Here is a 144179-nt window from a genome sequence, read left to right as displayed (position 1 = left end):
ACAGTGATGGGAGTTTGTTGATATATTTCCTTTTTTTTTTATCTATTGTAGGATGCATGCATGAAGTTGGGAAGTATTCCCCAATGTGCTACATGCTTGAACAATTGGACAAACAGCAATGATGCATGTGATGTATGTCAATATATAAAGTATGAATATGATTTCATACATTGGTCTGTAATTACCTTTGTGATTTCTTATTCTCTGATTCACTTAGGAAAGTGTAGACTAAACTTTCCGTTACAGTCAGTATTCTGACCCATGCCAGACAGAGAGAAGAGCAGCAGCTTGTTACATGGGACTAGATGTATGTGGTTGCCCCATTTTTCCACTTGATGACACGTTGTTGTCTCTTGAATTTGAACACACCAAATATTTTCCACACTGGCTAGGTAAGCTGTCACCAGAGGTGTCTGGCTGTAACTTACCTTCCCTTCAAACAGTACATGTATGTGGGGGAGTTGAGAGATCATCTGAAAGTTCTGACTTGCTGTCTGACTTGTGATGTCCTCCATGTACATTATAAGATATTGTAAAGGGTTACTTTCCATAATGTGGGATATGGATCCAGGGAGTGTCTGATTGCCAGCAGATGGCAGTACTAAATTTAGGACATATTGGGGGCCATTTACTAAGGGCCCAATTCGCGTTTTCCCGACGTGTTACCCGAATACTTCCGATGTGTGCCGATTTCCCCTGAATTGCCCCAGGATTTTGGCGCACGCGATTGGATTGTGGCGCATCGGTGCTGGCAATGCACGCAACGGAAATCGGGGGGCGTGCCCGAACAAAAACCCGACGGATTCGGAAAAAACGCCACATTTTTAAAAAAAAAAGTGTCGCGGAGCTTGCACTTACCTTCGCTCAGCCCAGCTCGGTGTAATCCAGTGCGTTTCGGGGAACTTCAGGGCAGCAGTGCCACCTGGTGGACGTCGGAGGAACTGCCTTAATAAATCCCAGCCGGACCCGAATCCAGCTCAGAGACGGCGCCTCTGGATCGCGAATGGACCGGGTAAGTAAATCTGCCCCATTGAGTCTGCTTTAACGTAGTCCTTTTTACTAACCTCTAAAAAGGTTCTAGATGAAGTTAATTATTTTTGACTTCACTAAATCTAAAGAGTGATTACAGCTCTCTTGTTACAGATGAATAACCAGTGATTATCAGGTTAGATAAAGGACAAATAATACAAACCTTATTCAGTTAAATTGACTATGCAGGCCAGGTCTACACTGCAAAGACTGGCTGCCAGTCATGAGTACATGGTGGCGACGATGCCTAAAATGGTGCACTGTTTTATTTGTCCAGTGCAGGGAGAGCCACATTCATGTAGAACATGCCCCAGAATTTCTGACTCTGGCGCCCTCTGAACTATGCACAGGCAAACTACAGGTTAATGTGCCCCAAAGTATCAGTTTGAAGGACAGGAAATGACTCAGCAGTTAAATTCTTTTTAAAAACACATTGGGGCAGGTTCATCAAGCTGTCTGAAAGTCAGAATATTTCTAGTTGCCCATTGCAACCAATCACAGCTCCCCTTAAAAATATTCATGAGTCCTGGTAAAATGAAAGCTGAGCTATGATTGGTTGGGCAACTAGAAATATACAGACTTTCAGAAAGCTTCATAAATCTACCCCATTGACAATATTTACATTTACAGCATGAGTAATCACCACATTAAGAAGCAGGCATGAGAAAGATTGTAAATTCTAGAGCACAGCAAGAAAATTGCTACTTTTTGGTCACCTGTCTGCCTACTGTAGAAAAAAAAACTGGGAAATATGTAAGCCATGAAGGGGACACTCAGAGCACCAGATTTACGAAATTCTGCACCAGAAAACCAGTCCATAGGATTCCCTAAAATTATTGAGAAGTCAGATAATTTGGGCCATGGAACAAAGTGCAGGTTTTTAAAAAATAATGGCTCAATTGTTCTTTCTGACCTGATGATTTCATACAAAATATGTTCCACTTTTTCTAAATTTATAGTCAATGAACCCGGTGTGAACTAAGCCCTAGAGCTGTGGGCAAAACCTGTTTTAGTTGACTACAGAAACTAACTTGATTTTTAAGCCTAATGAAATTAACATGATGCATATATGTTGGTGGGACCAGAAGAATATCTTCCAGACGTCTTTATCCGGAATGGAATTTGGAAAATAAGAAAAGCATTTGGATAATTTCTTACTCAGTATTAGTAACCCAGAGGCATTAGACTGTCAGTATTTGTGATATGTTACGTCATTTAACAAAATTATTAACCCCTTAATGTCAAAGCCTTTTTTTTTCGTTTCCATTTTTAACTCCCCACCTTCAAAAACTTTTTTTTTTCTTTTTTCCATGTAAAGAGCTGTGTCAGGGCTTGTTTTCGGCCTAAAAAATTGCAAACTATAATTACAGTATTTAATATTCCATTCCATGAACTGGAAAGCGGGAAAAAAATTCCAGATGCAGAGAATTGGAGGAATTGCACCAATTTCTTGTGGGCTTGACTTTTATGGCTTTCACTTTGCACCCCAAATGACATGTCTTTTTTTCTTTGCTCAGTGAAATCACAGGGATACCAAATTTATAAAGGTTTTATAATGTTTTCATACATTTACAAAATGTAAAAATCCTCCTGTACAAAAAAAAATTCTTTGGCATCTTGTGATGCTAATAACATTTCAATACTTCAGTGTACGTGGCTGTGGAACATGTAATTTTTTTTGTTCCAATTCGGACTCTGCGCCACATTTATTATAGTGACACAACAGAGTTGTGTTGCACACTCTATGTTAAAGGTTCACCAAAAAATAGTTGGTGCACACATCCTGAGCAGTGCAGGGTGCACCAAGTTAATGAAAACCCATGTGCCAGTATTCAATAATCTGGTGCACACTGCACTTTAGTTAGGCAAATTAGATGTAGTCAATGAATATGGAAATCTGAGCAGGTGTGAGCTCCACTCTGATCTGCTGGTGATAATGTAACTGTCCTCCATAAACTGATGTAACTCTGTCTAGTTCTAGAAATAACAGGACAAAACAATCCTACAAGAAATGTCTGGTGTTTAGTGCATTTATCATCTCGGTGATGCTAAAGACCATCGGACCAAGATATGTCTTGTAAGTCAAAATATCTCTGCATTAAACATGGTGTCAGGTAAGGCAGAGGAGGCTGGAGGCAGTACACGGATAGCTCGCAGGGGGCTGCAGTAGCAGTCTTGAACAGGAGTTTAGAGACCAGAGTAATAGTCTGTTGTATCTCAGGAGCTGAAGGTGCAGTACAGACAACTTGTAGTCAGCGAAGGTGATGTTCCAAGGAACTAGAAGAAGATCTCCAGCAAGGAGGTCTCCTGGGTTGTACAGGCTGTAATTAGTAAACTGAACACAATACTAACACAAGCAGGAAGTGTCAGAGACACATATATATAGGCAGATCAATCAAGGTAAACTCAGGGCAGTTCTAATCAGGAGAAACAGGTGGCAGGTTTTACAAGTAGGTTCAACACAATAGTCCAGCAGACAACAATTCAACTAGCTGAGTGGCTCAGCAAACAAGGAGACACAGAACCAGGCACCAGAAAACAGGTTCGAATCTTGACACATGGTTGCATATAGGGTCAAGGAACTCACATTCTTAATATTTAAGGTCCCCACCTATGGAAACTTAACCCATCATGTATTTATGGCAAATCCTGCGGATATATCATATTTACCTGCCATGGGAATAATTGAGGAAAATGGATTATTTCAAGTGAAAGCAACATTGGATAAAATTAATCAGCAATTGCTCTTTTTGTTTTTTTAACTATGTCAGATACATAAAAATACACTTATTTAAGTGTCTAAAATAAAAAAATTAAGTTTCACAAGGTAATGAAATGGTCTGGAAATATTTAAGAGGAATATGTCAAGCAGCAAAGTAATTGGAAAAAGAAAGGGTTTTTATATTACCATAGAATGATATTTTTCAAAGAGTTGAGCAAATCTCATTAAATAATGAGTAACTAATGGCCCTGGGAATTATACCTAATTATTTTCTCATAACTTTAATGTCTATCACATACAATTTCACAACTTACCAACATTGGGATAGAAAAAAAGAACTGGACCGCACATCCACACATCACACAATGATCTATGCCACTAGGCTACATTTACAAAACAAACTCGAGGTTCTTAGTTGCATTTTGATCAAATTGCATAAGCCACTAACCACTTCATGGTGACCGCGTTGTATTCGCAATTCCACAACTTAATTCTCAGTATTAGGATGTTGCACTTACCGGCTGCCTGTAGACACTTAACCAGTTTTTCCATAATAGCACCTTGAGTTGATGAAGAAACAACGCCATTATTCCACCAAATTAATGTAAAGTAAAGTTTTGAAATAAATAAATTGCACTTGAAAAAGTATAAAAATGAAGTCCTGCTTTAGCTGCGTGTTTACATGGTAGAGATCACTGGAAAGCAAGTCCAGTTATTCCAGATTGAAGCAGTCTCCGAGGTCCTGATTGACTGGTAGTGTGAGCTGGGAGATTTTGGTTGCTAACCAGCTCTGCCTGTTGCTGGTGTTGTGTTCAACTGGAAGCAGAGATGCTACTGATTCAGTGTATGGTCTTCAAATACACACCTGCTGTCTGTCATCCCTCCCCTTTCTATGCAGTGACACACCTAGGGACTTGACACTTAGAGCAATAGTGACCGCACTCTATTGGTAAGTGGTGCTCAATGTAGGATTCTCAATCCGCTTTACTCCATATAGAAAACATGGAAAACACCAATATAAATTTTTATGATTTTATTTCAGTGAATGTTTCACATAGCATAGTCTTTACCGTGGAATACGATCAAGAGAGATATATACATTATACAGATCAAAGTAATTTACGACTTTACGACTTACGTTCTGGTTATCTCGACCTTTGTCAAGTAGAAAAGTGGGGAAACACATATGAACACCTCACCACATATGTGTTTCCCCACCGCATCAGCCAGATCATACTTGACAAAGGTCAAGATGACCAAAACGTCATAAATTACTTTGATCTGTGTAACTTATTTATCTCTCTTGATCATATGCCATGGTAAAGGCTGTGCGAAACATTCACTAAAATAAAATCATAAAAATTCATTTTGGTGTGTGCCATGTTCTTTATATACACCTAGGGACTTGTCACATGGAAGCAAGCAGATAAGGTGTGTTACCTTCTTTATAGGTGCACGGTACAGCAAAGGAATAGCTGGTTCATATTACCAAAGTTAATAAAGAATCCCCAGGGCCGAGATTTACAGAGAACATGTACATTTTGTTGTTGGTTACTTTTTTTTATTTTATTATGTCTGAATGGTAAATGTGAATGTACAGTAATCCAATGATAAATACAAATACTGTAATACTGTACAAAATACTGTATTACTCAGACAGTAATAAAAAGTATTTACCCCTTAACGCTGAAGCCACTTTTCACCTTCCTGACACGGCCCATTTTTTTCAAATCTGCCTTGGTCACTATAAGTGGTTATAACTTCGGAACACTTTAACATATCCAAGTGATTTTAAAATGGTTTTCTCGTGACACTTTGTACTTCATGTTAGTTGAAAAATTTTGGTGGTATGTTTTGCATTTCTTTATGAGAAAATCAGATATTTGGTGAAAATTTGGAAAAATTCTTGATTTTCGAACTTCAAAATGTTCTACTTTTTCCATACATAGTCATAACCGCAAAAAAACTTAATAACTAACATTCACCTAATGTCTAATTTATGTGGCCATGGTTTTTTATGCATACACTTATTTTTGTAGGATGTCATGGGCCTTTGAACGTTAGGTGCGATTTTTCACATTTTCATAAAAAACGCTAAATCCCGCTATTGAGGGACCTGCTCAGGTTTCAAATCACTTTGAGGGACCTAAATAAAAGTAAAACCCCATAAATTACCCCATTATAGAAACTACACCCCTCAACGTAGTAAAACAACTTTTATGAAGTTTGTTAACCCTTTAATTGTTTTACAGGGGTTAAAACAAAATCGGATGCAATTTTGAAAGTGAATTTTTTTTGGCTAAATGAATGTGTTTTTCAAAAAAAATTTACAAATTTTCAGTGGATAAAATATCAAAACACTCCACAAAATTTGATACCCAATCCCCCCCACGTATAACAATGCCCCATATGTGGTGGTAACCTGCTGTATGGGCACACGCCAGGGCATCGAATGGAAGCTGCACCATTCAGAGCAGATTATGCATTGTCACTTTTTATTGGCTATACAATCTTTATTTTTTTGGCAATTTGGACATATAAAGGCTTATTTTTTGCGACATGAGATGCACTTGAAAAATACTTCATTTTAGTGGGTCATTAGCTTATTGATGAGATTTTATTAACTCTTGAATGTATGGGTGAAAAGAAAATTGTCAATTTTGGTTTATTTTCTTTTTGTATTTTTTGGGGGTCGTACACCGTACACTAAAATTACTACATTATCTTTATTCTACAGATCACTACAATTACGGTGATACATCATTTATATAGTTTTTCATTTATTTTTACAATTTTACTGGATAAAAACTAATATAGAGGAAATCTCATTTGTTTTTGCATCGCCATCTTTTCGGAGACGTAACTTTAATATTTTTTGGTTGACAGAGCTAGTTTAGGGCTTATTTTTTACGTGTTGAGTTGTTCTTTTCAGTAATACCATTTGGGCCCACATAACTTTTTTTGATCACTTTTTAGAACATATTTTTTGGCATGTTTTTCGGGGTTTTTTACGGCGTTCACCAAGCGGGTCCAATAATGTTTCTGAGTTATTGTACGGATTGTTATGGACGCGACGATACCAGATACCTGGGGTTTTTTGGCGATTTTGTGTTTATCTCACTTTATTGCATGTGTATAGGGAATATTTGTGTTTAGGGGACTTTAACTTTATTTAATTAATTCTTTTTATTAAAAAATGTTTTTATTTAATGTTTTTAACTTTTTTTTAATTTACTTTTACAGGTAAGCTTCTCTTCACATTACACAGTGTAATACAGATGTATTACACTGTGTAATGTAACACACTGAGCATGCTGTGCATGCTCAGTGTGTTACAACCGGGTCCTGCCAGAAGGCACGGACCCGGCTCCCAGAATTAGAATCGCGCAGCCCCGGGCACTGGCAGTCCCGGGGTTGCGATCGGAACAGCGGACCCCCCTGGTAAGCGCCGCGGGGGGTGTCCGAATCACTTTAAATGCCCCTAACACACCACCGTCAGCGCGACCGCGGCGTGTTAGGGGTTAACACCTGCGATCGGAGAAATCTCCGATCGCGGGTGTTAGAGGCAGGTGTCGGCTATAACATACAGCCGACACCGGCAGCTTCTGGCCCTGGCTCCGTTCAGGAGCCAGGACCAGAAGTTTGACGTAATAGTGCTGCATTTTGCGTGAACGCACCTCCCGCCATGCAGTACTATTACGTCAAATGTCGGGAAGGGGTTAAAGGACTGCTGCAGTAAAGGGAGGATTCAAGGAAAGGGGGCATTGTAAGGGGGACTGCTGTAGTAAAGGGGGCTTTATAAGGGGTATTGCAAGAAAGGGGGTATTATAAAGTGGGCTGCTGCAAGAAAGAAGGCATTACAAGGGGGCATTTTATAATGGGGGGCACTATATAAGGAGGGAGTTATCCTTTGTTGGCACACAAGAGGTTGGAGCATGTTTGCTTAAATATTCACTTGCAGCTAGTTTCTGGTAGCAAAAAGGTGTGTGCCACTGCTTTAACAGAAAAGGAATTTCCAAAAAAACTCTTTCCAGTAAGAATTTGAGAAGAAGCATAGAAGCATCTGTGACCTGCTGCTTTCACGATATTTGGAGATTTGTAAATCCAGGGCCGATTCTAGCATAGTTGCTGCCTGAGGCGAAAACTAAAATGCTGCCCCCCATCCTTCAGTAGCCTACTACCGTTCCATTATCCACACCCAGTTCAGTAAATGCTAAAACTTTACTAACAATTATTAACATCCCCACAGGCAGGCTCACTGTCACTCTATGACTGACTACAGATTCTGATAGTAATTATTGGCATCTAGTACCTTATAGATGACAATCTCTTCCATAAGGAGGAGAACTTTATTTCGGGTTTTCCCATTCATGACATATCACAGCTGAATTTACGGCCAGATGTCTTCAGCTCTGTGCAGCACATCTCCACCTAAAAATACCACAGTCACTTACAGTATAAAGTCACCTGGATAACAACACTGTTCTCCTAAATATTATATACCCCTCACAACACAACTGACCAAACACTCCCCCACACATAAAACATCCCTTCATTATATATAAATATTCTACTGGAATTATAGCATGTACAGCACCCTCTCTAGTATGTTCAAAGGGCTTTAATATACACCCCACCAATTAAATTATATAAAGACCCTCTTCTTCTTAAATAAAATCTGACCTCATGTATACAGCCCTCCCAGCTTAGTTATATTCTGTACCCTATTAACAGCCGCCCCTAGTTTAATAAAAATCCAGCTCCATATGCAGAAATCACTAGTTTAATTATAAACAGTCACCCATATAGTTCACCACCCCAGTTGAATTGCTATCTGACCCTAATATATAGCCCACCCCCTCTAGTTCAATTTTATACAGTCTCCCATATAGTATTCCCCAATTTAATAAATTGCCTCCATATTTAGACCCCCCCTCAGTTTTACTATATACAGTCTGTTATATAGTCCCCCCTAGATTAATCATTAACGTACCCCATATATAAATTCCCCTACCCCAGTTTTATTATATTCAGAAGCCCCCCTCACAGTTAGTTTATACACAGCCTCACATAAAAAACATATATAACCCGCCAGTTTATGTTATGTATAGCCATGTAGAATTCTCCCATCAAGTCTAAATATGTATAGAACCTGCCAGTATAAAGTGCATGATTACTCCCCTTAGTACCGTATTTTTTGCCCTATAGGGCGCACCGGACTATAAGGCGCATTAGTCCGATGCGCCTTATATATGTAATAATTACATATATAAGGCGCATCGGACTATAAGGCGCGGGGTCCGGGGGCGTGGCGGAGGTCCGGGGGCGGAGCGGAGACCCGACGGGACGCGGCGACGGGACGCGACGCCGAGACGCGACGGGGAACGCGTGGAAGGTGAGCGGGGAAGGTGAGGGGGAGGTGGAGGAGGGCAGCGGACCATACTTACATAGGTCCCCGCTACCGGAGACAGCAGATCTCCAGCGGGAACTGCAGACCATGCGGCAGAAGTTGTTCGTGCCGCGTGGTCTGCAGTTCCCGCTGGAGATCTGCTGTCTCCGGTCTCCGGTAGCGGGGACCTATGTAAGTATGGTCCGCTGCCCAGCGCCATTCATAGGGCGCACCGGACTATAAGGCGCACTTTGGATTTCCACGGAAATCCAATGCTTTTAAGTGCGCCTTATAGTCCGGAAAATACGGTAACCATACCTCTACAACAGAACACATAGTTAAAAAGTAAACTACTCATTATAAAACCTTTATTACAATATGTATAAATGTATTTAGCATATCTGGACAAACTCTGGACATAATTACATATACACGAAGATTTTGTACTATCAACATTCACTTTTAGGCAACACATATACTTAATATCATATTTGCCTTGCTTAAATTCATGTCCAAAATACAGGCAGTCCCCGGGTTACATACAAGATAGGGTCTGTAGGTTTGTTCTTAAGTTGAATTTGTATGTAAGTCGGAACTGTATAGATTATCATTGTAATCCCAGCCAGAACTTTTTTTGTCTCTTTGACAATTGGATTTTAAAAATGTTGGATTGTCATAAGAACCAGGATTATCAATAAATCTTCATTACAGACACCTCTGATAACTGTTACAGCTGATTATTGTAGCCTAAGGGTGAAGTACAGTAAATTACCAACATCCAAAGGTCCGTTTGTAACTATGGGTCGTATGTAAGTCGAGTGTTCTTAAGTAGGGGACCGCCTGTATAAGGCTAATAGCACAAAATTAAATCCCTTCTAAGGGTTGAGACCCATTGGATATCTACTCTTTAAGAGGAACCTTCAGAAGGTCTCCCTATTTAGTAGTTTTTTATTTAAATCACCACCCCTAGGTGGTTTTTGGACTTTTTCTATGCCCTTTCATACGAACATAGAAACATCTTTGTTGTGAACACTACGAAAACGTTGAGATGACAGTGGGACACATCTGATAAGTGCCGTCTAATGGGCATGTTGTGCAGCCCACATATTGTAATCTACATTTACTGCAAGCTATAAGGTACACAACATATAAGGTGTTGCAATTGATATGTTTTGATGTCATAATTAATGTTAGTCACAAAAGATGAAAAGCGGTTTCCAGTTTCTAAATGTGAACATGCCCTACACACAGAATGGCCACATTTGTGGTTACCAGGGAAATAAAGCCAAGTGTAATTGGTTCCTAGGTGATCGTCCACACTGCAAAATAAGCTGGGAGATACTTTAGAGCTAAGGGGCTTCAAAACCTTGACAGATTGTGGAGGTGATAGTGATATTCGATTTACACACGAATCCAACAGGAATGAGCATAGCATTCAAGAACAGGAATATGTTGTTAATGATGTAATCTAATGTGTTACATCTACGATTGCTTATGTTTGAATCTCTTCCCAAATCAGATGTATTGGATAAAATGTATAAAACAATGTTTTTATCCAATATCATCTCAAAGTAATGTCATGGATAAGTTTCAGGATCCAGTGGAACAAGATCTCACAAATTTGAAACATGAATGTCAAGGGAGTTTGTATAAGGGCAACTTAAACATAAGGGAAAAGCAAGCGTTGAAGGACATAACTAAAAATAAGGATTTGCTGGTACGCATGGCAGATAAAGGCAGGTCAATAGTATTGTTAGATGCCTCACGGTATAAAAAATTGAATGGGGAGATGTTATCTGATGCCAATACTTAATGTTAGTGATCCGACGTCAGATGTTCTATTTAGTCTGAACAAAATATTACAAGAAGATGTTAATATGGGAGTTTTAAATGAAAGAACTGCAGAATATTTGTATGTTGAGTGTCCAGTCACGCCAGTTTTCCACTCCCTCCCCAAGGTTCACAAGAGGATATTTCCTCTTCCATGCAGATCCATTGTTGTGGGCATTGGGAGCCTCGGGGAGAGACCAGGAAACTGGCTTGACCACTATTTACAGTAAAAATTTCTCCATGTTATTTACAAGACACTAAGCATGTCCTTAATGTGGTAACTAGGTTACAATGGAGAGAAGGATACAATAGGGTCACATGCGATGTGGTGGCACTTTACATTTGTCACTACGTACAGCAAGCAATATAATTAAAACACACACATATATACATATATATATATATATATAATCAATATAATATAATCCATATAATATATAATAATAATAATGATATATAATATATAATATAATAATCAATATAATATATATAATCATAGATTTCAAAATTGCAACTATATTGCTAGTTTGAAAATTCTCTGCTGGTACTGGTTCCAACAATCTAACTTATGGAGACTCAAATCTCATGTAAATGATGATAAAATGCCAATACATAATGGGACGTATTTACTAAGGGTCCCGCGGCCACATTTTCATCGGGATTCCCAAGTTGCCAGGGATTGTGTTGCACGCAATCATATTGGGGGCCATTTACTAAGGGCCCGATTCACGTTTTCCCAACATGTTACCCGAATATTTCCGATTTGCGCCGATTGTACCTGAATTAACCAGGGATTTTGGCGCACGCGATCGGATTGTGGCGCATCGGCGCTGGCATGCACGGACGGGTAAGTAAATGTGCCCCAATATCCCATGTGCAGCAGTTAAATAATAAACGTTTAATAGCGATATATGTTAATATAGCAGAATGACCAGACAATATACCGTATATACTCGTGTATAAGCTGAGTTTTTCAGCACAAAAAATTTACATGCATCAATTGGCTTATATCGGCGCTCTACGACCGATTCTGTTTTGTTTCTCCATATTATATCACACTGGTTAGTGAGTTTATCAATTTTTGTAGGAGTTAGATAGTAAAGTCCCATATAATCTTTAACCCTTAATTTAAGATTATGAGGGTTATTTATAACTGGCAGAAAAGTGGGGGTTTTTAAATTTTCCCACCACTTAAAAATAGTGGCTTAACCCCTTAATGACCGCCGTATCGGCTTTTTACTGCGGTCATTAAGGGTACTTCTTCTGACGCGTGAGCCTTTCTACGGCGGCGCGTCAGAAGAAGATTTCGGGACGTCGGGTCCTGCAAGTGCCGGTGTCGGGCTGTGATATCAAAGCCCAGACCCGGCACTAACACCCGGGATCAGAAAAACTCCGATCCCGGGTGTTTAAACCCTTGTCCCCCTTGCAAGTGCGTCCCCCGTGGATGGGACCCCCCGGTGAGCTTACCGGGGGATCCAATTCCTCCTGCCTCAGCCCCGGGTTCTGACGAGTGACCCGGGGCTGTCGGCTCCTCTCTGTGCCGGGTTCCGCCTCCTGGCAGGACCCAGCTGTGTGTAACTGAGCATGCTCAGCATGCTAAGTTACTAACACAATACACTGCAATACAAGTGTATTGCAGTGTAAAGGCTTGAACAAGTGATCGGATGATCGCTTGATCAAGCCAAGAAGTAGAAAATGTAAAAAAGTTTAAAAAAAAAAAGATTTAGTCATTTTAGAATATAATTAAATAAATAAATAAATAAATAAATAATCTCCCCAGTTACACATAAAATGCAAATAAAGTATATAAAACACAAAAACACGTACATATTTGGTATCACCGCATCCGTATTAATCTATACAATAAATCTAAATCAATATTGAACCCGCTCGGTGAACGACGTAAAAAAAACCTCGAAAAAATTCCCGTAATATACAATTTTTCATCAAACACTAAACACTAAAAATGTTCTAAAAAGTGATCAAAAAAGTTTCATTCCCTAATATGATACGACTGAAAAGAACAACTCTTTTCGCAAAAAATAAGCCCTCAACCAGATCTGACAACAGAAAAATACAGAAGTTATAACAATGCAATTTTCTCCAATATTGGTTTTGCTCAGGAAAATTGAGCAAAGATGAGAAAAACTATATAAATGACGTAACACCGCAATTGTAGTGAAACAGAGAATAAAGATAAAATATTATTTTTACATTACGGTGAGAGGGGGAAAAAAAATGCTAAAAATCCAAAATAAAAATTGATGATTTTGTTTGTGTCCCCCTTGAAATAGTTAATAAAATCTCATGAATAAGCTTTAGACTCCCAAAATGAATTATATATATACATTGTATATAATCCCGTAAATAATAAGACCTCATATGTTTGCATTACCAAAAAAAATGTAAATTTATACGTTGTACAATGTGACAATACAAATCTGCTGTGAATAGCGCTGCTTTCATTCTATACTCGGCCGTGCACCCGTACAGAAGTTTACCACCACATATGTGGTATCAGTACACTCGGGAGGAATTGGGCATCAAATGTTGCAGTGCGTTTCATCATTTAATTTATTCTGAAACTGTCAGTTTTGGCCTAAATGAATGTATTTTCCAAAAAAATGTGAAAGTTTCTAAATCGCAGGTCCATATTGTTTTAACCCATGTGAAACACTTAAAGGGTTAATAGACTTAATAGAAGTTGTTTTACATACGTTGAGGGGTCACGTTTCTATGGTGGGGTAATTTATGGGGTTTTACTATTATTTAGGCCTTTCAAAGTCACTTGGAAGCTGAGTTGTCCCTTAAAATGTGAGTTTTGGCAATTTTCATGAAAATGAGAAAAATGGCACCTAAAGTTCTGCACCTCATAACATCCTAGAAAAATGAGAGGACGCATAAAATATCATCTCAGCATAAAGCAGACATTCCATAAATGTTAATTATCAAGCTTTTTGGGTAGTTTTACTTCCTGTCTGGAAAGCAGAACATTTCAAACTTGGAAAATGAAGAATTTTTACAAACTTTTGCCAAATTTTCACTTTTTTTCAGAACTAAACACAAAACTTATCACTTAAATTTTGTAACTAACATGAAGTACAATGTGTCACGAGAAAACAGTCTCAAAATCACCTGGATATGTTAAAGCGTTCCGAAGTTATAACCAATTATCATGATACATGTCAGATTTGAAAAATCAAGTCTGGTCATAAAGCTGAAAACTAGTGTCGGTGATAAGGGGTTAAACATAGAACCACTGCTACTGTAATGCCGTGCAACCAGATATATGATTTGCTAGTTTTAAAATAATTGTAAAAAAAAGTCAGAATATCCCGTACTTCCTTATCCTAGTCTATGTGCTGTTATTTAAAAAAAAAAAAAGTGGCCAACGCCACTTTAATAAATCTAGAAAGCAGCAGAGGTTTAAAGGCAGTAACTTTCAAACTTTCACAAGGAGCCTGCCAAATTATATCTCTCACCCAAAGTATCTGGATTATTTTCCTTTTGTAGTAATGAATACAGGTATCATGGTTTTTGTTATTTCCATTGCGATACCCAAGGTATTTAAGTATACTATAATTATATGCAAGCACCTTGGTTGGTTCTTTAGTGAACTATTTTTATCTTTAAATCTACAAAATCCAATTACTGTATATACGTGAGTATAAGCCAACTCGTGTATAAGCCGAGACCCCTAATTTTAACACAAAAAACTGGAAAAACCTATTGACTCGAGTATAAGCCGAGGGTGGGAAATGGATTGGTCACAGCCCCATTATATAGCCATCCAGCCCCTGTAGTATGTAGCCTGCCAGCCCACTGTAGTATACAGCATGCCAGCCCCCTGTAGTATATAGCCTGCCTGCCCCCTTAGTATATATCCTGCCAGCCCCCTGTAGTATATAGCCTGCCAGCCCCCTGTAGTATATAGACTGCCAGCCCCCTGTAGTATATAGTCACCATTCCATTTGCATAATTTTAACCCCTTAACGACCTGGCCCTTTATTGTTTTTTCATTTCCATTTTTCACTCCCCACCTTTAAAAATCTATAACTTTTGTTATAAACAGCTCTGTGACAGCTTGTTTTCTGCGTAACAAATTGCACTTCATAGTGATGGTATTGAATATTCCATGCCGTGTACTGGGAAGCGGGAAAAAAAAAATCCAAATGCAGTGAAAATGGTGAAAAAACGCATTTGCGTTTTCTTGTGGGTTTGGATTTTCAGTGTGCAACCCAAATGACATGTCTACTTTATTCTTTGGGTTGGTACGATCATGGGGATACCAAATTTGTATAGGGGTTATCATGTTTTCATACATTTACAAAAATTGAAATCTCCTGTACAATTTTTTTTTTTTTTCATACTTTGGTGTACGGAGCTGTGGGTGGTGTCATATTTTGGACTTTTGATCACGTTTTCAATGCTATCATTTTTAGAACTGTATGACCGTTTGATCACTTTTTATTGAATTTTGGGCGCTATTTTCTGTTACGGGGTTAAAGGCAGTGAAAAACTGTTATTATATTTTGATAGATCGGGCATTTTCAGACGCAGCAATACCTAATGTGTTTATGATTATTACTGTTTATATTTATATGACTTCTAGAGAAAGGGGGTGATTTGAATTTGTATGTTTTTGTATTATAATTTTTATTTTTTACTTTTTTTTATACTAGTTTGTCTGATCAATCCTACCATATACTGCCATGTATGGCTGTAACGTTCGTGCCTAAACGTTGCTCTATTCGCAGTTTGCGCAATGGATGGCGTTTATTTGTGTGTGAACTGTGGCTTAGTGCTTGTGTTTGGATTAACTGAGCCACACCCTTCTCCTTGCATTTTAGTCCTGCCCATCAAGGGTTACTATCATGATGGACAGTTTCCTCAGTGTGCTCCTGGAGGCTTGTCCGGGAACTGCCTTATATACCTGCCTATTCCCATAAGACCTTTCTGGTTATTTTTTAGTCTTGTCTTATCTGTGTATCTAGTTCAAGTCTTACCAGTGCTCTTGCTATCTTGTTTGCTATTCTGTGTTATGTGTCCGATTGTGTACCTTTGTCTCCCCTTGTCTGCCTGTATCTGGACCTGACCTGTATATTTGATTTTGACCTGACCTTTATATAATCAGCTTGATCTTGACCTGACCTGTGTATATCCCACCTGTCTTCCTTTATCTGTTGTTTGTCCCTCAGTATTGTTTTCCTCCTAGTGTTATCCTGCTTTCCCTGTCTCAGAACTATGTTAGTATTCTGTGCACCAGTGTGAACACTGGTCTATTCCTGTATTCCGGTTACCTGTCCGCTCCACCATCCAGCAGCTGCCAGACGAAGTAAGTTTTCCTTGTCATCTTTAGGGTCGCTCGAGGACTATCAGTTAGGTTCCTGATAGTGGGTTTGCCCTTATCAGGGTGGTTTATCTGCTTTAGGCAGGGCCTTAGCCTGCAGGGACATCGCAGGGTGAGTTTGCCACCACTTACCTAGTCTGACAGCTAGCTCCAAGCCTGGTTGTGGTTGTGCAGTTTGCTGGACAGGTGCTGACAATGGCAGTATATGGGGATTTCCTAATTCATTACAATGTGTCATGGCAACGGATCGCCGCTCCGCGATGATGTCACGGGGAGTGACAAGATGTTGGCGATCGGCAGGATAACACCCACAATCGGTGCTAGCACTGATCGCGGGTGTTAGGCCCCTTCCACACTAGCGTTTTTCATGCGCGTGCATTTGACATGCAGAACTTGCATTGCACTCTGACCCATTGTAATCAATGGGCTTTTTCAGACTTGCGTTTTTGTAACGCGCGTTTAAATCTCGACGTGCTCTACTTTTGCAAGTCACGCGCGTGAAAAACGCACCATACAAGTCTATGGAGATGCATCAAAAACGCATTGCACTCTGAGACACATGCAAGTGCAATGCAAGTGCAATGCGTTTTTCATGCATCAATTGCCATAGAAAAGATAGAGCTCAGTCCCGAGTCCTTTTCACTCGCATTATCTGCGCGTGAAAAACGCATTGAAATTGCATTGAAAATGCGCGTGAAAAACTGAGACACTGAACAAACTCTGACTGAAAACTGATTGAACTCTGATGCAAAATGTCAGTTTTTCAGTGACCAAATCCTGATCGCACCCTGATCAGACTGACGTGATCTGCAACACAAGTGTGGAAGGGGCCTAAGTCCTTCCTGCAATATGCAGCAAGGACTTACTGGCTATGGAGAGGCCTAAGCCCAAGGAGCCCTTTCCATGTACCCGCGCGTCGTTAAGGGGCTAAAAGTTGATTTGAGACAGAACCCATGGATTACAAATATAAGAAGATTCCCACAGTCATGGTGTCTATGAGTAAATGCCTTGTTTTTCATGCTTGATTTTGATGCTAATCCCCCTTTTTCCCTAGACCAAAATAAAAATAAATAGAAAAATATAAATATGTTAAGTATCACCGTATCCCAAATATCTCGATCTATCAAAATCTAAAACCAATTATTCCGGTCAGTGAATCCCAAAACAGAAAACAAGTCAAATGTCTGAATCACCACTCTTTCGCCATATTGATAAGCTTAAAATATTAACTTAAAGTTATCAATAGGTTGTACAGTCAATATCCCGCAAAAAAGACATTACACAGCCCCATACACTGTAGTGTGAAAAAGCTATGGATGTAAGACAAAATCAATCATTTTTTTCATACAAAAGGTTTTAGTTTTTAAAAATCTTTTCAAACATAATAATACCTATATAAATTTGGTATCAAGGAAGAAGAAAAAACCAGCTCACCTCCACGACCACATGGATACCGGCACGAAACCCGCCTTGTTTGCTTAGGCACAAACACTTTGAAAAATAAAGTTGATGGTCCAGCCAGCAAGAGTGATCTTTTTTAGACTTTTATTTCATCCATTATTCATTTGTCCATAGTGCTATTCCAACATTCCAAATGTTGGAATAGCACTATGGACAAATGAATAATGGATGAAATAAAAGTCTAAAAAAGATCACTCTTGCTGGCTGGACCATCAACTTTATTTTTCATAAATTTGGTATCCCTGTGATTCTACCAACCCAAAGAATAAAATGGAGTTGTCACGTGGAGCGCAGAAATTATCCATAAAGTCAGAACCCAAATAAATATGTCACAAATTATTTTGTTAGTAATTTTCTCTTTTCCCAGTATATGGCATGGAATATTATATATCTTTCCTAGGAAGTATAAGAATACTAAGTACTACTAATACTAAGTACTACTAAGTACTAAGAATAAAAGTGGAAACACAAACATGAAATAGGGCATTGGCAGGCAGGGGTCACAAATATGGCGCTTCAAAATAAGGAAGAGGACAATGAAAAATGTAAAGAAATGCTTGTTTAAATTGAAAAATGGACTCATTAGGGGTTAAAGGGGTATTGTTTGTGTAAGGAAATGTTATACAATTTTCCAATATACTTTCTGTATCTATTCTTCACTGTTTTCTATATCTTTGCTTGCTGATAATCTATAGAAAGCTTCATTGTTTACTTCAAATGGATAGAAATGTGACCATGCTCTTGTGATAGATGCGCAGGTCCATATTAATTACGGCAACAAGCCATGGCTATGTTTAGCCAAGCATGGCCTGGGCTAGTTTTTAGGAGTGTCAATGTGCCGTATTGGCTGTTTGCCCCTAATATAGTTCCAGGTCAGGTGGTCAAAACCCGACAATTTGGTTTGCTTATCTCTACTTATGAATTATATACAACCATATTTTATTTTTGGGGACATAAAAAAACTAAGAAAAGGACATGACACACCTGTGTGAATAAGCCCCAAGTCAAAAAGATGATTTGAAGGTGACAAATAATAGATAAATAACTTTGTCCTTCCTTAGTTTTCATCTTGTTTTGAGACATCCGCAGATAAGTGGGAGAGAGTCTTTGTGAGTAAAACATTTGCCTGGGGCTATATTTACACGGTTGACCCAATTCTCAGACATGTGAATTTGTTGTTGTTATCATACATTTTCCATGGCCGGACCGGGTTGCTGTCTGATTGAACAGGGTTTGTAGAAATAAGCCCATTTGCTGGTTATATCCCACAGTCCAAGTACAATGCAGTGGATGTGCATTGTATCATAGTGATATACGCAATGATAGTGATGTATGCAAGGAGTCCCAGCAGGCAATGGCGAAAAATAGCTGGTCCGCAGGAAGGTTACTCTTAGCCTGGTGGTAAGTGCAGGCAGGGCTGTTAGAGATGGAGCTGTGTCCATGAGCAACTCTGCTCTGGGGCTTAGGTCTCCTGACTTGCCCTCAGGTATCAGGCAGCGGCCTGTGGTACCTCTTCTTCCTGGTAGTGGGTCTGGAGGGCAGCTCTGGACCTGCTTCTCTATCTACTGACTGGAATCCAAGACCATGTGCTCTCACCCAGCAGGGGTTTATATACTCTCTGGTCAGGTGGTAGTACTCTCCAATCAGCTTCCTGTTTGCTTTACAAGGAACCTGATTGGACAGTCACATATCACAGTGGTAACTGCTGCAATTACACAATATTCCAAGTTGTAGAAACTTTTTAGAGAGGTGATCAGTCTCCCTAACAGCTCCCGACATGGAGAGGGCACTATTCGCCACCTTGCCTATGCGTTGGCAGGTGTGTTGCACTAGCATTATATTTGACTATGATGTAAGGACTCCTGTCCACTGCACTCTCCTTGGACCATCGGTTCTGTCCAGCACACGGATCCTTTTCCAGGGGATCACGCGCAGCCGACTCTGGACCTGCTTCTCTATCTACTGAGTGGAATCCAAGAGCATGTGCTCTCACCCAGCAGGGGTTTATATACTCTCTGGTCAGGTGGTAGTACTCTCCAATCAGCTTCCTGTTTGCTTTACAAGAACCTAATTGGACAGTCACATGTCACAGTGGTAACTGCTGCAATTACACAATATTCCAAGTTGTAGAAACTTTTTAGAGAGGTGATCAGTCTCCCTAACAGCTCCCGACATGGAGAGGGCGCTATTCGCCACCTTGCCTATGAGTTGGCAGGTGTGTTGCACTAGCATTATATTTGACTATGATGTAAGGACTCCTGTACACTGCACTCTCCTTGGACCATCGGTTCTGTCCAGCATACGGATCCCCTTCCAGGGGATCACGCGCAGCTGACTTTATTGTGAGCCAAACCCAGCAGGGAGCACACAGAACAGAATAGAATCAAAACGAATCATGTTAAAAAACAGGCATTTCTTGGCTGCAGAGAGCCTGTAGTAGGGTGTTGCAGAACGTTTTGCCATGCTTAAATATGTATAGGGAGCGTGGTTTGTTCTTCAAACAATGCTGTGTTTTAGTATGACACGCACATGACAGCCGCGGCTCTTAGAATCGCTTCACTCTTCACTTCCATGTGCACTTCCATAGGCCAACTTCCCCAAATAAGCGAAGCGGGAAAGCAGCCTGAGAAGGTAATGTCTGTGCCAGCTCAAATGGACCGAGCTGAGGGCCAAGATCCCACTATAACATCAAAGAGTGCACTCTTTTTACACTGACATCAGATGATTCCATAGATTACGACAGAACCTGTTCTGTTAAACGCGGATACATGTGGAAAGCCCCCCAAAAGAGTGCAGAGGATGTCGGCAGTAATTTTGCATTGACGTCAATGATCATTTTGCCATTCTTTTCACACGTCAGTGTCCTCTTTCAGTCAATAATCCATCAGTATTGCTAAAGCCAAAAACAAACAGAAGTTGATCCAGAATAGAGATGAGCAGCAAATGGGATACTTGCATGTCCTCTGTGTTCTGTATCCACTACTGCTTTTGGCTATCAATCCTGAAGCTTTTCATCCTTCTGACAGATGAAATGAAGGGGAAAACCAAACATAGTGGCAACGTCATAGAGTGATGGATGGTGAAAACAGCATTATGGAAATCACAGGGTGTTCCAGGGAGACAGCGGTCAGTTGGCAGCAGCATGAGTAGGCCACAAAGTGGCACAATGATAAGAGTGTGGAGGTGGCGGCAACAGAAGCAACAGCAGGAGCCCACAGGTGGCAGCAACATGATGGCAGCAACAGGGATAGCCACAGAGTGGCACAATGATTTAGTATGGAGGTGGCATCAACAGCAGGATCCCACAGGTGGCAGCAACATGGTGGCAGTAACAGGGAAAGCCACAGAGTGGCACAATTATATAGTGTGGAGGTGGCAGCAGCAGCAGCAACAGGAGGCCACAAAGTGGCACAATGATAAGAGTGTGGAGGTGGCGACAGAAGAAGCAGCAGCAGGAGTCCACAGGTGGCAGCAACATGGTGGCAGCAACAGGGAAAGCCACAGAGCGGCACAATGATATAGTGTGAAGGTGGCATCAGAAGCAGCAGGAGCACGCAGAGTGGCACAATAATATAGTGTGAAGGTGGCATCAGTAGCAGCAGCAGTACAATGATATAGTGTGAAGGTGGCATCAGAAGCAGCAGTAGCAGGAGCCCACAGAGTGGCACAATGATATAGTGTGAAGGTGGCATCAGAAGCAGCAGGAGCAGGAGCCCGCAGAGTGGCACAATGATATAGTGTGAAGGTGGCATCAGAAGCAGCAGGAGCCTGCAGAGTGGCACAATGATATAGTGTGAAGGTGGCATCAGAAGCAGCAGGAGCCTGCAGAGTGGCACAATGATATATTGTGAAGGTGGCAACAGAAGTAGCAGGTGCCTGCAGAGTGGCACAATTATATAGTATGAAGGTGGCATCAGAAGCAGCAGGAGCCTGCAGAGTAGCAGAATGATATAGTGTGAAGGTGGCATCAGAAGCAGCAGGAGCCTGCAGAGTGGCACAATGATATAGTGTGAAGGTGGCATCAGAAGGAGCAGGAGCCCGCAGATTGGCACAATGGTATAGTGTGAAGGTGGCATCAGAAGCAGCAGGAGCCTGCAGAGTGGCACAATGATATATTGTGAAGGTGGCAACAGAAGCAGCAGGTGTCTGCAGAGTGGCACAATTATATAGTATGAAGGTGGCATCAGAAGCAGCAGGAGCCTGCAGAGTAGCACAATGATGTAATGTGAAGGTGGCATCAGAAGCAGCAGGAGCCTGCAGAGTGGCACAATGATATAGTGCGTTGGTGGCATCAGTAGCAGCCGCAACAGCAGGAGCCTGCAGAGTGGCACAATGATATAGTGTGAAGGTGGCATCAGTAGCAGCAGCAGGAGGAGCTCACAGAATGGCACAATTATATAGTGTGTTGGTGGCATCAGAAGTAGCAGCAGCAAGAGCCTGCAGAGTGGCACAATGATATAGTGTGAAGGTGGTATCAGTAGCAGCAGCAGTAGGAGGAGCCCACAGAGTGGCACAATGATATAGTGTGTTGGTGGCATCAGAAGCAGCAGGAGCCCGCAGAGTGGCACAATGATATAGTGTGTTGGTGGCATCAGAAGCAGCAGCAGCAGGAGCCCGCAGATTGGCACAATGATATCGTGTGAAGGTGGCATCAGTAGCAGCAGCAGGAGGAGCCCACAGAGTGGCACAATGATATAGTGTGTTGGTGGCATCAGAAGCAGCAGGAGCCCACAGAGTGGCACAATGATATAGTGTGAAGGTGGCATCAGAAGCAGCAAGAGCAGCAGAGTGGTACAATGATATAGTGTGAAGGCAGCATCATAAGCAGCAGGAGCAGGAGCCCGCAGAGTGGCACAATGATATAGTGTGAAGGCATCATTAGAAGCAGCAGGAGCCTGCAAAGTGGCATAATCATATAGTGTGAAGGTGGCATCACAAGCAGCAACAGCAGGAGCCCGCAGAGTGGCACAATGATATAGTGTGAAGGCGGCATCAGAAGCAGCAGGAGCCCGCAGAGTTGCACAATGATATAGTGTGAAGGCGGCATCAGAAGCAGCAGGAGCCTGCAGAGTGGCACAATGATATAGTGTGAAGGTGGCATCAGAAGCAGCAGGAGCCTGAAGAGTGGCACCATGATATAGTGTGGAGGTGGCGGACAATTCCAGTCCCAGTCCCTGGTGAAGAAGGTAGGGTGCAACTTGCAGCAGATGTGTGGCATCAGGCGGGTGGCAGCATCAGAATAGTAGCTGAGGCAGCTAGTCAGAACCCCGACTCATTTCTCAACGTTTGGAGGAGGCGTCATGGCTGATCTAATCTGATGCATTAGGCATTGGTGAGTTGAAATTCTGGCCGATCCAAGCCTGATTCATCTTGACAAAGGTCAGTCTCTCCACATTACGGGTGAACAAGCGGGTTCTCCTGGGGGTAACGATGGCCCCCGCCGCACTGAACACCCGCTCTGATGCCACACTACGGGCCGGGCAGGACAGCTTCTCTACTGCAAAATTCACAAGTTGCGGCCACGCATCAAGTTTGGCTGCCCAGTAGTCCATGGGATCCTCTACCTCAGGTGGTAAAGTGCTGTCCAAGTAAGCCACCACCTGCTGGTGCAGGGTCTGCTTCATGTCCTGCTGCTGCTGCTGGTGGCGGCTACCCTCCTCACTAGGCGGGTGAAGGAAAGTGCTCATTAAGGAATCCATTCTTAAGCGACTTTCGATGGAACTTCTAGTGCTCCTACCCCCAAAGCTCCCCACAGCAGCCGTGGTAGTAGTACGTGAGCAATGACTGCCAGGAATCCCTCGGTCAGACCTGACAGAGGATGGACAATGGCACACATAGGCAGCAGCCAACTGTGTGCTCAGTATTTCTCTATGCCAGTTGTTCCTTCCTCTCAGCAGCAGGAAAAAAGTAATCCATTTTGGACCGGTAGCGAGGGTCCAAGAGGGTGGAGAGCCAAAAGTCTTCCCTATGCCGGATGTTGACTATTCGGCTGTCACTAGTTAGGTAAAGCAGCATGCTGAGGGCCATCTGCGCAAGTGACTCTGAGGGACTCCCGGCCTCCATATCCACAGTATACTGCCACGGTGCTTCTGGGTCATCTGCATAGTCTTCTACCTCCTCCGGATGCTCCTGCTCCTCCTCTCCTGTCACCTGAGTAGAAAAACCGCAAATTGCACCAGACTCTGCTTGCGCTCCAATGTCCTCCTCCTCCAGTTCAGCCCCCCCACAGGACTCATGTGGCCATGAGATGTAGTCTCCACTTCTCCAGCGCCCTGACCAGACAGATTTTGCAGCATGAGTTCCAGGACATGAAGCAGTGGAATGATGTTATTCATCCCGCAGTCCTGGCGACTGACAAATAACGTGGCCTCTTCAAAAGGCCTGAGCAAACGGCAGGTGTCACGCATGAGATGCCAGTGGCTGACATCAAAGTTACACAGGGGAGTACTACGGTTCGCTTGCATCATCAAAAAATCATTAAAGGCTTTTCTCTGTTCATACAGGCGGTCTTACATATGGAGGCTGGAATTCCAACGGGTGGAAAGATCGCATATCAGACTATGTTGGGTTAGGCCGTTCTGGTGCTGCAACTCGAGGAGGGTGTGCTTGGCTTTGTAAGAATGGCTGAAGTGCGTGCACAGTGTCCTGGCCATTTTAAGAATGTTTTGCAGATGGGTGTAAGACTTCAGGAACTTGTTGACTACCAGATTGAACACGTGCGCCTTGCAGGGCGCTTGGACCATCCCTCCTCGGTGCATCGCGGACACCATGTTCCTCCCATTGTCTGTCACCATGGTTTGATTTTTAGTTGTCTCGGAGAAAGCCACACATCGATTTCTTCTTGCTTGACGCGGAGCAGTTCCTCCCCTGTGTGACTTCATTTGCCCAGGCAAACCAGGTGTAGAACTGCGTGCAGCACTTGTGGAGGCTGAGGTGGTGGAGGAGAAGGAGGAGGAGGAGGTAGACACTGGCGCAGGAGCAGAAGTTTGACAAAGAAAGCGCCGTCTCTTGTGGAAGTTGTTGGTGTGGCTGGGCGGGAAGCACCTTGGAAGAAACTGATAAGCTCAAGGACTGGCCCACCTTCTGTTGTACATATTGGTGAAGGGCTGGCACAGCCTTTTTGGAAAAAAAATTGCGGCTTGGAACTATCCACCTCGGTTCGGAACAAGCCATTAGTTCTCTGAAGGGTGCAGAGTCCGCGACTTGGAAAGGGAGAGACTACAGTACCAACAACTTCGACAAGAGCATGGTCAGCTTCTGCACCTTAGGATGGCTGGACGCATAGAGTTGTCTTTTTGTAATCGCCTCGCTCAACGACTGCTGGCGCCATGCGTAGCGAGGAGCAGGAGCATCTGGACCGGGAGATGATGTCAAAGACAAACAGCTTCCTTCGGCAGAGGTGCTGGAGCCTTGACTTGCTGAAACACAATGTGTGCCACTAGGTGCTGCTGCTGCTGTTGCTGCGCCTGCAGGATGGACCACATCTGACACCCGTTTCTCCCAAGCCATTGGATGGTGACGCTGCATGTGTTGGCGCAGGGCCATGGTGCCAAGGTTAGCTCCCTGGCCACGTTTCACTTTCTGCCCGCAGATACGACATATACCCACGCTTGGCTCCTCTGGTGTCTTTACAAAAAACTGCCAGACTGCTGAGGTGGTAATTTTACCGCCAACACTCTGCACTGAGTGACTACTACCGGCGCTGCCTCGCTGAGCCCCTGTGCCATTGCTTATTTGGGCCTGCGAATCGGGATTTGTACCCCACGGACGTTTGGCTCCCATCCTCGCACTGCTGCCACCCTGCTGACTCACAACCACAGTGGCGACTTGCTGCCTGCTCCGCAAGCTGACTCTCTTCGCCAGACGATGATGAATTGCGTTTCCCGGTCACTACTACTCTCCTCACCGGTATCAGTATGCACAGCCTGCCTTCTGCAGGAAGCAGCGGCAGTCTGCCCCACTTCTTCACTGCAAAGCAGCTGCTGACTGTCCTCAAACACTTCGTCCTCGCTGAATAGTGGCGCTGAGCCCAGTACACCTAGTAGCTCTCTGGCTGTGGGAAAGGAACAAGACAGAGCCTGGTTGAGGACAGGTGAGAGCCGCTGACCTGCTCCTGGGCCATGGCAACTAATTGTTGTATCAGAGGAACCCACGGACTCTTGGCTGGGGTTATCAGATGTTATATTTGAGGAATTGGATGACCTAGTCAACCATTCAACAACCTTTGGGTTGTTGATCAACACACTGCCACTAGATGACAACGGCAGTTCTGGCCTCAGAGTCACCCCTGCTGCGACATCCCCTTACTGTGCTGCCACCTCTGCCTGCTCCACCTGCCACCTTTCTGTCCATAAACTATGTCTGTCTGTAAACTAGAGCCCCCAAAAGGTATTGCAATGTGCGTTTTACAGATAACCTACAACTGACAGTGAAATTTCAGCGAAAATCACTGGATAAACTACGTGGATTTGACATGTAAATCTGGCTGTAAACTAGAGCCCCCAAAAGGTATTGCAATGTGCGTTATACAGCTACCCCACAACTGACAGTGTAATTTCAGCAAAAATCACTGAATAAACTATGCGGATTTCACACGTAAATCTGGCTGTAAACTATATCCCCAAAAAGGTATGGCAATGTGCGTTATACAGATACCCCACAACTGACAGTGTAATTTCAGCGAAAATCACTGTATAAACTATGTGGATTTCACGCGTAAATCTGGCTGTAAACTATAGCTACAATAAGGTATGGCAATGTGCGTTATACAGATACCCCACAACTGACAGTGTAATTTCAGCGAAAATCACTGTATAAACTATGTGGATTTCACATGTAAATCTGGCTGTAAACTAGAGCCCCCAAAAGTTATGGCAATGTGCGTTATACAGATAACCCACAATTGACAGCTCACTACTGCAGATGCATTAAAGTCAAACAGATTTCTTCCTATTCGATTTTGTCACTAAATAGAACTGCTATTTGGGGTATACAGATCCCCCTTAAAGAACAACCAGGGATTGGTCCACCAATCGCTACTGCAGATGCATGAAAGTCAAACAGATTTCTTCCTATCCTCCTAGCAAGAATCGCACAGTACAATAGCAGCAGCTGGACGCTACAACATGAAGTGTGAAGTGCTGAGATAGAAAACGGCTGGGTTTTATAGGGCTGTGTGACATCACATAAGCCGGCCGGTCGCTGATTGGCTTACAGGTCTGCAGATGTCATCGGGGGTGTTTCTTTCTCCTTCCCATTTAGCAGAAACATGGGGGGGAAAAAACCAACTTCGTTCCCGCGAATCAGCATAATCTTCGGCTTCGTGGCGAATCGAATTTTTCCTGAAATTCTAACCGAAGTTAGAATCATTAGAATCGATTCGCCCATCTCTAGCTGCAAGGTTTGGTGGGAAAAGCTCCCTTATGTGAAACCAGCCTTACTATGTGATGCAGAGCAAGTTACACAATTACATTTTTTTTTAACGCCGATTATTTAGTAATCCTGGGATATCTGAAGCCAAGAGAAAGTTTAAGCAAGGACACATATGTGTCTTCATTGGTCTCTCAATCAGTTTTTCCCTAGCTTTTATGATGTAAGAGAGGATGTGATTATTAGAAGTTACCGTAGAAGATTTACGTATCTTACTTCCCTAGATCTAAAGTACTTAAAGGGATTGTCCACTTTCAGCAAATATTTGATATGATTTGTGTAATGAAAAGTTATAAAATTTCCAATATGCTTTCTGTATCAATTCTTATTACTCTGTGTGATAATAATGGCTTGTGCACCTGCATGTCCATCACATCACCATGGACAGATTTCTATTCCCTGGAGTAAACATAGAAGCTTCCCATAGAATAATAATAATTCTTTATTTATTTATATAGCACACACAGATTACGCAGCACTGCACAAAGCATGTCAATTTGGTCCCTGTCCCCATGGGGCTCACAATCTAATCAACCTACCAGTATGTTTTGGAGTGTGGGAGGAAACCCACACAAACACGGAGAGAACATACAAAGTCTTTGCAGATGTTGACCTGGGTGTGATTCGAACGCAGGACCCCAGTGCTGCAAGGCACAGGTGCTACTCACTCAGCCACCGTGCTGAGATTTAGAAAACCATGAGGAATTAATACAGAAAGTATATTGGCAAATTGGATAACTTTTCCTTAAACAAACAATATCAATTATTTACTGGAAGTGGACAACCCTTTTAATCCTAAAATATAGCCATTCTGCAACAACCTACTTCTCCAGAAAGCAGTTTTTCAAGGTGCGCCTGAATATTTACATACAGACACAATGCCAAAAACAATTGCATCAACAGTTCTATAGGGGGATCATCAAGGCAATAGCTCCATCTAAGTCTGTGACCTCCTGTTATAAGTTTCATGTTTTTCAGATCCTTTTTTCAAAGGGAACCTGTCATGCGGATTTAGGCCCACAAGCTTTCAAAATCATGTTACCCAGGGGGCATTGACAGGATCTAAGGGATGTCATTTTATATTCTGCAAAATTTAGCTTTACACAGAATACTGTAGATAATTGAATATTGTATTCAAATGACTAGTAAGGAGTCATAGAGTAGGAAACAAGTCATCCTAGGATGTCCCTTCCTGGTTTATTTCATGTCTTGTAGTGCAGGTATATCATCACAACTCTAGGTGGCAGTTTCTGAAGGTAGTTTATGAAACTGTTATTGTGCCAGAATGGTTCCAGGCAGTGTTACTCTACTCCTCCTCTGTGACTCAGGTAATTCACTTCAGGCTACAAAGTTATTTTTCTGTGTAATGTTAAATCTTCTGGCATGTAGGAGTACATATTTGTGATCCTGTCACTATCCAGCATAACGGGAAGGTAAAACTTCATTTCAATTTTACAAGTTGACAACAATTGAAACACTTCATCGTTCAGACTGTATCAAACAGCAGTCCTTGATCAGCACTACTAAATTCAGAAAGAAAAATTCAGAGATAGAGATAAAGTCAAAGCTCCACAAAAAGGCAAAAAAATCAAGGAGTAGGGCAAGAATAAAAGTCTACTTCCACAAAATGACATCCAATATTTAGATGGGATGTGGCAGATTTTCCACCAATATGTAATATAGGAAACATATGGCCATACTGCCTCATTTCAAATATGTCAACTTGTTAAAAATGGCACATTGCATTAAACTTAACTCTTCCTTGTCAGGAGAAGGTAAGTTCTCACAGGAAAAAATATATAATTCCATGTGACTTTTATGAAGAGTGTTTTCACATGTTTCACATCTTATATTTTCCCCTTTGTCCTACCAAGAGCTAAGTAGCTGGCATGCCTTCCATCTAGTTTTCCTCTGCTCCTTATACAAGTATTCATTTTAAGGCTAAATGCAATTTTTGGGAATGAAAATGGATTTTAACATCTATTTATCATGGTCAATTTCCAATCATTTTATATCCATTTGTCGGTTTTTAACAAATGAGTGCATACAAGTGATCGGCGACTTAAGGACACGTGACTTCAGTGGCAGATTCAGTTTTCCATGGGCCTTGGGCTGTTCATAAGAGTAGGGCCCCCACAGCATCCAAACCAACCTTGTGCCACAAGGCCTAATCTCCTCCACCCAACGACACCACTGCCGCCCATATTAGCCCTCCTTTATTGAAACGCTCACAGCAGAGCAACCCCTCTACAGAAATGTCCACAGCAGAGCCCCCCTTTACAGAAATGTTCACAGCAAAGACCCCTTATACAGAAACGTCCACAGCAGAACCCACCTTTAATAAAATGTCCACAGTAGAGCCTCCCTTTAATGAAATAGCCACTGATTAGCCCCCTTTAATGAAATGGCCAGTGCAGAGCTCCCCTTGAAAGAAATGCCCACTGCAGAGCCCCCTTTTAATGAAATGGGAGCATTTCAAAGGTCAGCAATTTGAAAATGATCCAATTCAGGATCTTAGTGAGTGCAATGGGCCAAACTTTTTTTCCCCATGATTTGGTGGATGGAGAGCTGAACAGATAGTGTGGACAGTTTTGGTGACTGTGGTGCTGCTGGTGGTGCTAGTGGTGGTGGGAGCATCACAATGGCGGGAAAACAGGGGGACTTGCCCTTTTTCTGATGCCGAACCCACCAAATTCAGTACAGACAAGAATTTGGCAGTTCAGCTTTGCTTGCCACTGGTAGACAGATTGATAAATCTCCCACACTATGTTTGGACATATCCACCATTGTGTAGTTGATGATGTTTTCTGGGGCAACAGCTACAATTCTACTTTGTAAGTACTTTACATACTGGTCAGTTCTTGGTTTCAGTGGTCCAGTCCAAAAGGAGAATCTATTAATTAATTATGACTTCCAGCCCTTCAGTCTACTGCCTCTGGCTTAGATGGGGTTACACATAGATTTTAGAAGGTATTTAACATGTTTAATGTTCTATATGTATACCACTGCCAGTGTCTATCACTACTTTTTTGTTACTGAATATGACACTAAGAAGACACCAGTACGTTGCAGAGGATCATTGCTCTCAACACTCAGTACTGAACTTGGGATGGTTATTCGGATAAATCATTTTTAAAAAAATCTTTAAAATTTTAGTTTCCTGCTTAGGGACACAAAGGAACATGAACCTTGACCTAAAGGGAACAATCAGTCACCAAGATGATCTTTTCAGCCTCAAAAAGTAGATTCAATTTGATGGAAACCTATTTGAACTCCTTCCCGCGGAGGCCCTTTTTCGTTTTTGTGTTTTCATTTTTCACTCCCCACCTTCAAAAATCTATAACCTTTTTATTTTTCCATGTAAAAAGCTGTGTGATGGCTTGTGTACAAAATGATAAATTTAATAAATAGTTTTGAGATCATGTCGAGAGTTCATCCCATTCGGCTGTTTCGTGCCCAAAACACGATTTTTAAAAATAACTTTTTTCGATTATACCCTCCTCTGACAGGTCTAGATTTTTTTTTTGCAGGTATAGGAAAAATAAGTAATTAGTAGTCCAGCATCCAAGCAAGAAAAATCTTCATGCAGATAAAAATTCCACTTTATTGGGATATTTCTTTAAAAACAATAGAGATGTCCTATTACATAACTTTTCTGACCCATTTCAGACTGCTCACGGTCCTTACTTGTAGACAAAGGATATGCTGTAAGACAGAGTATTTAAGCATATGGCAAATTGACTGGAAGTGCACTCGTCTGAAATTATATGACCATAGTAAATTGAAAAAGAAGACAAAGGTACAATTTTCATGCAACTGGATATATATATATGTATGATGTGACACAAATTGCATCGGGTACCACAGCACTTAAAACTGCCTGTGTATTTTAACCATGTTTTTTGTTCCCTGTTAGATGTAACAAACAAATTAGGGGACAATATGTTACCTAAACTTGGTGCATTTTTAGATGCAAATCTTACTCCTTTGTCTAGTATCTGGGACAGCTTATCATCTTGGAATAAAATAGATATATGTTTTTTTTACAATGTGTAAGACCTGTTTATATTGTTTGCTGTACATAGTACTGAAAGTAATTGGATGATTGTCTGTACTTGTGTTATGTTTATTTTTGTTCTCCGTTGAGAACGAATATTTAATTCTAGGTTTGATGCTAATGAGTGCTTCTGTTCTCTGAAAATTGTTCTTGTTGTAGCCTCTGTTTAATAACCGCTGGGAAATCTGTTTCGCATCATTACTGTATATGATGTCATCAGAGCAAATTTGTCTTGCTTTTATATATTCCCCTATGGGGAGATTATGTGTTACATATAGAGGATGACAATTGGATGCTTGCAAAAGTGTGTCACCAGATACTAGTTTCCTGTAAAGATTAGTGTGGATACAGGTTTTGTGACTATTTCCAGTTAATGTAATGTCCAAAAAGGAAATTGTAGTAGGAGAATGTGAGAAGGTAAACTTGACATTGTAGGAATTGGTTTTGCTCCCATTGGGCAGCCTTAATGATGAAAATAAAATATCCCAACAAAAATAAAGAAATTATTGCTGTGCAGAAAAATTAATACATCCAAAATATAGTTGATTAAATCCACTGAAAAACTAGTGTAGTTTGTTTAATGATATTTGACAGCCTGCACTGCCAAGGTGTGTGGATTACATGTAAATAATGCGGACCACATCGCTTGTAACCCATGTGTAATTGTTCTGCCATCATATAGCATTCATGTATATTCTGGTAACATGGTGTCCACTGTCATTTGAGAAAAGATGTTTAATGATACTATTGTATTAATGTAGTATTTTTTCAAGATGGATTTTTCCTTGATCTGTAGGGTCTCTGGATACTGATCTATAGTTATTTGAATCCTGTAACATAGTTAATACCTCGGGTTTATAAAGTTCTTTGTCTAGAATAGTGATGGTTCCGCCTTTATCTGATGCTCCTATAATAATATGCGGATTTGCTTGTAGTTCTTTCATTGCTCGATGTTCTGATGGGGGTTAAATTGTCCATTTTTGTATCTTTGTGCTGTCCACATAATAAATAGAAAAATGGATTAGAAGTGGTTACAAAGTTAGCAGCCTGTGGTACAGAAAAATTTTACCCCGTTATGTTGATACATAGAGGCTTATTTACTAAGGGTCTGCGGCCGCATTTCGTCGGTTTTTCCAACGTTTTTGGGATTTGCACCACTGGGACAGGTATTTAACTGGGGATTGTGTCACACACAATGGGATTGTGGCCCGGCTGCGCTGGCTTTCATGCAACAGAAATCAGGGGGCAGGTCGTCGGAGTCCGGGATTTAAATTTTCAAAAATATATATGTCATGTAAACAATCCCTTTATGTCACAAATTGCATGGTACGGTCGTTATATAGATGACTTTCTACTAATATGGTCAAGTACCCCAGAAAACATATCAACTTTTGTACAATACTTGAATACCAATCCCTAGAATCTCAAGTTTACCTTCTCACATTCTCCTACTACAATTTCCTTTTTGGACATTACATTAACTGGAAATAGTCACAAAACCTGTATCCACACTAATGTGGATAACATCACATACAGTAATGCTGCGAAACAGACATAACCAGCGGTTATTAAACAGAGGCTATAACTAGAACAATTTACACTCATTAGCATCAAAACTAGAATGAGACTTCCGGTTCCGGCGCTGCCATGTGAGGAGGTGAGGAACGGAGCTCCCGACATCCCCTCACACAGACCTGCTAAGTACCGCGCAGAAAATAAACCAAAAGCGCCCAGAGCCTAGCCTTGCCCTACCTTATCACGCTGGGTGCATGGAGCGGTATCTCCTCCGAAGTGCACAGAAGGGGGAAGCAGCACCAGAGGAGAAGGAGCCGGGCCCAGCGCGCGTGGCCAAGATGGCGGCGGCAGCCGCGGCAACCGCAACGGCGACACCACAGTCTGATACAGACAAACAGGAGGTCAGTAACGGAGAGGGCAATGAAGAAACAATGTTAAGCCCTAATATTGCCAAACCGCCTGTTTCTCCCACACTGTCAGAAGCTCCGGGTGTTAATTACAGACAATTGGCGGTAGAAGTGGCACGTTTGTTAGCTGCTGACGTACAGAAAACTCTTGAGCTGACACTACAAGCCTCCTTTAATAGTTTGGGGGAAGAGATACAGCAGCATAATACACGTTTTGAAGAGTTGGAGTCAAGGATTTCAATGCTAGAGGATGATAGGGCAACGATGCAGACAGAAATGGAAAAAGTACAGGAGGATAATAAAGTACTGCTAGCCCGTGTAGAAGATCAAGAAAACCGTGGGAGGCGGAATAACCTGCGTATTGTGGGACTCACAGAATCTGTCAAACAAAGTGCTTTAAGGGCATTGTGTGAGAGGGAACTACCCTATGCGCTAGGATTGGAGCATATGTGTCGCATTGAACGAATCCATAGGATAGGTCCTGATCCTAACATCCAAGGGACCAATCGAGAGTCTCACCCCAAGAAACCCAGACAGGTTATTATGAGATTTCTGGATTACAATGACAAAATGGAACTGTTAAGGGCGTACAGGAGACGCAGACGCCCACTGACATATAAGGGCGAACAAGTTCTCATGTTTGAAGATTACTCGGCGGCGGTAGCACAGCAGCGCAGATCTTTCAGCGAACTCTGCTCCAAGCTATACAAGCACAAAATTAAATTTCAGCTAGCCTACCCGGCAATTCTTAGGGTCTTTCCTGAAGGCGCAAGACCCCAGGTATATCGCAATCCAGAAGAAGCAGAGGGGCAGCTGGCGTCTCTCTTCAGTTGCAGTTCGCCGCAGATGGAGAGCCCAAAACAGCGAGCTCAGAGGAGAAAATCAAGTGAAACGGCAACATCCTCGGATGAATATATGGAAAAAGAGGAGTCACCAAAAGCCCAAAGAGACCCCAAGCGACGTCAGGGAAAACCAGCACAAGATGTTTGGGGAGACTGAACACAGATAAGAATAAGAACATGATAGTGTGACTGTATGCTCATAAAGGGGCGAATAGTATTATTAGTATTATTGTTGTTACACAAAAGGTAATGGGCGTTCACATATTGAAGCAGGGGATGCAACCCCAAGGTAAAGGGGTGTCATTGAAGTGAGGGGAGGGGGGAGCAATGTGCACATGGTAGAAAAAAGAGAAGTCACGAACACCAACAAAGGGGGTTTGCAATGTCCTGGTCCAATAATTTTATTGGTATGGTGTGGGTTTGGGGTATTGTTTCTGTTGGGGAGTTTGGTTTTTCTGTTCAGGGGGGGGGGGGGGAGGGATGTGCCTGTGTGTTGTGCCCGGCTGCCGATCCGGATACCTGGTTGCCCTGGATCTTGGAGAGATAAATGGTGTGTCCTTAATGGTAACCCCAAAAAATATGTACAATTAAGATTATAACTTGGAATGTGAAAGGACTACGCTCTCCAAATAAACGTATGGCGATATTGCGTCACTTGAAACGAATGCGCCCAGATATAGTAATGCTTCAAGAGACTCACCTGGAGGAGCCAGATTTTGAACGAATGCACAAGATGTGGGTGGGCAGTGTGTTCGGATCGGCAGCCAGGAACAGGAAAGCGGGGGTCCTGACATTAATTAACAGGAATTTACCTATTCAAGTGTTAAAACATACCGCAGACCAAGAGGGCAGGATTTCATGTTTAACTTTATCATACTTAGGAGAAATATATGACTTGTATAATGTTTATGGTCCTAATGGAAGCTCTGGCCCCTTTTTCATTAAATTAGAGGAGGATATCCTGAAATCCAATTCCGCACATGTAATAGTGGGAGGAGATCTCAATGTTGTACACAATGTGGCAGAGGATAAACGAACTAGCTGTCAGCGGATGGCCCTTGGGAGGGGGGAAGATCGTGTGCTGACCTCATTCCTAGAGAAAACAAATCTGGGGGATGTGTGGAGACTCCAAAATCCAGAAGGTAGAGAATTTACCCATTTCTCCCATGCACATGGCACATGGTCGAGGATTGACTATATACTATCCTCATCCTTGCTAAGCAGACGGGTAACTGAGGCAAGCATAGGAGACTTGGTTATCTCTGATAATGCCCCGGTGGAGGTGCAATATGCGGACAGACATCCAAGGGGCTCGCATGTGACATGGAGATACCCAAGTTTCCTGTCCAAAGAGGAGGGATTCCAGGCCTTGTTGAAAGGTTGGTGGCTGGAGTTCAGTTCCACTCATGAACAGCATATAGATGATCCGGGACTCTATTGGGCGTCAGCTAAAATGATGGTTAGGGGGCGAATCATGGCATATGTTAAAACAAAGAAAAGAGAAGCTCACAAAAAATTCCTTATAGCAAGCCAGCGGCTCCGAGAGGCGTACTCCATTTTTTCAGAGACGCAACAAGAATCCGCAAAAGATAAATGGGTACAGGCAAAAGGCGAATTTGAGACATGGGTAGAACGGAAAGAAGGATTCTATCGTGCAGAGTGGGAAACAGATCTTCATAAATTTGGGGATAAAGCAGGAAAACTTTTGGCAAAACTAGCGAAAGGGAAATATACAATCCCCCATATAGGAGCACTTCGCGACCAATCAGGTGGGATTAAAAAACAACCTCAGGAGATCAATTCTCTTTTCAGGGATTATTATGAGCAATTATATCAGGACGATAGCCGTCAGATGACGAAAGGGAAGGAATTCTTAGATAGAATTGAAATGCCCTCCATAAGCGAAGATCAGCGGAGGGAACTTAATGCGCCAATATCTGAGGAAGAAGTGCAAATGGCGATAAGATCGTTGACAGGGGGGAAATCTCCAGGGCCTGATGGCTATCCTGGTGAGTTCTACAAGGGTATGTGCGAACAAGTTGTCACACCACTATGTAATTATTTTAATTCAATACTAGAAACAGGGGAAATTAGGAGAGACTCAAAAAATGCATACATTAAATTACTGCCAAAGCCGGGTAAGGATCCTTTAAGCCCAGGGTCCTACAGGCCAATATCGTTAATAGATGTTGATATGAAGCTATTTTCAAAAATATTAGCCCAGCGATTAGCAGGACTGTTACCGGGACTAATAGGGAAGTCCCAAGTGGGTTTTGTGAAGGGGAGGGCTGCCGTGACGAATATCCGTAAGGTTCTTGCGGTGTTGGACAGGGTCCAGTGCCATCCTCAGGCAGGAGAGAGACCAACATTAGTAGCCCTAGATGCCGAAAAGGCTTTTGATAATGTTCGATGGGATTGGCTGGGGATGGTACTGGATCGTATGAAAATAACAGGAAAATTCCGCACTTACCTTAAAGGGATATATAACAATCCGACAGCACAAATTAGTACACCAGGGTTTTTATCAGCTCCCTTTAAATTACAAAAAGGAACACGCCAAGGTTGCCCCCTATCACCACTCCTTTTTGATATTGCACTAGAGCCATTAGCTAGATATTTTGAAGATTCTGATTTATATGAGGGCATCTATATCAGGAAGGAAGTGGTGAAAATTGCGTTATTTGCGGATGACGTAATTTTATTCTTATCGGATCCTATGAGACACCTTCCTGGGATATTCTCAGTAATAAAGGAATTTGGGGAATTCTCTGGATACAGGGTAAATGTAGGGAAAAGTGAAGTTTTAGAACTGAAACAAACGGCTAACGTTAGGGATTGGAATGAGCTTTCTTTAGGAATAAAACCATCTGCCCATGAGATCAAATATCTTGGCATTAAAATAGGTAGAAATCCAGGATCTCTATATAAGCTAAACTATCCCCCTCTAATATCTAAAATAATAATGGAATTGGAAAGATGGAAGAACTTACCTCTATCACTGCTAGGAAGATGCCATTTAATCAAAATGATGAGCTTTTCTAAAATATTGTACCAACTACAGACCCTGCCACTATTGTTACAGCACAAAGATGTCAATAGGCTTAATAAGGCCTTCACACAATTTATATGGAGAGGGGGTAGAGCAAGAATAGCCCTGCAGAAACTAATGCTCCCAAAAATTGAGGGAGGTTTGAATTTTCCTAATATTAGGGGATATAATTTAGTCTGCCTTTTTCGCCATGTTTTGGATTGGCATCACAGGGCCTCTTCCCACTCAAACTGGGAGTTGGAAAGGGATCTGGCAGATCCTTGGGATTTGATGGCGTTAATGCATACGAGATGGTCAAAAATGCCAAAAGAAGTAAAGTCTTCCATCTTGTTAAGAGATACCATAATTACGTGGAAAAAAGTGAGAGGCTTATATGGGTTACCATTTATGATCTCCAAACATATGCCATTGATTAAACACCCAGAATCACCTTGGCAAGGCCATAGGGGGGAGCGACTGGAATGGGGGGAGGGGATTGAAGCAAAAGCAAAGGCATTAATGAACGAAGAAACACACAGTTGGTATAAGGCCTCGGATATAATAGTTCAATATAATTTGTCATTTCAACGGCAACTAGAAATTTTTCAAATACTGTCCTTCTGTAGGGAAAGGGTGAGAGACATTAGAAAGGAACTTTCTGATCAGGTCTTTGAGGGTCTTTTAAGTATCGCTCCAGGGCACTACACAATATCCTTCCTATATGCAGTAATGCGGCAACAACTCTGGGGTAGGGCGACTTCGGATCTTTTTAAAAAATGGGGGGAGAGATTGCAAGTGACGGACCCAACCATGCTCATTTTGCAAGGATGGGCAACAATTAGACACGTTATAGTTAATGAAAGATGGAGGGAAACTTACTTTAAATTGATGCATGGGGCAATATACGGCCTAAATATTCTCCCTTCACCCTCCAGACCTGATCGTATTACAGAATGTCAGAAATGTGGAGCAACTTTGCCGGATTTATGGCATGGTATGTGGACATGTGCAAATATTCAAGGATACTGGTCCCAAGTTGTTGAGTATATAAATAGAAACTGGGACACAAACATCACAAGGAGTCCAGGAGAATGTTTATTTCATGACATTGGTGACCAAAATGAGGAGAGAGAGGTTGAAGGGGAGGGAGAAAGGAAAATAGTAGAAGGAAGAGTTTCGAATAAGTTGCGATTTCCACATGTGGTGTTGCTAGTAGCTAAACGCTGTGTCCTCTCCCATTGGTTAAAGAGTTCATCGCCCACAGTCCTAGAGTTGATTGAACAGCTAAAACGTTTGATAAACATAGATAGGATAGATACTTTGCGACATAAGGAAAAGGGAGCAAAAGCCTTTTTCCAGAAGTGGAAAATATTTTTGCTAAAACATTATAGTAGACAGGATATAGTGGAATTCATGACTCCCTTCCAGTATACTCAATGGTATTGTCAAGAGGATCTTAGAGGTAGATTAGGAGGACTTAAGATCTAGTGGGGCGGACCGGGGTTTCTGGGGGGGTGGTGGGGAGCAACATGCAGGCACATGAGGGAGAAGGGGAGGGAATGTTCTTGTTTTGTTGTATTTTTATGCCTTAAGGGACTGTATTGTCCAGATGATGGGTTAGTGAAGGAAACAGAAGAGCGATCATACACAAATGTAAATGATATTGAAAAGCTATACTGTTTCAAAATGGCAAAGCTGTTTGTATGTATTTTTTTAAAGTACTAAATGAAAATGAATAAAAAAATTTTCAGTTGAAAAAAAACTAGAATGAAATATTTTTCAATGGAGAACAAAAATAAACATAAACACAAGTACAGACAATCATCCATTTACTTTCAGTACTATGTACAGCAAACAATATAATCAGGTCTTACATATTGTAAAAAAAAAACATACAGTATATCTATTTTATTCCAAGATGATAAGGTATCCCAGATACTAGACACAGGAGTAAGATTTGTATCTAAAAATGCACCAAGTTTAGGTAACATATTGGGGCATATTTACTTACCCGGTCCTGTCGCAATCCCCGATCCGGACTGTCCGACAGGGATGAAGTCCGGCGCGATTCACCAAGATGGTGCGCCCGATATCCTGCATGTGTCGCTTCCCCGCTGAGGTCCCCCAGAGTTCACCTTCTTCTTCCTGGTGTATTTGAGTGCATTGTCTTGCGACACAATTTGAATTTTAAATCCTGCGCTTAGTCTGAATCAGTCGGGTTGTCCGACGGCCATACCACCCAATTTGTGTTGCATGAAAGTCGGCGCGATTGCACCAAAATCTGATTGCGTGCGCCAAAAACCCCTGTTAAATGCGGCACTAATCGGAAATAGTCAGGAAACCCGACGGAAATGCGGTCCACGGACCCTTAGTAAATGTGCCCCATTGTCCCCTAAATTGTTTGTTACATCTAACAGAGAACAAAAACATGGAAAAACACGAAGGTACCACTTCTTACTTGCAAGTCACTCCTAATGAAAGGGTATTCTGACCAAGGAGGGGCGGGGATTGGACACGAGTGCTACGATCCCATGAGGCATTTTGGATTCTAGTATTACAAACACGTTTTCCTTCTGGTCTCAATTATAGAACTTATTTACCGTATATACTCGAGTATAAGCCGACCCGAGTATAAGCCAAGACCCCTAATTTTACCACCAAAAAACTGGGAAAACCTATTGACTCGAGTATAAGCCGAGGGTGGGAAATGCATTGGTCACAGACCCCCCCCAGTATATAGCCAGCCTGCCCCCTGTAGAATACAGCCTGCCCAGCTTGCCCCCAGTAGTATACAGCCAGCCCAGCCTGGCCCCAGTAGTATACAGCCTGCCCCCTGTAGTACACAGACTGCCCAGCTTGCCCCCTGTAGTATACAGCCTGCCCAGGTTGCCCCCAGTAGTATACAGCCAGCCCAGCTTGCCCCCAGTAGTATACAGCTTGCCCCCGGTAGTATACAGCCTGCCCCGCATTAAAAAAATAAACTTATATACTCTGGTGCCCCTGATGTGCAGCGCTGCTCCGCCGATGTCAGCCCAGCTCCTCTTTTTGCTTCCGCGCCCGTCTTCTTTCTTCTGCTGGGCGCCGCCATAGCTCTCCCATAGCCGGCAGGCGCATAGGATGACGTGCCGCTGCTGACGTCATACTAGGCGCCGCCCGGGGGAAAAACATGGCGGTGCCCAGCAGAAGAAAGAAGAGGGGCGCGGAAGTATTTTTTACTCTGCATTGACTGGTATATAAGCCGAGAGGATGTTTTTCAGCACATTTTTTGTGCTGAAAAACTCGGCTTATACACGAGTATATACGGTATTGTATATATATTGATCCAGGAAATTGTTCTATTGTTTTCTATTGTCTTCTTTTTCAAGTTACTATGATCATGTGATTTCAGACAAGTGCACTTCCGGTCAGTTTGCCATATGCTTAAATACTCTGTGCTAGAACATATCATAAGGCTATGACTAAGGACAGTGAACTGTCCTAAACCGTCAGAAAAGTTTTATATTATTCTTTTTAAAGAAATATCCTAATAAAGTGGAATTTTTATCTGCGTGAAGATTTTCCTTGCCTGGATGCTGGACTACCAATGTTTTTTTTTGCATGTAATTCCTGGTCCCTGCACAGCATGTCCGAGCACCGGCTGAATATTATGGCTGACACCCTGAGATGTTACATTATGTTCAACAAAAGAGCAGGTAAGTATTTCTTAATTATTTTTTTAATGCTTTCAAACTGACAACTATATTGTGTTGTAAATGTGACAGGTTTGGTTTTCTTGGTTTGACCCATATGAAGAACACCTTTGTTCTTACTATTCAAAAGTTCTGAACTTGGTTTATTCTTTACCTTATTGTATGCTAATGTAGTAAGTTGTTAATTTCTAACCAACCTCTTTCTTTTAATCTTACACTAACAATTTTGGCTTCCTCAGTGAAGTTAGTATTATTCGAGCAATTTCGTTTGGTCCTAATAAATTCCCCATAAAGGATGTTTGTGGTAACATGCTTCGGTTGACATGATGTCAATGACAAAATAGAATTGCCCGCTATTGGTTTTCTAAATGGTAAAACCACAATATTACTCCCCTCTATGTAGTCTGAAAAGGCAATACTCAGGTTTCCAAGTTCATAAGTGAATCTGAGATTCATAAAATTTCTTGGAAACTCTGTTTTGTGCCATCCTTATGAGGTCATCAATAAATCTGCCCATCCATCTAATATTCTTTTTAAAAGGGTTGTAAGGGGATAACACAAAAAAATCTTCCCAACCTATCATATATATATTTGCAAGTGAGGAAGAAAACCTGGTTCCCATAGGGGCCACCCTCACCTGCAAATAGAAATTACCGTCAAACATGAAAAAGTTGTTTTCCAACAGGAATTTACTGGCCATCACGATAAATTCTTTTAGAGGTTGACTATATGTACTGTATAACTCTATATGTCTCTCCAGGATTCTAATCCCTAGTTTGTGAGGAATGGAAGGGTAAAGTGCCACAACATCACAAGTAGCTAGACTGCACCCATCCTTTTTATCCATTTTGTCAATTATTTATTTGCTCTAGTGTATCCCTGAGGAAACTGAAGTGACTTTCATTAATGGCTGTAAAAAGTAATCCAGTCACTCACCAAGATGCTCTCCCAAAGATCCATTCCCCTACAATAGGGCGAAGAGGAGGGGGAACCTTTTATGGATCTACGGGAGAGAGTGAAATATCGGAGTGACCGGATGATCAATGTATAAGCCGTCCCCTAATTTCATGCTAATGGCCCTCATCTGAAAGCCTTCCTCTAGAAGACATTTGTGTGCGGTTTTACAAGAGAATGTAGGAAGTCTGTGATATGTCAGGGAGTCATGTAAAGTTCATTGACTCAATTTCCTATATAGCGTTGCATCCATAACTACGATGGAGCCCCCTGGTCTCACCAGTAAATCCGTATTTTCTTTAAGGTTATGTATAGCTAATTGTTCAACTCGTGTAAGGTTGGAATGTTTAGGGGTTTTATTATTACTGGAATTTTTTAGCAATGTTAAATCCTGTCCTACTAGTTCCTGAAACCTGTCTAACTCAGCTGTTCTGGGAATCAAAGGATAAAACCCAGAATTACTGGTCAGAAAGGGTTTAGGAACATGGTTATTCTCCAGTGCACTAGCAGGTCTTCTAAGGATTAATACAGCTTCTTGCTCTCTAAAAGAAACAAATTTTCTTCTGACAAAGTATTTAGTTCACTACCACAGATAACTCCAATTGTATCATCATTATCACAAACAATATCATTATTTGCAAAGTTTTTCTTACATCCAAAATTGTATTAACCCCTGTGTCATTATAGGAAGTTATACCTTTGTAACGCTTTAACATATCCAGGGGATTTTGAGATTGTACTTCATGATGATATCTTTTGTATTTAGTAATGAAAAAAATTTAAATTTGGCAAAAAGTTCAAAATTTTCTGCTTTTCAGGCAAATAGACATAGCACCCAAATAACATTATAACTAACATTTCCTGAATGTCTGCTTTATATATCGGCATAGTGTTTTATGCATCCTCTCTCTTTTCTAGGTTGTTAGGAGGTTCAGAATTGTGGGTGCAATTTTTCAGATTTTTATGAAAATCGCCAAAACCCTTATTTAGAGGCACCTGCTCAGCAGTAAAATCCCATAAATCATGCCATTTTAGAAACTACACCCCTCAATGTGTGAAAAATCAACTTTGAGAATTTTATTTACCCTTTAGATGCTTCACATGTGTTAAAACAAAATGAAGGTGTAATTTACAAGCTGTAATTTATTTTACACAATATATTAATTTTGGGCAAAAAGTAAACGTCACAAAGTATTAAATAACCAAAAACTCCACAAAGTTTGATACCTAATTTCTCCAGAGTATGAGGATGCCCAATATGTGGTGGTGACTGCTGTATGGGCACCCGGCCGGGCATAGAATGGAAGGAGGCGCCATCCAGAGCAGATCTGCAATGTCACATTTTACAGGCTATAAAATGTTTACTGTAATTTGGACATATTGAGGATTATTTTTTGTGGATGAGATCCACTTTTCAGGTACATCATTTCTGGGGGGTTTAATAGCTAATAATCAGATTTTATTAACTCTTCCTTGGTGGTAGTTAAAAAGAAAAAATCAGTAATTCTAGTTTATGGATTTTAGAATTTTTTCCCCTACGTTCACCGTACCATAAAAATAAAGTGTTATCTTTATTCTATGGTCATCACGATTACAGCGATAACCATAACAAAGCCATATAAATGGGGTAACTTGTTATGCAGAATATAGAACTCATTTTGTGGGAAATTTGCTTGTTTTTGCATCGCCATGTAACAATGTGCAGTACATTTATATTTTTTCATTTACAGAGCTGTTTTAGAGCTTTTTTTTGCAGGACAAGCTGTACTTTTTCTTGGTATCATAATGGGGTAAATGTTACTTTTTGATCACTTTTTAAGCGCTTCTTATGAGGTAAGATGTGAAAATTTCATAATTCTTGTGAAGTTTTTTGGCGTTTTTTTTACAGTGTTCACTGTAAGGGTTCAGTGATTTTTCAATTTTATTTTATTGTACGGGTTGTTACAGATGTTGTGATACCCAATATGTTGTGTTTTTTGGGTGATTTCTACTTTTTTAATGTTTTTATTTGATTATTGAATGGGATGGGACTTCAGGGGACTTTTATTCTTTTTTAATAATTTTTTTTATTTCACTTGTTTTAAACTTTTTTTTTACTGTTTTATTTTGTCGCAGGGTGGGACATGAACAAGTGATCATTTGATCACTTGTTCATTGTAATATACTGCAATACTAATGCATTGCAGCATATTACAGTCAGCCTATGTATTCTGCTTAGGCTGACAGGCTGCACTGTTAGATCGTGCACAGTGCACAATCCTAACAGGCAGCTACTATAGGCAGCCCTGGGGTCCTTATCCCTATGGCAACATTCGGCACCTCCGTGCCCTGTTCTACTAGTTCCTGAAACTGTGTAACTCAGCTGTTCTGGGAATCAAAGGATAAAACCCAGAATAACTGGTCAGAAAGGGTTTAGGAACATGGTTATTCTCCAGTGCACAGTCACTGGATAGTTGTCTACGGGTTAGCACAGCTTCTTGTTCTCTAAAATCTACAAAGAGATTTTCTTCTGACAAAGTATTTAGTTCACTACCACAGATAATTCGGTCTCCAATTGTATCATCAGTATCACAAACAATATCATTATTTGCAAAGTGTTTCTTTATAGTTAAATTACGTACAAATTTGTTTACATCCAAAATTGTATTAAAGAGATTAAAGTCCTGAGTAGGAGCAAAGCCTAATCCCTTGCTCAACACTGAGATTTCATTTTCAGTTAAATTGCAACTGGAGATATTAAAGTAATTTTCGGGTCTTTCCTTCTTGACTAGTTGTCATTTTTTTTAATTTTCTTGTTTGGCTGTGTTTCCTCCCGTCCCTTCTCCCCCGTTTTTTGAAGAATTAACTCTTTGTGGGGTGGATGTAGATGTAGTCATCCTTTCGTTAATTTAACAATTGGATAAACCTGGAAAAATAAAATCTTTTGCTGGCCGAACAGATGAACTGTCATCCTTATCTGAAAACTTCCTCAAGATCTTTTTTTAGAGTGCCACTTCTTTAGTATTGATTCTAATCCAGAGGTACCATAGGATCTCATTCAATCTTTCCAATCATACATGATATTATTTTTATAATCCATAACATCCCACTGGAATTTTTTCTTCTTAGATTTGAGAGAGATATATTTCTCTACAAGACGCGATTTTGAACCAAGCAGACACCATTTTTGTCTCAAGCCTGGAGAGACAGTTCTGTCCTTGATTCTTGTCCTATATTTTTGTTTCAGCACCATCTTATCTTATGTTTTGGCCTCACCAAGTAGCCATCAGGTTCTTCTTCTCAGGACTTTTAGTAAAAACATTCCATCTCCTTGAAGACAGTGCTCGGTGTGAGGAATAATATGTAAAGTTCATCTGCATGTTTTGGGAAAGTTAATTTATGGGGAGATATTCAAGCTGGCCAATAGCATTGCAGTATTTTATCACCTTTTCACGCCCCTGTGCAGATGATTTTCTGTGTTTTTATATATGTGGCTGCATGTTAATAAAGATTGTGAGTCTGCATTTTGTAAGAGACTGGTGTGTCTTGGTTTTTGCTCTCATCCCAGTACCGGCAGCCATTTTTGGCTAAAAGGGTTCTTTTGAAATTCACCTTACAACTGCAAGGCGGTTTTAAGCCCGATCTTTTACAGTTTCAACTATAGTATTCTCCAAATTAGCCAATTAATTTTTAATGTCACTCATAACACTGTCCATAGTTACAGCGGGTTCACTCTCTTGTATTTGTTTTTTCACACTTCAATGTCCATATCAATGTCCTTAAGTATATCATGTTCATACTGTATTATTAAATTCATTTATTTAGTAGAGCATTCACTGAGTAAATCATTCGACTCACCCATGCACTTGAACTTGAACATGAACTGCAATCTCTCTTTCAATATAGGTTTTCAAGGTGTCCGAGTCCCACCAAATCCAGAGTTCACACGCATGGTGTTTTAGCAATTGTTGTTTGTAGCCTGAAGAGTTTTTAGACATAATACACACTGATGTGTCTTCATTGAATATGGCAGCCACTTTGCTGCAGCGTTCGGTAATAGTTAGTCCAATTAGTTGGCTTGACACGGGTGTATCCATCTATTTTGTGCTTACCCGGAAACTTGTAGCATGGAATTGGGCGGGAGGAGCAGACTCTGGCATCAGGCAGAAGGAGTGGAGCGTGGCATCAGGCAGGAAGAGCAGTGCGTGTCATTGGGTGGAAGGAGTGGAGCGCGTCATCGAGTGGAAGGAGTGGAGCGTTGCATCAGGTGGGGGAAGTGGAGCGTGGCATTGGGCGGTGGAGGTGCAGCGTGGTATCGGACGGTGGGACAGGTGGCAGCAACCGTGATTGTTACACCACTTCGAAAAAGATCCATGATGTAAAAGAACTAACCACTAACACGTTTTATGTTTTTGTCCTCTATTGTTTATTGTCATTTAAGTTATATTTTATGTGATTGCTCAATACTACATAATTGCGTGGCACCATACACCATCACATGCTCTATTCCTTTTTGCATCAGAATCACTTTTAGGATTTAAGATTTCAAGCACTCTGGTCATCATGGATGAAATAAGTTATTTATTTTTAGTGAGATGATATTATCAGTCATATTGGCTACTATTAAATATAAGCGTGGTAAGTTATATTTTGTATGTTTCTCTATATATTTTACATGTTTTCTACATGTTTTTACATATTTTGCTCAATATACACATATTCATGGGTAAGATGGATAAGCAATACTAATTACAAAGGAGAACTCTAACTGTATAATGTAACTGAGATTTTATTCTCTGTTATACTGTTTTCCTGACACAAGGGGGGGAAGAGTCATCATTATTCGGGTGTTGATGCAATTCAATGGTGTTTTCACTCTGTGTGTTATCCTGATTTTATGACACCAGAGGGCGTAAGAGTACTCACAGCTCTACTGGTGAGCTAAAGGCTTCTCCTACAGACACTTCCTTTTTCTTTTTTGCTTCATTATAGTCGTTATGTTCTTGTACACAGGGGGCAGTATTATAGAGGTATATTTCAGTATATAAGGGGCAGTATTATAGTAGTTACATTCTTGTACATAGGGGGCAGTATTATAGTAGTTATATTCTTGTACATAGGGGCAGTATTATAGTAGTTATATTCTTGTACATAGGGAGCAGTATTATAGTAGTTATATTCTTGTACATAGGGAGCAGTATTATAGTAGTTATATTCTTGTACATAGGAAGCAGTATTATAGTAGTTATAGTCTTGTACATAGGGGGCAGTATTATGGTATTTATGCAAACAAAGAAAAAACAAATTGTGTCAGCTCACCTAGTCTGTAGCTCCAAAGTGCGGGGCCGTGCTCGATGGGTTAACCCGGTCCAATCCCGGGGACTAGCGGTAATGGCACACAAAAATCGGAAGGTCCTTCAGCATCAGGCAAAGGGTTGGTAAAATCAGGAAAAAATTTTTATTGAAAAAACGTCAAAGTTAAAAGTGATCACAGGGAAAAACACAGGTTACGCCTTTCAGACCCCATCCGTGGGTCCTTAGTCATACCTCAAAGTTGAAAAATGTGGAGACCAGGTTTATAGAGGAAAAGGAAGCACGTGATCAGAAGGTGCTCCACCTCTACACACCAGCTGTCCACAGTGATAGCTAATGAGGAGCTGCAGAATAAGCAAAAAAGAACAGGTATACCAGTTGTTATACAAAATAGAAAATCACCTCAGATGACATATAATACTTTCCGCTGTATTATTTGTCATCTGAGGTGATTTTATATGAGGTATGACTAAGGACCCACGGACTTTTTGCCCCAGGGGCAGCAGTCATCCCCGGACACTGTGCACATCTACTTTTCACAACGGTAAGGACTGGTATTTTGATGCTTCATTTGGCTTTATACTTACTGTTACAAGGCACGAGCAATGCTATGCCATTATAAATTGCACGAGGCAATGCCAATATGAGACTTGCTTTCCATGCATACCAGCCCAGTTATATTATACAACTCTATGTGCAATCTTTTGTGTCCGGGTATGACTGTTTTCTTTCTCTGCTGTATGTTCACCTTCTAACCCTGTCATACAATTTTTAACAAATGTTCAACTGTGATTTTGTGTTGTAGTGTACATATAATAAAATTTGTGATTTTTATAACCAGTTTCATAGTTTTTTGCCTCACCTCTTTTTTCCTCTCATTGAGGGGTACTATAGGCTATATATCATGCTTTACTTAGCAGCCATTTGTAATTCCAAGCTCCCGTGTGTAATGTGTTACATGCTGACTAAGCTCAAGGTTTCAAGGTATGTTTGCTTCATAATACATCAAATCAAATGGTAGGTTTCCTTTAAAGGGGTTTTCCCACGAACAAAAGTTAGGCCCCATCCACTGAATAGGTCCTAACTTGCTGATCAGTGGGGGTCTCAGTGATGACAACCCCACAGATCACGAAAGCGAGGGGTTCCATGGGGTCCCATGTACCTCTGTCAGACCCCTTGTCGCTCCATCAGACTAATGGAGCAGACGGCCGCGCTTGGCCATTCTGCTCCATTAATCTCTATAGGCATAGCTCCCAACCGTCCCGATTTTGATGGGACTTTCCCGTTTTTCTTACCTCTGCCCCGCGTCACGGGCAGCTATGAGATTGTCACGGATTTTCCCCCCAGGTCCCGGCGCTGTGTCCCCATAGTAAATACTTTGAAAGCCAGAACTGATTTTCTACAGACATCGGGCAGGGAATCCTTTTCAGAGAAGTGTCGGGCTTAGCGGAGAGCAGGGACCGCGTCATCAGCTTCAGATCAGCATCTGTCCATATATAGGGTGGCACGGTGGCTGAGTGAGTAGCACTTCTGCCTTGCAGCACTGGGGTCCTGGGTTCAAATCCCACCCAGGTCAACATCTGCAAAGAGTTTGTATGTTCTCTCTGTGTTTGCGTGGGCCTTCTCGGGGTACTTCGGTTTCCTCCCACACTTCAAAAACATGCTGTTAAGTTGTTTAGATTGTGAGCCCCATGGGGACAGGGACCAATTTGATATGCTTGTGCAGCGCTGCGTAATCTGTGTGTGCTATATAAATAAAGAATTATTATTATTATATGGTCACTGCATCTCCTAGAGTTCCCCCAAAACAGATATCGGGCAGGGAATCCTTTTCAGAGAAGTGTCGGCTTAGCTGAGAGAGCAGGGACCACGTCATCAGGTCTGATCAGCATCTGTCCATATATGGTCTCCAGGGCTTCCCCAGACACAAGCTCTTTATTTAATTAAATAAAGTTTTGGCCAGGCTGAGATTCAAACCTGGGACCCTCTGCACTGCAGACAGGAGCTTAACTAACTGAGCTATAAGCCCAGTGCTACAGAGCTGAGGATTTCTGGTAACTAAGAAGTGTTATCTGCCATTTACACTGTGACACAGACTTACTGCACTAATATATAGAGAGGGATCTTCTCAGAGATTATAATTGTAATTATTGAGACTATTATTATTATTATTATTATAAATTTTATTATTTTTATTATTATGGAGATGATTATTAATAATAGTAAAAATAATAATCATCTCAATAATAATAATAATAATAATCTCCATAATAATAATAATAGTCTCAATAATTACAATAATTTCTGAGAAGATCCCTCCCTATATACCAAGGCATTAAATCTGTGTCACAGTGTAACAGTAGTCATAGTTCTTAGTTACCAAAATTCTACACCTTGTTAATTGCTGAGATTATAGCTCAGTTGGTTGGGGCACTGTGTCATTATTATACATGGACACTGCAGGTTCTGGGTTCTAATCCCAATGAGGATAATATATATATATTTTTTTTTATTGAGATCATTTTTATTATTATAATATGGCTAAAATTTGGGGCGTGGCCAGGGAGTGATTGGGGGTGTGGCTACGAGTGCCGCCATTTTGTCTCTCTTTCCCTTTCACAAATGTTGGGAGGTATGTCTATAGGGCTGATGGAAATTGCCGAGCGCTGCAATTAGACCCTAACTTTTGTTGTGGGAAAACCCCTTTAACGTTCTCCATTTCAAAAAGGGAGGTATTCTGTAACCTGTGTACAGTAGTTCAGTGTCTTCCCTGTGTATATGTGTTTTGTTATGTATATATGTGTACAACATGTTCGTTTATATACAGATATAACATGTATATTTAGGTGAAATGTGTGTGTATATAGAGGTATAACATGAAATAGTTGTATATATAGGTGTAATGTGTGATGTATATACAGGTATAGCATGTAATAGGTGTATATATAGGTGTAATATGTGATATATGTGATGTATATACAGGTATAAAATGTAATTGGTGTATATATAGGTGTAATATGTGATATATAGGTATAATATGTAATAGGTGTACATATAGGTGTAATATGTGATATATAGGTGTAATGTGTGATGTATATACAGGTATAGCATGTAATAGGTGTATATATAGGTGTAATATGTGATATATGTGATGTATATACAGGTATAAAATGTAATTGGTGTATAAATAGGTGTAATATGTGATATATAGGTATAATATGTAATAGGTGTATATATAGGTGTAATATGTGATATATAGGTATAATGTGTGATGTATATACTGGTAAAACATGTAATAGCTGTATATATAGGTGTAATATGTGATATTTAGGTATAATATGTAATAGGTGTATATATAGGTGTAATATGTGATATACACTCACCGGCCACTTTATTAGGTACACCTGTCCAACTGCTCGTTAACACTTAATTTCTAATCAGCCAATCACATGGCGGCAACTCAGTGCATTTGAGTGCCTTTGAACGTGGCATGGTTGTTGGTGCCAGAAGGGCTGGTCTGAGTATTTCAGAAACTGCTGAATCGCTGCAATGTGCAGCAAAGACTTACCGGCTATGGAGAGGGCTCTGCCCGCAAGCCCTCTCCATGCACCGGGACCCGGCTTGCGCCGTACTACTATGGCGCAAGTCGGGAAGGGGTTAATGACTAGGCCCTTTTTGTAACTGTGTTTCCATCTTTTCAAGAATCCATATCTTTTTGATTTATCCATGTACAGAGTAGTATGAGGACTTTGTTTTTTTTTGCTTAACACATTGTACTTGTTAGTGAATATTCCATGCTGTGTAGTGGGAAAAAAAATTCTACATGCATTGTAGGCAAAATAGGCAAAAAACAACATTTGCACCAATTTCTTGTGAACTCTGTTTTTAAGACTTTCACTTTGATATTTTGCTTTTCGTGTTTTAATAGATTTTTAAAAATTAAAATATTTTTAGTTTTCCTGATGCTAAAAACTTTTTGGCAGCTGTATATAGTAATTACTGGTGGGGGGGCTGTATATAATTATTGTTGGGGGTGGAGTGGGTGTATATAGTTAGCTATTGTTAGGTAGCTGTATATAGTTATTGCTGGGGGAGGCTGTATATAGTGATTGATGGGAGGCTCCATATAGTGATTGATGGGAGGCTCCATATAGTGATTTCTGGGGAGGCTGTATATAGTGATTGATGGGAGGCTGTATGTAGTGATTGCTGGGAGACCATATTTAGTGATTGCTGGTTGCCTGTATATATTTATTGCTGGGGGGGTGTATATAGTGATTGCTGGGAGACTGTATATAGTGATTTCTGGGGGGCTGTATACAGTGATTCCTGGGGGACTGTATACAGTGATTGCTGGGGGGCTACATATACGAATTTCTGTTTCCTGTCTGGACTAAACTCAATGGGGGCCCCCCACTAAGTTTTGCGCCCAGGGACCCCTACCAACCATAATCCGGCCCTGGCATGATTAAGGTTAACAGTGTTAACAAATGCATATGTTAACATAGCATTAATACATGTTAATGTTCTGTTAACACATGTGTTTTGTAAACACAATGTTAACAGCTATGTCATGCAAATCTCCTCTTCTAAGCTGTTTTGATGCATTTGAAAATACACGCGTTACTGCCCAGTGTGAACACGCTCAAAGAGATGGCACTGTATATACACTGTTCTATGTGTGCAGAATCCGATTCATTAGAATTTAGGGGAGCCTGAGCTCTGTCTTTATTTGTGCATTCAATCTTTCATACATACATCATACATACTATTATAGTCAAACAGTTCTGCTACATCCCACTCCTAGTGTGTATTTGGATGACCTGAAGTGTGTGATTAGTCACATGCTTACGACCTCACTGCAGGTCCTTGATCATGAATGTGCAAGTGACCCCTCCCAACAACACCCACCCACTCTCCACTCCTCCATCTAGCTACGGATTCACATGGCAACCAACCAAAAAGACAGTCAGAGATAAAAGGTAATTGCTAGCTTCTAGCTTACAAATGACTGCAGAAAGCTAATAAGTCTAAATTAGAGAATTGCTTATTTTGGCTTAGTGCAAAACTAGGCAAAAGTTTTTATACTTTACAGTTGTATTTTAGTCCTTCATGTATGTTGTGTTCTTAGCTAGAGGATAATTTGCGCCCTAGGAGAACACTTTTTCTGCCTGCCTTTTGTGTTGTTCCATTAAAGTGCTCATATTGGGGCACATTTACTTACTTTACAGAAAGTGCATTGTCCGTGTATAATGCACCGTGCCGCGATTTACTAGGATCGTGCGCCTGATATCCTGCATGTATCACTTCCCCGCTCAAGTCCGACAGAGTTCACCTTCTTCTTCCTGGTGCATGTAAGTGCATTGTCTTGCGACACAATTTGAAAGTTAAATCCCGCGCTCCGTCCGAATCAGTCGGATTGTCTGATGGCACACCTCCCGATTTGTGTCCCTTTAAAGCCAGCACAGCTGCGCCAAAATCCGATCCCATGCAACACAAGGCCCTGTTAAATATCTGTCACAGCCGCACAAAACCCAAAAACGTCAGGAAGTCCGACAAAAGTGCGTCCGCGGACCCTTAGTAAATAAGTCCCATTATCTTATTAACACTAAACCATGCCGTATAGAAAGAGATAGATTAGATAAGACTTTATTAATCCCCAAGGGGAAATTATTTTGCTTCAGTCATATGCACAAGATAAAACATATAAATACATACAATCAAGACATACAATAAAAACAACACAACATAAAAAGCGTATCAATTTCAAGATGGTAAATTAAATGATGTTCAATAGCCAGCAAGTTCCTTGCTATAAAGTGCAATACCTTTTTCTGAAGATATCTACCACCAAACAAGCTTTTCCTAGCATTCAAGGTCTCAAATACTAGATGACCTGGGTTGTTAATAATTGCCTTGAATTTCATCAAATCCTCCTATTGGCCACACTTGAAAAATTTTGGAACTTTGTTCCAACTACACGACCGGCCCTTCTGATAACTTTATCCAATGTGTTCATGTCCTTAACGTACATTCTTGAATATAAACAAACTGAGCGATAAAACATTGCACCGGCTAGCACTGTGTCATAGAGCATACGAAGTAGTTTCTTACATATATCAAACGACCTAAACTTGCATAAGGAAAATAGACAAAACATAGATAGAATTACACATGAATCCCGCAGGTCTGTATCTTAATGCTTGCAAGCAAGGACGCAGAAATGTTTCATATGTACATCCAGCCGTACAGAATCTGCCTCTTCTCCAAGGATATCCCTCAGTCTGTAATTATAAGGAAGATAATGGAAATTTTGGCAAATGCTTTTGCGACTTTTATTTCTTTCGTTTTCCACTGTCTTTCATTACAGAAATAAAATTATCTTTCACTAAGTTATATAGTAATATACAATTAACACACTTGATCATATGGTCAACTCCCCTTCTTACCATTCTATATTAAATCTACTCAACAGTTTTAAAACATGTATATTATTACACAATGGCCCCATCTGCCATGAGGCAAGATGAGAATCTCGCCTCAGGTGGCAGATGTCTGAGCCCTGAGATGGCGGCAAAATATAAGCTGACATGAAAAATCAATCGCTTCTGTATCTTTAAGATACAGACGCAAATGATGTACAGAGCGGCACAGATCCTTCTGTCTGTTTCGCTCTGGAGGGCTCAGGTAGTATGGGATGATGTCAGGTTGCCTGAATCCCAATACAAAGCAGAAGGTAGGAGAAGAGCTGGGTCTGGTGCTGGGGGCATTTCATTTTTCGCCCTCAGTCTTAGCAAATAGGCTAGAATCAGCCCTTCTTTACACCATTTCATACAGGGAGACCAAAATCTGAAAAAAAACTCCCTTAAAAGGAAAAAAAAAATTTGGCTTAGCATCTACCTTTTTATTATTAAATTTCAATCCCTGGATTTATATACTTTTATATGCATACTGCATAGGTTGTTTTTGTTTAAACTATTCTCATAGTAATTGGAAACTTGTTCTTGGGGTCTGTAATACTTTATACTCTACAAATTGACCTTTAACCATATAAACGCTGCAGTCCTATTTAATTTTTTAATTTCTGTTTTTTACTCCCCACATTCCAAAAGCTATAGCTTTTTATATTTTAAAGTTTACAGAACCAATTGAGGGCTTATTTTGTATAGAACAAATTGAACATCCTAGTGGCAGCATTTTATATTGCATTCCATATACTAGGAAGAAAATCTAAATGCAGTGAAATTGACAAAAAAAACCTAGTTGCACAATATTCTCACAAGCAGCTTTGTTTTTATAGTTGTAACTGCAACTGTTTAATCTTTGGATCGGTACAATTCTGACTACCAACTTTACATCGTTTAGTTCAATCTTTCAGAAAATAAATTCTCTATCATCTTATTCTGAAACCCACAACTTTTTATGTTTCGATGCATGGAGCTGTTTAAGGTGTCAATTTTTGCAGGACTAGATTACATTTTTATTGATACCATTTTGGAAGTCAAAATGGTGAAAATGCATTGATTCACTCCGCTATGTAATTGGTTGGTTTTTGTTTTAAATATTTTACTGCACTATACTTTTCCATGACTAAGGCTGCATTCACACGACCGTTGAAAAACGGCCGTATATACGGGCGTATATTCGTCCAGAATACGCTACCATTCATTCCTATGGGAGATACGGTGATACAAAGAATTGCCCTATTTGTCACCGTACCGTACCGTACCGTATGTGAGCCGTATAAAAAGATAGAGCATGTCCTATTTTTTCACGTTCTTGCGGCCGTATGCCCCATTGAAGTCTATGGGAACGTATAAAATACGGGTGACATACGTTGTGGCCACCGTATGCTGCCGTATATACGTTCTGTATCTAGGAATACCAGGAACTAGGGGAGGGGAGGACTTTCCTGGGAGTCAGAAGCAACATGGCTTATGTGCAGATGGAGAGGCTCCTGGCTCTGGTGCAAGCGCACCCTATCCTATGGGATAAGCGTTTGGAAGACTTCCACAACCGTGCCCTCAAGCACAAAAAGTGGGAGGAGATAACTGCAATACTGTTGCCGGACGAATGGGCTAGTAGCAGTACCCGGGAACGTGCATCTCTTGGTAAGCTAATTACCCTGCCCTGCAGCCATGTGCATACCCCACCCCTGCGGATCCCTGCAGCCATGCGCCCTGTGTCACCCCTGCAGCCATGTGCCCTGTATCACCCCTGCAGCCATGTGCCCTGTATCACCCCTGCAGCCATGTGCCCTGTATCAGCCCTGCAGCCATGTGCCCTGTATCACCCCTGCAGCCATGTGCCCTGTATCACCCCTGCAGCCATGTGCCCTGTATCACCCCTGCAGCCATGTGCCCTGTATCAGCCCTGCAGCCATGTGCCCTGTATCACCCCTGCAGCCATGTGCCCTGTGTCACCCCTGCAGCCATGTGCCCTGTGTCACCCCTGCAGCCATGTGCCCTGTATCACCCCTGCAGCCATGTGCCCTGTATCAGCCCTGCAGCCATGTGGCCTGTATCAGCCCTGCAGCCATGTGCCCTGTATCACCCCTGCAGCCATGTGCCCTGTGTCACCCCTGCAGCCATGTGCCCTGTATCACCCCTGCAGCCATGTGCCCTGTATCACCCCTGCAGCCATGTGCCCTGTGTCACCCCTGCAGCCATGTGCCCTGTATCACCCCTGCAGCCATGTGCCCTGTATCACCCCTGCAGCCATGTGCCCTGTATCACCCCTGCAGCCATGTAGCCTGTATCACCCCTGCAGCCATGTGGCCTGTACCTTCTTAATACTTTTCTGTAATATTGCTTGAAACCGCAAATTAATTAAATTTTTTTTTTTTTTATAGTAAAAAAGGTCTCCACACGATGGGTCTCAGCAAGAGACCAATATAAGAGGGAAAAGTCGGAGAAAGGCCGAAGTGGCAGTGGAAAACTGCACAAGAAACCGTACCTTTACACAAGTTTCATGCGGTTTTTGGATCCGGTGATGGACGTTGGAGAGTAAGTTATCAAAACATATTTTTACTTTAAAGCATTATTAATAAAAGAATTGTAAGTTCTTGTGTCCTCAGAATTGTCGTTGCATCAATGCACTATAGAATATGTGCACAAATTTTATTTTATTTTTTTTCTCTAGAACTGCGGATAATTTAGAGGAATCTGCCTCTATGCAGACTGGGGAAGATGTGTTGGAGGAGTCCTTTGAGGAGCAGGCAGAGGATCTATCCACACCTCAACCTCCATCTACACCACCACCACCACCACCGCCGATGCGTTCGCGTAGAAGGAGGCAGCTGGGAGTGTCAAGTCTCAGTATTGCTGCTGAGAGGGAGGTCTTGGATCAGTTGAGGAGGAGGCGCGATGATTCGGCGGAGGACATCTGCATGCGCTCCATGGTGCAAGACCTGCAAGGAGTTCATGAGGATGACAGAATGAACTGCAGGGTAGCCATGATGGCTGTCCTGCAGATTTTTCAAAAGGGCACACCGAAGGACAAGTCCGAGGTGGCTCTTTTTTTGGAAAGACGGCGGCAGCATGTGGGTGGACTGCTACCTCCAAGCCCACCTCCATCCACCAGATACCCTGCCATGGCCCCTGTGTTCCATGGGCCCTACGAAGGCTCTTCAGCCATGGCTTCTCATGGCCAAGCAACTTCTGGTCCATACACAAGAGAGCTGTATGAACTCTAAATACAGCATTTTGTATTGTATATATTGTTAATATTTGTTTATAAATTCGTTAAAAAAAAAATTTCTTCTTTCATTATTCTTTACTCCATCCACTAACATCCTGTATATGCATGCAAAAGAGACAGATGGGTGCATGGATCAAACAGCAAAGTAGCCATGCACTCCTCTGTCTCTTCTTCTTACAGACGTACTTTTAAATCACCATCAAATCAAGCATGGATAAACCAGGTACACTTGCTCATAGATACGAGCACCTTGAATGTGGTAATCTTATATTTGTTATAATACCTCCATCTCACTCACACCTCCTTTACTTACCCCTTTGTTAAAATTTGCAAATGTGCTTGAGGAACTCCAAGCTCCATTAACGACTATGATACCTGGAGCTCCACATGTACATTTGAATTTTATCCTAAATATTAGGAACAAAGAAGCAAAAAGAAGAGCAGATACGGCCACATTTTTTAAACAATTTTTGAAGATTATTACATCCAAATTCAAATGCACACATAACCATCCATCCACATTGCTAATGTCTTAGAAAAAAAAACACATGACAAGGTATTGTGTATATAATTTTATTAAAAAAAAAAAGATTGGATGAGGTCTTAGTTTACTCCTTTGACTCATTTTCCAATGTCAGCCAAAAAGCAACTATTCGAATATGGGTCAAAGAAGTAGTAAGCTCACAACCCACGTCAAGGGGCCCCATCACTTGCGAGTCCCTACACTAAACTACCAAAACAAAAAAGGTTCAAAATAAAAAAAAACCACTAATCTAAAAGTCCAGAGCCTCAACGTCCACTAATAGCATCCATCTGCTAGGGAACGACACCCTCCGCAGAAACAAAGTAGGAGGCAAACTGCTCACGAACAAACAGTCCAGCCACTCCGGGTCGTCCTTGGAGAGTGTTGTCCAGGGGGATAGATGCTGTTGGATGTTGTCCCTCCACGTCACCATCTGAAGCACCATCGTGGATCCGAACGAAGTTGTGAAGAATAACGCAGGCTTGCACTACCTTCTTAACGTTGTCCGGGTCCATCTGAATAGAGCTATGTAGAACCCGCCACTTGCTGCAAAGAATCCCGAAGGCACACTCCACATACCGTCTTGCTCGGGTGAGCCGATAGTTGAAAATGCGCCTCCGTTCATCCAAACCACGCCGCGGGAATGGCCGCAGCACATGACGGGAAAGTCCAAAGCCTTCATCAGCAACGATAACAAATGGTGCAGGAGGTCCAGTAGATCCAGGTAGACATCTCGGCTCGGGCAGGGTCAGCTGGTTGGAGCGAAGTCGTTCACCCATTCTGGAAGCCCTGAAGACCGCTGCATCCGCAGAGCTTCCATAGGCCCCAATATCAACAATTATAAACTTGTAGTCACTGTCAGCCAAAGCCAACAAAACCACAGAAAAATATTGTTTATAATTGAAGAATTGGGACCCTGAGTGAGCTGGCTTCTTCACACGTATGTGTTTCCCATCCAGCGCCCCGATGCAATTTGGAAACTGTGCTGAGTCCAGGAAACCATCAGAAATCCGGATCCAGTCTTCAGCAGTTGGCACAGGCATGACCGCAGGTCTTAGTCGCTTCCATATCACTTCGCAGGTCAATCTCACGATCATTGAAATGGTGGAAACGCCCAGCAGGAACTCATAATGCAGCGAAGCAAACGAGTTCCCAGTGGCAAGAAACCTAAAAAAAAAAATACATTTAATATTTAAACAGACTGTCCAACTTGAAATAATGAAATGTATATACTTGAGAAAACTTACCGCAGTGTCACAATGAGCCGTTCCTCTGGTGTCACAGACCGCCTCATGTTGGTATCGTGAAACCGGAGCCCCGATCGCAGGTCCGCCAAAAGACGATCAAATGAAGTCACAGTCATCCGAACGTAGTTGTGAAACTTGTCCGGATGCTGGCGCAGGTCAGCGTACAAGTTCATGAAGTGACCCCTCCTAGGCCGCTCGGCAACAATGGGATGAACCCAAAATCGCCTAGTCGAGCGCCGCTCCTCCTCACGCATTGCAGAACACCTTCGGAGAAAGCGCAGAACAACCCAGTCCAGGAGCAGATCGTCTGTGGGATTGTACGCCATCGCAAAAGATAAGAAGTGCCAGAAACCAGAACCAGAAGCAGCAATGGAGACTAAACCTTGCTCTCACAAAAGTCAAAATGGAGTCTGGGCCGGTCAGGTGACCAAATTTGGGGATGGGCAAGCTTTTGTCATCATTTCTCATTATTTGCTGGCCCACCGTATTTTGTACGGACACGGTACGGATACGGTGCAATACGTGCGCATACGGGTAAAAACGGCACGTATATACGGCACAATACGCCAGAAATATACAGAACGTGAAAATTTAAAAGATCGTGTGAATGCAGCCTAAGAGCGGGGATACACTTGAAACACTTAGGCTTTAGGTCAACCACTGTACAATGTTTTTTAAAAAATGAAGAATAAAGTTTGATACCTTTTTAAGAGTATGTGCTGCGATTTTCCTTCCTTTCATCTCTAGTCTATGGGAGAACAATGTTTTGATTGGGCTTAAGGGGATAGTGAATGTGTTTATGATATTTAGAGATGAGCGAACATGCTCGTCCGAGCTTGATGCTCGGTCGAGCATTAGGGTACTCGAAACTGCTCGTTACTCGGACGAATACTTCGCCCGCTCGAGAAAATGGCAGCTCCCGCCGTTTTGCTTTTTGGCGGCCAGAAACAGAGCCAATCACAAGCCAGGAGACTCTGCACTCCACCCAGCATGACGTGGTACCCTTACACGTCGATAGCAGTGGTTGGCTGGCCAGATCAGGTGACCCTGGGATAGACTAGCCGCTGGCCGCGCTGCTCGGATCATTCTGTCTCTGGATGCCGCTAGGGAGAGAGCTGCTGCTGCTCAGGGAAAGCGTTAGGGTGTTCTATTAGCTTACTGTTAGGCAGGAGTGATTCTCAAAGAACCCAACAGCCCTTCTTAGGGCTACAATAACGTTCTACTTTTTTTATTTTAATTTGCATCTTTTACCATTTTGTGAGGAATTAGCAGGGGGACTTGCTACCGTTGTGTTTAGCTCTTAGTGGCACACATATCCATAGCAAAGACCGAAGTGGGAAAATTCAGTAGGGGTTGGATTTCTATTAGGCAATAACTCAGTGTCATCTCATCTGGCATAGTACTGTGCTTCCTTTGATACTTGGCTAGAAAATAGCCATAGGAGAATACAAACAGCTTCTTGAAGCCTACAGTAGCGTTCTATATATTTGATTTCTGGTTGATCTGCTGGTGACTGTAGTTTCTGCAGTGCATGTACTTGCCAATTCTGAGCAATTTGTAGTGGGACTTGCGACCGCTGTGTTCTGCGCTTAGTGGCGCACATATCCATAGCAAAGGCTGAAGTGGCAAAATTCAGTAGGGGTTGGATTTCTATTAGGCAATAACTCAGTGTCATCTCATCTGGCATAGTACTGTGCTTCCTTTGATACTTGGCTAGAAAATAGCCATAGGAGAATACAAACAGCTTCTTGAAGCCTACAGTAGCGTTCTATATATTTGATTTCTGGTTGATCTGCTGGTGACTGTAGTTTCTGCAGTGCATGTACTTGCCAATTCTGAGCAATTTGTAGTGAGACTTGCGACCGCTGTGTTCTGCGCTTAGTGGCGCACATATCCATAGCAAAGGCTGAAGTGGCAAAATTCAGTAGGGGTTGGATTTCTATTAGGCAATAACTCAGTGTCATCTCATCTGGCATAGTACTGTGCTTCCTTTGATACTTGGCTAGAAAATAGCCATAGGAGAATACAAACAGCTTCTTGAAGCCTACAGTAGCGTTCTATATATTTGATTTCTGGTTGATCTGCTGGTGACTGTAGTTTCTGCAGTGCATGTACTTGCCAATTCTGAGCAATTTGTAGTGGGACTTGCGACCGCTGTGTTCTGCGCTTAGTGGCGCACATATCCATAGCAAAGGCTGAAGTGGCAAAATTCAGTAGGGGTTGGATTTCTATTAGGCAATAACTCAGTGTCATCTCATCTGGCATAGTACTGTGCTTCCTTTGATACTTGGCTAGAAAATAGCCATAGGAGAATACAAACAGCTTCTTGAAGCCTACAGTAGCGTTCTATATATTTGATTTCTGGTTGATCTGCTGGTGACTGTAGTTTCTGCAGTGCATGTACTTGCCAATTCTGAGCAATTTGTAGTGGGACTTGCGACCGCTGTGTTCTGCGCTTAGTGGCGCACATATCCATAGCAAAGGCTGAAGTGGCAAAATTCAGTAGGGGTTGGATTTCTATTAGGCAATAACTCAGTGTCATCTCATCTGGCATAGTACTGTGCTTCCTTTGATACTTGGCTAGAAAATAGCCATAGGAGAATACAAACAGCTTCTTGAAGCCTACAGTAGCGTTCTATATATTTGATTTCTGGTTGATCTGCTGGTGACTGTAGTTTCTGCAGTGCATGTACTTGCCAATTCTGAGCAATTTGTAGTGAGACTTGCGACCGCTGTGTTCTGCGCTTAGTGGCGCACATATCCATAGCAAAGGCTGAAGTGGCAAAATTCAGTAGGGGTTGGATTTCTATTAGGCAATAACTCAGTGTCATCTCATCTGGCATAGTACTGTGCTTCCTTTGATACTTGGCTAGAAAATAGCCATAGGAGAATACAAACAGCTTCTTGAAGCCTACAGTAGCGTTCTATATATTTGATTTCTGGTTGATCTGCTGGTGACTGTAGTTTCTGCAGTGCATGTACTTGCCAATTCTGAGCAATTTGTAGTGGGACTTGCGACCGCTGTGTTCTGCGCTTAGTGGCGCACATATCCATAGCAAAGGCTGAAGTGGCAAAATTCAGTAGGGGTTGGATTTCTATTAGGCAATAACTCAGTGTCATCTCATCTGGCATAGTACTGTGCTTCCTTTGATACTTGGCTAGAAAATAGCCATAGGAGAATACAAACAGCTTCTTGAAGCCTACAGTAGCGTTCTATATATTTGATTTCTGGTTGATCTGCTGGTGACTGTAGTTTCTGCAGTGCATGTACTTGCCAATTCTGAGCAATTTGTAGTGAGACTTGCGACCGCTGTGTTCTGCGCTTAGTGGCGCACATATCCATAGCAAAGGCTGAAGTGGCAAAATTCAGTAGGGGTTGGATTTCTATTAGGCAATAACTCAGTGTCATCTCATCTGGCATAGTACTGTGCTTCCTTTGATACTTGGCTAGAAAATAGCCATAGGAGAATACAAACAGCTTCTTGAAGCCTACAGTAGCGTTCTATATATTTGATTTCTGGTTGATCTGCTGGTGACTGTAGTTTCTGCAGTGCATGTACTTGCCAATTCTGAGCAATTTGTAGTGGGACTTGCGACCGCTGTGTTCTGCGCTTAGTGGCGCACATATCCATAGCAAAGGCTGAAGTGGCAAAATTCAGTAGGGGTTGGATTTCTATTAGGCAATAACTCAGTGTCATCTCATCTGGCATAGTACTGTGCTTCCTTTGATACTTGGCTAGAAAATAGCCATAGGAGAATACAAACAGCTTCTTGAAGCCTACAGTAGCGTTCTATATATTTGATTTCTGGTTGATCTGCTGGTGACTGTAGTTTCTGCAGTGCATGTACTTGCCAATTCTGAGCAATTTGTAGTGGGACTTGCGACCGCTGTGTTCTGCGCTTAGTGGCGCACATATCCATAGCAAAGGCTGAAGTGGCAAAATTCAGTAGGGGTTGGATTTCTATTAGGCAAGAACTCAGTGTCATCTCATCTGGCATAGTACTGTGCTTCCTTTGATACTTGGCTAGAAAATAGCCATAGCAATAGGATAGCATTGTTTGGTTTTAAAAACTCAAAAAAAAACAAAAAACACAAAAAAAAAGAAAAAACACAAAAAAAAACAAAAAAAAGTAAAAAAAAAAATAAAGTTATAACTCTCATTTTAAAAATGTTTAACCCGAGGGCTAGGGGTAGAGGACGAGGGCGGGGACGTGGGCGTCCAACTACTGCAGGGGTCAGAGGCCGTGGTCCTGGGCGGGGTGAGACACCACCTGCTGATGAGGGAGCAGGGGAACGCCGCAGAGCTACACTCCCTAGGTTCATGTCTGAAGTTACTGGGACTCGTGGTAGAGCACTGTTGAGGCCAGAACAGTGCGAACAGGTGATGTCGTGGATTGCTGACAATGCTTCGAGCAATTTGTCCACCACCAGTCAGTCTTCCACGCAGTCCACCCATGTCACCGAAACCGCCACTCCTCCAGCTCCTGCACCTCAGCCTCCTCCCCCCCAGTCTGCCCCCTCCCAGGAAAATTTGGCATTTGAACCGGCATACTCTGAGGAACTGTTTTCTGGACCCTTCCCACAGTCACAAACCACTTGTCCGGTTGCTGCTGAGCAATTTTCCGATGCCCAGGTTTTCCACCAGTCACAGTCTGTGGGTGATGATGACCTTCTTGACGTAGTGGAAGTGTGTAAAGAGGTGTCCGACGATGAGGAGACACGGTTGTCAGACAGTGGGGAAGTTGTTGTCAGGGCAGGAAGTCCGAGGGGGGAGCAGACTGAGGGATCGGAGGATGATGAGGTGACAGACCCAAGCTGGGTTGAGAGGCCGGGTGAACACAGTGCTTCTGAGACGGAGGAGAGTCCTCGACCTGAACAGGTTGGAAGAGGCAGTGGTGGGGCCAGACGGAGAGGCAGGGCCAGAGCTGGTGCATCAGCGCCACTGTCAACTAGTGAAGCTCCCGTGGTGAGGGCTCTTGCGGCGAGGGCTAGATCTTCAGAAGTGTGGAGGTTCTTTAAGGAAACACCGGATGACCGACGGACTGTGGTGTGCAACATTTGCCAAACCAGGCTCAGCAGGGGTTCCACCACTACTAGCTTAACTACCACCAGTATGCGCAGGCATATGAATGCTAAGCACCCCACTCAGTGGCAACAAGCCCGTTCACCTCCGGCCGTGCACACCACTGCTCCTTCCCCTGTGTCAGCTGCTAGTCAGCCCCCTGCCCAGGACCCTGCCACAAAAACCCCATCGTCGCCTCCACGATCCTCCACAGCATCCACCAGCGTTCAGCTCTCCATACCCCAGACGCTGGAGCGGAAACGCAAATATAGTGCAACCCACCCGCACGCCCAAGCCCTTAATGTGCACATCTCCAGATTGCTTAGCCTGGAGATGCTGCCCTATAGGCTAGTAGAGACCGAGGCCTTTCGCAACCTCATGGCGGCGGCCGCCCCTCGGTATTCGGTCCCCAGCCGCCACTACTTTTCCCGATGTGCCGTCCCAGCCCTGCACCAGCACGTGTCAGACAACATCATCCGTGCCCTGACCAACGCCGTTTCTGACAAGGTCCACCTGACCACGGACACGTGGACGAGTGCTGCCGGGCAGGGCCACTATATATCGCTGACGGCACATTGGGTTAACTTGGTGGAGGCTGGGACCGAGTCTGACCCTGGGGCTGCTCATATACTGCCGACGCCGAGGATTGCGGGGCCTACCTCGGTCCAGGTGTTTCAGGCCTACTATGCCTCCTCCTCCTCCCACCCCTCCTCCACCTCCTCCTCCGAACTACCATCCGTGGGCACGGCGCCATCAGTCGGTAGCTCTAGGCACAGCAGCAGTGCCGTCGCTAAGCGACAGCAGGCGGTGCTCAAACTGCTGAGCCTAGGCGACAAAAGGCACACCGCCCAAGAGCTATTACAGGGCATCACGGCGCAGACTGATCTGTGGCTGGCACCGCTGAACCTCAAGCCGGGAATGGTTGTGTGTGACAACGGCCGTAACCTGGTGGCGGCTCTGCAACTCGGCAGACTGACACATGTGCCATGCCTGGCCCATGTGTTAAATCTGATAGTGCAGCGTTTCCTCAAGACATACCCCAATCTGTCTGATTTGCTCACGAAGGTGCGCCGCATCTGTGCGCATTTCAGGAAGTCCAGCCCAGATGCTGCCACTCTCAGGGCAGCGCAGCGCCGCCTCCAACTGCCCGCTCACCGACTGTTGTGCGACGTGCCCACGAGGTGGAATTCAACACTGACCATGTTATCCAGAGTTTACCAGCAGCGCAGAGCGATTGTAGACTGCCAGATGTCAACTTCCACCAGAACTGGTAGTCAGGTCAGTCAGCTTCCTCAAGTCTACAATGAGGAGTGGACGTGGATGTCTGATATCTGTCAGGTGCTGAGTAACTTTGAGGAGTCAACACAGATGGTCAGTGGCGATGCCGCCATCATCAGCCTCACCATCCCGCTGCTTGGCCTGTTGAAAAACTCTCTGGTCAGCATGAAGTCGGAAGCTTTGCGCTCGTCACAAGAGACGGGGGAAGAATATTCCCTTGTTGATAGCCAAAGCACCCTGAGGTCTGTTTCTCAGCGCATATCGGAGGAGGTGGAGGTGGAGGAGGATGAGGAGGAAGAGGAGGAGAATGTTGGCGAGACACAAGAGGGGACCATTGTTGAGTCCTTCACTGTTCAGCGTGTATGGGCAGAAGAAGAGGAGTTGGAGGAGTTGGAGGAGGAGGAAATGGACAGTCAGGCCAGTGAGGGGAGTGAATTCTTACGCGTTGGTACTCTGGCGCATATGGCAGATTTCATGCTAGGCTGCCTATCCCGTGACCCTCGCGTTCAAAGAATTTATTCCAGCACCGATTACTGGGTGTTCACTCTCCTGGACCCACGGTACAAGCAAAATCTTCCCACTCTCATCCCTGGAGAGGAAAGGAGTGTGAGAATGCATGAATACCAGCAGGCCCTGGTGCACAAGCTGAAACAGTATTTCCCTTCTGACAGCGCTAGCGGCAGAGTGCGTAGTTCTGCGGGACAAGTAGCGAGGGAGAGTAGGCGAGCAGGCAGCTTGTCCAGCACTGGCAAGGGTACGCTTTACAAGGCTTTTGCCAGCTTTATGTCACCCCAGCAAGACACTGTCACCTGTCCCCAGTCTCGGCAGAGTAGGGCTGATCTTTACAGAAAGATGGTGAGGGAGTACGTAGCTGACCATACCATCGTCCTAAATGATCACACAGCTCCCTACAACTACTGGGTTTCAAAGCTGGACATGTGGCACGAACTGGCGCTGTACGCCTTGGAGGTTCTTGCCTGCCCTGCCGCTAGCGTCTTGTCCGAGCGGGTTTTCAGTGCAGCTGGTGGCATCATCACCGATAAGCGTACACGCCTGTCGACTGACAGCGCTGACAGGCTGACGCTTATTAAAATGAATAAAGGCTGGATTTCTCAGAATTTCCAATCTCCACCAGGTGAAGGAAGCTCAACCTGAATAATTGATCCACTCCTCCTCCTCCTCCTCATTTTCCTCCTTCTCCTCCTCTTTGTACAGTAAAGCAGAGGAAACTGGCTATTTTTTGACAGGGCCCACTGGCTCTTGCTATAGTACTTCATGCATTTAATTTTTCTGGAGGGCCACCTACCCGGTCCTCTGTTTGAAACAATTTTTGTGAGTGCCACATACAGGCACTCAATCTATTCCATTTTACTGCAGGGCCACCTACCTGCTCCTCTGGTTTGAACAATTTTTGGGACTGCCACATACAGGCACTCAATCTATTCCATTTTACTGGAGGGCCACCTACCTGCTCCTCTGGTTTGAAACATTTTTGGGACTGCCACATACAGGCACTCAATCTATTCCATTTTACTGCAGGGCCACCTACCTGCTCCTCTGGTTTGAACAATTTTTGGGACTGCCACATACAGGCACTCAATCTATTCCATTTTACTGGAGGGCCACCTACCTGCTCCTCTGGTTTGAACAATTTTTGGGACTGCCACATACAGGCACTCAATCTATTCCATTTTACTGGAGGGCCACCTACCTGCTCCTCTGGTTTGAAACATTTTTGGGACTGCCACATACAGGCACTCAATCTATTCCATTTTACTGCAGGGCCACCTACCTGCTCCTCTGGTTTGAACAATTTTTGGGACTGCCACATACAGGCACTCAATCTATTCCATTTTACTGCAGGGCCACCTACCTGCTCCTCTGGTTTGAACAATTTTTGGGACTGCCACATACAGGCACTCAATCTATTCCATTTTACTGCAGGGCCACCTACCTGCTCCTCTGGTTTGAACAATTTTTGGGACTGCCACATACAGGCACTCAATCTATTCCATTTTACTGCAGGGCCACCTACCTGCTCCTCTGGTTTGAACAATTTTTGGGACTGCCACATACAGGCACTCAATCTATTCCATTTTACTGCAGGGCCACCTACCTGCTCCTCTGGTTTGAAACATTTTTGGGACTGCCACATACAGGCACTCAATCTATTCCATTTTACTGCAGGGCCACCTACCTGCTCCTCTGGTTTGAAACATTTTTGGGACTGCCACATACAGGCACTCAATCTATTCCATTTTACTGCAGGGCCACCTACCTGCTCCTCTGGTTTGAACAATTTTTGGGACTGCCACATACAGGCACTCAATCTATTCCATTTTACTGCAGGGCCACCTACCTGCTCCTCTGGTTTGAACAATTTTTGGGACTGCCACATACAGGCACTCAATCTATTCCATTTTACTGCAGGGCCACCTACCTGCTCCTCTGGTTTGAAACATTTTTGGGACTGCCACATACAGGCACTCAATCTATTCCATTTTACTGCAGGGCCACCTACCTGCTCCTCTGGTTTGAAACATTTTTGGGACTGCCACATACAGGCACTCAATCTATCCCATTTTACTGGAGGGCCACCTACCTGCTCCTCTGGTTTGAAAAATGTTTGGGACTGCCACATACAGGCACTATCCAAATTAAATTGTCTCCATAGCAGCCTCCACACGTTGTCTCCATTGCTACCTCCAAAAGTCGTCCATATAGCTGCCTCCATACATCGTCCCTTTATCAAACGAGGTGTGTCAGGCAGAAATTTGGGTTGTTTTCATGGATTCCACATCAAAGTTGTTAACTTTGTCGCCACCCTGCTGTGTTATCCACAAAATATACTGGCAAACTTTTACCATTTACGGATATTATTTCAGCGCTTCTTGCGCAGATGTTTACATTCCCCTCACCCGGCATATCCTAAACTTATAAGAACGCTACTACACTTGATCTTATACAAAAGGTTCTTAGAAGTGCTGTTTGGGGAGTAGCCTAGAGACAGGGGCTTGGATTGGCGAAAGCTCGCCTGGCAGCGGAACGCCAGCTCCATGCGCATCATGCGCTTCTTGCGCATCTGTTTACATTCCCCTCACCCGCCATATCCCAAACTTATGAGAACGCTACTACACTTAACTTGGTGCAGGCTGGGACCGAGTCTGACCCTGGGGCTGGTCATATACTGCCGACGCAGAGAATTGCGGGGCCTACCTCGGTCCAGGTCTCAAAGGCCTACTATACCTCCTCCCACCCCTCCTCCACCTCCTCCTCCTCCGAATTACCATCCGTGGGCATGGCGCCATCAGTCGGTAGCTCTAGGCACAGCAGCAGTGCCGTCGCTAAGCGACAGCAGGCGGTGCTGAAACTGCTGAGCCTAGGCGATAAAAGGCACACCGCCCAAGAGCTATTACAGGGCATTCCACATCAAAGTTGTTAACTTTGTCGCCACCCTGCTGTGTAATCCCCAAAATATACTTGCAAACTTTTACCATTTAGGGATATTATTTCAGCGCTTCTTGCGCATCTGTTTACATTCCCCTCACCCGGCATATCCTAAACTTATAAGAACGCTACTACACTTGATCTTATACAAAAGGTTCTTAGAAGTGCTGTTTGGGGAGTAGCCTAGAGACACGGGCTTGGATTGGCGAAAGCTCGCCTGGCAGCGGAGCGCCAGCTCCATGCCAAGATCCAACTAACATAGTTTTAACTGCAGCACCTTTAATCTACTACTAGTTCACTGCCTCCATACATGGTCCCCTTATCAAACGAGCTGTGTCAGGCAGAATTTTGGGTTGTTTTCATGGCTTCCATGTTAACTTTGTCGCCACCCTGCTGTGTAATCCACAAAATATACTGGCAAACTTTTATCATGTACCGATATTATTTGAGCGCTTCTTGCTCACCTCCTTTGGTTCCTCTCTGCTACCCATTGGTTTGAAGCCTGAGTCCATTTAGGGTATGTTGCCATGCCTGCCGCTGCTGCCGCTGCCTCTGCATGCCGTCCCCTATAGTGTCAGGGTCAATTATTGGATGTTTTAGATGCTATCTAGCTTCATTCTGTCACTCTGTCATGGCCATGCTGTTGCCCATAATTTTGGCATAATGGTGCGATTATGCAGCCTCAGAGGCATCCATGCATGCTGCCCCTGCTGTTTCCTGTCCATTTCCGTGGTGTTTCCATCCTTTTCTGAGGTTCCCAGGTGTTTGGCCAAGCTTCCCTGTGCAGAGCCTTGGTCCCCTTGAAAAATGCTCGAGTCTCCCATTGACTTCAATGGGGTTCGTTATTCGAGACGAGCACTCGAGCATCGGGAAAAGTTCGTCTCGAATAACGAGTACCCGAGCATTTTAGTGTTCGCTCATCTCTAATGATATTGTTTATTTTTTATTTGTATGAACTCAGAATTTTTTTTTTTTACAAGTCCCCTAGGATTTAATGGTTCACTCATAAAATATGCTGAAATACTACTGTATTGCCATATATTGTAAAATAGATTGATATTACAGCCTGCCTCATGGACGGCTGACTGAGAGGCTTCCACCTCGCCACCACACTGACATCATGAAAGTCGGCAATCGGTGCCATGTAGGTTGCACCTGTCCACTGCCACTTTTTAAGTGTTATAGTCAGGTTCAACTGATGCATCTAAAAGATAAGCAACTGCAACAAGGGTTACAGGTGTTAACAGCCGGTGTCTTCTTTATACCAGACAACTTTGCTGTATACCAGTGGGGGCGAACCTATGGCACGGGACCTATGGAGGACCTCCTGGTGGCCCCACAATTATCTGACTGCAGAGGGACACTGGAAAGAAGTTAGAATAATGCAAATTTTCCATCTTTCTACTGTGTTTCTGTCCTCAGGAAGCCAATATGATTGAGAGTTGTTGAAAAACAGGGAGCAACAAGTTACTTTAATTTTTGGTGGAACATCGCAACAAATAAGGGGGGGTTTGGGTTGCAGTTTGGGCAATCAGCCGCTAAAGGTTTGCCATCACTGCTGTATACAAAGGGTTCAGCCCTCTCCACATGGAGTTAGTGCTCATCATTTCTTACATTTTTGTACTGTTGGACCCAGATAATACTTTGCCTCACATCCCCACCAGTCTCTGTTGATATATATGTATACATTGTCAATGCTCTCCTATTACAGCCTCTAGCTGCAGCCTGTATTAGCTTTTAGATGCATCGTCATCACTAAGCCCTCTCTATACCAACAAAGGGCCGACAATGGCGGGAGCTGCCATACTGGACCCAAGGCACAGACCGGGGTATTTATTGTTTTCATCCCACAGGAGGGCAGAATTGCAAAGGCCTCATTTTATTTTGCTTTTGTCTTTGTACTTCTATAATTTACATGATATATTAAATAAGACCTGGAACAAACAAAATCATATAAGTAATCAATAAGGCTGAGTTTACACCTGCGCTCGGACCCCCTTTATTATATTCCAACTTTAACACAATAATAATATAAATCTAATTGATTCCTTAAAAGTCTGTTGATTTCATTGGCTTCCATTAGCGTCCATGTGCATCACCTATCTGAGCGGAACATAAGACAGGAGCTGCAAAGCTATTTGTTCCATCTAAAGTAATGGAAGCCAACAGAGCTGGTGCAGAAACAGAAACTAGCTGAAATAATTAAAAGTGAATTGAAATCAATGAACATATAAAAGACTTTTGAATGCGAGTGTGAACTGGGCCTAATATAGTAAATGTACAAAATACATGTGGCTATGTATTTTTCCCTTTTCATGTTAAAGGATTGTAAACCAAGCACATTCACATGGTGGTGTGTACCTTCTCTGGCAGGATCAGCCTTTCTATAAACATCTTTTAAAATTATGAAAATTAACCCTTTTTTTTAAATTACAAACCAGGGAATAAGAAGGTAAACAAAGAGCAGACCCTGCCAGAGGGGACACACACCAGTATGTCAGTGTGCATGGTTTACAATCCTTCATCCTGGTGAAAGAAGTTTTTTAAGAGTCAGTAAGACTCCAAAAACATCAGATATTTTTCCTAAATTGCTCTGTATGAAGTTGATCGACTTTGTTTTTAAATGCAAACTAAATAAAGGATTCATTTCTTATTACACCATCTTCTTACGTTACACCATGGACTTGCTGGTCCAAATCCGTTTACTGTTAAATTATTTTAAGTCGTAACACATCTATACTGCACCTTCTTTCAGTCTCTATAATGAGTTCTTCAGCTTCCTTCACATCTTTCTCCAATAATATTTGAAACATGTAAAGTGATTGAAAAAAACCAAGAATCTCTGAAATTGACATTGTAATTGTGACTGGTATATCTGTGATCCTGGAAATAAAGAATATGTGATGTGATACAGTGTAACTGGAAGTTGCATCAATCAACATGTATTCACAAAGATATGGACAAGATAACTTATTTCTGTTTGTGTTTTGTATGGCTCTTTTTCTGTATAGTATAGTACAGCAGAATCTTTTTGTAATCATAATTGGTTAAAAGGGTTGTATCTTCACTAAACAATATTTGATAGGGGATGAATTGCTAGAGGCCTGACCCTGGGCTGCCATGATTTGAGTTGTTTCATAAGCGGCAGATTTGACATCACTGAGAGGGTCTGTGCCAGCACTTTAACTGGCACCTTCTATGTGTTCAGTATATTCAACACTTATACATATTTATTTCTACAGTATACTTATTGCTGTATTCTGTGCGGTTAAGTCATTATTGGTATACATTTATATATATTATGTACTGCATATTTATTGCTGGTATATACAGGGTGTAACAAAAAGGTTGGGTCGGTGGAATATCTTGCGTAATACACAGCAGAACAAAAAGCTAAAAATATATGTGTCAAAAATGTAAAACCTTAATGGGAACGCCCATGTTTTTATTGCAGATTTGGTTTGACCTAGCTCTTCAGTGAGATATGGTGCTCTTAAAATCGAAATGTGCGTCAAACATTGAAAAGGGGATATTTTGATAAATATGCCTCAGATCCAAAATTTGAAAATCGAGGTTTGCAACATTTTTTTAAAAACTATCCAAAGTTACCAAATTCAGCACACCAGGTCCTCCCGTGCAGGTGTGGTGCAGGACCACACTTTGCTATAACAGTTCGACAATTTTTAGACAGACAATATCTTGGAAGAAGAGGCGACATTAAATGGCCAGCTTGTTCTTCTGACTTGATGCTACAAAATGAGACCAACCACACTCATCTACTCATGCTGTAGACTGATTTTATCATTGAATAGGATATTGTCAAGTTCAACTAGATGCACAGTTTGAGCAGTATGAATATAGAGTACCGTATTCAATATTTGCAAAATTTGTAGGTAACAAGAAAAAGGGGGAGAGACTAAAGTTAATCAAGCTTTTCGATGCGTGATAGTCAAGGTGACTCACATTAAACCAGCCCTCAAAGAGAACAGAAAACTAGTATGTCCATGCGTTTTTCCTTGGTTAGGCTGAATGTAGTTTCTACATTAAAGCATGAGATTTCCCGCCCCTCACCCTTGTGTGGTAAAAAATACAGGGTCAACTTTAGTATCATTAGATAGATTTTTAAGAAATATTTCGTATATATTTTTTTTGTTGTTTGATCCGATGTGAATTTTTCGAGATATATATATGCGGCATCCCATTCTCACCCCAGAGTCAAATTTTTTGCTCCCCCACCTTATTATCCATAATTATTTTTATTTTTCCCCCAAATTGTACTTTCCATTCACTGTATGTAAAATTCCATGCCATGTACTGGAAAGCGGGTGCCACCCTAGTATCCTTCAGACTGTCGATGATGTCACCCTGCAGTCTTGCGCAGCCAGTTGCAACTTGCAGTTGCGCAAGGAAAGTCTCAGATTGCTGGGGTGCGACCCAGCTACATAGAGGTTTTGATTAAATTATCAGCCCACGGAGCCAGGAGGCACTGAGGTGACGTAAGCCTGAGCGCCACTAGATAATTAGGATATGGTATGTAAGTATAAATTTAAAAAATTACCATAATGAGGACAGTAACGTTAAATACAGCTCAGAAGACGACGGACATGTTATAGGAATCTACCATCAGTACCATCAGTATATCTAATGGACGATGTCGTCTAACTAATCCTAGACCTAGATAAGGCAGGATAGTAGAAATCGCAATACAAATGGAAAAGAAAACCAAACCCCCTAATATCTTCAGGACTGAAGAACGGTTTATGAGTAAGGGGCCCTTTTGAAAAACCCCAACAAATGGTCTGTAAGATAAACTACCATTAGAGTTGTATATCAGGGAATAGACACATCTGAAATAAAACTATAATAGAAACATTTGCTTCCACTAAATGGATGCCCTTGGGACATGTAATGAGTATTTAGGCCCACTAGACATCAACAATCAGTAATGTAGAATTGTGACAGAATCACCTTAATGCCCTTCTATATTCTGGTAGACTTTGCAATAAACAGAAAAATAACTTTGCTGCCTACAAATGACCTAATAAATCGTGGGTGATGGATAAGAGTCACACTGCCATCACCCTTCTTGGATTAAATAATATCCCATAGTAAAAGCACCAGAACATTACCATTCCTTGTCTTTGAGTGTAACAGCCTCATATATATTTTGGTATTGAGTGAGCACATGATTTGAGGTTTCTTCAGCATACTGGCACAAGGTATCCCAAACCTGCAAACATTATAAAAATCATTAATAGGAAAACATAATTCTTAATGATATTAAAGATAACATGGTTGACATTTTCAAAGGCAGTTGACAAATTTTGAAGTCATTGAAGTCATTTAGTGTTCATTTAACTTTGGTTAGGACAGTCTCTTGAGTGATTTTGGAAGACAGATTACAGATTGATTGGCAAAAGCTAGTATGATAGCTCCAGTAGGACATATTATTCATGGCTTGAGGAGAATGAAAGTAATGAGAGGGGGTAAATGTTTCAAAGAGCAGTACACATTTAACTCCACCCTGACCACAGATGGTGCTGCAGACTCAGGACCTCAGTCAGTGGGGCAGGTCCAAAGTCTGCAGCAACATCTGTGGACAACACTGCAGCATTCAACTGCTCCATCGCTAATCGGGGAAGCAGGACCGGTTCTCCAGTCTCCGGATTTCAGAGAGAGCTGGCGACCATAGGGAGAAACAGACTCCTATCTGTGGACAGAACCATTTCAATTTTTTTTCCTTTCCTATCTAACACATTACCTCTGAGATTGTTTTACTTAAATCCTGTGACAGATCCTTGTATTTAATCTCCCAGGATGGATGAAAACCATGAAGAGCCAAGCATCCATTTTTCTTAAGGACACGAGCCACTTCTCCTGCAAATTCGTCTAAAATGAACCAATGAGCAGCAAGACCGGCATTCACCAGGTCCACAGAGTCATCCTTTATTGGTAACTTCTCAGCCGCAGCCACCCTATTCACAGAGCGAGAAATACTAGTATGACCAACTTCATCTAATCCTTCTATGATAAGCAGAAATTTAAGTTAGTAAATACTCACATGTATGACACATTGCTTGCTTTATTGTTCTGTTTAGCCACATTTATTTGGGAATCACTGATGTCTATTCCTAGGACCTTCTTGAAGTGAGGAGCTAGAGGAAGAGTGTAACGTCCAGTCCCACAGCCAACATCCAACGCCAAATCAAGAGGCTGCTCATTTGTCTATAACGAAGGGCAGATAATATGTCATAATAAAAATAACATGGTTATAATACAACAAGGATTATCAATAAAACTTCATTACAGACACGTAACAGCTGATCATTGTATCAAGAGGTCACATTGGGCAGAAAGATCTGTCTGTAACTAGGGGTCATCTGTAAGTCAGGTGTCCTTAGTTTGGGGACCACCTGAATCTGTTTTTGCACCTTTTTTGCAGCCCATAAAAATGGTAATCAAAAGGTTGAATAGTTCCCTAAAATCTGTACAACTTCTGAGTTGCAAGTAGCAATACCAAGGTACCCTACCACTATGTGCCTTAAATGACCTAGCACACTTCCCAGAGCTAGAATCCCAAGTAAATAATCAGGGAGAAGACCTTAGTATGAAGGGTAACCAAGTAAACAGTGGCTAAACTCCAAAGTCATGGATGTGGTAAACTATCATTGTATAGGATCAATTTCATGGAAAATTTATCAGAAAGAGGTCTCTCCTTAGTAAAACACACATGTTTTCAAAAAAGCACTGTTCAAAATATTAAACTTTAAAGCATGTGGGGAAATTGGGCACCGCTCACCATCTACCATTACAATACCATCCATACAGTGAAGCATGGTAGTTGTTTTTTTCAGTGGCTGAAGAAGGAAGGCTAGCCATAGTTAAGGGAAAGATGAATAGAGCAAACCTGCTCCAAAGTGATTTGAGTCAAAGTTTCACCTTCCAACAAGCCACGACCATAAGTCCACAGCCAAGACCGCATGGGAGTGTCAAACTCTAACCCAAATCAAGATGTACAAAACCTTTTGGTATCCCACCCAAGAAGCTGTAATAATAAAGGGTCTGAATATTGGCATTAGCGCAACATGTAATTATTTTCTTACTAATAACTTGGCAAAAATGGATAACATTCTGTTTATATGTTATTTGATAAACTTTGTAGGTAGATGGCACTGTAAATTCATGGTGCTCAGGGTTCGGTCAATGCCACAATCCAATAGCAAACAAAGATCCCGACACTCGTAGTCTTCATCAGCTCATAGCATAACTTATAGCATATTCACAGCGACAGTAGACTACTACTACTACTGTCACTGTGAATATGCTATAAGTTACGTTTGCACAATAAACCTATGAGCTGATGAAGACTATGATTGCCGGGATCTTTGTTTGATATATGTTATTTGCCACTGAGTGCAGAATAGCACATGGCCGTAAAATATTAAAATGTGAAAAAAAGGTCTAAACGTACTGCATGTATAGTAAATAGGATTGGGATACTTCATTCAAATGAATTCCAGTCTACGTCACTTACTTTTTCTTTCACATATGATACAATCATGTTGATGACTGCATTGGAGACCGGAATCATATACTTTTGATATACTAAAGAAAATTGCATCTTCTCAAACAATTGGGCCGCCATGACAGCTTTAATAGTTGCTCATTCTAATTAAAAGAAAAAAATGGAACAAAAGTATTAATCCTGCCCAATATTGTAAACCTGGACTAGATAGTCTAAAACTTTACCAGATATAAATGGCTAATGATGATTGATACATTGGGTGCATGTTTGGTCTCTCAAATCTATATTTATACCACTTATTAGTTGGCTTTCCAATGTTTTTTTCACTTTGTGCCATCTTAGGGTTTGGTCTTTTTTGTCCAAAAACCATGGGTCAAATTTTATCAGGGCTTGTACGACTGAAATCTGATCTGACCTACTATAGAAGCACAGCTGTCCTTTAGGATTTATCAGGAGGCCGGAGCCTTCAATAGACCTGGCAGGTGCTGGGCGTGCCAGCATACGATAAATGCGCCCCCATGTCTTTATACAGTGTAAACTTGTAAAAATGTTCTAGGTTTGTCAGTGGTTGAGGATGTGTCATGATTATGCACTGATTCTGCTTTCTATCTCCTTCTAGTGGCAAGTATGCAGATTGCTTGCTGTCATGATTCTGCAATATGACTCTCTCTGGTGGCGAATATGCAGATTGCTCGCTAAACTCCCTCTGGTGACTGCTGTTTAGCATTGCAGTCAATTCCTGTGGTCACGTGAATGTTTAGTCTTTGATTGAGTATTAGTCTCTACCCTGTGCTCCAGCCCTCTGCCTGCTCAGGTTGCTGCATGCAATAGTGTCTCCCAGATTTTGTGTTTGGGGTCACTACTCCACTACCTGTTCCTGCCTCCAATTCTGAACTCTGCTCTGCCATTTGCGAGTCCTCAGCCCCAAGAGTTATAACCTATCAAGCTTTTACCACCTGCCCCTGGCAGCAAAATTTTTGTGGTGGGATATGGTGAAGACCCAGGGCTTGTAGGCTCGGCACACCAACACTTATAAGTGCTTAGGGGAGTTGTAAAAGCTTAATATGGAACGGGTGGTTAACCAGGAGTTAAACCAACAACAGCTGCTACAGTACCTCTAGTCCTTTTTTTAGTGCCTGTACCCTCTTCAAATGCCCCAAGTGGCGCAAGGTCTGGCACCTCCCACAAATATGGTTCTGACCCCTTAGCAACTACAATGAGGAACCCAAGAGTTGTCACAAGTTCCTGAACCAGTGTTCCATCCATTTTGAGCTGCTTCCAGTGAATTTTGTTTGTGACAAAACTAAAGTTTTACACAAATATCAAGCATTTCTGGACAATTCCAGGAACATCCTTGATAAGCCCGGTTGACTGTCTGCAGAAGCTGCATCCCTGCTACACCTTTGCCAAGAGTCTCAGACTGTGGCTCAGTATGTTATTTTAGTTCTGGACTTTTGCCTCTGAATTAAAGTGGAATGAGAAAGCTCTTGTGTCAAGGGGGTTGTCCGACCCAATCAAAGATGAGTGGATGACCGCATTTCTCTATGTAACAAAGTGTACCTCAGGTTCTGAGAAAGTGATAACCTGAAAAACAGAGGTCCAGGCATCTTAATTTCAAGCTTGTTTGCTCTCTCTATGCAGTTAGGACGAGCCTAATTCACCAGAAAAGAGAGAAAACCACATGAAAAATCACCTGTGTCTGTATTGTGCAGATTCTGGGCACCAGTTAAAAACTTGCCTTAAAAACTGTCAAGGAGATATTAATTGTGAATGTATAAGATTTGTTTAACTACAGGGCAATTACAAACTTTGTTGAAATATATGGCATCTATTGAGGGGTCCAGGCAGTGTTTACAACATCCTGGAAATCCTTACAACCTGATAAACTCTGACCTGCAGAATGTCCTGTGGTGACTTCAAAAGCCATTTGGTCACCTCTCCTCTGCACCTACCCCCATCCCTGCATTTAGGGATTTGGAAACAAAGAAACTGTTTAAAAATTCCTGGACTCTCCCCCCTCATAAACACTTTGCCCAATCCTGAATGACCCTGTGGACTAATTAATGAATCATAGGTTCTGAAACCTGAACTAAACTGAGAAGATATAAAACAATATGAAATACAATAAATGGGGTTCACTTTATGGGGTCTGCTTGACAAGCTGGGTGTTCCATATTTCTTCCACCTCCAGGGAATCAGGATTTACTTTAAGTTGTAAGTTTCTGTTATTTTACTCCCTTTTTATTTTATAACCGTTTTGCCATATTGTGTGTCATTTTATTTTGTAATTTTTTTGTTTTTAACATCTTTTTTTATGCAGTGAACAACTTTTTGTCATTAGAGATTTTCACCTTAATTTTGGACCCTGTATGCTCTGCGAACTCATAGTCTTGTAAAGTGTGGTTAGCTGTGTGACTGCTAGAGTGCTGAGTGTTCATGTCTAGTGGTGTAACAAGATGACTGCTTGAGAAGAAAGAGTGGATGTAGAGTGGGATACTTATTGGTCCCACTATAAATGCAATAAGTGGTGGAGCTGTATGAGGTGTGATTTATGCTCAATTTGTGTCCTGAGTGAAAGGTGAGCGCATGTTTGAGTTTGAGTAGACCAAGAACAGTTGCACCCAAAGTCACGTGACGAGGCGGCAGCGTCCTCGCCGTGACAAAAACTTTAGGACCTAGACCAAGTAAGAGTCCTAGGTTCACTGTGTTTTGCTCCTTTGCAGAAAAACGCAAACCAGTTCACACTCACGGTGTCCCTAATTGCTCCTGAAGGAACCTTATCTATGCATGCCTTTGTAGATTCTGGTTCACCAGGGAACTTCATTTCTACCTCACTTGCAGCCTGATGGGGTTGCTCTTCCTCATCCTGTACCCCGGGTATGCATTGTTGGTAATCCAATACCAGAGGGATCTATCCGGTAACACACCTTACCCGTAGATTTGCATGCCGTAGTGTTGCACCAAGCTAATTTTGGGATGACCATGGTTAAGGAGACACGCTCCCCACTTCAACAAGGATACAGCGGAATTACTCGCTTGGTGCCCTAAGTGTATATCATCATGCTTGAAAAAGGTATCACCAATAAAGCCAGTCACTTTCTCCTCTCTTAAACAAGGGAAGATATTCCAGAGCCCTATTGTTCCTTTGTTGATGTGTTCAGCAAGTCTCAGACAGAAAGGCTTCGACCTCATTCTCCCTGTGATTGTGCTATCGACTTGCTTCCAGTCAAAAACCCCTCCACGAGGAAGGACCTACCATCTGTCATTACCGGAGGCACAAATCATGTCTGAGAATATCAAGGACAATCTCCAAAGGGGATGCATTCATGAAATTACCAACAAAAATAAGTAACTGCTACCCTTGAGATATGAACTTTTTGAGAGAATCTGTAGTGCCACTCTTTTGACAAAGCTGGATTTACAGGGTGCCTACAACCTCATCCGAATCTGGGGATGAATGGAAAAGGGCCTTCAACACCCGGGATGGCCATTATGAGTAGTTGGTTATGCCATTGTCTGCCAGAGTTTTATGAATAAAATCTTCCGGGACTTTTATCTTGATGATTTTTATTTTTTTTCTCATTCTCTGCCTGAACAACGCAATCATGTTCAGCAGGTTTTGACCCAGCTCAAGGAAAATTGGAAAAGTGTCTCTTAGAGGAACCATCTATTCCATTTCTGGGATGTATTCTGTCAGGCTAAGGCCTTAAGAGGGATCCAGGCATGGTCCAGGCTGTCCAGAATTGTCCTCAACTCACAAGTTTTAAGGCAATCCAGAGATTTGTGGGATTTGTCAACTTTTATATTCAATTCATCAAGGGACTTTCATCCATTATTGCTCCGATCACTGCTCTTACCTGGAAATCAGCTAACCCTCAGAAATGGCCTCCAGAGGCTTTCCAAGCCTTCAAGCAGCTTAAACAAGCATACGAGTCACCTATCACTCGGGCTTGAAGAACAGGAAGGCTGATGTGTTTTCCAGGTTTTATTATGCAGCAGATAAGGAGATCCAATCCACCCCAAAACACATCCTTGATCCTAGTAGGATATGGCTTGCCACTGCTTTTGAAAAAATTCTGACTGCACCATGTGGGAAAACTTTAGTTCTGTCTGAAATGCAATCAAAGTATATGGCTTGGGTGCATTCCTCTTGCTTCTGTGGGCATGCAGGAGTCAAAATGACTCTGGAATTTATGCCAAGAACTACTAGTGGCCCTCTATTACACCAGATATACATGAATATGTTGCTGCCTGTAATCTGTGTGCTCAACATAAAAATGCACCTGGGCATCCTATTGGTCTTCTTCAACCACTTCCTATTCCAGAAATTCCATGGACACATATCTCAATGGACTTCATACAGACCTTCTTCCATCTAAAGGTGACAACACCACCTGGGTCGTGGCGGACTGATTCTCTAAAATTTCCCTTAAGGGAATTAATTTATGCTACATTAGCCTCCATTTTCATCCGAGATATATTCCATCTACACGGTTGTCCCAAGGAGATCAGACAGGGGGACACAATTCACATCTCAATACTGGCAAGCTCTAAGTGATCTAATGGAAATCAAACTCAATTTCTCCTTTGCTTATCATCCATATTCCAATGGGCAAACTGAGAAAGTACATCAAGATCTGGAGAAGTTCTTGCGGTTATACCTCTCCCCAGGCTAGAATAATTGAATAGAATTACTGCCATGGGCCGAGTTTGCACACAGTAGTCTGTTCCATAAATCTTCTGCTAAGTCTCCTTTCTTTGTCAACTACGGCAAGCATCCTAATTTACCTGCTCTTCGGATCTTGCCTTCCTTTGATGCTGAGATTAGGAAGTTAAGCACCATCTAGTCAAGGGTCAGGGCTAGTCTTCAGAAAACATCCGCTAGGTACAAAGTTCATGGGAAAAAAAGAAACGGAAGGTTCCATTATCGTCTATTGGAGATAATGGGGCAGATTTACTTACCCCCAGGGTGCGGTCCCCAGGGTGCATTCTCCGATGAGGATGAAGTCCGGCGCGATTCTCCAAGACCGTGCTTCCATTTTTTTGCCATCTGTCGCTTGCCCGCAGAGGTCCGCCGGAGTTCACCTTCTTCTTCCTGGTGTATGTGAGTGCATTTTCTGGCGACACAATTTGAATTGTAAATCCCGCGCTTAATCCGAATCAGTCAGGTTGTCCGTTGGCCACGCCCCTCAATTTGTGTCGCATGCAAGTTGGCGCGATTGCACCAAAATCCGATTGCCTGCACCAAAAACCCCACTTAAATGCGGCGCAAATCAGAAATAGTCGGAGAAAAATGTGCCGTGCGGACCCTTAGTAAGTAAGTAATTAGCGAAAAATCTATATATAGACACCAAGCAAGGTTGCCATACACAGTTTTGGGGGCCAACGTTGCTCTCAACTTGCAAATATCAATCTTATACCAGCTAGTCAAGTGAGATAACTAAAATTCATAACATTTTATTGGATATGCATTAAAAAACAACATTTAAATAATATCAAATAACAGTAAAATCATCCAGGGCATCCAGCTCGGATGGTCACAGTATCACTGGGATCAAAAAATGTACACACCAAATCCTCAGAAAGTCTCTTGATCTCTTACAGACACATAGATGTAGTAGAAAATATTTGCATCTTACCATACATGCTGGTGTCTGTACAGAGGTACCTGGTGGGTTCCTGGGTCGGGAGTATAAGTACTCTCCTGGGGAGGAATGGATGTGAGGAGAAATCAAATCAATCCCTGTCGTCCCAGAGTTGACTCCCTCCCTTACAAGGGCAGGCCCAAGTGAAGTGGCCACACTCATCATCCCTAGCTGGTCTCTAGAGATCAGCTAGGGATTATGAGTGTGGCCACTTCACTTGGGCCCCGCTGCAGAGTACTTATCCCTATATTAGCCACTCTGCACATTTGATACCCCTTAGTGACCCCATAACAGGGGCCACTGTATCTAATTTTTAATGTCCGCATTTCACCGATGTAGACCCTCTGATGAATCCCATGTGTGAAGAAACGCGTCAGGGTGGGGGGATGCGGGGGTATTTTTGATTTTTCATAGGGCAAGTCTTAATGGTACTGCCCTTTTAAGGGCGGGAGTCAACTCTGGGACGACAGGGAGAGTGTCCATTAAGCTATAAGTAGCTTAATGGAGTTCTTCACAGGGCACATTATTTCAGATTTCCACCACACAGAGGACTCATCTCAAGTCTCTGCCCATCTGATTGACCCTATGAAGATAAGCAACCTCTTATACAGTAGAGAAATATCCCTATGGTTGCTGAGGGGCTGCAAGTTGGTTGATAAGCAGTAAGTCTTTTGGGGTTGTGAGTGCAGAATCCACCAAATTTGGTACAGACTTGAATTTAGCGATTCCGAACCACTCATCACTATTTGTTACTTTTCTGTAAGGCAGTAGGGCCCGACCCCTCTGCTGCTCGAGGTGAGCAGTAAAATGAAGCCCTCCTGCTGCCACAAAAGGATAAAAAAACATTGTATGCATTGATAGTGCTGAAATATATAAATGCAAATAACCTCATAGTGCCATACACAGTTAATGTTAAACCCAAATGAACTTTTTGCAGCAAATGTTATTATGTATTATTTGATGTCTCTTTTTAGTAAATTAGCAATTTCGGGGGTGATGAGTAGACTTAAGATATTCCCTGTTATTTTGAAACTGATAACGGGATAACTTTAAGGCTGTGGTAACACCATGTATTTGCTCAGGAGTAACACACCACCAAAGGCATATGCATTTATTACTGTAATAATGTGTTTTGCCTTTTAATATTAATGAAAATGATTAAGAAGTCAAACACATGATGCCACTTACCAAACAAACATATATGCATTTCAAACTGTAAAGTAAACACATCATGTGAACACATGCCAAAGATTAACACATTTTTATGTCCTACTTACGCATAGATACATACAACAGATCATATAAATGAATGCATAAACAGTATATACTTATTGGCCAATACACAATACATTACCTGAAGAAAAGAGAGTATAAATGTTAAATAGAAAGCACAGGACAGGACTTAGAGAACTTTCACCTGATCTTCGCAGCGAGGGATAAGCAGAGGCTACATCAACTTTCCTTATCCCACTCTCCCATGTTCCCTCTTTTTGACCATATCAGTGCACATGGCAGGACAACTAGACAAATTTAAGTCCTTTATTATGTGATTGCAGTATTAAAAGAATGAGAGGGTGTTTTATGCCCAGGATATCCCTGACATGATGAGCAAAGAAAAATAGAAAGAGACACAGGCGGCGCCCCTAGTGCAATAGGTCACTTGAAAGTATGGTGAAGTGTTAAGGGTATCTGCTCACCTGTAGACACCTTGTGTCTTATGCGTGTAGAGCAGATGATTGTTGTAACATCTGATATCCAATGATCGTTGGAGGGGTGTGCTGCGTCTTCCCGGAGTCTGGTACAGTGGTAGTGCCGGATGGGGAATCACAAGGATAGATAGGTTTGAAAAACCCGGGTTGTTGTAAGACGCGCTGCCCCAATTAGGCTGAGTATGACACAAATAGTGGGGTTCAAGGCAATATTTATTTGAATGGTATAAAGGACTACGCGTTTCGGGGGTGGTCTACCCCCTTCCTCAGGTCCGTGACAAATACTAAACAAAATAACATAGTAAAAGGGATATATGTAAAACTTGAAAGAAATCAACAAATATACAAATATACATATATAAATATACAGATACATATACATGCGGAAACGACATTTAATTTTGAACATTCAAATTAAAAGGGTAGGTATGTCGAGTACAATCTCTTGTTATATATAAACAAATTCATTTGGTATTTAAAATAAATAAAATATGATAATAGACACAGAGGGGCACATTTACTTACCCGGTCCATTCGCGTTCCAGCGGCGGCTTCTCCGCTCTGGATTCGGGTCCGGCCGGGATTTAATAAGGTAGTTCTTCCGCCGTCCACCAGGTGGCGCTGCTGCGCTGAAAGTAAACTCATCGCGCCGGAATGCACCGAGCTGGACCAGGTGAAGGTAAGCGGTCCTTATGCGACACAATTCGGTTTTTAAATTCAGGGGCTTGTCCGAATAATTCGGGTTGCTCGAAAACCACGCCCCCTATTTGTGGCGCACGGAAGCTGGTGCGCGCGCGACACAATCCAAACCCGTGCGCCACAATCCCGGGGCAATTCAAGGAAACTCGGCGCAAATATTCGGGTAACACATCGGGAAAACGCGATTCGGGCCCTTAGTAAATGACCCCCAGAGTGTTTCACATAAAAAGAATGTTTCACATAAAAAAGTAGTTAGTAGATATTAGTTAGTGCACATATAAATTTCATACTTATAGGAAAGAAAAAACTATAAGAATGTATAGGGCAGAAGAAATGGAGAAATTGTCCGGATGATAGTGGGTGTAAAGAGTGGGTAAATGATATGTAATGGTAATAGTCGGTGGTATGTGGTAAAGCAGTGAATGTAAATTAGAGAATTACCTTGAGCGCCGGGGTGCGATAGGTAACCCAGGGTAGGCACCGGACTGCTATCAGAGGATGAATAGAAGGTTTAGGAGATATGTTTCCTATGGTAGGAGCAATATATAAGATGGCTGGGGTTTGGGGAAACTCACTTGGTCCGTGGTAAATGCTGAAAGCCTGGTTTCGGCGCGAAGTGTGCGCCCAATGGAAGCGGGAGCCCTTTAAACGTGCGGGGGTGATAATGAAACTAGGCGCATGCGCAGTAGGCGGTGAGATCGCTGCTGCGGTGGAGACAGGGATTGGATCGCTAAGGTAGTGTTGATATAGAGATAGTGACAATGTATCGGCATTAGAGTGTTTGGAATGGGCGAGTTTGTTCTGTAATTGGTGATTGATATGTGTTAGGAGATATGGATGTTAATATGTGTAATTGAAGGTAATTGAGGGTATGATTATATGAATGTGTGAGAATGAATGTAAGTGTGTGTAGAGTTGGATGAGGTATAATAAATGTAATAGTTAAAGGATACAGATGAGGTATAATATATATGAGGTATAATAAATAAATGCAATGGTTAAATAAGTAGACATATGGCTATCTCTAGGTATAACCAGAACATGCTGTGGTAAATATATAAATAAATAAATGAATAAATAAATAGATAAATAAATGAATAACTAAATAAATGGACAGCGGTAAATGGGAAATAAATAAATAAATAAATAGATATAAAAATGAATAAATAAATGGATAGTAATACGGACTTATTGCGAGGGGTGTACAGATTATAGTTGGAAGTAGATATAAGCAATTATTAAAATATACATATAAATGAATTGATAAATAAAGGAATATATACGGATTCAGGTACGTTCGATTAGTTCGTTTAGACCGCTAGGGATCAAGGTATTTAATTTAAAGATCCAGAAATTTTCTCTACGGACTAGTTGGTTGAATCTATCTGGATGTGAAGTAGGAATTTGTTCGATAGGAATAAGTTTCAATAGGGATGGGTCTTTATTGTGGTGGGATGTGAAATGACGGGAAACGCTGTGTAGGGAATAACCACAGTTGATTTTGCTCCGGTGGGTATTGATGCGTTCTCTTAAACTCTGGGTGGTGCGCCCCACATATTGCAGGGAGCATGGGCATTCCATGACATTCTGGAACACAACACCTTCATGTTTCAAAAGGACATCTTCTCACAAGTCAGGGGGACAGCTATGGGGACAAGATTTGCACCAAGTTATGCAAATATTTTTATGGGCTGCTTTGAAAAAACCTCATATTACAGGTAATATCAACTACAGCCACCAAATCCAATTCTTCAGAAGATACATAGATGATCTCTTCATCATCTGGAAAGGAACAGAAGCCCAAGCCCTAAATTTTGTTAAAGAGATTAACCAAAACTCTTGGGGCATTGAGTTAACAGTCAATACATCTCAGACACAAATTGAATATTTGGACCTCCTAATCCAAGTTGACGAACAGAACCCTCACCTAACTACCAAAACCTTTTTTAAAAGCGTAGACGTCAACAGCTTCTTAGATTTTTCAAGCTCACACTATAAGAAATGGTTACAAAATGTACCATACGGCCAATATAAAAGGATCCGCCGAAACTGTACCGACCACAAAATCTTTCAGGCACAATCAAAAATCCTTAGGGATAGATTTATAGAAAAAGGCTACCCACCAGGATTACTAAAGAACGCATACCAGAAAGTCAATCGCCTTACACAAAAGGACTGTCTGATCCCCCCTACAAAAAAAGCACATGCCCACTTACACAAGTCCAACTTCATTACCACATATACCACTGATCATAACTTTATCAGACACACCCTGGAACATCCTCAAAAAAGACCCATACATTTCAGATTTACTCCCTTCTAAACCACATCTCACCTTCAGAAGGGCCCCAACCTTTTAAGAATATTCTAGCCCCCACAAGACTCCGTAAAGAAAGAAAGAAACCCACTCTCTCCTTTTTTCCAGAACTGAAAGGTTGCTATAAATGCAACAAGGAAAGATGCAAGACCTGCGACATCCTATGCAATAAGACTAAAGATTTTAAGGCCTTATCTACAGGAGAAACATTTAAGATTAATTCATTTATCAACTGTGGCTCAGATTACGTCATTTATGTCCTGGAATGCCCATGCTCCCTGCAATATGTGGGGCGCACCACCCAGAGTTTAAGAGAATGCATCAATACCCACCGGAGCAAAATCAACTGTGGTTATTCCCTACACAGCGTTTCCCGTCATTTCACATCCCACCACAATAAAGACCCATCCCTATTGAAACTTATTCCTATCGAACAAATTCCTACTTCACATCCAGATAGATTCAACCAACTAGTCCGTAGAGAAAATTTCTGGATCTTTAAATTAAATACCTTGACCCCTAGCGGTCTAAACGAACTAATCGAACGTACCTGAATCCGTATATATTCCTTTATTTATCAATTCATTTATATGTATATTTTAGTAATTGCTTATATCTACTTCCAACTATAATCTGTACACCCCTCGCAATAAGTCCGTATTACTATTCATTTATTTATCTATTTATTTATTTATTTATTTCCCATTTACCGCTGTCCATTTATTTAGTTATTCATTTATTTATCTATTTATTTATTCATTTATTTATTTATATATTTACCACAGCATGTTCTGGTTATACCTAGAGATAACCATATGTCTACTTATTTAACCATTGCATTTATTTATTATACCTCATATATATTATACCTCATCTGTATCCTTTAACTATTACATTTATTATACCTCATCCAACTCTACACAGACTTACATTCATTCTCACACATTCATATAATCATACCCTCTATTACCTTCAATTACACATATTAACATCCATATCTCCTAACACATATCAATCACCAATTACAGAACAAATTCACGCATTCCAAACACTCTAATGCCGATACATTGTCACTATCTCTATATCAACACTACCTTAGCGATCCAATCCCTGTCTCCACCGCAGCAGCGATCTCACCACCTACTGCACATGCTCCTAGTTTCATTATCACCCCCGCACGTTTAAAGGGCTCCCGCTTCCATTGGGCGCACACTTCGCGCCGAAACCAGGCTTTCAGCATTTACCACAGACCAAGTGAGTTTCCCCAAACCCCAGCCATCTTATATATTGCTCCTACCATAGGAAACATATCTCCTAAACCTTCTATTCATCCTCTAATAGCAGTCCGGTGCCTACCCTGGGTTACCTATCGCACCCCGGCGCTCAAGGTAATTCTCTAATTTACATTCACTGCTTTACCACATACCACCGACTATTACCATTACATATCATTTACCCACTCTTTACACCCACTATCATCCGGACAATTTCTCCATTTCTTCTGCCCTATACATTCTTATAGTTTTTTCTTTCCTATAAGTATGAAATTTATATGTGCACTAACTACTTTTTTATGTGAAACATTCTTTTTATGTGAAACACTCTGTGTCTATTATCATATTTTATTTATTTTAAATACCAAATGAATTTGTTTATATATAACAAGAGATTGTACTCGACATACCTACCCTTTTAATTTGAATGTTCAAAATTAAATGTCGTTTCCGCATGTATATGTATCTGTATATTTATATATGTATATTTGTATATTTGTTGATTTCTTTCAAGTTTTACATATATCCCTTTTACTATTTTATTTTGTTTAGTATTTGTCACGGACCTGAGGAAGGGGGTAGACCACCCCCGAAACGCGTAGTCCTTTATACCATTCAAATAAATATTGCCTTGAACCCCACTATTTGTGTCATACTCAGCCTAATTGGGGCAGCGCGTCTTACAACAACCCGGGTTTTTCAAACCTATCTATCCTTATGATGAGCAAAGGACTGCAGGACAGCTGCATCAGAAGTCCATGCATTGGCACTGTAGTCCTGAATTCTTATTGCGAATACAAATTAAATTTACTGACCATGTCAGAAGCACAGAAAACACAGTAGATCTTCCCCTTACTCTTTCTCTGGCAGTTACTCTTATGTTAGACATACGTCCGCGGCAGAGAGCATTCTGGTTGGACAATGCACTTTCAGGGAACTCTCTGGACCGGGTAAGTAAATGTGCCGGAGTACCTTCGCCGATATGAGAGATTTTTTCTGCTCTTTCCCATAGCCTCAGGCCCCTATCTCTCTTTTTAGCCCTCAGCTCAACAGTAAAAGCAAATGAGAGGTGATAACGGACAACCTTCTGCTCCGTCTTGTGCCACTTGACAAGTTATATTTCCGAATATGCAGACAGTTGAACCTATAGCTATTTTACCCCATTCCAAAGTGTTCCAACACCATGCACAAATATTGCAACTCGACTACTTGAGACTCTCTAATACTTGAGTCTTGACACCAGTGCTCTATTTTCTCCATTTATAGATTCTCCTAGCTGGATGTTTAGAAAGACTTTCTATAATCTAAAAGAGGTGGATTTATTTGGCATGAAGCCATTCTGATTGTCATTTATAATTTATGTAATTAGTTTACCAAGCCTATAAGTTAGGATTTCCAAAATCAGGTTACTATCCATCCCCATCAAAGATCCTTTTCCTTTTTTTTTGTAGTCTCTTGATTTTCTTTTTTATAAAGCTTGAACGAATTTAACCTGATCTATTTCCCTAAAAAAAATCCTCTGGTGCTTTTAAATCTGGCAGTTTTTGCGGTTTTATTTAAGCTTCCAGTGCCTTCAACCAAATTTTCCTATTTTCCTCACTAGGTGTTTAATATATAAAGGTGAACACATGTTTCTAATATATATATATATATTCTTATTATAAAGTTTTTTTTATCTTATAATTTACCTCATAAAAATTTTTTAAAGTGCTCCACACCATACTTGATGAATCAACATCATATTGGAGAAATCTGTGTATCGCCTTACATACTCTTTGTGATTTTAATTACACTAAGCCAGATTTAATCTGTAATGATAATTTTCTCTGCTACTCGGACTTAAAAGTATATTAGAGAATGGTCCGACATACCCGACTCCATATAAAATACTTTTAACACAAGAGTTCTGTGAATCTTAGTGATTAATATTTATCATGTGGGTGCTTAATTCTCCATTTATGGTACCATTCCAACTTTGGGCCACATTTATCACTTTTGTGCGCCTAAGTGTAGTAGTTGCGCCTAAATTATGGCGCACTGTTTTGCCAAAATTATCACCATCTGTGATAAGGTAATTTCCTGCCTCTTATTAATCACTTTACTTTAAAACAGTTTAGGCGCAATTTTGGCGCAGTTTAGGCGCAATGTTAGATTCAGGCAGTTACATGTGATCCTGCTACAAGCTCCTCTCTGCTTCTCCCACATCCCAGAATGAAGATAACACTCACAGCAGCACCCAGGTGTGTGACACCCAGTGACCTCCTCAGCAGGGGCTTCTCCTGGAGGGGATCCCCCAGTGCTGGTCTCCTGCTGCACCCCTGTAATTCTGCACAGTATCCCCCTCAGATACTGTGCAGAATTACATGGGGGACACTTGTCTGTAGTTTCTGCAAAATTCTGCAAACTTCTGCAAAGTTCTCTTCTCTCTTGCTGTGAGCTCAGGAGTTTGCAGAATATTTTGTAAATAGAAGGTGATGAACTGTAAATAGAGTCTGCAGCTCCTGTCTGCAGTGTATGTAATATGTCCATTATATGTACCAGTGTCTGGCCGAGCTCTGCTTCAAGAAATGAGCTGTTCTGCAAAGGGGCTCAGTGCTTTCTTCTCAGTTAACGCCACCTTCGGGCTGGAGTGTTTTTGCGCCCGTTTTTGCGCCTAAATGAAAACGTTGCAAGTTATGAATATCATTAGGCGCAGCTAAACATCTGGATTGGTAAGATAGATGATGGAAAACTGGTTATTTTTGCTGCGCGGCTAATTTGACGTTTAATCGCAAAAATGGCGCAACAATTGTGCGCCTGAATGAAAAGGCGCAAAAACAACAGAAAAAAACAGTGATACATGTAGCCCTTTGTCTTAACAAATGTATAATGCTATTTATAGTGCTATCTTCCCTCTATCCAATTCCTTATGCATTACCATATTATATCCCCCTAGTGCAATAAAATGGATTTCAGTGAATATGAATACTAGAACAAAGTTATTTATTCAAATATTCTAAAACATCTAAAATAAAAAGTTGTGTAATATATATATATATATATATATATATATATATATATATATATATATATATATTATATACACACACACATGCTGCCAAACGGCCAAAATTTGGGGGTTTTAGAGCCTACACCCTGTACTGTATATTCCAAGATATGAATTCTATAAGATCATCCATGAATGTTTCAGGCTTTATAAGTAGCATCCATCTAAATGTGAAGAAAAAAAAACTAAAGAAAAGAAAATGCCCTTCCCCACCGACAGCTTGGAAAATCAATTAATCTTATATAACATCTAGATCTCTGCTCTAGACTTTCTCTATCTGATTTGACTCAGATCGTCCCGATGACAATTTCTCTTTTACAAGGGGTGGCTATGGTTTGAACCAAAATACCAGAAATCAAACATTTTTTGGGATTGCTTGCATTATTCCCTTCAAGGTAGGTTGTTTAAAGGTATCATTTCTTCCTTCAGTACCATCTCTTTGACCCTCAAACAGTGAAGGAGAATCTCAATCTTCTCGCCCCCATGTTCTGTGTGCTCTCTCTCTCTTTTCACACTCATATTATCTTAGAATATATACTGTCACATCATAAATCATATTATAGTACATAGAGTTACTTTAGATCCACTTAACAAATGAGCATCTTACTCCCTTCCCCTACTGCTCTTACCACCTGTAGTAGACAGAGTGCAGAAGTGATGTCCTCACACACCTGTTCATCCAAGGCAGATATCCGGCTGTAAGGGTTCCTCACAGCTATTCATATACAGCAAAGGGGGTGGTTTTCTTCCAGAGATTTCCAAACAGCAGGAAGGGAAAGCAGTTTTAGACATGCCCACAGCGACTATTTCTCCTCAGGGCTCAGGAGAGTCAATACCACGTGTATCCACGTACCTCAGAAGGGGAGGTTTATTAGACTTGTTTTACAGCAAACTCATTCTGGTTGCTTGTGGAAACCAATCAGAGCTCACCTTTTATTTTATAAACTATTTATTTAGAGATAAAGAAAGCTGAGCTCTAACTGGTTGCCATGAACAACTAGGACAGTTTTGCACATGAGTCGACAGAGTTTTAAAGGGGTTGTCCACTCTTAGCAACTCATTGATATGCTTTGTGTTATGAAAAGTTATACAATTTTCCAATATGCTTTCCTAACAGTTTTCTAGATCTCTGCTTGCTATCATTCTATAGGAAGCTTTAATGGTTACTTCCAGTGGATAGAAATCTGCCCATGGCTCTGATTACTCTCTGTAATATAATGAGCCGTGCACCTGCATGTCCATCACATGACCATGGGCAGATTTCTATCCACTGAAAGTAAACATACAAGCTTTCTATAGCAGGATAGCAAGCAGAGATCTAGAAACCCATGAAGAATTATTACAGAAAGTATTTTATAAAATTGTATAATTGTATAATTTTCATTACACAAACAATATATACTTTCTGAAAGTGGACAACCCCTTTAACACTGATCAGCCAGAGCTCAACATCATGTGGACCCTTTCAATACATGCTTCATAGCACCGCATTCAGTTTCACTCAGAGGGACAGTGCTCCTACGAAAATAATCTATTATTGCAAACAGAGACTCTTTAAGGCCTGAGTAGCAAATCCTTTAAAGGAGAAGTTTCACCACCACTTCCAGCCTCAACTCTTTTTATCCAAGATGTTACTCCACTGATTCTAATGCAGGTAAATTTCTTTTCCCCACCGTTTTTTATCAATTAGTGCTCTTAGTTTCAGCACCTAACATACTAATTAACACGTATTCAAATATAATCATGGCATCATCTCCAAGAATATCATCATAACTTTCCACTCTGAATTCCATTGTCATTTTCTTATGATTCTATTGCTTTCAAATTAATTGGCATCAATATCTCATCAGAAGCAATGCACACATTTTCACCTTATGACTGGTTCTCTTAACCTTTTCAATAATTATTCCTAATAAGAGATAAGCGGACCCAATGTTCAGTTTTGGCCCGGACATATTGCCAGATTGGCCGAACAGCCAATCCGGCAAACAGACGCCCCTAACAACTAGCCATGGCACAAAAAAATCCTTTGATTTTCTCATAGTCCAGTGCGCCTTATATATGAACCGTACTTACAGACTTGCCTGGAACTGTGCACAAGTCTGCCACCTTCTGGTCATTCATCCTTATAATCAGTTGTGCCTTATATACAAACCTAGACGTTTTAGCAGGCATTTGTTGATGGTGCGCCTTATAGTCCGAAAAATACGGTAATTGTGGAAAGAACTGGCTCAATACAGGCTAACAATGTCTTTACATGACTGACCTCAAACCTGAGAAAGAAAAACAACAACGGAAGAGGACGGCGCCTCGCGTAATAACGTAGAGACAAGTAGGTACCGATTGTGGTGAGAAAAGTGGATGCTCACCTGGTAACCACTTGGGTACAAGTGGTATTAAATATCCAGTAGAGGGAAGGATCCTTGTTAGTACGGAAGTTATAATCTTAGGTTACTGCAGCAACTCCTAGGCACTCCGAAAACCGGTTACCAGAGGTACCGTGAAGTAAATAATACAAAAATAGAAAAAATGGAGAGGGCCAGGTGGGTGTGCTTGTAACCAAACAGAAATCTCCAAGTGTAGTAAATTACACAATATTTATTGGTAGCAGTAAAATCCAATGGTAACGCGTTTCGGGGAAACTCCTTCGTCAGACCAAAACTAGTAAAATAAATACATAAAATCAATGGAATACAGAATATAAGCACATATAAATCAATTCATACATAGTGAATTACAAATACAGAGGGAGCAAGGGATACAAAAGTACATAAAATGTATAGTAGGAAACTGTAGGGAGTAGATGTTTAAAGCGTTCACATAATAGCACTAAAAGTACACAAAATTGTATATGCACAAAAGAAGGTAATGATGGCTTGATTAACTAGGTAATTAGAACCTGATATAGAGTAATAAGTAGTACTGAGTAGCAATTAAGAAGTGGAACATGTGTGGAAGGAATTAAAACAAATAAATAAATAAATAGATAAATAGTAGATGATGAAGTATACAAAAATGTGAGTTAGAATTAGATAGTGGAAGGAAAGAGTGATGAAGTATGGTTAATGAATTGCATAATATATTGGGTGGAAAAGGATAGCTAAAAGGCATATAAAGCACAATGAATAATAAATAGAGATGAGCGAGCACTAAAATGCTCAGGTACTCGTTATTCGAGACGAACTTTTCCCGATGCTCGAGTGCTCGTCTCGAATAACGAGCCCCATTTAAGTCAATGGGAGACTAGAGCATTTTTCAAGGGGACCAAGGCTCTGCACAGGGAAGCTTGGCCAAACACCTGGGAACCTCAGAAAAGGATGGAAACACCACGGAAATGGACAGGAAACAGCAGGGGCAGCATGCATGGATGCCTCTGAGGCTGCTTAATTGCACCATTATGCCAAAATTATGGGCAAAATTATGGGCAGCGGCAGCAGTGGCAGGCTAGAGAGTCTCATGGCGACATACCCTAAATGGACTCAGGTTTCACCAAAGGAGGTGAAATGAGCCCTATGTGAACAAAAGGTTGACGGTATATTTAGTCGATAACACAGCATGGTGTCGACATAGTGACCAAGTTCCATAACGTATCTGGTGAAACACCCGAAAAATGAGCCTGACACAGCTCTTTTGATAAGGGGACGACATGTGGAGGCAGCCATGGAGACGACTTCCATGATTAAGAGCGACAGTATGGGGCATTCATATTGCGCTGCTATGATTGCAACTTCAGGTCTCCAGCATGGCGGCGACAGATGGGCCGAGTTCCACTATGTATCTGGTGAAACACCTGAAAATTCTGCCTGACACAGCTCGTTTGATAAGGGGATGATGTGCTGCATATCCTCTCGTGCTCCAGCGTCTGGGGTATAGAGAGTTGAAATGAGACATTGGTGGACGCTGTGGAGGATCGTGGAGGCAAAATGGACAGGAAACAGCAGGGGCAGCATGCATGGATGCCTCTGAGGCTGCCTAATCTTGGGATGGAGCTGGCGGTCCACTGCCAGGCGAGCTTTCGCCTGTCCAAGCCCCTGTCTCTCGGCTCCTCCCCACCCAAAATGGGCCTGGGGGCCAGAAGCGTTTACTTAAAAAAAAATTATAATTTTCAAAGCAGGCCGGGTCGTTTGAATATTTCACCTAGGAATAATGGAATAGCATAGTGGTTCTATTTTTAATTGTTTTTACGGAAATGGTTCCATGATTAAGAGCGACAGTATGGGGCATCCATATTGCGCTGCTATGATTGCAACTTCAGGTCTCCAGCATGGCGGCGACAGATGGGCCGCGTTCCACTATGTATCTGGTGAAACACCTGAAAATTCTGCCTGACACAGCTCGTTTGATAAGGGGACGATGTATGGAGGCAGTGAACTAGTAGTAGATTAAAGGTGCTGCAGTTAAAACTATGTTAGTTGGATCTTGAGATGGAGCTGGTGCTCCGCTGCCAGGCGAGCTTTCGCCAATCCAAGCCCCTGTCTCTAGGCTACTCCCCAAACAGCACTTCTAAGAATCTTTTGTATAAGATCAAGTGTAGTAGCGTTCTTATAAGTTTAGGATATGGCGGTGAGGGGAATGTAAACAGATGCGCAAGAAGCGCTGAAATAATATTGGTAAATGATAAAAGTTTGCCAGTATATTTTGTGGATTACACAGCAGGGTGGCGACAAAGTTAACAAGTTTGATGTGGAAGCCATGAAAACAACCCAAAATTCTGCCCGACACAGCTCGTTTGATAAGGGGACGATGTATGGAGGCAGTGAACTAATAGTAGATTAAAGGTGCTGCAGTTAAAACTATGTTAGTTGGATCTTGAGATGGAGCTGGCGCTCCGCAGCCAGGCGAGCTTTCGCCAATCCAAGCCCCTGTCTCTAGGCTACTCCCCAAACAGCACTTCTAAGAACCTTTTGTATAAGATCAAGTGTAGTAGCGTTCTTATAAGTTTAGGATATGGCGTGAGGGGAATGTAAACAGATGCGCAAGAAGCGCTGAAATAATATTGGTAAATGATAAAAGTTTGCCAGTATATTTTGTGGATTACACAGCAGGGTGGCGACAAAGTTAACAAGTTTGATGTGGAAGCCATGAAAACAACCCAAAATTCTGCCCGACACAGCTCGTTTAATAAGGGGACAATGTATGGAGGCAGTGAACTAGTAGTAGATTAAAGGTGCTGCAGTTAAAACTATGTTAGTTGGATCTTGAGATGGAGCTGGCGCTCCGCAGCCAGGCGAGCTTTCGCCAATCCAAGCCCCTGTCTCTAGGCTAGAGACATGCCCACGGATGGTAATTCAGAGGAGGAGGAGGTGGAGGAGGGGTGGGAGGAGGAGGAGGCATAGTAGGCCTTTGAGACCTGGACCGAGGTAGGCCCCGCAATCCTCGGCGTTGGCAGTATATGAGCAGCCCCAGGGTCAGACTCGGTCCCAGCCTCCACCAAGTTAACCCAATGTGCCATATATAGTGGCCCTGCCCGGCAGCACTCGTCCACGTGTCCGTGGTCAGGTGGACCTTGTCAGAAACGGCGTTGGTCAGGGCACGGATGATGTTCTATGACACGTGCTTGTGCAGGGCTGGGACGGCACATCGGGAAAAGTAGTGGCGGCTGGGGACCGAATACCGAGGGGCGGCCGCCGCCATGAGGTTTCGAAAGGCCTCGGTCTCTACCAGCCTATAGGGCAGCATCTCCAGGCTAAGCAACTTGGAGATGTGGACGTTGAGGGCTTGGGCGTGGGTTGTGCTATACTTCCTTTTACGCTCCAGCGTCTGGGGTATGGAGAGCTGAACGCTGGTGGATGCTGTGGAGGATCGTGGAGGCGAAGATGGGGTTTTCGCACGGGAGGTGTTTGGGCCGTGGTCCTGGGCAGGGGGCTGACTAGCAGATGACACAGGGGAAGGAGCAGTGGTGTGCCCGGCCGGAGGTCAATGGGCTTGGTGCCATTGAGTGGGGTGTTTAGCATTCATATGCCTGCGCATACTGGTGGTAGTTAAGCTAGTAGTGGTGGAACCCCTGCTGATCCTGGTTTGGAAAAGGTTGCACACCACAGTCCGTCGGTCATCCGGTGTTTCTTTAAAGAACCTCCAGACTTCTGAAAATCTAGCCCTCGCCACGGGAGGTTGACTACGGGCAACATTTGGCGCTGATGCACCAGCTCTGGCCCTGCCTCTCCGTCTGGCCCCACCCCTGCCTCTTCCAATCTGTTCTGCTATAGGACTCGCCTCCGTCTCAGAAGCACTGTGTTCACCCGGCCTATCAACCCAGCTTGGGTCTGTCACCTCATCATCCTCCGATCCCTCAGTCTGCTCCCCCCTCGGACTTCCTGCCCTGACAACAACTTCACCACTGTCTGACAACCGTGTCTCCTCATCGTCCGACACCTCTTTACACACTTCTTCCACTACGTCAATAATGTCATCATCACCCACAGACTGCGACTGGTGGAAAACCTGGGCATCGGAAAATTGCTCAGCAGCAACCGGACAAGTGGTTTGTGACTGTGGGAAGGGTCCAGAAAACAGTTCCTCAGAGTATGCCGCTTCAAATGCCAAATTTTGCTGGGAGGGGGTAGACTGGGGGGAAGGAGGCTGAGGTGGAGGAGCCGGAGGAGTGCTGATTTCGGTGACATGGGTGGACTGCGTGGAAGACTGACTGGTGGACAAATGGCTAGAAGCATTGTCCGCAATCCACGACATCACCTCTTCGCACTGTTCTGGCCTCAATAGTGCTCTACCACGAGTCCCAGTAACTTGAGACATGATGAACCTAGGGAGTGTAGCTCTGCGGCGTTCCCCTGCTCCCTCATCAGCAGGTGGTGTCTCACCCCGCCCAGGACCACGGCCTCTGACCCCTGCAGTAGTTGGACGCCCACGTCCACGCCCTCGTCCTCTACCCCTAGCCCTCGGGTTAAACATTTTCCAAATTAAAGTGTAAACTTTAAATTTTTTTTTTTTTTTTAACCAAAACGATGCTATCCTATTGCTATGGCTAGTTTCTAACCTACACTGACAGCACACAACTGTGGCAGAGTCTGCTGATTTATTTTATTTTTTTTACCTTTATTTCATTTTATAGCTCAAACTCTTCTTGCAAAGCAGTGTGCTTTCAGTGTCGGCTACAAAATAGCCATAGGAGAACCCCAACGGCTTACTTAGGCCTACAATAGCGTTATATTTTCCTTTTTTTTGGTTTGCTTGTGGCTGGGCTTGCTGGCACTAGTAGTGCAGCTAGTACCATACTGTGAGGAATTTGCTGGGAGACCTGCGACCGTTGTGTTTAGCTCTTAGTGACACGCATATCCACCTCAAACACCGAAGTGGGACAATTTATTAGGGGTTTGAGTAGAATTAGGCTGAGTCTGCTGATTTTTTTAGCTGTATTTCATTTTATAGCTCAAACTCATCTTGCAAAGCAGTGTGCTCTCATTGTAGGCTACAAAATAGCCATAGGAGAACCCCAACGGCTTACTTAGGCCTACAATAGCGTTATATTTTCCTTTTTTTTGTTTGCTTGTGGCTGGGCTTGCTGGCACTAGTAGTGCAGCTAGTACCATACTGTGAGGAATTTGCTGGGAGACCTGCGACCGTTGTGTTTAGCTCTTAGTGACACGCATATCCACCTCAAACACCGAAGTGGGACAATTTATTAGGGGTTTGAGTAGAATTAGGCTGAGTCTGCTGATTTTTTTTTTTTTTTAGCTGTATTTCATTTTATAGCTCAAACTCATCTTGCAAAGCAGTGTGCTCTCATTGTAGGCTACAAAATAGCCATAGGAGAACCCCAACGGCTTACTTAGGCCTACAATAGCGTTATATTTTCCTTTTTTTTGTTTGCTTGTGGCTGGGCTTGCTGGCATTAGTTGTGCAGCTAGTACCATACTGTGAGGAATTTGCTGGGAGACCTGCGACCGTTGTGTTTAGCTCTTAGTGACACGCATATCCACCTCAAACACTGAAGTGGGACAATTTATTAGTTTGAGTAGAATTAGGCAGAGTCTGCTGATTTTTTTTTTTTACCTTTATTTCATTTTATAGCTCAAACTCATCTTGCAAAGCACAAAATCCAGTTGTGTGCTGTCAGTGTAGGTTAGAAACTAGCCATAGCAATAGGATACGATCCTCCACAGCATCCACCAGCGTTCAGCTCTCCATACCCCAGACGCTGGAGCGCAAAAGGAGGTATAGCGCAACCCACCCACACGCCCAAGCCCTCAACGTCCACATCTCCAAGTTGCTTAGCCTGGAGATGCTGCCCTATAGGCTGGTAGAGACCGAGGCCTTTCGAAACCTCATGGCGGCGCCCCTCGGTATTCGGTCCCCAGCCGCCACTACTTTTCCCAATGTGCCGTCCCAGCCCTGCACAAGCACGTGTCAGAGAACATCCTCCGTGCCCTGACCAACGCCGTTTCTGACAAGGTCCACCTGACCACGGACACGTGGACGAGTGCTGCCGGGCAGGGCCACTATATATCGCTGACGGCACATTGGGTTAACTTGGTGGAGGCTGGGACCGAGCCTGACCCTGGGGCTGCTCATATACTGCCGACGCTGAGGATTGCGGGGCCTACCTCGGTCCAGGTCTCAAAGGCCTACTATGCCTCCTCCTCCTCCCACCCCTCCTCCACCTCCTCCTCTGAATTACCATCCGTGGGCATGGCGCCATCAGTCGGTAGCTCTAGGCACAGCAGCAGTGCCATCGCTAAGCGACAGCAGGCGGTGCTCAAACTGCTGAGCCTAGGCGATAAAAGGCACACCGCCCAAGAGTTATTACAGGGCATCACGGCGCAGACTGATCTGTGACTGGCACCGCTGAACCTGAAGCCAGGCATGGTTGTGTGTGACAACGGCCGTAACCTGGTGGCAGCCCTGCAACTCGGCAGACTGACACATGTGCCATGCCTGGCCCATGTGTTAAATCTCATAGTTCAGCGTTTCCTCAAGACTTACCCCAATCTGTCTGATTTGCTCACGAAGGTGCGCCGCATCTGTGCGCATTTCAGGAAGTCCAGCACAGATGCTGCCACTCTCAGGGCAGCACAGCGCCACCTCCAACTGCCCGCTCACCGACTGTTGTGCGACGTGCCCACGAGGTGGAATTCAACACTAACCATGTTATCCAGAGTTTACCAGCAGCGCAGAGCGATTGTAGACTGCCAGATGTCAACTTCCACCAGAACTGGTAGTCAGGTCAGTCAGCTTCCTCAAGTCTACAATGAGGAGTGGACGTGGATGTCTGATATCTGTCAGGTGCTGAGTAACTTTGAGGAGTCAACACTAGAGATGAGCGAGCACTAAAATGCTCGGGTACTCGTTATTCGAGACGAACTTTTCCCGATGCTCGAGTGCTCGTTTCGAGTAACGAGCCCCATTGAAGTCAATGGGAGACTCGAGCATTTTTCAAGGGGACCAAGGCTCTGCACAGGGAAGCTTGGCCAAACACCTGGGAACCTCAGAAAAGGATGGAAACACCACGGAAATGGACAGGAAACAGCAGGGGCAGCATGCATGGATGCCTCTGAGGCTGCTTAATCGCACCATTATGCCAAAATTATGGGCAACAGCATGGCCATGACAGAGTGACAGAATGAAGCTAGATAGCATCTAAAACATCCAATAATTGACCCTGACACTATAGGGGACGGCATGCAGAGGCAGCGGAAGGCTAGAGAGTGGCATGGCGACATACCCTAAATGGACTCAGGCTTCAAACCAATGGGTAGCAGAGAGGAACCAAAGAAGGTGAGCAAGAAGCGCTCAAATAATATTGGTACATGATAAAAGTTTGCCAGTATATTTTGTGGATTACACAGCAGGGTGGCGACAAAGTTAACATGGAAGCCATGAAAACAATCCAAAATTCTGCCTGACACAGCTCGTTTGATAAGGGGACGATGTATGGAGGCAGTGAACTAGTAGTAGATTAAAGGTACTGCAGTTAAAACTATGTTAGTTGGTTCTTGGCATGGAGCTGGCGCTCCGCTGCCAGGCGAGCTTTCGCCAATCCAAGCCCCTGTCTCTAGGCTACTCCCCAAACAGCACTTCTAAGAACCTTTCGGATAAGATCAAGTGTAGTAGCGTTCTTATAAGTTTGGGATATGGCGGGTGAGGGGAATGTAAACATCTGCGCAAGAAGCGCTGAAATAATATCCGTAAATGAAAAAAGTTTTCCAGTATATTTTGTGGCTTACAGAGCAGGGTGGCGACAAAGTTAACAAGTTTGATGTGGAATGCCCTGCAATAGCTCTTGGGCGGTGTGCCTTTTATCACCTAGGCTCAGCAGTTTGAGCACCGCCTGCTGTCGCTTAGCAACGGCACTGCTGCTGTGCCTAGAGCTACCGACTGATGGCGCCATGCCCACGGATGGTAATTCGGAGGAGGAGGAGGTGGAGGAGGGGTGGGAGGATTTGGAGGTATAGTAGGCCTTTGAGACCTGGACCGAGGTAGGCCCCGCAATCCTCTGCGTCGGCAGTATATGACCAGCCCCAGGGTCAGACTCGGTCCCAGCCTGCACCAAGTTAAGTGTAGTAGCGTTCTTATAAGTTTGGGATATGGCGGGTGAGGGGAATGTAAACAGATGCGCAAGAAGCGCATGATGCGCATGGAGCTGGCGCTCCGCTGCTAGGCGAGCTTTCGCCAATCCAAGCCCCTGTCTCTAGGCTACTCCCCAAACAGCACTTCTAAGAACCTTTTGTATAAGATCAAGTGTAGTAGCGTTCTTATAAGTTTAGGATATGGCGGGTGAGGGGAATGTAAACAGATGCGCAAGAAGCGCATGATGCGCATGGAGCTGGCGCTCCGCTGCTAGGCGAGCTTTCGCCAATCCAAGCCCCTGTCTCTAGGCTACTCCCCAAACAGCACTTCAAGGAACCTTTTGTATAAGATCAAGTGTAGTAGCGTTCTTATAAGTTTAGGATATGGCGGGTGAGGGGAATGTAAACAGATGCGCAAGAAGCGCATGATGCGCACGGAGCTGGCGCTCCGCTGCTAGGCGAGCTTTCGCCAATCCAAGCCCCTGTCTCTAGGCTACTCCCCAAACAGCACTTCTAAGAACCTTTTGTATAAGATCAAGTGTAGTAGCGTTCTTATAAGTTTAGGATATGGCGGGTGAGGGGAATGTAAACAGATGCGCAAGAAGCGCTGAAATAATATCCGTAAATGGTAAAAGTTTGCCAGTGTATTTTGTGGATAACACAGCAGGGTGGCGACAAAGTTAACAACTTTGATGTGGAATCCATGAAAACAACCCAAATTTCGGCCTGACAAACCTCGTTTGATAAAGGGACGATGTATGGAGGCAGCTATATGGACGACTTTTGGAGGTAGCAATGGAGACAACGTGTGGAGGCTGCTATGGAGACAATTCAATTTGGATAGTGCCTGTATGTGGCAGTCCAAAAAATTTTTCAAACCAGAGGAGCAGGTAGGTGGCCCTCCAGAAAAATGGAATAGATTGAGTGCCTGTATGTGGCAGTCCAAAAAATTTTTCAAACCAGAGGAGCAGGTAGGTGGCCCTCCAGAAAAATGGAATAGATTGAGTGCCTGTATGTGGCACTCCCAAAAATTGTTTAAAACAGAGGACCGTGTCGGTGGCCCTCCAGAAAAATTAAATGCATAAAGTACTATACCTAGAGCCAGTGGGCCCTGTCAAAAAACAGCCAGTTTCCTCTGCTTTACTGTAGAAAGAGGAGGAGAAGGAGGAAAATGAGGAGGAGGAGGAGTGGATAAATTATTCAGGTTGAGCTTCCTTCACCTGCTGGAGATTTGAAATTAGGAGAAATCCATGCTTTATTCATCTTGATAAGCGTCAGCCTGTCAGCGCTGTCAGTCGACAGGCGTGTACGCTTATCGGTGATGATGCCACCAGCTGCACTGAAAACCCGCTCTGACAAGACGCTAGCGGCAGGGCAGGCAAGAACCTCCAAGGCGTAGAGCGCCAGTTCGTGCCACATGTCCAGCTTTGAAACCCAGTAGTTGTAGGGAGCTGTGTGATCATTTAGGACGATGGTATGGTCAGCTACGTACTCCCTCACCATCTTTCTGTAAAGATCAGCCCTACTCTGCCGAGACTGGGGACAGGTGACAGTGTCTTGCTGGGGTGACATAAAGCTGGCAAAAGCCTTGTAAAGCGTACCCTTGCCAGTGCTGGACAAGCTGCCTGCTCGCCTACTCTCCCTCGCTACTTGTCCCGCAGAACTACGCACTCTGCCGCTAGCGCTGTCAGAAGGGAAATACTGTTTCAGCTTGTGCACCAGGGCCTGCTGGTATTCATGCATTCTCACACTCCTTTCCTCTCCAGGGATGAGAGTGGAAAGATTTTGCTTGTACCGTGGGTCCAGGAGAGTGAACACCCAGTAATCGGTGCTGGAATAAATTCTTTGAACGCGAGGGTCACGGGATAGGCAGCCTAGCATGAAATCTGCCATATGCGCCAGAGTACCAACGCGTAAGAATTCACTCCCCTCACTGGCCTGACTGTCCATTTCCTCCTCCTCCAACTCCTCCAACTCCTCTTCTTCTGCCCATACACGCTCAACAGTGTAGGACTCAACAATGGTCCCCTCTTGTGTCTCGCCAACATTCTCCTCCTCTTCCTCCTCATCCTCCTCCACCTCCACCTCCTCCGATATGCGCTGAGAAACAGACCTAAGGGTGCTTTGGCTATCAACAAGGGAATCTTCTTCCCCTGTCTCTTGTGAGGAGCGCAAAGCTTCCGACTTCATGCTGACCAGAGAGTTTTTCAACAGGCCAAGCAGCGGGATGGTGAGGCTGATGATGGCGGCATCGCCACTGACCATCTGTGTTGACTCCTCAAAGTTACTCAGCACCTGACAGATATCAGACATCCACGTCCACTCCTCATTGTAGACTTGAGGAAGCTGACTGACCTGACTACCAGTTCTGGTGGAAGTTGACATCTGGCAGTCTACAATGGCTCGGCGCTGCTGGTAAACTCTGGATAACATGGTCAGTGTTGAATTCCACCTCGTGGGCACGTCACACAACAGTCGGTGAGCGGGCAGTTGGAGGCGGCGCTGCGCTGCCCTGAGAGTGGCAGCATCTGTGCTGGACTTCCTGAAATGCGCACAGATGCGGCGCACCTTCGTGAGCAAATCAGACAGATTGGGGTATGTCTTGAGGAAACGCTGAACTATCAGATTTAACACATGGGCCAGGCATGGCACATGTGTCAGTCTGCCGAGTTGCAGAGCCGCCACCAGGTTACGGCCGTTGTCACACACAACCATGCCTGGCTTCAGGTTCAGCGGTGCCAGCCACAGATCAGTCTGCGCCGTGATGCCCTGTAATAGTTCTTGGGCGGTGTGCCTTTTATCGCCTAGGCTCAGCAGTTTGAGCACCGCCTGCTGTCGCTTAGCGACGGCACTGCTGCTGTGCCTAGAGCTACCGACTGATGGCGCCATGCCCACGGATGGTCGTTCGGAGGAGGAGGGGTGGGAGGAGGAGGAGGCATAGTAGGCCTCAAACACCTGGACCGAGGTAGGCCCCGCAATCCTCGGCGTCGGCAGTATATGACCAGCCGCAGGGTCACACTCGGTCCCAGCCTCCACCAAGTTAACCCAATGTGCCGTCAGAGATATATAGTGGCCCTGCCCGGCAGCACTCGTCCACGTGTCCGTGGTCAGGTGGACCTTGTCAGAAACGGCGTTGGTCAGGGCACGGATTATGTTGTCTGACACGTGCTGGTGCAGGGCTGGGACGGCACATCGGGAAAAGTAGTGGCGGCTGGGGACCGAATACCGAGGGGCGGCCGCCGCCATGAAGCTGCGAAAGGCCTCGGTCTCTACTAGCCTATAGGGCAGCATCTCCAGGCTTAGCAATCTGGAAATGTGCACATTAAGGGCTTGGGCGTGCGGGTGGGTTGCACTATATTTGCGTTTCCGCTCCAGCGTCTGGGGTATGGAGAGCTGAACGCTGGTGGATGCTGTGGAGGATCGTGGAGGTGACGATGGGGTTTTTGTGGCAGGGTCCTGGGCAGGGGGCTGACTATCAGCTGACACAGGGGAAGGAGCAGTGGTGTGCACGGCCGGAGGTGAATGCGCTTGTTGCCACTGAGTGGGGTGTTTAGCATTCATATGCCTGCGCATACTGGTGGTAGTTAAGCTAGTAGTGGTGGAACCCCTGCTGATCCTGGTTTGGCAAATGTGGCACACCACAGTCCGTCGGTCATTCGGTGTTTCCTTAAAGAACCTCCAGACTTCTGAAAATCTAGCCCTCGCCGCAGGAGCCCTCGCCACGGGAGCTTCACTAGTTGACACATTTGGCGCTGATGCACCAGCTCTGGCCCTGCCTCTCCGTCTGGCCCCACCACTGCCTCTTCCAACCTGTTCTGGTCGAGGACTCTCCTCCGTCTCAGAAGCACTGTGTTCACCCGGCCTCTCAACCCAGCTTGGGTCTGTCACCTCATCATCCTCCGATCCCTCAGTCTGCTCCCCCCTCGGACTTCCTGCCCTGACAACAACTTCCCCACTGTCTGACAACCGTGTCTCCTCATCGTCGGACACCTCTTTACACACTTCTTCCACTACGTCAACAAGGTCATCATCACCCACAGACTGTGACTGGTGGAAAACCTGGGCATCAGAAAATTGCTCATCAGCAACCGGACAAGTGGTTTGTGACTGTGGGAAGGGTCCAGAAAACAGTTCCTCAGAGTATGCCGGTTCAAATGGCAAATTTTGCTGGGAGGGGGCAGACTGGGGGGGAGGAGGCTGAGGTGCAGGAGCTGGAGGAGTGCCGATTTCGGTGACATGGGTGGACTGCGTGGAAGACTGACTGGTGGACAAATTGCTCGAAGCATTGTCGGCAATCCACGACATCACCTGTTCGCACTGTTCTGGCCTCAACAGTGCTCTACCACGAGTCCCAGTAACTTCAGACATGAACCTAGGGAGTGTAGCTCTGCGGCGTTCCCCTGCTCCCTCATAAGCAGGTGGTGTCTCACCCCGCCCAGGACCACGGCCTCTGACCCCTGCAGTAGTTGGACGCCCACGTCCCCGCCCTCGTCCTCTACCCCTAGCCCTCGGGTTAAACATTTTGAAAATGAGAGTTATAACTTGTATTTTTTTTTTAACTTTTTTTTTTTTTTTTTTTTTTGTGTTTTTTAGTTTTTAAAACCAAACGATGCTATCCTATTGCTATGGCTATTTTCTAGCCAAGTATTACAGCACACTACTATGCCAGATGAGATGACGCTGAGTTATGAAAAAAATAAACGTAAAATAAAAAAGGAAATGGCAGACTGTGCCTAGTTGAAATACAACCCCGGGCCCTAATAAATTTTCCCACTTCGGTCTTTGCGATGGATATGTGCGTCACTAAAACACAGTGGTCGCAAGTCTGACTCCAAATTGCTCCCAATTTGATAGTAGATGCACTGCAGCAAGTACAGCCACCAGCAGATCAACCAGAAATCAAATATATATAACGCTACTGTAGGCGTAATTAAGACGTTTGTATTCTCCTATGGCTATTTTCTAGCCAAGTATTACAGCACACTACTATGCCAGATGAGATGACGCTGAGTTATGAAAAAAATAAACGTAAAATAAAAAAGGAAATGGCAGACTGTGCCTAGTTGAAATACAACCCCGGGCCCTAATAAATTTTCCCACTTCGGTCTTTGCGATGGATATGTGCGTCACTAAAACACAGTGGTCGCAAGTCTGACTCCAAATTGCTCCCAATTTGATAGTAGATGCACTGCAGCAAGTACAGCCACCAGCAGATCAACCAGAAATCAAATATATATAACGCTACTGTAGGCGTAATTAAGACGTTTGTATTCTCCTATGGCTATTTTCTAGCCAAGTATTACAGCACACTACTATGCCAGATGAGATGACGCTGAGTTATGAAAAAAATAAACGTAAAATAAAAAGAAACTGGCAGACTGTGCCTAATTGAAATACAACCCCGGGCCCTAATAAATTTTCCCACTTCGGTCTTTGCGATGGATATGTGCGTCACTAAAACACAGTGGTCGCAAGTCTGACTCCAAATTGCTCCCAATTTGATAGTAGATGCACTGCAGCAAGTACAGCCACCAGCAGATCAACCAGAAATCAAATATATATAACGCTACTGTAGGCGTAATTAAGACGTTTGTATTCTCCTATGGCTATTTTCTAGCCAAGTATTACAGCACACTACTATGCCAGATGAGATGACGCTGAGTTATGAAAAAAATAAACGTAAAATAAAAAGAAACTGGCAGACTGTGCCTAATTGAAATACAACCCCGGGCCCTAATAAATTTTCCCACTTCGGTCTTTGCGATGGATATGTGCGTCACTAAAACACAGTGGTCGCAAGTCTGACTCCAAATTGCTCCCAATTTGATAGTAGATGCACTGCAGCAAGTACAGCCACCAGCAGATCAACCAGAAATCAAATATATATAACGCTACTGTAGGCGTAATTAAGACGTTTGTATTCTCCTATGGCTATTTTCTAGCCAAGTATTACAGCACACTACTATGCCAGATGAGATGACGCTGAGTTATGAAAAAAATAAACGTAAAATAAAAAGAAACTGGCAGACTGTGCCTAATTGAAATACAACCCCGGGCCCTAATAAATTTTCCCACTTCGGTCTTTGCGATGGATATGTGCGTCACTAAAACACAGTGGTCGCAAGTCTGACTCCAAATTGCTCCCAATTTGATAGTAGATGCACTGCAGCAAGTACAGCCACCAGCAGATCAACCAGAAATCAAATATATATAACGCTACTGCAGGTGTAATTAAGACGTTTGTATTCTCCTATGGCTATTTTCTAGCCAAGTATTACAGCACACTACTATGCCAGATGAGATGACGCTGAGTTATGAAAAAAATAAACGTAAAATAAAAAGAAACTGGCAGACTGTGCCTAATTCTACTCAAACCCCTAATAAATTTTCCCACTTTGGTGTTTGAGGTGGATATGTGTGTCACTAAGAGCTAAACACAACGGTAGCAAGTCCCCCTGCTAATTCCTCACAATATGGTACTAGCTGCAAATAAAAAAAAAAAAAAATTATAACGTTATTGTAGCCCTAAGAAGGGCTGTTGGGTTCTTTAACTCCTGCCTAACAGTAAGCTAATAGAACACCCTAACGCTTTCCCTGAGCAGCAGCAGCTCTCTCCCTAGCGGCATCCAGACAGAGAATGATCCGAGCAGCGCGGGCAGCGGCTAGTCTATCCCAGGGTCACCTGATCTGGCCAGCCAACCACTGCTATCTACGTGTAAGGGTACCACGTCATGCTGGGTGGAGTGCAGAGTCTCCTGGCTTGTGATTGGCTCTGTTTCTGGCCGCCAAAAAGCAAAACGGCGGGAGCTGCCATTTTCTCGAGCGGGCGAAATACTCGTCCGAGCAACGAGCAGCTACGAGTACGCTAATGCTCGATCGAGCATCAAGCTCGGACGAGTATGTTCGCTCATCTCTAGTCAACACAGATGGTCAGTGGCGATGCCGCCATCATCAGCCTCACCATCCCGCTGCTTGGCCTGTTGAAAAACTCTCTGGTCAGCATGAAGTCGGAAGCTTTGCGCTCGTCACAAGAGACGGGGGAAGAAGATTCCCTTGTTGATAGCCAAAGCACCCTTAGGTCTGTTTCTCAGCGCACATCGGAGGAGGTGGAGGAGGATGAGGAGGAAGAGGAGGAGAATGTTGGCGAGACACAAGAGGGGACCATTGTTCAGTCCTTCACTGTTCAGCGTGTATGGGCAGAAGAAGAGGAGTTGGAGGAGTTGGAAATGGACAGTCAGGCCAGTGAGGGGAGTGAATTCTTACGAGTTGGGACTCTGGCGCATATGGCAGATTTCATGCTAAGCTGCCTATCCCGTGACCCTCGCGTTCAAAGAATTTATTCCAGCACCGATTACTGGGTATTCACTCTCCTGGACCCACGGTACAAGCAAAATCTTTCCACTCTCATCCCTGGAGAGGAAAGTAGTGTGAGAATGCATGAATACCAGCAGGCCCTGGTGCACAAGCTGAAACAGTATTTCCCTTCTGACAGCGCTAGCGGCAGAGGGCGTACTTCTGCGGGACAAGTAGCGAGGGAGAGTAGGCGAGCAGGCAGCTTGTCCAGCACTGGCAGGGGTACGCTTTACAAGTCCTTTGCCAGTTTTATGTCACCCCAACAAGACACTGTCACCTGTCCCCAGTCTCGGCAGAGTAGGGCTGATCTTTACAGAAAGATGGTGAGGGAGTACGTAGCTGACCATACCATCGTCCTAAATGATCACACAGCTCCCTACAACTACTGGGTTTCAAAGCGGGACATGTGGCACGAACTGGCGCTGTACGCCTTGGAGGTTCTTGCCTGCCCTGCCGCTAGCGTGTTGTCCGAGCAGGTTTTCAGTGCAGCTGGTGACATCATCACCGATAAGCGTACACGCCTGTCGACTGACAGCGCTGACAGGCTGACGCTTATCAAGATGAATAAAGCCTGGATTTCTCCGCATTTCCATTCTCCACCAGGTGAAAGAAGCTGAACCTGAATAATGTATGCACTCCTCCTCCTCATTGTCCTCCTTCTCCTCCTCTTTGTACACTAAAGTAGAGGAAACTGGCTATTTTTTTGCCAGGGCCAACTGGCTCTGGCTATAGTACTCTATGTATTTAATTTTTCTGGAGGGCCAACTACCCTGTCCTCTGTTTTAAATAATTTTTGGGAGTGCCACATACAGCCACTCAATCTATGTAATTTTTCTGGAGGACCAGCTACCTGCTCCTCTGGTTTGAAAACTTTTTTGGACTGCCACATACAGGCACTCAATCTATTCAATTTTTCTGGAGGGCCACCTACCTGCTCCTCTGGTTTGAAAACTTTTTTGGACTGCCACATACAGGCACTATCCAAATTAAATTGTCTCCATAGCAGCCTCCAGACATCGTCTTTTTAGCTGCCTTCACACGTTGTCTCCATTGCTACCTCCACACGTCATCGCCATAGCTGCCTCCAAAAGTAGTCCATATAGCTGCCTCCATACATGGTCCCCTTATCAAACGACCTGTGTCAGGCAGAATTTTCGATTGTTTTCATGGCTTCCATGTTAACTTTGTCGCCACCCTGCTGTGTAATCCACAAAATATACTGGCAAACTTTTATCATTTACCAATATTATTTCAGCGCTTCTTGCGCATCTGTTTACATTCCCCTCACCCGCCATATCCTAAACTTATAAGAACGCTACTACACTTCATCTTATACAAAAGGTTCTTAGAAGTGCTGTTTGGGGAGTAGCCTAGAGACAGGGGCTTGGATTGGCGAAAGCTCGCCTGGCAGCGGAGCGCCAGCTCCATCCCAAGATCCAACTAACATAGTTTTAACTGCAGCACCTTTAATCTACTACTAGTTCTCTGCCTCCATACATGGTCCCCTTATCAAACGAGCTGTGTCAGGCAGAATTTTGGGTTGTTTTCATGGCTTCCTCATCAAACTTGTTAACTTTGTCGCCACCCTGCTGTGTAATCCACAAAATATACTGCCAAACTTTTATCATTTACCGATATTATTTGAGCGCTTCTTGCTCACCTCCTTTGGTTCCTCTCTGCCACCCATTGGTTTTAAGCCTGAGTCCATTTGGGGTATGTTGCCAAGACACTCTCTAGCCTGCCGCTGCTGCCGCTGCCTCTGCATAGTCCCCTATAGTGTCAGGGTCAATTATTGGATGTTTTAGATGCTATCTAGCCTCATTCGGTCACTCTGTCATTGCCATGCTGTTGCCCATACTTTTGGCATAATGGTGCGATTAAGCAGCCTCAGAGGCATCCATGCATGCTGCCCCTGCTGTTTCCTGTCCATTTCCGTGGTGTTTCCATCCTTTTCTGAGGTTCCCAGGTGCTTGGCCAAGCTTCCCTGTGCAGATCCTTGGTCCCCTTGAAAAATGCTCGAGTCTCCCATTGACTTCAATGGGGCTCGTTATTCGAGACAAGCACTCGAGCATCGGGAAAAGTTCGTCTCGAATAACGAGTACCCGAGCATTTTAGTGCTCGCTCATCTCTACTTATTAACACTAAAACATGCTGTATAGAAAGAGATAGATTAGATAAGACTTTATTAATCCCCAAGGGGAAATTATTTTGCTTCAGTCATATGCACAAGATAAAACATATAAATACATACAATCAAGACATACAATAAAAACAACACAACATAAAAAGCGTATCAATTTCAAGATGGTAAATTAAATGATGTTCAACAGCCAGCAAAATCCTTGCTATAAAGTGCAATACCTTCTTCTGAAGATATTTACCACCAAACAAGCTTTTCCTAGCATTCAAGGTCTCAAATACTAGATGACCTGGGTTATTAATTATTGCCTTGAATTTCCTCCTATCGGCCACACTTGAAAAATTTTGGAACTTAGTTCCAACTACACGACCGGCCCTTCTGATAACTTTATCCAATGTGTTCATGTCCTTAACGTACATTCTTGAACCTAAACAAACTGAGCGATAAAACATTGCATCGGCTAGCACTGTGTCATAGAGCATCCAAAGTAGTTTCCTACAAATATCAAACGACCTAAACTTGCATAAGGAAAATAGACAAGACATAGATAGAATTACACATGAATCCCGCAGGTCTGTATCTTAATGCTTGCAAGCAAGGACGCAGTAATGTTTCATAAGTACATCCAGCCGGACAGAATCTGCCTCCTCTCCAAGGATATCCCTCAGTCTGTAATAATAAGGAAGATAATGGAAATTTTGTCAAATGCTTTTGCAACTTTTATTTCTTTAGTTTTCCACTGTCTTTCATTACAGAAATAAAATTATCTTTCACTAAGTTATATAGTAATGTACAATAAACACACTTGATCATATGGTCAACTCCCCTTCTTACCATTCTATAGTAAATCTACTCAACAGTTTTAAAACATGTATATTATTACACAATGGCCACATCTGCCATGAGGCGAGATGAGAATCTCGCCTCAGGTGGCAGATGTCTGAGCCCTGAGATGGCGGCAAAATATAAGCTGACGCGGTGATACACTTGAAACGCGTAGGCTTTAGGTCAACCACTGTACGATGTTTTTAAAGAATGAAGAATAAAGTTTGATACCTTTTTAAGAGGATGTGCTGCGATTTCCCTCAAGTCTATGGGAGAACAATGTTTTGATTGGGTTTAACGGGATAGTGAATGTGTTTATGATATTGTTTATTTTTTATTTGTATGAACTCAGAATTTTTTTCTTTTTTCAAGTCCCCTAGGATTTAATGGTTCACTCATAAAATATGCTGAAATACTACTGCATTGCCATATATTGTAAAATAGATTGATATTACAGCCTGCCTCATGGACAGATGACTGAGAGGCTTCCAGTTGCATTGGGATCAAACGCCACCTTTAAAGTGTTATAGTCAGGTTTGACTGATGCTTCTAAAAGATAAACAACTGCAATCAGTGTCAACAACGATTACATATGTTAACAGCCGGTGTCTTCTATATACCAGACAACATTGCTGTATACAAAGGGTTCAGCCCTCTCCACATGGGGTTAATGACTATGTGCTGCACATGTACAGTGCTCATCATTTCTTACATTTTTGTACTGTTGGACCCAGATAATACTTTGCCTCACATCCCCACCAGTCTCTGTTGATATACATGTATACATTGTCAATACTCTCCTATTACAGCCTCTAGCTGCAGCTGGTATTAGCTTTTAGAGGATTATCCTTTTAGATGCATCATCATCACTAAGCCCCTCTATACCAACAATGGGTCTACAGTGGCGGAAGCAGCCATACTAGACTCAAGGCACAGACCGGGGTAATTATTGTTTTCATCCTACAGGAGGGCAGAATTGCAAAGGCCTCATTTTATTTTGCTTTTATCTTTGTACTTCTATAATTTAAATGATATATTAAATAAGACCTGGAACAAACAAAATCATATAAGTAATCAATAAGGCTGAGTTTACACCTGCGCTCGGACCCCCTTTATTATCTTCCATTGGTAACACAATAATAACATAAATCTAACTGATCCCTTAAAATGTCTGTTTATTTCATTGGCTTCCATTAGCGTCCATGTGCATCACCTATCTGAGCGGAACATAAGACAGGAGCTGCAAAGCTATTTGTTCCATCTAAAGTAATGGAAGCCAACAGAGCTTGTGCAGAAACAGAAACTATGTGAAATAATTAAAAGTGAATTGAAATCAATGAACATATAACAGACTTTTGAATGTGGGTGTGTACTGGGCATAATATGGTAAATGTGAGCAAATTCATATAGACTCCATTAAATATAACTAGAAAAATAATTTTTATTTTTGGTGCGTTAGTGCACCCCAGGCTGTGGCTATGTATTTTCCCCTTTTCATGTATTTGATATATATGGTTAAAGGACATCTTCTACCAGGATAAAGGATTGTAAACCAAGCACATTTACATGGTGGTTTGTGCCCTCTCTGGCAGGATCCGCCTTTCTATAAACTTCTTTTAAAATTATGCTAATTAACTCGAAGGGCCACAGGCTCCGTTAAAATCTGTGAAGCCCCTCAGGCCAATTAGCATAATTTGAAAATACTTTTTTTGTACAAACCGGGGAATAAGAAGCTAAAAGAAGAGCAGACCCTGCCAGAGGGTGCACACACCAGTATGGCAGTGTGCCTGGTTTACAATCCTTCATCCTGGTGAAAGAAGTCTTTTAAGAGTCAGTAAGACTCGAAAAGCATCAGATATTTTTCCTACATTGCTCTGTATGAAGTTGATCGACTTTTAAATGCAAACTAAATAAAGGATTCATTTCTTATACGTTACACCATGGACTTGCTGGTCCAAATCCGTTTACTGTTAAAATTATTTTAAGTCTATACTGCACCTTCTTTCAGTCTCTATAATGAGTTCTTCAGCTTCCTTCACATCTTTCTCCAATAATATTTGAAACATGTAAACTGATTGAAAAAAACCAAGAATCTCTGAAATAGACATTGTAATTGTGACTGGTATATCTGTGATCCTGGAAATAAAGAATATGTGATGTGATACAGTGTAACTGGAAGATGCATCAATCAACATGTATTCTCAAAGATATGGACAAGATAACTTATTTCTGTTTGTGTTATGTATGGCTCTTTTTCTGTATAGTATAGTACAGCAGAATCTTTTTCGTAATCATTATTGGTTAAAAGGGTTGTATCTTCTCTAAACAATATTTGATAGGGGATGAATTGCTCATCATTAGAGGCCTGACCCTGGGCTGCCATGATGTGAGTTGTTTCATAAGCGGCAGATTTGACATCACTGAGAGGGTCTGTGCCAGCACTTTAACTGGCACCTTCTATGTGTTCAGTATATTCAACACTGATACATATTTATTTGTACAGTATACTTATTGCTGGATTCTGTGTGGTTAAGTCATTATTGTTATATATTTATATATTATTAACAGCATATTTATTGCTGGTATATACAGGGTGTAACAAAAAGGTTGGGTTGGTGGAATATCTTACGTAAAACCCAGCAGAACAAAAAACAAAAAATATATGCGCCAAATATGTAAAACCTTAATGGGAACACCCATGTTTTTATTGCAGATTTGGTTTGACCTAGCTCTTCAGTGAGATATGCCGCTGTAAAAATCGAGATGTGTGTCAAAACGTTGAAAAGGGAATATTTTGATAAATATTCCTCAGATCCAAAATCAGAAAATCGAGATTTGCAACATTTTTCTAAAAGCTATCCAAAGTTACCAAATTCAACACACCAGGTCCTCCCGTGCAGGTGTGGTGCAGGACCACACTTTGCTATAACAGTTCGACAATTTTTAGACAGACAATATCTTGGAAGAAGAGGGGACATTAAATGGCCAGCTTGTTCTTCTGACTGGATGCTACAAAATGAGACCAACCACACTCATCTACTCATGCTGTAGACTGATTTTATCATTGAATAGGATATTGTCAAGTTCAACTAGATGCATAGTTTGAGCAGTTCTAATATAGAGTATTCAATATTTGCAAAATTTGTAGGCAACAAGAAAAATCTCAGAGGGAAAGAGACTAAAGTTAATCAAGCTTTTCGATGCGTGATAGTCAAGGTGACTCACATTAAACCAGCCCTCAAAGAGAACAGAAAACTACTATGTCCATGCGTTTTTCCTAGGTAAGGCTGAATGTAGTTTCTACATTAAAAAATCTGATTTCCTGCCCGTCACCCCTGTGGTAAAAAATACAGGGTCAACTTTAGTATCATTGGATAGATTTTTAAGAAATATTTTGTATATATTTTTTTTGTTTTTTTATCTGATGTGTATTTTTCGAGATATATATATACGGCATCCCATTCTCACCCCAAAGTCAAATTTAAAGCAATTTAAAAAAAAGGGGCAATTACTCATAGATCCAGGCACCATGACTCATGTCTTTGTTATCCATGGTATGCTTCTAAAAATCATGTTTTAAATTATGCTAATGACTCCTGGTGGATGTTACCAGGGCCCATACTTCCTGTAGCTGCACAGGCTCTTACAGTGTGCAAGTTGCACTTGTTTTTCTGTTTCCATTTTTTGCTCCCCCACCTTATGATCCATAATTATTTTTATTTTTCCCCCAAATTGTGCTTTCCATTCACGGTATGTAAAATTCCATGCCATGTACTGGAAAGCGGGTCCCACCCTAGTATCCTTCAGACTGTCGATGATGTTACCCGGCACTCTTGCGCAGCCAGCTTGATAGGAGTACAGTTGTGCAAGGAAAGTCTCAGACTGCTGGGGTGCAACCCAGCTACTTAGAGGTTTCAATTAAATTATCAGCCCACGGAGCCAGGAGGCACTCAGGTGACGTAAGCCTGAGCGCCACTAGTTAATTAGGATATGGAATGTAAGTATAAATTTAAAAAATTTACATAATCAGGACAGTAACGTTAAATACAGCTCAGAAGACGATGGACATGTTATAGGAGAATAGGAGTATATCTGATGGGCAATGTCCTGTAACTAATCCTAGACCTAGATAAGGCAGGATAGTAGAAATCGCAATACAAATGGAAAAGAAATCCAAACCCCCTAATATCTTCAGGACTGAAGAACGGTTTATGTGTAAGGAGCCCTTTTGAAAAACCCCAACAATTAGAGTTGTATATCAGGGAATAGACACATCTGAAATAAAACTATAATAGAAACATTTGCTTCCACTAAATGGATGCCCTTGGGACATGTAATGAGTATTTAGGCCCACTAGACATCAACAATCAGTAATGTAGAATTGTGACAGAATCCCCATAACGTCCTTCTATATTCTGGTAGACTTTGCAATACACAGAAAAATAACTTTGCTGCCTACAAATGACCTAATAAATCATGGGTGATGGATAAGAGTCACACTGCCATCACCCTTCTTGGATTAAATAATATCCCATAGTAAAAGCACCAGAACATTACCATTCCTTGTCTTTGAGTGTAACAGCCTCATATATATTTTGGTACTGAGTGAGCGTGTGATTTGAGGTTTCTTCAGCATACTGGAACAAGGTATCCCAAACCTGCAAACATTATAAAAATCATTAATAGGAAAACATAATTCTTAATGATATTAAAGATAACATGGTTGACATTTTCAAAGGCAGTTGACAAATTTTGAAGTAATTTAGTCTTCATTTAACTTTGTTTAGGATAGTCTCTTGATTGATTTTGGAAGAGTGATTGGGCAAAAGCTAGTATGATAGCTCCAGGTGGACATATTATTCAAGGCTTGAGGAGAATGAAAGTAATGAGAGGGGGTAAATGTTTCACAGAGCAGATAGGTGCACTTTGCTCAGCATGAGTAGTACACATTTAACTCCACCCTGACCGCAGATGGTGCTGCAGACTCTGGACCTGCCCCACTGACTTTGACGTCACCGGGGAAGGTCCTAAGTCTGCAGCACCATCTGTGGACAACACTGCAGCATTCAACTGCTCCCTCGCTAATCGGGGAAGCAAGACCGGGTCTCCAGTCTCCGGATTTCAGAGAGAGCTGGCGACCATAGGGAGAAACAGTCTCCTATTTGTGGACAAAACCATTTCCATTTTTTTTCCTTTCATCAGTATAGTACAAAAATATTGAAACACATATTGGCATATGTCCTTCTCAGAATCCTAGAAGGACCAAGTTGGCTTTATTAATTATTCATTTATTATCAATAGCATTATTATTTTTATTTAACTTTATTAATTCTTTTATAATTGTAATAAAAGAGAAACTTTTGAACGGAAGAAAAATATAAAAAGTTCCATCTGCATCATCTTTAACACATTACCTCTGAGATTGTTTTACTTAAATCCTGTGACAGATCCTTGTATTTAATCTCCCAGGATGGATGAAAACCATGAAGAGCCAAGCATCCATTTTTCTTAAGGACACGAGCCACTTCTCCTGCAAAGTCGTCTAATATGAACCAATGAACAGCAAGACCGGCATTCACCAGGTCCACAGAGTCATCCTTTATGGGTAACTTCTCAGCCGCAGCCACCCTATTCACAGAGCGAGAAATACTAGTATGACCAACTTCATCTAATCCTCCTATGATAAGCAGAAATTCAAGCTGGTAAATACTCACATGTATGACACATTGCTTGCTGTATTGTTCTGTTTAGCCACATTTATTTGGGAATCACTGATGTCTATTCCTAGGACCTTCTTGAAGTGAGGAGCTAGAGGAAGAGTGTAACGTCCAGTCCCACAGCCAACATCCAACGCCAAATCAAGAGGCTGCTCATTTGTCTATAACGAAGGGCAGACAATATGTCATAATAAAAATAACATGGTTATAATATAACAAGGATTATCAATAAAACTTCATTACAGACACGTTACAGCTGATCGTTGTATCAAGAGAGCTTCAACATAGGTCACATTGGGCAGAAAGGTCCGTCTGTAACTAGGGGTCATCTGTAAGTCAGGTGTCCTTAGTTTGGGGACCACCTGAATCTGTTTTTGCACCTTTTTTGCAGCCCATAAAAATGGTAATAAAAAGTAATCAAAAGGTTGAATAGTTGCAAGTAGCAATACCAAGGTACCCTACCACTATGTGCCTTAAATGACCTAGCACACTTCCCAGAGCTAGAATCCCAAGTGTACTAAATAATCAGGGAGAAGACCTTAGTACGAAGGGTAACCAAGTAAACAGTGGTAACTCTGGCTAATCTCCAAAGTCATGGATGTGGTAAACTATCTCTGTATAAGATCAATTTCATGGAAAATTTATCAGAAAGAGGTCTCTCCTTAGTAAAACACACATGTTTTCAAAAAAAAGCACTGTTCAAAAACAATGGGGGTCATTTACTAAGGGCCCGATTCGCGTTTTCCCGACGTGTTACCCGAATATTTCCGATTTGCGCCGATTGTACCTGAATTGCCCCGGGATTTTGGCGCACGCGATCAGATTGTGGCGCATCGGCGCCGGCATGCGCGCGACGGAAATCGGGGGGCGTGGCCGAACGAAAACCCGACGTATTCGGAAAAACCGCCGCATTTAAGAACCGAAAATGTGTCGCTCGGGACCCGCTTACCTTCACTCAGACGGCCTCGGTGAATTCCGGCGCGTTAAAATGCTTTTCAGCGCAGCAGCGCCACCTGGTGGACGGCGGAGGAACTTCCTTATTAAATCCCGGCCGGACCCGAATCCAGTGCAGAGAACCCGCCGCTGGATCGCGACTGGACCGGGTAAGTAAATGTGCCCCAATGTTCTCTGGTGTGATAATGCAAATATTAAAGCATGTATTGGGGAAATTGGGCACCGCTCACGATCTACCATTACAATACCATCCATACAGTGAAGCATGGTAGTTGTTTTTTTCAGTGGCTGAAGCAGGAAGGCTAGCCATAGTTAAGGGAAAGATGAATAGAGCAAACCTGCTCCAAAGTGATTTGAGTCAAAGTTTCACCTTCCAACAAGCCACGACCATAAGTCCACAGCCAAGATCGCATGGGAGTGTCAAACTCTAACCCAAATCAAGATGTACATAACCTTTTGGTATCCCACCCAAGAAGCTGTAATAATAAAGGGTCTGAATATTGGCATTAGCGCAACATGTAATTATTTTCTTACTAATAAATTAGCAAAAATGGATAACATTCTGTGTATATGTTATTTGATAAATTTTGTAGGTAGACGGCACTGTAAATTCATGGTGCTCAGGGTTCGGTCAATGCCACAATCCAATAGCAAACAAAGATCCCGACACTCGTAGTCTTCATCAGCTCATAGCATAACTTATAGCATGTTCACAGCGACAGTAGACTACTACTACTACTGTCACTGTGAATATGCTATAAGTTACGTTTGCACAATAAACCTATGAGCTGATGAAGACTATGATTGCCGGGATCTTTGTTTGATATATATTATTTGCCACTGAGTGCAGAATAGCACATGGCCGTAAAATAATAAAATGTGAAAAAAAGGTCTAAACGTACTGCATGTATAGTAAATAGGATTGGGATACTTCATTCAAATGAATTCCAGTCTACGTCACTTACTTTTTCTTTCACATATGATACAATCATGTTGATGACTGCATTGGAGACCGGAATCATATACTTTTGATATACTAAAGAAAATGGCATCTTCTCGAACAATTGGGCCGCCATGACAGCTTTAATAGTTCCTCATTCTAATTAAAAGAAAAAAATGGAGCAAAAGTATTAATCCTGCCCAATATTGTAAACCTGGACTATAGTCTAAAAATTTACCAGATATAAATGGCTAATGATGATTGATACATTGGGTGCATGTTTGGTCTCTCAAGTCTAAATTTATACCACTTATTAGTTGGCTTTCCAATGTTTTTTTCACTTTGTGCCATCTTAGGCTCTGGTATTTTTTGTCCAAAAACCATGGGTCAAATTTATCAGGGCTTGTACGACTGAAATCTGATCTGACCTACTATAGAAGCACAGCTGTCCTTTAGGATTTATCAGGAGGCCGGAGCCTTCAATAGACCTGGCAGGTGCTGGGCGTGCCAGCATACGATTAATGCTCCCCCATGTCTTTATACAGTGTAAACTTGTAAAAATGTTCTAGATTTGTCAGTGGTTCAGGATGTGTGATGATTAGGCACTGATTCTGCTTTCTATCTCCTTCTAGTGGCAAGTATGCAGATTACTTGCTGTTATGATCCTGCAATATGACCCCCTCTGGTGGCGAATATGCAGATTGCTCGCTAAACTCCCTCTGGTGACTGCTGTTTAGCATTGCAGCCAATTCCTGTGGTCACGTGATTTGCTCTGTGGGATGGATTATAAATCAGCTTCCTGAATGTTTAGTCTTTGATTGAGTATTAGTCTCTACCCTGTGCTCCAGCCCTCTGCCTGCTCCGGTTGCTACATGCAATAGTGTCTCCTAGACTTTGTGTTTGGGGTCACTACTCCATTACCTGTGCCTGCCTCTAATTCAGAACCCTGCTCCGCCCTTTGCGAGTCCTCAGCCCCAACAGTTTTAACCTATCAAGATTTTACCACCTGCCGCTTGCCTATAGGCTAATTGTCCTGCAAGCCCCTGGCAGCAAAATCTTTGTGGTGGGATATGGTGAAGACCCAGGGCTTGTAGGCTCAGCACACTGGCACTTATAAGTGCTTAGGGGAGTTGTAAAAGCTTAATATGGAATGGGTGGATAACCAAGAGTTAAACCAACAACAGCTGCTCTGGTGCCTCTAGTCTTTTTCCAAGTGCCTGTACTCTCTTCAAATGCCCCAAGTGTCGCAAGGTCTGGCAACTCCCACAAATATGGTTCTGACCCCTTATGAACTACAATGAGGAACCCAAGCGTTGTGACAAGTTCCTGAACCAGTGTTCCATCCATTTTGAGCTGCTTCCAGTGAATTTTGTTTGTGACAAAACGAAAGTTTTACACAAATATCAGGCATTTCTGGACAATTCCAGGAACATCTTTGATGAGCCTGGTTGACTATCTTCAGAAGCTGCATCCCTGCTACACCTTTGCCAAGAGTTTCAGACTGTGGCTCAGTATGTTATTTCAGTTCTGGACTTTGGCCTCTGAATTAAAGTGGAATGAGAAAGCTCTTGTGTCAGTCTTTTGGGAGGGGTTGTCCGACCCAATCAAACATAAGTAGAAGACCGAATTTCTCTATGTAACAAAGTGTACCTCAGGTTCTGATAAAGTGCCAACGTGAAAAACAGAGGTCCACGCATCTTAATTTCAAGCTTGCTCCCTAATTTCAGGCACTCGTGTCACCCCCAGAAGAGCCTTTGCAGTTGGATGAACCAAACTCACCAGAAAAGAGAGAAAACCACATGAAAAATCACCTGTGTCTGTATTGTGCCGATTCTGGGCACCAGTTAAAAACTTGCCTTAAAAACTTCAGGACCTAGACCAAGGAAGAGTCCTAGGTTCACTGTGTTTCTATCCTTTGCAGAAAAACGCAAACCAGTTCACACTCAAGGTGTCCCTAATTGCTCATAAGGGAACCTTATCTGTGCATGCCTTTGTAGATTCTGGTTCACCAAGGAACTTCATCTCTACCTCAGTTGCAGCCAGATTGTGTTGCTCTCCCTCATCCTGTATCCCTGGTGTGCATTGTTCGTAATCCAATACCAGAGGGATCTATCTGGTAACACACCCAACCCCTAGATACGCATGTCTGAGTGTTGCACCAAGAAGAAATTGACCTGTTAGTGGTCTCAAAGACCATCAGCCTACTGATTTTGGGATTACCATGGTTAAGGAGACACGTTCCCCACTTCAACTGGGATACAGGAGAAATACTTGCTTGGTGCCCTAAGTGTCCATCATCATGCTTGAAAAAGGTATTGCCAATAAAGCCAGTCACTCTCTGCCTCTCTGAAACAAGGGAATTGTTCCTTTGTTGATGTGTTCGGCAAGTCTCAGGCAGAGAGGCGTTGAACTCATTGTCCTTGGGATTGTGCTATTGACTTGCTTCCAGTCAAAACGCCTCCACGAGGAAGGACCTACCCTCTGTCATTACCGGAAACACAAGTCATGTCTGAGAATATCAAAGACAAATCTCCAAAGGGGGTTCATTCGTCCATCTTCCACTCCAGCAGGCACTGGATTCTTCTTTGTGGAAAAGAGGAGAGGGGTCTCCGACTTTGTATAGACTGTCGCGGGCTGAATGAAATTACCATCAAAAATAAGTAACTGCTATCCCTGATATCTGACCTTATTGAGAGAATATGCAGTGCCACTGTTTTTACAAAGCTGGATTTACAGGGTGCCTACAACCTCATCCAAATCTGGGGATGAATGGAAAATGGCCTTCAACACCCTTGATGCCCATTATGAGTACTTGGTTATGCAATTGTCTTCCAGAGTTTTATGAATAAAATTTTCTGGGACGTACGCTACTCCTTCATTGTTGTTTATCTTGATTAAATTTTTATTTTATTTTTTCTCATTCTCTGCCTGAACATCCCAATCATGTTCAGCAGGTTTTGACCCAGCTCAAAGAAAATTGGAAAAGTGTCTCTTAGAGGAACCATCTATTCTGGGATTCTGGGATATTTTCTGTCAGGCTCAGGTCTTAAGATGGATTCAGGCAAGGTCCAGGCTGCCAGAATTGTCCTCAGCTCACAGGTTTAAAGGCAATCCTGAGATTTGTGGGATTTGCTAACTATTATAGTGGATCCATCAAGCGATTTTCATCCATTATTACCCCTATCACTGCTCTTACCCGAAAATCAGCTAACCCTCAGAAATGGCCTCCAGAGGCTTTCCAAGCCTTCAAGCAGCTTAAACAAGCCTACGAGTCACCTATCGCTCGGCTTGAAGAACAGAAAGGCTGATGCGTTTTCCAGGTTTTATTATGCAGCAGATAAGGAGATCTAATCCACCCCAAAACACATCCTTCATCCTTCTGTTCCATGAATCTTCTGCTAAGTCTCCTTTCTTTGTCTACGGCAAGCATCCCAATTTACCTGCTTTTCCGATCTTGCCTTCCTTTCATGTCTCACATGCTGAGATTAGGAAGTTTAGCACCATCTACAGTAGTCAAGGGTCAGGACTAGTCTTCAGAAAACATCAGCCAGGTACAAAGTTCATGGGTATAAAAAGAAACACCAGGTTCCATTATTGTCTATTGGAGATAATGGGGCTCATTTACTTACCCGGTCCTGGATTTGGGTCTCCCGGCGATTCAGTAAGCTCGTGCGTCCAACTTCCTGCAGGTGTCACTGGTGTGCCGAGGTCCGCTGGAGTTCACCATCTTCTTCCTGGTGCATGTGAGTGCTTGATTTTGCGACACACTTCGTTTTTTAAATTCCACGTTTTTTCCGAATCCGTCGGGTTTACCGATGGCCACTCCCCCCGATTTCTGTCGCATGAAAGCTGATCGCATGCGCCAAAATCTTGGTGGAATTCGGCACAAAACGGAAAAAGTCGGGAAACCCGATGAAAGTGCGGCCGCGGAGCCCTTCGTAAATAAGCCCCAATGTCTGGTTATTCACTCTCTTCATCAGACTCCAAGTGCATAGAATAATGTTTGCTCCTTGTTCCTGTCTCCATAACCCAAGTGATCAATCTTGTGTCTTCTCATCTTGCACTGGCATCATCCTTATGGATCAGCAACGTTTTTTCTATGTTCACCATGCCACCCAAGCCAATCCTCGTAGAAAACCAAAAAGAATATGAGATTGATGAAAGGGCTATGGCCCAGAGGAACACTCGTGAGTGAAAAAGGTACATGCCCAGCTTCTGAAAAGATTTTTTGAAAAAAGAGGAGTGAACTTGGGGCTATCACAGACAGTCCACCCCTAAAGAGAGGGCTCATGTCAATATTCTGCACTGATTCGGTATTCTATCTCCTGGGAGCACTTTGGAACTAATTATTTTGCCCACAACCTTAACTGCAAAAAAAAAAGCTTCAGGGGGCGGAGCCTGACCGGAGAGCGAGAAGGCTGCGTCTGAGTGAGCTCCCACTGTGACGAGACGTGACCCACCATATAGCAACTATAATTTCGCTTCTAAAGATGGAGAAAGCAAAGGAAAGCACCGCGGAGAGGATTGAGACACCGAGGTCAAAGAAACATCAAGGAGACTTAGATAAGTTTCTCAAAAAGAAGATCGCTACTCCCCCGGCTACAGGCCGCAAGATGGCGACGGCTGAACCGCATGTGCCAGACAAGTCAGACCTAGAAAGTCTAGCAGACAACAGCGATGCAGCAGCAACCTCTGAGGTACCTCTCTCACGATCTTTCCTGAAAACAACGCTTTTTCAAGCCCTAACGCCTGTTGCCAAAGAACAGAAATCAGGCAAATAGGAAGGAGAGTGGAGACACTAGAAGAAGCGCAGGACGCCATCATTGACCATAGTGCAGCTATGGAAGAAGACCACAAAGCACAACTAAGAGCAATTAACTCTGCATTTTCTTTATTAGAAGACCAAGAAAACCGCAGCAGGCGGAAAAATGTTAGAATAAAGGGTGTCCCGGAAACTATACTGTATGAAGACCTGCAAGGTTATGCAATGGAAATGTTTGCGGATCTCCTGACGCCAGAAAGAGCTAAACAAATATGCATAGAGCGCATCCACAGGGCACTAAGACCTGCGCCTAAACAGGATGATCCACCACGGGACATCATTTGTGGGCTGTTAAGCTACGTTGACACAGCCGCCATTTTAAGAGCAGCAAGGGAGAAAGGTGACTACTCCCTCAAGGGAGACAAGATCAATCTCTTCCAAGACCTGTCCTCCTCTACGCTCAACAAGCGAAAACATCTAAAGCCGCTCACGGATTACCTGAAGAGCAATAAAATCTTGTTCCGCAGGCTATACCCATTTGGACTTACCTTCCAATTCAGGGGAAAAAGAGGCACCGTTAGAATGCCTGAAGACCTACTACAAGTCTGGGACATTCTGGATTTTAACCCGATGGAGATCCAGTCCTGGCAGACTGTCCCGGAACATCTATTGGACTTAGCGCCCCTGCCGCAGCGACAACCATGGAAGGTAGCAGGGTCCACAAAATCGCAGAGACCGAAAAAGTGAGAATGGCAGCCAGCATGACCAGTATATTTCCCGTACCACATGTTGGATACGAGGCAATGAGCCGGGAGTCCAATGGACATTAAGTATACTTTATATTATTATATAGTTATAGTTAAATAAGTGCCTCACGATTGCGACGATATATGAAGTAGTTCATGTAGAAACATGTTCCCAGCACTTAAAGTTTCAGTTGATTTTAGTTAAAGAGTAATAACCTTTCTTCCATTAATATGCTTAAAATCCGCAGGTCTCAGTAATATGCAAGGAAAATATTACTCGATACCTCCCCCCCCCCCATCCTTATCCGGGTCACTACATCCTCACCACGATCAGGTTTATTGACAACATTCACCCCCCCACACACTCACCCCTTGAGTGGTCACTCCATAAAGGGTTGCGAATCTCAACAAAATGGTTTAATAAGTTGCAGAAATACAGACACTCAGAGAAACAGCAGTACTCATACCTATATTACGCCACATTGGTGGCAGTTTTTTGTTATGGTGTGCTTGGTGACATAACTGAGCATGCGAATTTACCCGGTTTTATGTTTAACTTCTCCCCTTTGACAGATATCTTGAGTTTGGCTAAAGTGCAGGAGAATATGACCATTAATCTCAGGCTTACAACAACAATGAACAATGGCAGTATATAAGATTTTGACTTTTAATTTAAAAGGTTTAAATGTCCCGCAGAAAAGGTCGCAAGTTTTCACGCTAGTTAAAAAAATTAACACAGATATATGTTTCATACAAGAGTCGCATTTTAAATCAGAGAAAATTCCCGCTCTACTCACCAACTATTTTAACCAGTGGTTCCATAGTTGTTATACGCAAGCTAGTAGAGGTGTTACAATTGCAATTAGCAAGAAAGTCCCATTTCAGCACATAGCATCTTATCAGAACCCAGAGGGTCGATTTCTATTTGTTTTGGGGAAGATTGGGGCGTCCAAAGTCACTCTTGCCGATCAGAGAGACGTTGGAAACGTTGAGCACCTTTGCTGAAGGGATATGGATAGTTGGTGGAGACATAAATATTACACTAAATCCAACACTGGATTCATCCACCTCTAAGTCAGTCCACTCGCAAAGATCATTAGCAAGTGTCATAAAAACGCTTAGGAACTACTCTCTGACAGACTCTTGGAGAATGTTGAATCCTCTAGTAAAAGATTACTCTTTTTACTCACCAGTCCACCATTCCTTCCAACGCTTAGACTATATATTTGTAACCAATAGCTCTGTAGATACAGTCACAAAGGCAGAAATAGGATCAAATACTGTATCAGACTATGCGCCAGTGTCTGTGGCCCTCAGCTTCCAAAGTGTGCCTTCCGCATCAAACACGTGGCGGTTAAATGAATCGCTTATAGATTCGGAGGAGAAAATAGAAATCATAAAAGATAAGCTATCTGCATTTTTCTCTAGAAATCATCCACAAGATACATTTATACCCCTTAACTGGCAAGTTTATAAAATTTTTATAAGCGGGGAATTTATGGCGTATGAAGGCCTTAGACGAAATACTTACAAAAATTTACAAACTAGAGTCAGTCTTCAAAAAGTCCAAGCTCATAGCTACCTCTCATGAACTAGGCTCAGAAAGGAAAAAAGTTAAAAGACCTTCTTAATGCTAAAGCAGCAAAAAATTATCTATATGCTAAATTTAGGCATTATTCGCATGGGAATAAAAGGAATAAGTTAATGACCCTCTTATTTAGGAAACACAAAGACTCTTCAGTTATTTCAAGTATAGCACAATCTTCCGACCACAAAACAGACCAAATTCATGAAATAGCAGAAGAATTCAGGTTATATTATGAGCAATTATACAATTTAACCCCACAACACCCTACGGGTGAATCGCAAACCTTAAAAGTTATCAACGCATTCCTAAACAAGCTTACCTTGCCATCCCTTTCGCAAGTGGAAAAGGAAGAATTAATGCAACCAATTACACAGAAGGAAGTAGAAGAAGTTCTTATGTCCCTACCACTACACAAAGCCCCAGGCCCAGACGGCCTCCCGATAGCATACTATCATAAATTTTCCACCACCCTGTTGCCACATATAACTTCTTGGTGTGAGGCTTTACGGTTAGGTAGTCCTCTTCCTCCACAAGCATTAGAGGCCACAATCACTGTTATCCCTAAAGAAGGGAAAAATCCAGAATAATGCAGTAGCTATCGCCCAATCTCGTTAATAAGTGTGGATGCAAAAATATGGGCCAAAATACTCTCACTAAGGCTAAATAGAGCGATACCACAACTGCTCAACCAAGAACAAGCAGGTTTTGTACCTGCGAGGGAAGGTAATCAAAACTCAACAAGAGTGATTCATGCCATCTTTCACGCCAAAAAACACAACATTCCCCTAGGTCTTCTCGGTACAGATGCCGAGAAGGCGTTTGACAGAATAAATTGGGATTTCATGATTTCCACCCTAAGTAAATTTGGCTTCCCACCTGCGTTTGTAAACTCAATTATGACTTTATATTCCAGGCCAAGCGCTAGAGTAAGCGTAAACAATCACCTCTCCAACCCCTTTCTAATTAGGAATGGCACAAGGCAAGGATGCCCCCTATCCCCATCTCTATTTGTTCTCATTATGGAAACATTACACAACTCATCTAAACGCTGCATTTGCGGATGATCTTTTGCTTCTTATCACCAACCCGAAAGAGGCCTTCCCTAATGACACTCATAGATGAATTTGGCTCCTTGTCTAATTTTAAAATTAATTTTACAAAGTCAGAAGCTTTGAATATAACAGCTGACGATGTACTAGTTAAGGCGCTACAGAAAAATTTCCCATTCGTCTGCCAGACGAATTCGTCTGGTATACTTAGGTATACACATAACCAGAGATTTGCTCAAGCTGTATGACGCCAATTATAAAACCTAGAAGTCCAATTACCTAGAAGTCCTGTTTCCTAACATGCACTTTCTACATAAAATTGAAATACACATCTTCACAAGACAAATAGTAGCTAAAAACCCAAGGACTAGGCCCCATACATGGTTAGAGGAATTAATGTGTAAAAGGCAGAAGCCGAAAGGCCTGATCTCCAAAATATATAATAAATCAATGGAAGATGCCTTAGGAGTACATAAACCTGACTATATTGGTAATTGGGAGAGAGAGTTAGGAGTCACCTTCAACGATATTGAGATTTCTAAAATCCATAGAAACTCACATGGTTTTTCTGGATGCGTAAGAGTCCAAGAAAATTCTTATAAGTTAATGACTAGGTGGTATAGAACCCCTAAGACCCTCAACCAGATGGGACTAGCCACACATGACAAATGTTGGAGGTGCAACGCATTCACATATATTTTGGAAGTGTCCTGGCATTCAAAAATTTTGGAAGGATATCTCCAGAGTAATAAATCAGATTATTTCCCAGAGCATACAGCTTACCCCAGCAAGCGTTCTTTTATGGCTTCCTAATAAAACATGGACTCCCTCGAGGAAAAATCTGGCCACATCATTAGTTCAAGCAGCTAAACTGCTCATCCCATTGTACTGGCTTAGTAAGACCCCTCCTACGATCCCAGAATGGATTAATAAAGTGGATCAAAAGTGTCGATTGGAGGAGCTCACCAGCTGGTCAGACAGAAAACATGACACATTCATCAAGTTGTGGTCCCCATGGCACCAATTTAGGAACCAAGTTTCCCAAATCTCTTAAGAACCTGCCAAAGTTGCCAACTGTCTTTGCTGATGATCTCCTAGCTCTCTCCCCAAAACATACAAAATGGAAATTACTTACACTGTGTTCACAATTGACAATTGACCCTTTTCCTTTACACACCTTCTATCCCATTCCCCCTTCCCCACCTTCTCCTACCCAGTTTAAAGTCATAAGAAGAATGGAAAAAAGAGAGTAATATATGTAATGCTACATTCTATTTTTCATACTATGTACCTATCAATATAAGCGGATTCGGTGCCTGCGTGGCGCCACTTCCCAAATGTTTATATGACTTGTATTGTTGCTTGTTCAATAAAAAAAATGTTAAAACCAAAAAATAAATAAAGGAATAAAGCTTCAAAAGTGTGGAATATACCTTATTTATGTACAGAATATAACTTTCACTTTATTTGTTTTAAAATATTAATTATCAAATGTGTAAATGCTAGACAACCATCTGGACCACCATCCCAGCTGCAGACCAATCTTGTCTCTGTGGAGACACCTCACAATAGGATGATGAACAAACACATTACACCAGCTATAGGCAATTATTAAAACCAGCTCTTGCCGGTTCTTGATCCGGTCAGTGCTTAGGTGTTGATGCAATGATGACTGCTTGATCCAAATCCAGTCCCTGTGTTATGTCCAGACCTGGGGTCAGAATCCATACGCTTCAAGGTTTACAAGGAGGTAGTGGGGGAGGGGAGAAGGATACATGTAGTTTGGGGTAAGTCTGTGTGCTTATTGATGTCTAGTAGCATTAATAGGATTACCATCTATCCCTAATACAACACACTTTCCGTTTCTTGATCCAGCGACAGGACAAAAATTCACCTGGCTTGTTAAGAACAATGCTTCATGCTTTATTGAGGGACTGTTACTCAAACAAATACTTTACAGTGACAGCTTAAAAGATTAAAGCAACGTATTTCAAATGCACAATTCGTCCTTTATCATGCTACCATCATGCTTAGAGGCAAATAGGTCTAAGACTGGTATTTTAACTTAATAATAATTATCTTTATTTATTTAGCACCATCATATTCCATAACCTTTACAACTCATAATACTGCATGATGCAGGAACTGCAAATTATACTTAGACTGTGCCTTTAGGATATTGGTGGTTGATTCTGGAACTTCAAATTGTACTGAGACTGTGCTTTTAAGGTATCACTGGATGATACTGGAACTACAAACTGTACTGAGACTGCACATTTAGGAAATCGCTGGATGATGCTGGAAATGCTAATAGTACTAAGTCTAACACTGAACTTTAGCAGTCTATAAGTGGCTTAATGGAGTTCGTCACAGTGCACATTTCAGATTTCCACCACACAGAGGCCTCACCTCCCTAAGTCTCTGCCCGTCTGACAGACCCTATGAAGATAAGCAACCTCTTATACAGTAGAGTAATATCTTTATGGTTGCTTAGGGGCTGCAAGTTGGTTGATAAGCCGTAAGGCTTTTGGGGTTGTGAGTGCCGAATCCACCAAATTTGGTACAGACTTGAATTTGGCGATTCAGAGCCGCTCATCACTATTTGTTACTTTTCAGTAAGGCAGTAGGGCACCGACCCCTCTGCTGCTCGAGGCGAGCAGTAAAATGAAGCCCTCCTGCTGCCACAAAAGGATAAAAAAACATTGTATGCATTGATAGTGCTGAAATATATATGCAAATAACCTCATAGTGCCATACACAGTTAAGGTTAAACACAAATGAACTTTTTGCAGCAAATGCTATTATGTATTTTTTTTATGTCAATTTCGGGGGTGATGAGTAGACTTAAGATATTCCCTGTTATTTTGAAACTGATAACGGGATAACTTTAAGGCTGTGGTAACACCATGTATTTGCTCAGGAGTAACGCACCACCAAAGGCATATGCATTTCTTACTTTGTAATAATGTGTTTTGCCTTTTAACCGGTTAAGGACCGGGCCCTTTCCTGTTTTTTCATGTCCATTTTTCACTCCCCACCTTCAAAAATCTATAACTTTTTTATTTTTACACGTAAAGAGCTGTGTGATGGCTTGTTTTCTGCGTAACAAATTGCACTTCATAATGATGGTATTAAATATTCCATGCCATGTACTCGGAAGCAGGAAAAAAATTCCAAATGCAATGAAAATGGTGAAAAAACGCATTTGCGCCATTTTCTTGTGGGCTTGGATATTACGTCTTTCACTGAGCGCCCCAAATGACATGTCTACTTTATTCTTTCGGTCGGTACGATTAAGGGGATACCAAATTTGTATAGGTTTTATAATGTTTTCATACATTTACAAAAATTAAAACCTCCTGTACAAAAATAATTTTTTTAATTTTGCCAACTTCTGGCGCTAATAACTTTTTTATACTTTGGTGTACGGAGCAGTGGGTGGTGTCATTTTTTGTGAAATTTGATAATATTTTCAATGATATCATTTTTAGGACTGTACGACCTTTTGATCACTTTTTATAGATTTTTTTAGATTTTTCAAAATGGCAAAAAAGTGCCATTTTCGACTTTGGGCGCTATTTTCCGTTACGGGGTTAAACGCATTGAAAAACCGTTATCATATTTTGATAGATCGGGCATTTTCGGACGCGTTGATACCTGATGTGTTTATGATTTTTACTGTTTATTTATATTTATGTCAGTTCTAGGGAAAGGGGGGTGATTTGAAATTTTAGGTTTTTTTATTATAATTTTTTTTTTTTAAACTTTTTTTTATTTTTATTTATACTATTTTTCAGACTCCCTAGGGTACTTTAACCCTAGGTTGTCTGATTGATCCTATCATATACTGCCATACTACAGTATGGCAGTATATGGGGATTTTCTTCCTCATTCATTACAATGTGCTATCAGCACATTGTAATGAAGGGGTTAAAACGAAATAGCCTCGGGTCTTCGGAAGACCCGAGGCTACCATGGAGACGGATCGCCGCCCCCCGATGACGTCACGGGGAGCGGCGATCCCAGGTAAGATGGCGGCGCCCATGCGCCGCTATCTGTTTGAGGCTGCCGGCAGCTTTGCCGGCAGCCCACGCTGCAAAAACACCCGCGATCGGTGCTAGCACCGATCGCGGATGTTACCGGTAAGCCTTTGCTGCAATATGCAGCAAAGACTTACCGGCTATGGAGAGGGCTCAGCCCGTGAGCCCTCTCCATGCAGCGCGACGCGACCGCCGCCGTGAATACACGGCGGGCGGTCGCGAACCGGTTAATATTAATGAAAATGATTAAGAATCACACACATGATGCCACTTAACAAACAAACATATATGCATTTCAAACTGCAAAGCAAACACATCATGTGAACACATGCCAAAGATTAACACATTTTTATGTCCTACTTACGCATAGATACATACAAGAGATCATATAAATGAATGCATAGACAGTATATACTTATTGGCCAATACACAATACATTACCTGAAGAAAAGAGAGTATAAATGTAAAATAGAAAGCACAGGACAGGACTTAGAGAACTTTCACCTGATCCTCACAGAGAGGGATAAGCAGAGGCTGCAGCTAACATCAACTTTTCTTTCTCCCACTCTCCCACATTCCCTCTTTTTGACCAACTCATTGCAACCGGCAGGACAACTAGACAAATTTAAGTCCTTTTGTATGTGATTGCAGTAGTAAAAGAATGAGAGGGTGTTTTATGCCCAGGAAACCCCTGACACGATGAGCAAAGGACTGCAGGGCAGCTGCAACAGAAGTCTATGCATTGGCTCTGTAGTCCTGCATTCTCATTGCGATTACCAATTAAATTTACTGACCATGTCAGACGCACAGAAAGCCCTTACTCTTTCTTTGGCAGTTACTCTTATGTTAGACATAGGTCCCAACCAGCTCTGCCAAGACCATTCCTTCAAATGACCCCTAGATGAAGCCGCATTATGGCGGCAAAACGGCCATAGGGTTTAGTAGGGAAAGTTCTACTAATTATAATGAGGGATAGATAGCAACTCTGTAATAGGAGTAACCAGTGTCAGGAGCCTTTGATAGTGGCTACAAACCCCCGCTAACGCGGGGCAGCACTTTATAGTATAAGTTTGAGAAAGCGCTCTTCTGTCACCACGCGACACACAGCAGTGTAACTATCTGCCGGCGTATAATGCACCAGTGTGGGGCAACAAGTGAAGCGCTATAGTGTCTCACAGTACAGATATAATCTGTGAGCACACATTTGTGACTACCTGACACATTAACTAAGCTTGGGAGCTCCGCGGCATGTGATCATACAAGACCGCTGAGACCCATGCAAGTAAAGTGAATAGAGTTACAATAAAAAAGAAATAAAAGAGATCCTAATAAATGATGATCAGACAGTGCTATAAGTAACAAAATCTACATATACGCCTGTGACATCTAATGGAAACATCACATATATGCCTGTGACATCTAACTGAAAGATCTCACATCGCACTCCGCCAAGTGTTAATTGACCCAGTGTGTATGTGAATGAACAGACACACCGAGTACAACGATATGCAACATTGTTTCTTTATTGATGTGTGTACACATAATTGATCTCTGAACAAAAAAAGCATTGCACAAAGATAACCAAGGTTACATATTATATGAAGTTGCTATCATAAAGAATGGTGGAATAAGGATTCAACTAACCCTCTTATGAATCCCTCAATTTAGGGGATCACATGCAAATTAAATTATAGGGGTCTATACTTGCATGTAGGGGAAGAATATCCCCAAAACTTTCCCTATCAGTTTTTTTATTTTAATAAATTTCACTTAATTTAACAAGAAGTATTATCTTTTTTAGAAAAATAAAGAATAAAAGTTAATTTTTACTGCCACTTTTCCCTTCTTTTCCCATTCTCCTCTTGAATAAAACCATTCCTTCAAATGCAATGCCCTGCTCCTGACTGGCAAGTTTGTAAACATGTATAATACTTGTGATAATTGTTCACCAAACTCAGTCTATCTGGGAAGCATTCTGCATACTATAATCTTAATACTAATAAGATTATTTATGGGGTATATGTTTAAGTTAAAAAAAATTATATTTTGTGCAATAAATATACCCAAGTATTTGAAAGTATCATCCCTTCCCCGTACATGTATCTTCATTTTAAATATTACATTTGTCTCATCTAAAAGGTAGCAAAAAAAGATTTGCCCACTTTTATTCTACTGCCTGAGCATTCCCAAAATGCACTAATACTTTACTTACTACGTCAAGAAATTTTTGAACATATGGCAAAAACATAATGGGGCTTATTTACTGTCAGGATCAGTGGATCCTCTGGACCACCGCGGGAGATGGAACTAGCCAACACCCTGGACCGGAGCCTAGCGGCACCTGGTATTCACCAGAGCCCGCCGCAAAGCGGGTTGGACTTGCTGCGGCAGGATACCACTAGGTCGTTCCCAGTTGTGACTAGCCCACGGTGGCAGCCGAGGTCGAGGTACCTTAGCGGAAGACAATCTCGTAGTCAGGTCCAGGCACAGGGTCAGGGCAGGCGGCAGAGATGCAACGTCAAGTCCAAGTCCGGGGTCAGCAACAGGAAGTCCAGGCAGGTGGGAACGGGAACACAGGCACACGGAACACAGCAACACAGAGGAACACGGTTAACACGGCAACACAGGATTCAGGAGCGGCAACAGATGGGAACACACAGGAAAGCAGGAATACACAGGAACGCAGGAATACACAGGAACGCAGGAATACTCGCTCGGAAGCTTTCTCTAAGGCTATGAGGCACAAAGATCCGGCAGGGAATGATGGGAGACAAAGGGTTAAATACAAGACAGGAAATGACCAGCGGCAATCACCTGCGCGCTGGCCCTTTAAATCGTGAGAGAGTGCCGTGCGCGCGCCCTAGGGAGCGGGGCCGCGCGCGAGTCCGGACGGGAGCGGGAGCCAGGAGGGGTGAGTGCACAGGAGCGTGACCGGGGCAGCGGAGAGAGGCACGGGTGCACCCGCGATCCGCGGTATGGATCGCGGGGGTGCCCGTGACATTTACTAAGGGTCCACGGCTGCACTTTCATCGGTTTTTCCAATGTTTTCAGGATTTGCGCTGCTGTGACAGGTATTTAACTGGGGATTGTGGCGCATGCTATCAGACTATGGCATTGGCTCTCATGCGACAGAAATCGGGGGGTGCGCCGTTGGACAATCTGAATGATTTCGACTGAGCACAATATTTAACTTTCAAATTGTGTTGCAAGACAATGCACTTACATGCACCAGGAAGAAGAAGGTGAACTCCAGCGGACCTGAGCGGGGAAGCAACACAAGCAGGATATCGGGTGCACGATCGTAGTGAATCGTGGCAGAGTGCATTCCGGTCGGACAATGCACTTTCGGGGGAACTCGCTAGACAGGTTAAGTAAATGTGCCCGAGCATCTTCGCCGATGAGAGAGATTTTCTCCTCTCTTTCCCATAGCCTCAGGCCCCTATCTCTCTTTTTAGCCCTTAGCTCAACAGCAAAAGCAAAATGAGAGGTGATAACGGGCAACCTTGTGCCCCGTCTTGTGCCACGTGACAAGTTATATTTTTGAACAGATCTCCCCATTTACTTCTGAATACGCAGACAGTTGATCCTATAGCTATTTTACCCCATTTCAAAGTGTTCCAACACCATCCACAAATATTGCAACTCGACTACTTAAGATTCTCAAATACTTGAGACTTGACACCAGTTCTCTATCTTCTCCATTTACAGATTCTCTTAGCTGGATATTTAGAAAGACTTTCTATAAATTGAAAGAGGTAGCATTCTGATTGTCATTTATAACTTATGTAATTAATTTACCAAGCCTACAGGTTAGGATTTCCAATACCAGGTTACTATCCATCCCTATCAAAGATATTGGGCTGATAGACTCATGCCTTTTCCTTTTTTTTGTAGTCTCTTGATTTTATTTTTTTTAATAAAGCTTGAAAGAATTTAACCTGATTTACTTCCGTAAAAAAATCCTCTGCTCCATTTATATCTGGCAGTTTTTGTGATTTTATGTAAGAATATTTTAAGCTTCCAGTGGCTTCAACCAAATTTTCCTATTTTCCTCACTGGGTGTTTAATGTATAAAGGTGAACGCATGTTTCTAATGTATATCTATTCTTATTATAAAGTTTTTTTTTCTTATAATTCACCTTATGAAATATTTTAAAATGCTCCACACCATAACCATTCTTGATGAATCAACATCATATTGAAGAAATCTGTTTATCGCCTTACATACCCTTTGTGATTTTAATCACACTAAGCCAGATTAAATCTGTAATGATAATTTTCTCTGCTACTCTGACCTAAAAGTGTATTAGAGAATGGTCCGACATACCCCTGACTCCATATAAAATACTTTTAACACAAGAGTTCTGTGAATCTTAGTGTTTAACATTTATCATGTGGGTGCTTAATTTTCCATTTATCATACCATTCCAACTTTGTCTTAACAAATGTGTAATGCTATTCATAGTGCTATTTTCCCTCTATCCAATGTTTTATGCATTACCATATTATATCCCCTAGTGCAATAAAATGGATTTCAGTGAATACTAGAACAAAGTTATGTATTCAAATATTCTAAATATCTAAAATAAAAAGTTGTGGAATATATATATCCACTATTATACATTTGTACCCTTCCAGTATACAGTAAACAAATGTGTATCTACCAAAATGATCAAATATTTGTGAATTCCTGCATCCTCTGGTCTTAGAGGTGTCTCCTGCAAACCATTGCAAGGACTGTTGGATTAAATGAAAAACTGGGGGTTTTAGAACCTACAGCCTGTACTATATATTCCAAGATGTGAATTTTATAAGATAATCCATGAATGTTTCAGGGTTTATAAGTAGCATCCATCTAAATGTGAAGAAAAAAAACTAAAGAAAAGAAAATGTCCTTCCCCATCTACCCCTTGGAAAACCAATTAATCTTATATAACATCTAGATCTCTCATCTAGACTTTCTCTATCTGATTTGACTCAGATCGTCCCGATGACAATTTCCCTTTTGCAAAGGGTGGCTATGGTTTGAACCAAAATACCAGAAATCAAACATATTTTTTTGGATTGCTTGCATTATTCCCTTCAAGGTAGGTTGTTTAGGTATCATTTCTTCCTTCAGTACCATCTCTTTTACCCTCAAACAGTGAAGGAGAATCTCAATCTTCTTGCCCCCATGTTCTGAGGGCTCAACCTCTCTGTTCACACTCAGTTCATATTATCTTAGAACATATTCTGTCACATCATAAATCATATTATAGTACATAGAGTTACTTTAGATCCACTTAACAAATGAGCATCTTACTCCCTTCCCCTACTGCTCTTACCACCTGTAGTAGACGAAGTTCAGAAGTGATGTCCTCACACACCTGTTCATCCAAGGCAGATATCCAGCCGTAAGGGTTCCTCACAGCTATTCATATACAGCAAAGGGGGTGGTTTTCTTCCAGAGATTTCCAAACAGCAGGAAGGGAAAGCAGATTTAGACATGCCCACAGCGACTATTTCTCCTCAGGGCTCAGGAGAGTCAATACCACGTGTATCCACATGCAGTCCGGGTCTCTTTCTTGCAGCAACCATATCTCAGGGGGAAGATTTATCAGAATTGTTTTATAGCAAACCCATTCTAGTTGCTCATGGAAACCAATCAGAGCTCACCTTTTATTTTATAAACTATTTATTTAGAGATAAAGAAAGCTGAGCTCTAACTGGTTGCCATGAGCAACTAGGACAGTTTTGCACATAAGTCGACAGAGTTTTAAAGGGGTTGTCCACTCTTAGCAACTCATTGATATGCTTTGTGTTATGAAAAGTTATACAATTTTCCAATATGCTTTCCTCACAGTTTTCTAGATCTCTGCTTTCTATCATTCTATAGGAAGCTTCAATGGTTACTTCCAGTGGATAGAAATCTGCCCATGGTCTTGAGATGGACAAGCAGGTGCACGGCTCATTATATCACATGGCTCTGATTACTCTCTGTAATATAACGAGCCGTGCACCAGCATGTCCATCACATGACCATGGGCAGATTTCTATCCACTGAAAGTAAACATACAAGCTTTCTACAGCAGGATAGCATGCAGAGATCTAGAAACCCATGAAGAATTATAACAGAAAGTATTTTAGAAAACTGCATAATTTTCATTACACAAACAATATCATATATTTACTGAAAGTGGACAACCCCTTTAACACTGATCAGCCAGAGCTCAACATCATGTGGACCCTTTCAATACATGCTGCATAGCGCAGCATTCAGTTTCACTCAGAGGGACAGTGCTCCTCCTCATGAACTACGGAAATAATCTATTAATGAAAACAGAGACTCTTTAAGGCCTGAGTAGCAAATCCTTCAAAGGAGAAGTTTCGCCACCATTTCCAGCCTCAACTTTTTTCATCCTAGATGTTACTCCACTGATTCTAAAGGTGAATTTCTTTTCCCCACCGTTTTTTATCAATTAGTGCTCTTCGTTTCAGCACCTAACATACTAATTAACATGTATTCAAATATAATCATGTCATCATCTCCAAGAATATCATCATAACTTTCCACTCTGAATTCCATTGTCATTTTCTTATGATTCTATTGCTTTGAGATTCATTGGCATCAATATCTCATCACAAGAAATGCACACATTTTCACCTAATGACTTGTTCTCATAACCTTTTTAATAATAATTCCTAATAAGAGATAAGCGGATCCAATGTTCAGTTTTGGCCCTGACATATTGCCAGATTGGTGGCCGAACAGTCAATCCGGCAAACAGACGCCACTAACAACTAGCCATGGTACAAAAAAAATCCTTTGATTTTCTCAGAAATCAAAGGTGCACCTCATAGTCCAGTGTGCCTTATAAATGAACCGTATTTAAAGACAACAGCTTCCTTGAACTGTGCACAGGTCTGCCACCTGCTGGTCATTCATCCTTATAATCTGGTGCGCCTTATAATCTGGTGCGCCTTATATATGAACCTAGACTTTTTAGCAGGCTTTTATTGATGGTGCTCCTTATACTCCAATGCGCCTTATAGTCCGAAAAATATGGGGGAAAGAACTGTCTCAATACAGGCTAACAAAAGTCTTTACATGACATTTACCATATAAACCGACTAAATCCTACTGTTTGGAATGCCATCCTTGCCATTACCTCCCCCCACCTCCAGCTTCTGTGTCTCCAGCTTCCGAGCACAAGACCAAGGAGAGTAAATAATGGAGGTTTCTATAGAATGACAGCAAACAGAAATCTAGAAAACCACAAGGAAGTGATAGGAATTGAAGAAAATTGTATAACTTTTCATCATACAAACAAAAACATTTATTATGCTGACCACTTGGTACTTAATAAATAGCCAGCCTCTTCCCTTATGCCCTGTCGGATCTTAGTGCCTTGTGCCTTAGTGAAAAGCTTGTTCCCCATTCCCTGCGATTGTTCAGTGACTTCCTGTTGTGACCTTGGTTCTGTTCCTGATTATGCTTCTCCGCTGACAGCCCTGACCTCCTGCTCTGCAACTGACCTCAAATCTGTGCTGCCTGTCTCGACCTCCTGCCTGAGTTCCTCATGACTCTGTACCTCACCTTGGTCACCACTGCAGACAAAGTCAAGCCTTGGTCACCTGGTGGTACGACCCCGCAACAAGACCAACCCGTTTTGCGGTGTGCTTTGGTGAAAACCAGCTGCCACTTAGACTCCGCTCCCAGGTAACGGCTTACATCATTATCCATGGTGGTTCAGTGCGTCCACTACCCCTGAATCCTGACACAAGGTATTACTCGATGCGACTCACTGACAGGAAGAACTTTAGAATTTAGGTTATACTGGATGCTATTCACAGAAGCAACTTTACAATCCAGGTATTATTGGACATTATTCACTCACAGGAGAAACTTTACAATCTAGGTATTATTGAACATTATTCACTCACAGGAGAAACTTTACAATCTAGGTATTATTGAACATTATTCACTCACAGGAGAAACTTTACAATCTAGGTATTAGTGCACTCTATTAAATGACAACAGCACCTTTATGATCTACGTATTACTGGACACTATTCAGACAACAGCACCTTTACAACCAAGGTATTACTGCATGCTATTTAAAAACTTGCTTCAAATTCAAAACAAAATTGCAATTCTGTATTAATGGAATTTCTAAATTAATTTTTAATTCTGTATTAATGAAGCTTCAAATTAAAATTTTCAATTCCATATTAATGGAACTTAAAAATTCTAACATTTTCCAGTTCTGCATTTAAATAACTAGGTCTGAACACCCAGGAAGGATGAGTGACTTTCCCATTGCTTCTTTTACCGCTTTTAGAATGACTGTGTTTGAACACCCAGAGCACCTTTAGTTGCAGTGAGAGGAAGGGTGTGTGGTTTTGACATCGTCTCTTTTACTGCCATGAGAATTACTAACTGGGTTTGAACACCCAGGGGCAGATTTACTTACCCGGTCCATTCGCGATCCAGCGGCGCATTCTCCGACGATGATTCGGGTTCTGCCGGGATTCACTAAGGTCGTGTGACCAATCTCCACTAGGTGTCGCAGCTGCGCTGGACATTTTTGCAACACAAATTTTTTTTTTAAATTCCGCGTTTTTTCTGAATCCATCGGGTTTTTTGCAACTGCCATTTCTGTCACGTGAAAGCTGGCGCCGATGCGCCACAATCCGATCGCGTGCGCCAAAATCCAGGGCTAATTCGGCGGAAATCGGAAACATTTGGGAAACCTGTTGGAAAAACACGATTTGGGCCCTAAGTAAATGTGCCCCCCAGTGTGCATTTAACCGATGTACCACAATTTTTTTATAGCTTTTTTTAAATGATATATTAAAATATAATAAATCCAAATAGTACAACAAATCTTTGCTTAAACTTGGGGATACTTTTATTGTAGCTGCACACAAATCTGTGACATTTCGCCTTATGCAAACATGTTTGTCAAACACTGTGATAAAATACATAAAAGCATATCAGGAGCTATTGTATGTCACGGATGCACCCGCAATCCTTGACGTGGATCACGGACACACCGGTGCCTCACTGTGTGGCGCGGCGCCCCCGGGGGCCTGACTTACCTTTCCATGAGCCTGCTTCCCGGCCAAAACGCGCACTGGCTCTCCTGGACTTAAAGGGCCAGCGTCCTCCTGATTGGCGCGGCTACTCCAGCTCAGCCTTATAATCCAGCACCTCCCTTCCTTCCTCGCCAGATCTTCAGCATTTTCCAAGTAACTTCCAGGGTTTACACACCTCGCTTCCCAAAGCGGTTCCTGTTGAAGAAAAACGTTTCTAGCGTACCCATACGCTTCTGTGCCTCTAGCGTGTCCATATGCTTCTGTGTCTCCAGCGTTCCCATAGGCTTCCGGTGTCTCCAGCGTTCCTATAAGATACTGGTGTTTTCAGCGTCCCTACGGTCCCGAGTTACCAGCATTCCTCTGGTCTGTCTGTTCCTGTCTGCCTGTGCCATGTACCAGCTCCTGGTTGCCTGCCGTGAGTTCCAGCTCACCCTCCTAAGCCGTTCTATTGCTGTCACTCCCTGGCTCAGACTGTGGCCTGTATCTCCTCCTTTTATCCCTGCTACCTTGGCTGCCACTGCGGGCCTCGTCACACCCGTGGAACGACCTAGTGGCACCCTGCCGCAGCAAGACCATCCCGCTTTGCGGCGGGCTCTGGTGAAGACCCTGTGCCAATTAGACACCGGTCCCGGAGTCTCTGGACTAGTACCAGTCCAGAGACTCTTCCCAAAGAGACTCGCTCTACTTTCCAGTACTTCCCAGTAGTACCCTCTGTGACTGGGACAGTTGTCCCTACGAACTGTGCCAGTACATTACCCACAGTAAGATCTGGCCATGAACCCGCCAAGACCGGGGACTCAGCCAAGCATTCTCATCGGTTCCTGGCTGATCTTTCTGGAGTGGTCGCCCAGCTGTCTCGCCTGCTCACTTTTCGGGAATAACAACTAGGCAGAGTTGCCTCCGCGCTTCAACGTCTGCTTGTCCCCCGGAAACTTCAGGGTGGGCTTCCATGTTTGTCTCGCTTGGCTCTGGCTTTCCAAAAGACGCTCCAGTCTCCGGCTTTCCAAGAGTAATTCCAGTGTACGACTTTCCAAGAGCCACTCCAGTCTCTGGCTTTCCCAGAGCCACTCCAGTCTCCGGCTTTCCCAAAGCCACTCCAGTCTCCCGCCTTCCAAGTGCCACTCCTGCCAGTATCTCCACGTCTGAAGGTCCCTGTCCTCCTCCAGAGGTGTCTCATCATCATGAAGAAGTGGAGGAGACAGAAGAAGAGGCGGAAGAAAAAGAGTGGCCCTAAAGGGGGGGGGGTACTGCCACAGATGCACCCGCGATCCTTGTCGCAGATCGCGGGCACACCTGTGCCTCCCTGAGACAGGCCCCGGGTGCCCCCCGGACTTACCTTTCCACGAGACTGCTTCCCATCTGACTAAGGCGCGTCCTGCAGATTGGTGCTGGCTAATCCGGCTCAGCCTTATAATCCTGCTCCATCATATTTCGATGCTGGGACTGCTGAGCCACCAAATTTATAAAAGGTTTTGTCCTAACTCTCTAGTGTAAAGTAAGCCAACTAATAGGAGGTGCAGAATATGACTAGACAGTCTTATACAGGGGCGTAACTAGGAGAGGCAGAGCCCCATAGCAGATTTCTGCGTGTGGCCCCCCTTCCCCTTAAAAAATATTTACACATATTTGTACACACATGTTTTTACAATCACACACTTTTACACACTCATATATACACACATTTATACACTTAAATACATACACATAACATTCTGCACTCCCTTTATGTATATAGTTGTACACACATACATACATGTATACGCACAAATTTATGTACTCATCTACACATTTATACACTAAGGCATAATGGTATATACAAACTTATACAGTTTATACACACACATACAGTATGTACACATTCATACATTTAAACACACACAGTGTATACATCAAATTTGCATACATACTGTATATATGCATCATATACTTTTACATACAATATACACCCACTGTGTATACACATACATGTAGTATAAAAACACTATATAAACACTGTATATACTGTGTTTACACGCATACTGTATATACACGCATAGATACAGTATATGCAGCATATACACACATGCATACAGTATATACAGCATATGCATACAGCATATGCATACAGCATATACACAACATACAGTATATATACACACATACATACAGTATATTCAGCATATACCACTTGAACTTGACAACCACTTGAATGTACAGAGTGGAATCACCAGTGAATTTTCGGAAAATTCAACTTATAGCACAACAGCATTTTGTCAGAGATCCATTATGGATTTAGTGCAGATTGGTAGGTGGTCTTAGTGTAGCACATGAGTGCATATACTTTGACACTTTGCTGAGAATCACAAATATTTACAGTCATCAGAACAAAAAGTACATACGTGAGTGTCAGAGAAACAGCTACATTGTGGCACGTACACATCATAAATATGATCACATGGCACAAAACATGGTGTAAAGCAAATAATAAAGGCCCCCCTGTCATTTTAACATGTTTGTAGTCCTGGAGTCATCCTAGTTGTGTCAGATTTTCACAGCTTTAAACTACTTCCTTGAATCATGAAGCTAGAATGGCATTCTATAGTGGTCAATTTTTTTAAGGCACCAATTTACTTAATTTCAGGCAGGAGTAGGATTCGAGTAGTTTAATGTTTTTCTCTTATAGGATCGGATGACTAGGGCTACACTTGTATGTGAAAGTGGTATATGTACAATTGGCCTAAAGCTATCTGCACATGCTATGGAACTGCTGTGCCGTGGTAGTCGAAACCCCCTAAATCAAATTGGATTCTGTTGCGATTCCGGTTTCAATGCAAAGGTTGAATTCTGTACCCAGACATTATAGAAATTCTATGGATTCTAACCCTGTAGCTGAAATTCGTTTTTTCTGCAGCCTTTTTATGTGTTGTGTGGATGGGGTTTATAAAATCCCCAACCAATACCCAGGTACTGCAAACCACTGTGTCTGCTGTTGCTAGTCTACAGCAAATCCATAATATGTGTAACTGGCCCAAGTGCATTTTGTCACCAGAACATATGCTGTTATCACATTACATCGCTATGTGGAGTGGATCATGGTTCACCAGAATGTGGAGTGAGTAAATAAGAACCATTGAGCTTTTTTGAATGTTTCTCCTTACTCCAATTTCCATTTAGACATCTTAGACGATATAACTAAGTGATGTTTGGTGTCTAATGTTTTGTATATGCAGGAAATAGCTTTTTTGACCTTAGTATTTAAGTTGGGTGTTAAGGTTTTGGAGGAGGAAATCTATGATTGTGAGGGAAGTATTAATCTCTTGTCAGGGTAGGTTAAACTTTTCTTTTTAACAGTGTAAAGGGTAGTGGCTTGAGACAGGTCTTGTACTGATGATATGACGCTAGTATGCTATTTAGCAATATTGAGATCAGGTAATTGGCGCTCTAGAAGAGCAAGGGGAATGTCATTTAGCTGTAGCGCTGTCAAATTCTGACCTGAGGCTACTAGCGTAGTTCTCCATAGCCAGTCAGAGGCCGAGATGGTCAAAATGTATGATGGTGTAGAGGGTAATTGCCAAAGTGCTGCTATAGTCTGTTTTTGAGTGATTTGTTCCTGTTAAATTGTTTCTCTAAGACCGCACATGCTTTGTTGGATGTATCCCACCACCAGTGCATCAGCTGGTCAGAGAGAGCCGTTACATAGTAGTGAAAAAGGTCAGGTACTCCCAGACCAACTTTGTGTCTACAGTCATGGCCAAAAGTTTTGAGAATGGCACAAATATTATATTTTCACATGATCTCTTCCCCTCTGGTTTTTATGTGTGTTTGTCAGATGTTTTTATCACATACAGAAATACAAGTGCAATCATATTATGAGTAACAAAAGCTTTTATTGACAGTTAGAATGAGTTAATACAGCAAGTCAATATTTGCAGTGTTGACCCTTCTTCTTCAGGACCTCTGCAATTCTCCGTGGCAGCTCTCAATCACCTTCTGGACCAAATCCTGACTGATAGCCGTCCATT

At 42.6% G+C, this 144179-nt stretch overlaps 3 protein-coding genes and 2 long non-coding RNA genes across 8 annotated transcripts; 3 read left to right on the top strand and 2 right to left on the bottom strand.

Moving 5' to 3' along the window:
• Positions 1-52691: 52691 nt before the first annotated feature.
• On the bottom strand, positions 52692-91186 carry LOC140074658 (putative methyltransferase DDB_G0268948). 2 transcript variants are annotated; one of them, XM_072119714.1, is made up of 7 exons: positions 91096-91186; positions 75786-75919; positions 74313-74476; positions 74013-74226; positions 73381-73481; positions 70997-71134; positions 52692-53278 (listed from the first exon to the last, which is right to left on the bottom strand). In XM_072119714.1, exons 2-7 carry the CDS (start codon positions 75894-75896, stop codon positions 53191-53193), a joined length of 816 nt encoding a protein of 271 aa, XP_071975815.1. In that variant the 5' UTR covers positions 75897-75919; positions 91096-91186; the 3' UTR covers positions 52692-53190. The 2 variants fall into 2 exon arrangements, with proteins under 2 accessions (XP_071975815.1, XP_071975816.1); XM_072119715.1 differs by having other exon boundaries at positions 91099-91169.
• LOC140074657 (uncharacterized) lies at positions 54587-56692 on the top strand. The gene is made up of 3 exons (XM_072119713.1): positions 54587-55105; positions 55846-55999; positions 56136-56692. Exons 1-3 carry the CDS (start codon positions 54925-54927, stop codon positions 56686-56688), a joined length of 888 nt encoding a protein of 295 aa, XP_071975814.1. The 5' UTR covers positions 54587-54924; the 3' UTR covers positions 56689-56692.
• On the top strand, positions 72210-74539 carry LOC140074659 (uncharacterized). The gene is made up of 3 exons (XR_011849238.1): positions 72210-72785; positions 74068-74296; positions 74387-74539. It is a non-coding gene; the product is annotated as an uncharacterized lncRNA (long non-coding RNA).
• Positions 91187-110505: 19319 nt separating the features above from the next.
• On the bottom strand, positions 110506-136562 carry LOC140074654 (putative methyltransferase DDB_G0268948). 3 transcript variants are annotated; one of them, XM_072119710.1, is made up of 7 exons: positions 136425-136562; positions 118941-119074; positions 117019-117182; positions 116719-116932; positions 115862-115962; positions 113303-113440; positions 110506-111148 (listed from the first exon to the last, which is right to left on the bottom strand). In XM_072119710.1, the coding sequence occupies exons 2-7, from the start codon at positions 119049-119051 to the stop codon at positions 111061-111063; spliced, it is 816 nt and encodes a 271-aa protein (XP_071975811.1). In that variant the 5' UTR covers positions 119052-119074; positions 136425-136562; the 3' UTR covers positions 110506-111060. The 3 variants fall into 3 exon arrangements, with proteins under 3 accessions (XP_071975811.1, XP_071975813.1, XP_071975812.1); XM_072119712.1 differs by having other exon boundaries at positions 136467-136555; XM_072119711.1 differs by having other exon boundaries at positions 136428-136524.
• LOC140074655 (uncharacterized) lies at positions 114456-117271 on the top strand. The gene is made up of 3 exons (XR_011849237.1): positions 114456-114585; positions 116774-117006; positions 117093-117271. It is a non-coding gene; the product is annotated as an uncharacterized lncRNA (long non-coding RNA).
• Positions 136563-144179: the final 7617 nt, after the last annotated feature.

The sequence above is a fragment of the Engystomops pustulosus genome, chromosome 8, assembly GCF_040894005.1.
Source record: "Engystomops pustulosus chromosome 8, aEngPut4.maternal, whole genome shotgun sequence".
NCBI lineage: Eukaryota > Metazoa > Chordata > Amphibia > Anura > Leptodactylidae > Engystomops > Engystomops pustulosus.
This window is presented reverse-complemented; position numbering and strand designations above follow the sequence as displayed.

What these genes read in the sequence shown, in the direction of transcription:
- LOC140074657 (XM_072119713.1), top strand. Translation starts at nt 54,925, where the DNA reads ATGGCTTATGTGCAGATGGAGAGGCTCCTGGCTCTGGTGCAAGCGCAC. An exon ending in CCGGGAACGTGCATCTCTTG is followed by an intron (nt 55,106 to 55,845) that starts GTAAGCTAATTA and finishes TTTTTTTTATAG; the next exon opens with TAAAAAAGGTCTCCACACGA. An exon ending in CCGGTGATGGACGTTGGAGA is followed by an intron (nt 56,000 to 56,135) that starts GTAAGTTATCAA and finishes TTTTTTCTCTAG; the next exon opens with AACTGCGGATAATTTAGAGG.
- LOC140074658 (XM_072119714.1), bottom strand. Translation starts at nt 75,896, where the DNA reads ATGGCGGCCCAATTGTTTGAGAAGATGCAATTTTCTTTAGTATATCAA. An exon ending in ACACTCAAAGACAAGGAATG is followed by an intron (nt 71,135 to 73,380) that starts GTAATGTTCTGG and finishes CTTTATTTCCAG; the next exon opens with GATCACAGATATACCAGTCA. An exon ending in ATTATAGAGACTGAAAGAAG is followed by an intron (nt 53,279 to 70,996) that starts GTGCAGTATAGA and finishes TTATAATTACAG; the next exon opens with ACTGAGGGATATCCTTGGAG.
- LOC140074654 (XM_072119710.1), bottom strand. Translation starts at nt 119,051, where the DNA reads ATGGCGGCCCAATTGTTCGAGAAGATGCCATTTTCTTTAGTATATCAA. An exon ending in TATCATATGTGAAAGAAAAA is followed by an intron (nt 117,183 to 118,940) that starts GTAAGTGACGTA and finishes CCTTCGTTATAG; the next exon opens with ACAAATGAGCAGCCTCTTGA. An exon ending in ACACTCAAAGACAAGGAATG is followed by an intron (nt 113,441 to 115,861) that starts GTAATGTTCTGG and finishes CTTTATTTCCAG; the next exon opens with GATCACAGATATACCAGTCA.